The sequence below is a fragment of the Bombina bombina genome, chromosome 3 (assembly GCF_027579735.1).
Source record: "Bombina bombina isolate aBomBom1 chromosome 3, aBomBom1.pri, whole genome shotgun sequence".
NCBI classification, from domain to species: domain Eukaryota; kingdom Metazoa; phylum Chordata; class Amphibia; order Anura; family Bombinatoridae; genus Bombina; species Bombina bombina.
Genome location: NC_069501.1, coordinates 1,103,016,287 through 1,103,160,465, shown reverse-complemented (window position 1 = coordinate 1,103,160,465; position 144,179 = coordinate 1,103,016,287). Strand labels below are relative to the sequence as shown.

Sequence of the window (144,179 nt, the reverse complement as noted above, 5' to 3'; positions counted from 1 at the left end):
AATATACTGACTCTTAGGAAAGTCACTGATAGTATGCTTAGGGTGAAAAGACCTGGCATGACATAAAACATTACCTGCTGTAGATTTAAAAAAATATTCCACTTCAATATTATTAGTCTATAAACTAAAATGCAACGTAATATCCAAAAATGATATACAGTATATTGTCCATTATGCTCCTTGGTGAATGTTAAATTGAAATGATTGTCAATCATAATGTTAGAACTCACAATCATCTCCTTTCCAGAAAAAAAGGTTATCTATGAAATGGGCAAAAAAAAAGCAAATATTTTCTTGAAAGTGATTGCCATCTGCAAAAAAACAGAATTATTTCTCCCTAACCTAAAAAATGTGGGGGTAAGAGAGAGCAAATGTTGCAAAAATACTGGAGTCCAAGAAACAAATCAAATGGAGGAATGCAGAGGTTATAGTTTGATATCAACAACAATGGATGGGGAATACATAGGGTGTGTGCACTTAAAATGAAAAGACAGTCAGAAGTCCTTAATAGGTACCCAGAGGCAAGATCAACAGTCCAATGGAGCTCAGTAAGTAAGGAATCCCCTGCCTCACTCTGTGCTATCAAAATCAATTTCAATTTATTAGGAACTGGAAACACACATAAATATTGGTTACTAAGTAACTCACCAATCTTGGTTACTGTGTGTTCAGGAGTCCTTTGACCTCATTACAGGAGTTTCTTCTTTGTTGCCCACTTCTGTGCAGTATAAATCCTTTGTAGGTATCCTCTCTGCTGCACAAGTGCCCAGATTGCTGTAACCTGTCTCTGTTTTTGTCTGTCCTCCTGCAGCTCCTTTTAGCGTCCTCCTTGACCCAGTTCCTAGGGTCTGTCAATCCGCGACTGATAACCCCTCCTCCGCAGCTAACCTATTTACTACGTGCTCACCCACGGCCAAACAAAGTTCAATAAAAAGAAAAATTGCAAGGAGCACCGTGGTTAAGGTTAAAACATTGAACTTTATTAGTACGTATACAGGGTACTCAAACCCTGAGGGTAAAAAACAGTATAATCTGTGCAATATCAGACAAGAAAAATGTGGCTGACCGGTTTCAGCTACTGCCTTACTCCTAGCCTGCTTAAAACATACACAACCTTGCTAGTTTAAAAACCTTATGTCTGACTGCCTATTGGATATTGAATGCTCACACCTCCGCTTCCATGTCCAATCAGGCTGCTGATTAATTACAAGCCCTCTTTAACTACGAACAACTAATCGTGGCTAAACAGTCGCTACTGTTATAGCCAGAGAGTGTGAATACATTCTAGTGTACTCAAACGGAGGAACTCAAGGGATAGTGACAGAATGTACAATTCCAATATATCTTTTTGCTGATCTTTTCTCTTTTCTGAAGGGATTCCCTCCCCTATAGACGTGGGACATCTCCCACCAACCCATAAATAGGTTGGCGTAGAGTGGGGCAAACCTGGCCCCCATTGCTGTCCCACGTTGTGGGGGAGGAAATCCCTTCAGACAAGATATATTGTGGTACAGACGCTTCATTGATGACCTCTTATTCATCTGAGGAGGTCCGGATAGTGATTTAGAGGTTTTTGTGGAAGGCCTGGACCACAATTCTGTGGGCATTAGCTTTACATCAGAAATCCAGGGGTCAGCAATCAACTTTCTGGACCTCACTTTAAATGGCAACCCAGGTCAAAAGATATCCTTTGAAACCTACCGTAAACCAATCACAGGGAATTCCCTCCTGCATGCCTCAAGTTGTCACCCGAGGAGAGTTTTCAAAGGTGTAGCGAGAGGCCAGTTCATTCGCTTGAAAATAAATTGTACTAGTTTACAAATGTATGAGCGACAAGCGATTGAACTGTCCAATAGGCTGTGCGAAAGAGGGTATAAAAATTTGATCATCACTAAAGCCAGAGACTCAGTAGCTGGGATAGCCAGAGAGAGTTTTTGAGTGCATGTAAAAAGAAACCAGGAAAGAACACAGACAGTAAGGTTACATTTATAACAGAATATTCACAACAGTATATCCAGATCTGTCAGATCATAAGAAATCATTTTAAATTTATTGTTAGCTGACAATGATCTGAAGGAGACAGTGACGAGAGGGGTCAGATTTACCTACAAGAGAACAATAGGCAATCAGGTAGCCCCTAAAAGGTTACGTAAGGAACAGGTAATGATTTCCTCCTGGCTGAGATTTAATGGCACTTATCAGTGCCATTACCAAGCATGCATAGCATGTGAGAGAGTGACAACTGGAGAAGTTTTCAACTCCATGGTTACAGGACAGAGTTTCCAGAAGAGTCTGTGCTTGAATTGTCGCTCCTCTTATGTGGTGTATCTTATTTCTTGTACACAATGTGCCCTTCAGTACGTTGGCCTCATGACTAGGGAGGCCAGGGTGAGGACTACCCCCCCCCCCCCCCCCAATCAATAATTTTTCAGTTTTTCATCAGAAAGATACAAGGTTCTTTAAATGGACCATAATAGAAAGGGTGCTCCCTCAGAAAAGAGGGGAAGATAGGGCACGAAAACAAGAAAGAGAGGCCTTCTGGATCTTTAGGCTAAAGACCAGAGTTCCAGAAGGTCTAAACTCGGAATTTGATCTCATTAACTTCTGGTAATTCTGTTTTCTCAATGGGCATAGTATAACCAATATAACCTACATTTGGGATATTTGTACCTGAGGTGCACTGTCAGAATCTGAAATCATCAGCAGGGTATTACTAATCTAGCTAGCTAACTCCCACTCTGATATAATACTATATAGCAGGCAGGACACATTGATACAATTCATTATAATATACCTTAAGCTATTTTTTGTACACATTGGCTATGTTTAGATTCTATCAGATGTAAATAACACAACCACATTTTATTAAATACAGAGCCAGAGTGGCTATGAAAGTGCAGGGTGAGTTTGCAGACAATAGGACATATCTGACAGGAGCGGAGCGCTGATAACATAACATAAAGCATCCACACTTAGGAACTGGTCCCCGTAATAATTAGAGTATTTATCCAGATTGTTAGTAGAATAGTGCAAATAAGGAGCACCAGTCCGTCCGATTTAAATAAAACAACATTTATTGGTGGTAAATAACAGCTGGATAAAAAGTTACAAACATAGCCACAAACTGTCAGTAAGTGGCATATGCAGTGTCATAGAATATGATATGACATCTCTGGCCTATAAATCAGAAGTAACTAAACCTAATCTCACACGAGAATTAAAAGGAGCGATTAGTACATTGAAAAATAATCACAATATTGTGGTGAGAGCAGCTGACAAGGGCGGCTCAATTGTTGTCCTGGATAGATCACAATTTATCCAGGAGGCAAATCGCCAGTTAATTGACAACACACAATATACCAAATTAGAGTCAGACCCCACCCCAAGATTTAAAAGAGAGCTATTTCATCTAATCGATGAAGGTTTTGAAGAAGGGTTCTTTGATAATCAGACTAAAGATTTTTTACAGGTTGACCATCCAGTCATACCAGTTTTTAATTTGTTACCGAAAATCCATAAAGAGATAGAAAATATGACTGGTCGCCCCATAGTGAGTGGCATAGGGTCAGTAACTGAACACTTGTCTCAGTGGCTGGATGAGATTCTACAGCCACTGGTCAAGGAATTGACAAGTTGCCTGCATGACACTAAACAATTACTCAGTGAAATTGATACAATCCCATGGAAACCTTAGTATGGTTGGCTGACGATTGATGTACAGGCTCTGTACTCGTCAATCCCCCATGCTATGGGAGTAAAAGCTATTGAATTTTTCATGAATAGAAAGACGGATGTCAGTAACTCTTTTAAAGATTACTTATTGAGAGTTACAAAGTTTTTCATTTGAGGGGATCTTCTACCTCCAGAGATGTGGGACAGCCATGGGGGGCAAAATTTGCCCCCTCATACACCAACCTCTTTATGGGGTGGTGGGAGCTGTCCCACATCTATGGATGTGAAGAACCCCTCAAGGATAATATTGTCTTATCGCAGATTTATAGACGATCTGATTCTGATATGGAGGGGCGGTAGTGACAAAGCAAATGATTTTGTTAGTCTTTTGAACATAAATGATGTAGGGATTAGGCATACTTCAGAGTACAATGATAGAGAAATGAATTATTTGGATGTCAAATTGTCAGGGGGAAGTGATCACAAAATACATACAGAAGTATATATTAAACCTATAATTGGAAGCACTCTCCTCCATGCACATAGCAATCATCCTAAGAGAGTGTTTGGATCCGTTGAGAAAGGGCAATTTACTAGGCTCAAGTGTAACTGTAGCACAGAGGAAACATATAACACATATTCTGAAATTCTATCTAATAAATTGAGAAGTCGAGGATACACAAAGAAGATGATAAATAAAGCTAAATCATCAGTTGATAGAAATAACAGAACTGATCTTAAAGATAAGATAAAACAAACTGATCCACAAGGAAAGGTTACATTTGTTATGACTTACAGTAGTCCATTTCATGAGATATGCAACATTATAAATAAACATGTACTACTTTTACAAGTGGATGAGAAATTAGTAGAAATAGCACGACAAGGATTTACATTTACATTCAAGAAAGGCATGTCAATAGGGAATCATATAGCCCCCACAAGGTTACCGAAGCTTAGAACTGAACAGAGCTCATGGCTAAGATTTAGAGGCACTTACCATTGTAGTAATATTAATTGTTGAGCATGCAAATTTCTAACAGAAGGGGATGGTTTCAGGTGTTCAGTAACAGGAGAGATGTTTAAACACAATATGTGCCACACTTGCAGAGATGTATATTCAGTATACTTATTAACTTGCACGATCTGTGATTGGCAATACATTGGGCTCACCTCACGAGAAGTACATGAGAGAATCAGGGAACATGTTACGAATATATAAAAAATGGTCTTTTGACCACACCTTATTTATATATTATAACTAATTTCTTTAAAGTTGTTTATGATATCTTATCAATGAAAAAGCATTTGCAATATAATGTTAACATATGAATTATATTATATGGTTTGTCACTGTATTTTGTATTTTATATTGATCTCATTGGATTATATATAAGCAAGCATACTCTGTTAAGAAATAATGAATATCAGATACTATATATACACTTGGCATTTTGATTATAACGATGCGTTTGTGCAACTACACTCTCCAAATAACAAATCGATACCAGATATTATAAGGACATCTGATAATAATCCTAGTGATAGAATCTAAATTTATATAATATAGGGTCCTAATATTTATGGGTTACTTTGTCTAATTTTTTTATAAATTTGATGCAAACAATGGGTTTCTAATTGTTTCCCAACCCCTTTTAAAAGTATAGCAAGGGGTTAAAAAATGAATTACTATCCTTTACCACATTGTGGATTGTTTAGAGAAGGTAGCTGATAAACTAACCAATCAGTAAGCAGAGTTTGAATTTTAATCAACCTATCAATGTACAGAAGGTCTTTTAAAGATTGTGTATGCTGTATTCTCATTAAGCTATGACTGCTGCTAATGCCGAAACGCGTTAGCACTATGGACACTGCATATGCCACTTTCTGACAGTTTGTGGCTACGTTTTTAACTTTTTATCCAGCTGTTATTTACCACCAATAAATGTTAAGTTTTATTTAAATCGGACAAACTGGTGCTCCTTATTTGCACTATTCTACTAACCTTCTGGATTTGGGGTGAAGTGAGCACGGTATTTACCAGTCCGACACAGACTGAAAAGGCTGTAGAGGGATTTGTTGCATGTAGACAACGTGGAGGAGACGCTCAGTGTGCCAGATGACGTCATCAGAGGTTGCCACAGGTTGAAAGAGGGAGACGAACGGTTGTGCATACAGAGGAAAGGTCCCTGACACAGGAGTGCAGGAGAGACGCTGGATAACAGAAGCGGACAGGCCAAAAAGATCTCCTTATGACCAACCGGAGCAACCTAGACGCATAAGGACCAGAGAGGTCTGTCTTTCTACTGGCAAGAGCCTAGCGTTATTAACGCATGTTCCATCTCTCTAAAACTGATCTGTTGTCGCATAACACATTGTTTGCCAAATCCAAAGCCTGTTCATATATGAACTTTGATATATCTATTACCTATATTGACAGTGCTCAGACAATTTCTTCTTGACTGTTATATTTATCCAGATTTTTAGGAATAACTACAGTCAGCATGACTTATCCTAGCATATATGGGCGTCAGATACTTTGGCATTTTGGATATGGGATCGGAGAAGTACAGCTCTGTGTTCCTCCGCAAAACAGGAGGTCTGATTGGCCAAAGGTTGGGGAAGTGCTGCACATATCAAGACGCTCATTGGACAGTGTCAGAGTGTCATTCTAAACAGGCTATCACGGCTTAGACCGGCTCCGATAATTCAAGAAACTGATTAGTCTGAACTTTGGTAGTTTGAGAGCCTGATTGGCCAAGGAGTTTTAAGTACACTCTGCTCAGCGAAAGGATATATTTGGATTGTACATTCTGTCACTGTCCCTTGAGTTCCTTCGTTTGAGTACACTAGAATGTATTCACACTCTCTGGCTATAACAGTAGCGACTGTTGAGAGATAAATAAATTGGCAGAATTTAGCCACGATTAGTTTGTAGTTAAAGAGGGCTTGTGATTAATCAGCAGCCTGATTGGACATGGAAGGGGAGGTGTGAGCATCCCAATATCCAATAGGCAGTCAGACATAAGGTTTTGAAACTAGCAAGTGTGTGTATGTTTTAAGCAGGCTAGGAGTAAGGCAGTAGCCAAAACCGGTCAGCCACATTTTTCTTGTCTGATATTGCACAGATTATACTGTTTTGAATACCCTGGATATTTACTAATAAAGTTCAAAGTTTTAACCTTAACCACGGTCCTCCTAGAATTTTTTTCTTTTTATAGTTTAATATCCCATTAAGGGCTATATTACAAGTGTCGCACTAACGGTTATGCACAAGAGATATGGGGTATAGCAAGGGTCTTTGCACGTGTCAGAAATAGCATGCGTATTACAAGTTTAAAGTGAACATGTTTGCTTGAGCGCAACTGAATTTAACGTGCATCGGATAGCACAACATCAGAGCTCTGGTTAACTGTTAAGTAAGTCAAAAAAGTAGCACAAAACACATAAAAAATAAATTTTACAGTAGAGTTATGCTCATAACTTTGTCTAATAAAAAATATTTTAAAAAAGTTATAAGGGCTCATATATATATATATATATATATATATATATATATATATATATACACTGTGTGCAGAATTATTAGGCAAATGAGTATTTTGACCACATCATCCTCTTTATGCATGTTGTCTTACTCCAAGCTGTATAGGCTCGAAAGCCTGCTACCAATTAAGCATATTAGGTGATATGCATCTCTGTAATGAGAAGGGGTGTGGTCTAATGACATCAACACCCTATATCAGGTGTGCATAATTATTAGGCAACTTCCTTTCCTTTGGCAAAATGGGTCAAAAGAAGGACTTGACAGGCTCAGAAAAGTCAAAAATAGTGAGATATCTTGCAGAGAGATGCAGCACTCTTAAAATTGCAAAGCTTCTGAAGCGTGATCATCGAACAATCAAGCGTTTCATTCAAAATAGTCAACAGGGTCACAAGAAGCATGTGGAAAAACCAAGGCGCAAAATAACTGCCCATGAACTGAGAAAAGTCAAGCGTGCAGCTGCCAAGATGCCACTTGCCACCAGTTTGGCCATATTTCAGAGCTGCAACATCACTGGAGTGCCCAAAAGCACAAGGTGTGCAATACTCAGAGACATGGCCAAGGTAAGAAAGGCTGAAAGACGACCACCACTGAACAAGACACACAAGCTTAAACGTCAAGACTGGGCCAAGAAATATCTCAAGACTGATTTTTCTAAGGTTTTATGGACTGATGAAATGAGAGTGAGTCTTGATGGGCCAGATGGGTGGGCCTGTGGCTGGATTGGTAAAGGGCAGAGAGCTCCAGTCCGACTCAGACGCCAGCAAGGTGGAGGTGGAGTACTGGTTTGGGCTGGTATCATCAAAGATGAGCTTGTGGGGCCTTTTCGGGTTGAGGATGGAGTTAAGCTCAACTCCCAGTCCTACTGCCAGTTTCTGTAAGACACCTTCTTCAAGCAGTGGTACAGGAAGAAGTCTGCATCCTTCAAGAAAAACATGATTTCCATGCAGGACAATGCTCCATCACACGCGTCCAAGTACTCCACAGCGTGGCTGGCAAGAAAGGGTATAAAAGAAGAAAATCTAATGACATGGCCTCCTTGTTCACCTGATCTGAACCCCATTGAGAACCTGTGGTCCATCATCAAATGTGAGATTTACAAGGAGGGAAAACAGTACACCTCTCTGAACAGTGTCTGGGAGGCTGTGGTTGCTGCTGCACGCAATGTTGATGGTGAACAGATCAAAACACTGACAGAATCCATGGATGGCAGACTTTTGAGTGTCCTTGCAAAGAAAGGTGGCTATATTGTCACTGATTTGTTTTTGTTTTGTTTTTGAATGTCAGAAATGTATATTTGTGAATGTTGAGATGTTATATTGGTTTCACTGGTAAAAATAAATAATTGAAATGGGTATATATTTGTTTTTTGTTAAGTTGCCTAATAATTATGCACAGTAATAGTCACCTGCACACACAGATATCCCCCTAAAATAGCTATAACTAAAAACAAACTAAAGACTACTTCCAAAAATATTCAGCTTTGATATTAATGAGTTTTTTGGGTTCATTGAGAACATGGTTGTTGTTCAATAATAAAATTAATCCTCAAAAATACAACTTGCCTAATAATTCTGCACTCCCTGTATATATATATATATATATATATATATATATACGTATATATACATTTGTACACACATATCAACATATATATATATATATATATATGTTGATATGTGTGTACAAATGTATTTATGTATATAATAATAATAAAAGGCAATTGGCAGATTGTGTCAAGTAATAAAAAATTACCGTTTAAGCAGTATTCACATACTTGGCTGCAAAGGAGGTAGGACTTTATGTAATAACCTCATGATATCTGACAACAAACGTAGTTAAACAACCTCTATATGGCTTGGTGTTCCAAAACCAGGATGCTTCAGGTGCAGTGGCTGCACGACCTGCAATGAATTGGTACAAAGTACCTACTTTGTTTATCCTTGGCACAATAAAAGATATGCCATCAAGCATAGGGTCACATGTACTACTAGATATGTGGTGTACATGTTGCATTGCATTTGTGGCAAATACTAAATTGGTAAAACCAATGATGATCTTTGTACACGTATGGCTAATCACAGGGAGGGCATACGTCATGCGATTGACACGGGTGCTAGTGAACAACCTGTTGCCAAACATTTTTTGGTGGCCAAACACACTGTTGCGGACCTTCATTATATTATCATTGACCATGTCTTGCCCCTAAGCCGAGGGGGGATAGAGCAAGACTTCTCTTGCAATGGGAAACCAGGTGGATCCATACGTTGGACACTCTGGTCCCTAAGGGACTTAATACACATTTTGAAATGCAATGTTTCTTATGAGACTGAATAACACATAGAGCGTAGGATAGAATTTAACAGTGAAGAAAAACTACTCCACCTTAGATAGCATGTACACGTGTATTCAGTTTGGCTATAATGAGATATGATGAATTCTATATTTAACAGAACCCTATTTTCAACAGAACTAGGAGACTCATGTGTATCAATAGGATACATATTTTTAGTCTGTGTAACATGAAGAGTTTATTGACTAAAGTGTAAACATTTGTATATATATATTATGACGGCCAGGGTTAACCAACCCTGCACCAGTCACTTGGTTGGCACAGAAAGGGTTAACAGACGCTTTTAACTTTAACCACTCTGTCACAGTCTAGCCACTCCAGGCAAGCCTGTGACTTAGTTCAGTGGGTGCAAAGGTTAACAACACTCTCTAGTCTGTCCTAGACTTAGAAAAAATGCCCAAACTCCCCTTTAAAGCCACCCACACTAAACTATCTCTAAGCTGTCACCACTTAAGATTTATTATATGGGAAATCTTAAGGGAAACCCAGACTAACAAATTAAATCCCAGACTACAATTTAGCAAAAAAATTACCTAAAATCACAGTATAAATACTACCCATCTCTTTCAGTAACGTGGTTCAAATATTAGACAAAGACAAAAGCTTAATAAAGGAATTATTTATTATGCAAAAGATGATGCACAGTGCATTATTAATAAAAATCATAATAACAAATAGAATTAAGCACAAGCAAACAGTTTTAAAAATAAAAAGGAGAAATAACAGACCTAATACTTTCCTAGCTTATATGTCTGTGCCAGCCTCCCATGTAGAATGAACAACTTGTATTGTTAGACACAACATTTTATACCTGTTTCTCTGATATTAAATTGCTTGACCCATCCTTCTTACAGAGGGGCCAGAAATATCCCCATCCCTCTTTTGCCAGAAATATCCACTCCCCTCTTTTTATGACATGTCATAAAGTTCAGAGTCTTTGGCTGAAAATATATAACATCTTATAACTTCTGATATGTTTCTGAGGCATTATAACATATTAAAGTATATTTATTTGCAAGGCTGGTTGTCCTGTCAATGACCTCAGTGTAGTTCCTGGATAGAGGCACTGTGTTCCATCATTCTGTGCTGAAAGGTTGGGGTCAATAAAGTGACCAATTAGACCATAAGGTTCTCTCTTGTGGATCTTACAAACTATTTATTAGGGCTCTGGCTTATCTAAGGGAAAAAAACAGCAACAAATTTCTTCTAAAAAAACAAATGTTTTTAGCACACAAGCTAAAGAAAATTAACCCATTAGCATCTAATTCATGAGGTATTCATGATATATATATAGATAGATAGATGATAGATAGATAGATAGATAGATAGATATAGATCGTGTGGTTATAAATCCTTGTATTTCAATGGCTTGTGCTATGTTAAAAAAATGTTTTTGTGCTATAGTTTTTCAATTCGGCTATACAGTCAATTTATTTGCATATTTAAACAATACCGTGGAAATTTATGCATTTAAGAATGAATAGAACATATTCTTCTATGTGAAGAACATTGGAATGTGAAATATTAATGTTTCATGTAGGGTTAGTGCACTTGAGTAAACGAGATCAGGTTTGCGTGCAAGTAAGGGTGTTTTTTTTTCACTTTTCGCTCTCCATTGAAGTCTATAGGGGAATATGTTAATGTGGTCATAATATTCAAAATTCGGCTTTTTGCATGCATTGGGTTAGCACTCATTTGAAATCTTTTTACTTTAAATTATCTAGAATTAAGCTTTTTTTGCGTGTGTTGGGTAGCCCGCGCATTACAAGTTTAAATAGCACGCCACTTGTAAACTAGCCCTAACTGAGTACAAAAAAAATAAATGTATGCTTATCTGATAAATTAATTTATTTCATGGTGGTGAGAGTTCATGAGCTATTACTACTGGGATTTAACTCCTGGACACTAGAAGGAAACAAAGATTCCCAAAGCTCTAAGAGCACTTAATCCCTCCCACCTTTCTGGTATTCTAGTCTGAAGTATAGCCAAGAAAAGATAAGTAGAAAGGTAGGAAAATGTGGTGCAATAGCTATAAGTGCGCTCTAAGAAAAATAGAGCTATAGTTGTTGAGGGAAGACAACTAAAACAAAAGCTAAATATAATATAAATACAAATATGTATTCAATGCATACATAACAATAGCATGCACGCTGTACAATACTATTAAAACCACAGAAAACATAAAAATGACATAAATCACAACACATAAACAATATATGGATCAGAATTAAAAGTTCTTGATGGGAACAAAAAATCATATTCCAGAAATCAGCTCTCAGAAGTCCATTAGAGACTGGAAGAGCTGCAACTTCTATTAGGCGGAGGATTCGCGCCTTAGCCCAGGCGACTGGGAGTTCTTCATGCAGATGAGCTAAGAGCGCTCAAGGGTTCCACAAGTGGATACCACTCACACTTTCTGCCGGAGAAAATTAAAGAAGACCCTTAGAAGCCATCCTATCCGCTTCACAGCCAAACTCATTTTCTGGATCTCAGGCTGCCTCTCCCTCCCACTGGTGCTGCGCGAGGGAGATTGACAGCTCGATTCCCGGTCCTGGATACCGCTTCCTTCCTTGCTTGCGGTCTGACTGTAGAGGCCTGTGCCGACGACTCTTCTCGTTGCGAGATCTGGGACGTCCTTGGTGCCGTGTGCTGGGAGGTAACGGTAACACCTCAGTCCTCCTGCTCGAGACTCAGACATCGGCTGCTGCTATACCCAAAATAGGGGTGACTTGGATCAAACTATGTCCTGGTAATTAACTCAGTCACCTGTCCGGGTAAGGTAAAGCCTTTTTCACCTAAAATCTGTAAATACTCAAGGCGGGACTTTCACTGTAATTTAGAATATAAAAATATCCCAGCGCCTACTAAAACCTTATCGGCCTAGGGGGGTGATACCTAGTTATCACCTAGAGAAATAGTAAATAGGAAGGTAAATCCTAGGCGCCAATATATGGCTAAGGTTTAAAGTGTTAAAAATATTAAAAATATTTATTACAGCTCGTCGTACAATGTTAAAATGTAATTAAAATACAAGGCTAAAAGGCATGGATCCACGCTGTACAATAAAAAGTATTAATGGTAAAAAATAACAGTATACAATAGGGCAATTGGACAAAGAACAGTAATACACAGTGGTGCTACAAAGTAACTTGGTGCAATACTCCAAATAAGCTAAAAATGGGGTAATGACATCAGAGGTTGCAATCAGAAAGGCCAATAAAAACAGTGAAAAAAATCCATCAAAAAATCAAATGTCAAAAATATCAAAAATAATGTCCAATGTGAAAATATAACGTCCAATGTGAAAAAATGTGTCCTTTGAAAAGTCAGTGCAAGAGGTAGTCAGTATGTGAGAAAATTTCCAAAATTTTCCAACCTTGATCCAAAATAAATCCGCTGCGATACTCCTATTTGGTGTGCTTCCAATGTGAAAAAAGATAGAAAATGTGGAATGTTAGTGTAGGTGTGGCCAGCCTGGAGTGGCTGGAGTGGTGAAGGTAAGTGCACACTAGATGACACAGTGCAGACAATTCCAAAAAATAAAAATATGAAAAAAAATCAGGGGGAAAAAATATATATAAAAACCTGTGGAGAGAAAGATAAAAAACAATGTGTAGAATGATCACAATATATTCCTCCAAATGAAATAAGGCTTACCAGTGTTGTCTACGCGTTTCGGCCTTCTCTGGGCCTTTATCAAGACTGGTGTATGTTGCTTACTGATGGCCTTATATAGGGGATGTGTAATTACAACCGGAAGTACTTTGGTTTAGCCACTTCCGGTTTGACGATTTCTGTGTTTCTCACAAAATAAGTCAGATATGTTATTCCTTATCATAATTAGTACATCAAAAGTTGCTGTATTATATTACTAGTATTTGGAGGGTCTTTGTTTATAATTTATTATGTGTTTGTAAGTCCGCCGTATTTGTTTGTGACGTCACTTCCGGTTTGGACACTTCCGGTTTGACGATTTTCATTTTTATCAGAAATAATAAAGCTAAATCAGATAGGTTATTTCTTATCATAACTAGTATATTAGAAGTTGCTGTTTTGTGTTATTAGTATTTTAAGGGTCTTTGTTTATGATTTATCTTATGTGTGTAGATACGCCGTGTTTGTTTGTGACGTCACTTCCGGTTTAGCCATATCCGGTTTGACGATATTTGTGTTGGTCACAAAAAGTTAATAAATAAGTCTACTAGCCTTTTTGTTATGGCAGTTGATAGATAGATTAATGCTTTGGTTGAATTTGTAATGTTTGAGAGATCAATGTTTATAATCTATCGTTTGTGTATAAATCCTCCTTATTGTCTATGACGTCACTTCCTGTTGTCAATATAAGTCTGTTTGTTCATTAAAGGTATGACATAATCAATTCTAGTATACATGATGAGTGTTTCTTTCGAACCATTTATGCGCTAAATTTATCCCTAGGGAGTTGGTGATGAGCCTTTCATGATCAGTGTATTTTATAACTTATATTCAAGTTATATTCTGATCTGAGGACTATTATATAGATGGATTGAGTAATATCTCCATAAAGGGTTGGAGCAGAAGGGTAAAGGGTTAAACACCAAATAGTTCAGATCTTAGAATAGTTTCAGTCTTATATATTATGTGTAATCCCTCATATGGTTGAATGTTATTTAAATTAATTAGTCGCTTTTGTGAGTGACATTTAACCCTATGGTGGATTATTAAGTAAAATAAAAATAAAAATAAAAATAAAATGAAATAGAAATTGAACATATGTATATAAAAATAAAATTAAAATAAACTAGACTTTTATGCTTATAGTATATTTTGATTATGTTTTAAATATAATGTTCTCAGTGTGATTAATATCGGTGGATCATCATTTTGGGGGTGTGATCATGAGAAAAAAATGTTCTTTGTTTATTGTATCTCAGAGATATGATTAATAAATGAATTTTTTATGCCAGTGTACTGGATTGAATATGCTGGATTGAATGTTGGAATATTGGTCAGATGTGAAAATATTCCAATCTTTTGAAAATTTATGCTATTTCTAGCTATTTTCATGGACTGAAGTATAAACTTTATATGAGATGGGTGTCTCTGCTAATTAAAATGTCAACGTAATCAAATTGGCTGAGCTTGCAGGGAGAGCAGATTTTATTAGAGTATCTTTATATTTACACAAAATATTGCTAGTTGTTTTCAGGGACTGTGGATGGAATAAAATAATAAAAGGAGGCCTGGTGTCTAGTGTATGGCTCGGTTTCCTATAATTGGTTGAGGAATTTGATTACATCAAATTGCATTAACTTAAATTTTGGAACTTCATATAGAAGACTGTTGTCATTCTTAATATATATAAATTGATTCCATATGGAGACCAGTGCCTTAGAGAAGGAGGCTGAAGGGTAAGGATTATATCTAATTATAGTGAGGTTGGAATTTTTAGTAGATAGTTTTTGATAAAAGCTTCTGTGCTTTTAGATCAACGGAGTTTATCTCCTTCTTTATGGGGAGAGGTACCTTTGTAATGGAGAGTCAGACTTAGGGAAAAAATAGTGGAGAGTCAGCCTTAGGGAAAAATGCCCCGAGGGGAGAGGATCGTTTTGTAGGTGTAGAGATGTTATATCATATTAAATAAATGAGAGAGGTCTTCTTTATTGTTTAACCCCTTGGGGTACAGACAGTCCAGGTTAAAGATCCACTTTGATTCAGCGGTTAGTAATTTCTTTGTGTAATTGCCGCCTCTCCAATCTTTTCGTACCTTCTGTATGCCCATGTATGTCAAGTCCTTTATATTTCCCTTGTGTTTGCTTGTAAAGTGTCTGTATAAAGCGGTATCTGTGTTTAGTTTTTCGATGAGTCGTAGATGTTCACGTATCCTTTCTCTCAAGGACCTCGAGGTTTGGCCCACGTACTGTAGACCACATGAACATTGCAATGTGTAAATCACTCCGCTGTCCTGACATCTAATCAGTTCATGTATTTTGTATCTTTCTTTTGTGTTGAAGCTGTAAAATGTGTTGGATTTACTACCGTTTTTGCATGCTTTACAAGATCCGCAAGGGAAGAAGCCTTTCACTTCTTTTCCGAATGTGTCTCTGATACCCAGATACTTCTTTTTTTCTATACTGGGAGCGAGTCTATTCTGTAAGTTCTTAGTTTTCCTGTATACAAATTTGGGTCTTTCTGGAATTTTTTCACCAATCAGGTCATCTTCTTTTAAAATTGACCAGTGTTTTTGAAATATTTTTTCGATGATGCTCTTATTCTCGCTGTATTCTGTAATCATTAATACATTGAGGGAGTCATCTTCTGTCCGTGGTGTTTTTTCTTTGTATTTCAAAAGTTCATTTCTGTCGATGTTGTTTACTTCCTCGCTTTTCTGTTCCAATAGACTCTCCTTGTAACCTCTCTCCAGGAACTTTGTTTTAATGATTTTGGCTTGTTGATTCCATTTTTCTTCTGTCGAGCAGTTCTTCTTAATCCTTACCAGTTGTCCTTTCGGTATGTTCTCCTTCCAATTTTTGTGGTGACAGCTCATGTTGTGGATGTATGTGTTACTGTCTACTGCTTTGAAGTGAGTAGAGGTTTCAATCTTACCATCTATGACCTCTATTTTTAGATCCAGGAAGATGAGTTCGGTTTTACTCCATGAGTGAGTGAATTTCAGACTGTTGGTGCTTCTGTTCATGACTTCAATGGTGTAGTTCAGGTCCTCCTGGGTCCCTTTCCAGATGATAATGATGTCATCTATATAGCGGCGATAGAGGACCAGGTCCGCGCTTGCTGGGCATGAGTCCCAGAAGATGTTTTCCCATTTTCCCATAAATAGGTTTGCATAGCTGGGCGTGAACCTGGTCCCCATCGCCGTACCGCAAATCTGTTGGTAGAAGTTTCCATCATCATGGAAGTAATTGTGGGTCAAGATGTATTTGATTCCATCCAAAATGAAATCTTTCTGAGCCTCAGGTATTTCTGGATCTTTGTCAAGGAAGAATTTTACTGCTTCTAGTCCTTCCTCATGGGGGATGCATGTATATAGTGACATCACGTCACATGTTGCTAAAATATAGCCATCTTCCCATGGGGTTTCTTGTAAGAGATGTAATATCTGGGTAGAGTCCTTGAGGTATGAGGGCAATTGTTTCACATATCTCTGGAGATTAAGATCAATGTATTCAGATAGGTTGCTGCTTAAAGAGCCAATGCCTGAAATAATCGGCCTACCTGGTGGTTTCTGTAAAGATTTATGAATCTTTGGCAGATGGTATAGTACCGGTGTGATTGGATAACTGATGTTGATGTAGTTATATTCCTTAGTGGTTAGTATTCCTTGTTCTTTGGCTGGATCCAATATTTGTAATAATTCCTTTTTATAAATCTCTACTGGATTTGAAGGTAGTTTTCGATATGTCTCCTGGTCATTCAAGATTCTGGCGTTTTCGGATTTGTAATCCCTTTTTTCCATGACGACGATCCCGCCCCCCTTATCAGCCGGTTTGATGATCAAGTTATGGTTTTCTTCCAAATTTTTAATGGTTGCCATCTGTTGTTTAGAGAGATTCTGCGTTCTTAGTCTCAATTTCTCTGAGTGTAGATCTTTGATTTCTTTGCATACAATTGTTTCAAAGGCCTCTATGGCTACTCCTTTGCTGTTTGTAGGGTTAAATGTGGACTTAGGCTTCAAGTCTGTATGTCTGTAGGCATCACCGTATTCGTATGATTTATATACGGTTCTCTCGATTGCTGATTTGGCGAAGAATCTCTTTAGTGTCAACTTTCGTATAAATTCTTTGGTGTTGATGAAGGTTTGGAATTTGTCCAGGCTTCTACTTGGAGCAAATGAGAGGCCTAGCCTCAATATGGAGTTTTCTTCCTTGGTCAATGTATGAGAACTGAGGTTAAATATACCCTTGTTGTCTTCCATAGTGGTCATCTCGTCTCTGTTGTTATTTCTTTTGTTTACTTTTGCTTTACTTTTGCTCCACACCATCATCATCGTCTTTTTTAGGACCAGATCACCCACACAACAGGGAGAGAGACAGATCTGTCAAACAACAGAGAGAGATAGGTCCATAAAGACTGATGACACCAACAAGAAGAAGACACACCGAGGAAGACGAGGAGGAGCAAAAGTAAACAAAAGAAATAACAACAGAGACGAGATGACCACTATGGAAGACAACAAGGGTATATTTAACCTCAGTTCTCCTACATTGACCAAGGAAGAAAACTCCATATTGAGGCTAGGCCTCTCATTTGCTCCAAGTAGAAGCCTGGACAAATTCCAAACCTTCATCAACACCAAAGAATTTATACGAAAGTTGACACTAAAGAGATTCTTCGCCAAATCAGCAATCGAGAGAACCGTATATAAATCATACGAATACGGTGATGCCTACAGACATACAGACTTGAAGCCTAAGTCCACATTTAACCCTACAAACAGCAAAGGAGTAGCCATAGAGGCCTTTGAAACAATTGTATGCAAAGAAATCAAAGATCTACACTCTAAGAAATTGAGACTAAGAACGCAGAATCTCTCTAAACAACAGATGGCAACCATTAAAAATTTGGAAGAAAACCATAACTTGATCATCAAACCGGCTGATAAGGGGGGCGGGATCGTCGTCATGGACAAAAGGGATTACAAATCCGAAAACGCCAGAATCTTGAATGACCAGGAGACATATCGAAAACTACCTTCAAATCCAGTAGAGATTTATAAAAAGGAATTATTACAAATATTGGATCCAGCCAAAGAACAAGGAATACTAACCACTAAGGAATATAACTACATCAACATCAGTTATCCAATCACACCGGTACTATACCATCTGCCAAAGATTCATAAATCTTTACAGAAACCACCAGGTAGGCCGATTATTTCAGGCATCGGCTCTTTAAGCAGCAACCTATCTGAATACATTGATCTTAATCTCCAGAGATATGTGAAACAATTGCCCTCATACCTCAAGGACTCTACCCAGATATTACATCTCTTACAAGAAACCCCATGGGAAGATGGCTATATTTTAGCAACATGTGACGTGATGTCACTATATACATGCATCCCCCATGAGGAAGGACTAGAAGCAGTAAAATTCTTCCTTGACAAAGATCCAGAAATACCTGAGGCTCAGAAAGATTTCATTTTGGATGGAATCAAATACATCTTGACCCACAATTACTTCCATGATGATGGAAACTTCTACCAACAGATTTGCGGTACGGCGATGGGGACCAGGTTCGCGCCCAGCTATGCAAACCTATTTATGGGAAAATGGGAAAACATCTTCTGGGACTCATGCCCAGCAAGCGCGGACCTGGTCCTCTATCGCCGCTATATAGATGACATCATTATCATCTGGAAAGGGACCCAGGAGGACCTGAACTACACCATTGAAGTCATGAACAGAAGCACCAACAGTCTGAAATTCACTCACTCATGGAGTAAAACCGAACTCATCTTCCTGGATCTAAAAATAGAGGTCATAGATGGTAAGATTGAAACCTCTACTCACTTCAAAGCAGTAGACAGTAACACATACATCCACAACATGAGCTGTCACCACAAAAATTGGAAGGAGAACATACCGAAAGGACAACTGGTAAGGATTAAGAAGAACTGCTCGACAGAAGAAAAATGGAATCAACAAGCCAAAATCATTAAAACAAAGTTCCTGGAGAGAGGTTACAAGGAGAGTCTATTGGAACAGAAAAGCGAGGAAGTAAACAACATCGACAGAAATGAACTTTTGAAATACAAAGAAAAAACACCACGGACAGAAGATGACTCCCTCAATGTATTAATGATTACAGAATACAGTGAGAATAAGAGCATCATCGAAAAAATATTTCAAAAACACTGGTCAATTTTAAAAGAAGATGACCTGATTGGTGAAAAAATTCCAGAAAGACCCAAATTTGTATACAGGAAAACTAAGAACTTACAGAATAGACTCGCTCCCAGTATAGAAAAAAAGAAGTATCTGGGTATCAGAGACACATTCGGAAAAGAAGTGAAAGGCTTCTTCCCTTGCGGATCTTGTAAAGCATGCAAAAACGGTAGTAAATCCAACACATTTTACAGCTTCAACACAAAAGAAAGATACAAAATACATGAACTGATTAGATGTCAGGACAGCGGAGTGATTTACACATTGCAATGTTCATGTGGTCTACAGTACGTGGGCCAAACCTCGAGGTCCTTGAGAGAAAGGATACGTGAACATCTACGACTCATCGAAAAACTAAACACAGATACCGCTTTATACAGACACTTTACAAGCAAACACAAGGGGAATATAAAGGACTTGACATACATGGGCATACAGAAGGTACGAAAAGATTGGAGAGGCGGCAATTACACAAAGAAATTACTAACCGCTGAATCAAAGTGGATCTTTAACCTGGACTGTCTGTACCCCAAGGGGTTAAACAATAAAGAAGACCTCTCTCATTTATTTAATATGATATAACATCTCTACACCTACAAAACGATCCTCTCCCCTCGGGGTATTTTTCCCTAAGGCTGACTCTCCACTATTTTTTCCCTAAGTCTGACTCTCCATTACAAAGGTACCTCTCCCCATAAAGAAGGAGATAAACTCCGTTGATCTAAAAGCACAGAAGCTTTTATCAAAAACTATCTACTAAAAATTCCAACCTCACTATAATTAGATATAATCCTTACCCTTCAGCCTCCTTCTCTAAGGCACTGGTCTCCATATGGAATCAATTTATATATATTAAGAATGACAACAGTCTTCTATATGAAGTTCCAAAATTTAAGTTAATGCAATTTGATGTAATCAAATTCCTCAACCAATTATAGGAAACCGAGCCATACACTAGACACCAGGCCTCCTTTTATTATTTTATTCCATCCACAGTCCCTGAAAACAACTAGCAATATTTTGTGTAAATATAAAGATACTCTAATAAAATCTGCTCTCCCTGCAAGCTCAGCCAATTTGATTACGTTGACATTTTAATTAGCAGAGACACCCATCTCATATAAAGTTTATACTTCAGTCCATGAAAATAGCTAGAAATAGCATAAATTTTCAAAAGATTGGAATATTTTCACATCTGACCAATATTCCAACATTCAATCCAGCATATTCAATCCAGTACATTGGCATAAAAAATTCATTTATTAATCATATCTCTGAGATACAATAAACAAAGAACATTTTTTTCTCATGATCACACCCCCAAAATGATGATCCACCGATATTAATCACACTGAGAACATTATATTTAAAACATAATCAAAATATACTATAAGCATAAAAGTCTAGTTTATTTTAATTTTATTTTTATATACATATGTTCAATTTCTATTTCATTTTATTTTTATTTTTATTTTACTTAATAATCCACCATAGGGTTAAATGTCACTCACAAAAGCGACTAATTAATTTAAATAACATTCAACCATATGAGGGATTACACATAATATATAAGACTGAAACTATTCTGAACTATTTGGTGTTTAACCCTTTACCCTTCTGCTCCAACCCTTTATGGAGATATTACTCAATCCATCTATATAATAGTCCTCAGATCAGAATATAACTTGAATATAAGTTATAAAATACACTGATCATGAAAGGCTCATCACCAACTCCCTAGGGATAAATTTAGCGCATAAATGGTTCGAAAGAAACACTCATCATGTATACTAGAATTGACTTATGTCATACCTTTAATGAACAAACAGACTTATATTGACAACAGGAAGTGACGTCATAGACAATAAGGAGGATTTATACACAAACGATAGATTATAAACATTGATCTCTCAAACATTACAAATTCAACCAAAGCATTAATCTATCTATCAACTGCCATAACAAAAAGGCTAGTAGACTTATTTATTAACTTTTTGTGACCAACACAAATATCGTCAAACCGGATATGGCTAAACCGGAAGTGACGTCACAAACAAACACGGCGTATTTACACACATAAGATAAATCATAAACAAAGACCCTTAAAATACTAATAACACAAAACAGCAACTTCTAATATACTAGTTATGATAAGAAATAACCTATCTGATTTAGCTTTATTATTTCTGATAAAAATGAAAATCGTCAAACCGGAAGTGTCCAAACCGGAAGTGACGTCACAAACAAATACGGCGGACTTACAAACACATAATAAATTATAAACAAAGACCCTCCAAATACTAGTAATATAATACAGCAACTTTTGATGTACTAATTATGATAAGGAATAACATATCTGACTTATTTTGTGAGAAACACAGAAATCGTCAAACCGGAAGTGGCTAAACCAAAGTACTTCCGGTTGTAATTACACATCCCCTATATAAGGCCATCAGTAAGCAACATACACCAGTCTTGATAAAGGCCCAGAGAAGGCCGAAACGCGTAGACAACACTGGTAAGCCTTATTTCATTTGGAGGAATATATTGTGATCATTCTACACATTGTTTTTTATCTTTCTCTCCACAGGTTTTTATATATATTTTTTCCCCCTGATTTTTTTTCATATTTTTATTTTTTGGAATTGTCTGCACTGTGTCATCTAGTGTGCACTTACCTTCACCACTCCAGCCACTCCAGGCTGGCCACACCTACACTAACATTCCACATTTTCTATCTTTTTTCACATTGGAAGCACACCAAATAGGAGTATCGCAGCGGATTTATTTTGGATCAAGGTTGGAAAATTTTGGAAATTTTCTCACATACTGACTACCTCTTGCACTGACTTTTCAAAGGACACATTTTTTCACATTGGACGTTATATTTTCACATTGGACATTATTTTTGATATTTTTGACATTTGATTTTTTGATGGATTTTTTTCACGGGACTTTCACTGTAATTAGACTTAATCCTTGGACTGGCTTATTGTTTGCTGTTTCCTACTAACGCTTCTCCGCCCTTTGCTTGGCCACCCTGCTAGTAACGTACAGCTTTTTCTATATCCCTGCTTGCTTGGCTGATATATATGGGATTGGCATATGGCTAAATCAAGTTTTGCAGGATTGGGCGAGAGTAGGAAGGAAGAGAACTTACAAGAGGCTTGAACAAAAAAATATTTTGGTAGCAGTGGTTTAACCGTTTTTATGAATTGAATTATCTGCTAGTTTGTAGCCGGAAAAAAGCCTATAAGCCCAAGAACTTATTATTTATACTTTGCATCTTTTGCTTTATATAAAAAGGGAAAGAAAAAGAGAAAGAAAGAAATCTTGGGAATAATCCTGTTTGCAACAAGCCTTTCTTCCTCATTGATCACTTGAACCTTAACTACCAAAGAGAGACTAAAGGAACTCTTCCCTCGGCTTGGCTGCTTGGCTTCCCTGATTCTCTCCCTCCTAACTCTTGCTTAAAGTTTGCTGTTTAATATTAACCCAATTTTGCTTATCTACTGCAAATTTTCTGCTATTTCCCTGCTTTTTAGCGGTTTGATTTTTGGTGCTCTGGTTTATGTTTTAAACAACAGATCATTTAGTGTGCTTTGTTCATACAATAGGGGATATACCTGTGCTTTAATTGTTAATTTTGGTAAACCATATGTATGCATTATTCTTTTAATTCCTGAACTAAAGAACTGTCCTTTTTTTTTTTTTTTTTTTTTTGGGCTAAAGGAGAACAGCTGCACAGTATAAAGTATAGAATTGTCCTGCCGTAATCTAACCTTGTTACCATAGGTAGCCTAACGTATGTTATCTAAGTATTAATTGAGCTAAAGTCTTACATTCCTGTGTGACTGCTTGGGAGACAAAACATATAAGTTCATAATTATATTGTTCCTCAGTCTTGTATTTAAATAAGGGGAGGAAGGAAACATAGGGGTAGAATTAGAGATCCTGCTAGTTTCACACTGAGACTTCTTTAATTTCTTAATCCGCTCCCCAGCATATCCCCAAATTATATTCACTTTTATTTAATTTCTGTCATAAATCACTCCTCACTTGCTCCCCCCCCCCCCTGTTTTCTGTGTGGAGGGGGGGGGGGGGCTTCTTGATTTACACTTTAGCACACCTTAATGGACAAATTTTTCAAATCACCAAATCACTCCCCTCACTCTTCCTTAACCATGGCGACAAAGTCAAGGGAAAGGAAGAATAAAAATATAATAGAAACAACAGCCAAAATTCACCCCTCACCTACTAATATCACTAAAACTATTGAACATTTGGATATGCAAGGGCTAGTGGAGAGCATCGCGGGAGCTCTGACCCCAAAATTTGAAACCCTCAGAGATGAAATTAAACAAGACATCTTATTGCTTACTACTGAACTTAGACAGTTTTCAAATAGACTTCAAGAGGCAGAGAAAAGGATATCAGCTCTGGAAGACACCCAAGAGTCTTTTAGACCTATAGTGGAAAACAACAGTCTTGCTATTAATAAAATACAATATAAACTAGAAGATCTGGAAAACCGCTCCAGAAGAAACAATATTCGCATTACAGGCCTTCCTGAGAACAGGAATCAGGAAGACCTAATTAAGTTTATTTTGGTTACACTAGCACAACTGTTGGACATTCCTACTCCTAAAACACATTTTCTTATAGTAAGAGCACACTGAGTGGGGGGGTCCAACTTCTGATGGAAAGGCAAACTCCAAGCCAAGACCAGTCTTGGCTAGGTTTCTGAACTTTCAAGATAAGTTTACTTTCTTGCGACAATTTCGTAAAAAACAACCCATCATGTTAGATGGCTCTAAAATACTTCTCTTTCAGGACTTCTCATATGAGACATCCCTTAAGCGAAAGGAGCTTTCCCCACTCTGTACCAAACTTATGAATCTGGGAGTACAAGCGACCATAATCTATCCAACTAGATTAAAATTTACGGCCCAAGATCAAACCTTCCTCTTTGACAAAATTAAGGATGCAGAGAAATCCCAGGTAGTAAAAGACATTCTCTCAGGAGTTAGTTAAAAGGAAATATGTTCTGATCCATGCACTGGTAATAATGGCTTGGTTCTTCTTTAATATATGAGAGAGGGTCTAGGTTGGGGAGAGACCCATGACCACCTGGAAGCGGGAGGGAGAATGTGGAGGATTGGGAGGAGAGGGTGGGTACTCCCCCCATTTTTTTTTCTGAAGAGGCATGATTTGATCTGCTATATTGAATATTATTTCCTGGAATATAGGGGGAATTACATCCCCCATCAAACGTAAGGCCATTATAGCATATTTGAGAAAACTGAACTCTGATATTGTATTACTTCAGGAAACACACTTAAGCTCTGAAGAAGCAAAAAAACTAAAATTTCCGTGGGTATGAAATATAATTGCTACCCCCAGCCTGAAAAGGAAGAGGGGGGTAGCTATTTTAATTGGGAAAAAAAATTAACCACAAAATTTTATTCGTGGATACGGACCCTGAGGGCAGATATCTTTTTCTTAAAATAAAAATAGATGGCACTATTTATATAATTTGTAATGCGTATGCTCCTAACTATTTTTGTAGAGAATTTTGGGACTCTCTCCTGTTGAGGATCATACAGCTTGGCCAGGGCTATCTTTTATTGGTGGGAGACTTCAACATGGCTCCCCAATTCCTTCTTGATAGATTCAGACAAAAGCCCAATCCCACAAAGTCTAAAAGAGATCACTTAGAGACAAGACTATTTGGAACCATTTCTCAAAATCTCGCCCTGAGAGATATCTGGAGGACACAAAATCCTGAAATTGGGAAATGCTCTTGTTTATCAAAAACTCATAAATCTCTGTCTAGAATAGATATTTTTTTAGTAGATGATAACATTTCCAAAATGAAAATTAAAACTGATATCTACCCAATATGTATATCTGAACATGCTCCGATTCTCTTGCAAATTCACATTAGGAACCATATTGAATATTCTTTGCGCTTTCACTTCCCTAAATATTTATACACTAATATCAAGTTTAAAAACTGGCTTAAAGCTAAATTTGATGAATTTCTACATCATAATAGAGATAATATTGATAAGCCAGAAATATTCTGGGAAACAGGCAAGGCGGTGCTCAGGGGGGAAATTTTGGCCTATAATGTACGGTTGAAAAGGAAACACAGAGAAAGAGAGAAACAAGTCTCTCAATCTGTCACTAAATCCTACAACAACTATCTTCAGTCTAAAACATTAGAGAACTGGGCTAAATATAACAGGGCTAAAAAAGAAAGAGATATGTTTTTGTTAAAAGAAGCTACTTAGAAAGATTTTAGGCTCCAGGCTAAATTTTATAGACACGGCAATAAATCGGGTCAACTACTGGCCACTTTAGTCAAAAATAATAATAAACCACCTGTAATTCAGTGAATACAAAAGGAAGATGATATTTGTGAAACCCCTGAAGAAATAATGGAGATCTTCACTGACAATTATAGAGAGATCAATGCTTACAGAGAACCTAATCATTTACATAGAGAAAGATACTGGGAGAAGATATTTTATCCATTAACTACTGATACAGTACAGGTTATAAATTCGCCTATCTCTGAGATTAAAATAATCAAAGCCATTCAAAACTTATCCATAAATAAAGCCCCAGGCCCAGATGCTTTACCAAATTAATTTTATAAAATCTTAAGGCAGCAAATGGCTCCCTATTTGAAGAATCTTTTCAATTACTTTTATAAACAGAACAATTTAATCCCCCCTAACTTTTTGGCATCCCATACATCATTGATTTTAAAAGCAGGGAAAGACCCACTTAAAAAAGAATCCTATAGACCTATAGCGCTTCTTAATACCGATTATAAACTGTTAACCTCTATCATAGCCAGCACTATCTACCATAATCCATAAAGATCAAGCTGGTTTCCTCCATAATAGAAATTCAGCAGCTAAAATCAGGGAAGTTTTCTTAACCATCGATTATTTTAATTTATTAGAAGACCAAGACTTAATGAAGGACGCAGCGATTATCGCAATTGACGCAGAAAAAGCCTTTGATCCAGTTCACCACGACCACATATTAACATCTCTAAGTTCAGCTTTAAAGGTAACAGTTGAATTTATTAAAAGAATACACTATAATACTCACACAAAATTGATTGTTAATAATCTGGAATCTTTTTTGAAACATAGATATTGACGGCAGATAAGAGCCATAGGCCCAGCAAGTCTGCCCGACCTTACCTAACAGTATAAACTTATCTAGTTCGTAGGATAGCCCTATGCTTGTCCCATGCATTTTTAAAGTCCCCCACAGTGTTTGTTGCTACTACCTCTTGAGGAAGTTTATTCCATAAATCAATCACTCTTTCTGTAAAGAAGTGCTTCCTCAAATTACTCCTGAATCTACTACCCTTTAGCTTGAGCTCATGACCCCTTGTTCTTGAATTTTCCATTTTATGTAAAATACCCACAGCCTCAGTTTTACTAAACCCTTTAATGTACTTGAAAGTTACTATCATATCACCTCTTTCCCTTCTCTCCTCTAAGCTATACATATTTAGGTAATTGAGCCTATCCTGGTAAGTTTTATTTTTTAGACCATGTACCATTTTGGTAGCCCTCCTTTGCACAGATTCAAGTTTGTTAATATCCTTCTGAAGATATGGTCTCCAGAACTGCACACAATACTCAAGATGAGGCCTAACTAATGATCTATAAAGTGGCATAAGAACCTTACTATTTCTGCTGCAAATACCTCTACCAATACATCCAAGCATTCTGCTAGCCTTACTCGCTGCATTACTACATTGTTTACTAAGTTTTAAATCATCTGAAATAATAATTCCCAAGTCCTGTTCCTCGTCTGTAACAGTCAGTAAAGTGTCATTGAGTCTGTAATTAACATTTGGATTTTTCTTCCCTAAATGCATTATTTTACACTTTGCTGTGTTAAACTTTAGATCCCAGTCGTTTGTCCAATCCTCCAATTGTTGTATATCACTTCTCATTTTGTCTACCCCCCTGGAACATCCACTCTGTTGCAAATTTTTGTATCATCTGCGTAGAGACATACTTTCCCCTGTAGCCCTTTGCTGATATCGCAGATAAATATGTTAAACAAAACAGGCCCCAGAACTGACCCCTGAGGAACACCACTAGTAACAGCCCCCTCTGCTGAATGAACTCCATTTACTAAGACACTTTGTTTTCTGTCCTTAAGCCAGCATTCCACCCATTTCACAATTTTTGAATCTAGACCAAGGAGATATAGTTTGTGAATAAGTTTATTGTGTGGGACGGTGTCAAATGCTTTGCTGAAATCTAGATATGCTACATCAACTGCTCCTCCCTTGTCTAATACTTTTGTTACATAATCAAAGAAGTCAATTAGATTAGTCTGACATGATCTCCCTGAAGTAAAACCATGCTGATTTTGGTCCTCTAAATTGTTTGTTTTTATGTAAGTCATAATTCTTTCTTTTAAGAGGCTTTCCATTAATTTCCCTACTACTGAAGTTAAACTAACTGGGATCACGTCAAGGGTGCCCTCTTTCCCCGCTTTTATTTGATATAGCAATTGAGCCTCTTGCCATCATGGTTAGACAACAATTAGAGGGGATTAGGATTAGACAAACTGAGCTGAAAAAAGCCTTATATGCAGATGACATCCTTCTATACAGGGAGTGCAGAATTATTAGGCAAATGAGTATTTTGACCAAATCATCCTCTTTATGCATGTTGTCTTACTCCAAGCTGTATAGGCTCGAAAGCCTACTACCAATTAAGCATATTAGGTGATGTGCATCTCTGTAATGAGAAGGGGTGTGGTCTAATGACATCAACACCCTATATCAGGTGTGCATAATTATTAGGCAACTTCCTTTCCTTTGGCAAAATGGGTCAAAAGAAGGACTTGAAAGGCTCAGAAAAGTCAAAAATAGTGAGATATCTTGCAGAGGGATGCAAGCGTTTCATTCAAAATAGTCAACAGGGTCACAAGAAGCGTGTGGAAAAACCAAGGCGCAAAATAACTGCCCATGAACTGAGAAAAGTCAAGCGTGCAGCTGCCAAGATGCCACTTGCCACCAGTTTGGCCATATTTCAGAGCTGCAACATCACTGGAGTGCCCAAAAGCAAAAGGTGTGCAATACTCAGAGACATGGCCAAGGTAAGAAAGGCTGAAAGACGATCACCACTGAACAAGACACACAAGCTGAAACGTCAAGACTGGGCCAAGAAATATCTCAAGACTGATTTTTCTAAGGTTTTATGGACTGATGAAATGAAAGTGAGTCTTGATGGGCCAGATGGATGGGCCCGTGGCTGGATTGGTAAAGGGCAGAGAGCTCCAGTCCGACTCAGACGCCAGCAAGGTGGAGGTGGAGTACTGGTTTGGGCTGGTATCATCAAAGATGAGCTTGTGGGGCCTTTTCGGGTTGAGGATGGAGTCAAGCTCAACTCCCAGTCCTACTGCCAGTTTCTGGAAGACACCTTCTTCAAGCAGTGGTACAGGAAGAAGTCTGCATCCTTCAAGAAAAACATGATTTTCATGCAGGACAATGCTCCATCACACGCGTCCAAGTACTCCACAGCGTGGCTGGCAAGAAAGGGTATAAAAGAAGAAAATCTAATGATATGGCCTCCTTGTTCACCTGATCTGAACCCCATTGAGAACCTGTGGTCCATCATCAAATGTGAGATTTACAAGGAGGGAAAACAGTACACCTCTCTGAACAGTGTCTGGGAGGCTGTGGTTGCTGCTGCACGCAATGTTGATGGTGAACAGATCAAAACACTGACAGAATCCATGGATGGCAGGCTTTTGAGTGTCCTTGCAAGGAAAGGTGGCTATATTGGTCACTGATTTGTTTTGTTTTTGAATGTCAGAAATGTATATTTGTGAATGTTGAGATGTTATATTGGTTTCACTGGTAAAAATAAATAATTGAAATGGGTATATATTTGTTTTTTGTTAAGTTGCCTAATAATTATGCACAGTAATAGTCACCTGCACACACAGATATCCCCCTAAAATAGCTAAAACTAAAAACAAACTAAAAACTACTTCCAAAAATATTCAGCTTTGATATTAATGAGTTTTTTGGGTTCATTGAGAACATGGTTGTTGTTCAGAAAATAAAATTAATCCTCAAAAATACAACTTGCCTAATAATTCTGCACTCCCTGTATGTATCTAATTCTAAAATTAATTTTCCTAAACTTCTTTCTATTATTGACTAATTTAGCTCCTTCACGGGCTACAAAGTTAACACTTCAATATCAGAGATTTTGTGGCTGAAGGAGCCAAATTATTTTACTGATGTTCCCTTTCAACCAGTGACGAAAGCCTTTAAATATTTGGGCATTTATATTTCCCTTCAGCCAGTACTTTTGTATGAACTTAATATCACTCCGACTCTGGAAAAAATCAAAGGAAGTATGAAAAACTGGCAGAGTTTTCCACTCTCCCTGTCTGGAAGGATTGCTCTGTTCAAGATGATTCTCTTACCTAAGATATTATATGTTTTACAGAATACTCCAGTTCTACTTAGAACAAAAGATTTAGGTGACATCAATGCTGCACTACACCGATTTATTTGGCAAAGTAAAAGACCAAGAATCTCCTTGAACAGACTATCCTTGGCAAGGGAGTCCGGGGGACGATTTAAGACTTTACAATCTTGTTTTCCTCTCGAGACTAATACCTGATTGTATATTAGACAATCCAAAGATCAATTAAAATAGTAGATACCACTACACTGTCCTCAACGTGGAGAGAGTCACATCTAAAATTGCATAGGGCCTACTACACCCAAGCAAAAGGTGCAAGATGGGGGAATTTGTCTTTTTCTGTTTGCCCAAAATGTTCCTGCCATGCAGCTGATTTGAAGCATATGATTTGGGGATTCCCTAGAATTAGACAACTATGGCATAAAGTAGAATACTGGATGATTAAGGTCCTGAAGTTGCCTGTTTGTGGCCTTCCTATGGGAAGACCCTGAAAAACACACCCATAAGAAACTTGTTAACACAATTATTCTCTCAGTTAGAAGTCTGATTTTCCGCTACTGGAAAAAAAATCAATACCCCTAGTTTTGTAGAAATTAAAGGTTACGTACAAAAGCAATGTATTATAGAACAACATGATACGGACATGAGCAATGAACATGACATTTGTCTTTTTTTCCAGAAGTGGTCTTTATTTATAAAAAGTTTACCTCCTGGAGAAATAGATTATCTAATATTCCCATTTCAGAAATCAGAGCTGGTCTTGCTAGGAGCATAGTAATCACAGAGGCTTAGTATGTTTTTTTTTTTTTTCTCCCTCTCTCCTCCCCCCTCTCCTCCCTGGTTTTTGAGATTTTAAATTATTTTGTTTTTCTCGATCCTTATTTGAAATTCCAAGATGTTGAAAATACTATTAAAGTACAATGTTAACAGAACAATAACAAAATTAGAAAAATGGTAAGATACATAAGGAGTTTTATGTTATGCACTTGTTATTAGACAAACAGTTCACTCTATTTTGTTAAGACATTGAAATGAATTTATGATACGTATGTTGATATGAAATGTATGTTGGTCATAACTGCTATAAGACAAACTGTTAATACTATATTGACTTGTACACACGGAATACATGTTGATATGAAATTAATATGACATTATATTGTGTGGTAACTTAATTATCCTTACAATAAAAGAAAAAGGAAAGAAAAAGAGAGTGGAAGAAATTATTATTTTGGATTAGGAAAAGGAGATGGACTATAATCTACTAATTGATGTTATCTTAAAAATTACTTTAGGTAAAAAAATCTAATCAAGTCCTTTAAAAACTTGGTAAAAATAAGAGAAGAAAGTTCGCAAGAAAGAGCAAAAAATTCGGAAAGCCTTGAGGCAGAAGATATTGCTAAGTGCACTAAATGCCCAAGGCATGCAAAGTTCTAAAAGAGAAACCTGTGAAGTAAAAAAACAAATTAATGTTCCAAAGAGGAGAAATTGGTTTAGACACTAGATATATCCTGACTAAGCCTGAACAAAGCCTAGATGTCTAGACATTTAGAAACTTTCCTGTAGTATATAACAGAAAAAGCAGAACTATGACTCTTTAAAGCGTTAGCAGATAAGTCATTATCCAAACTGACATGCAAAAATAGAATTCTTGGAATTTTAAAAGAATGCCAGCTAAAACCCTGGTTTTCATAGCAGGAAAGAAACAACTTTCCAAATCATTTGAGAAATGATACTTGTAACAAGATTTATGGTCTGAAATAAGGAGTTCAATAGAGCATCAAAGAAACCTAAAATGGTTATTCAATCTCTAATCCATCAAGATGAAAGACTTGAGATCTTGGTGACTGGAGAAACCTTGACATCTAAATCAGATTTGCAAAACCAAGTTCTGCAGGGCCTGACTGGAGCAGTCAGATTAATTAAGAATGCTCTATTCCAAATGAAATATTACTCTTGGAAACAGAAGTCATCAAGTCTATGTCTAAGAGACCCAATTGCTCCACAATCTAGTAGAAAACTACTTGAAGGAGAAAACATTTCTGTGGAAGGGATTACCTACTAAGGAATTCTGCTTCCCAGATTTCCTTCATGTGAATTAATAGAAAACCTTGAGCCTTCCTTCATTGCTAAGGAACTGCAAGTTCCCCCTTGATAGTGAATTTAAGTTACAGCTGTAACATTGTTTGAATGAAAAACTGGGATAAGTTTCTCCTTTCAGAAGAGGACAGCTCTAAAGGGACCTAAATATTGCACAACCAAGATAATTATTGGTAACCTTACCTCTTGAGGAAACCAAACTCCCTGTTTTCTCCTGTAACCCCAGACTGAACCCCAATCCAAGAGAATAGTGACTGCAGATATTATTTTCCAAATTAGTGGAAAAAAGGGCATTGCCTCGCTGAAGAATCTCATAGGATTCTATGAGATAGATGAGTGAAAATTGTTGCACCATTGTCGAAGCATGCAAAGTTGAAGTGGTCTTGTATAAACCTGTGCAAAAGGAAGAACATCTGATACTACAATAGTTAACATTTCTATATATTTGTCAGGCCCTTAACCGTTACACTATACCTTTAACTTGGCCACTCCTCCTATGGGTATTTAAGCCTCCTCCTACCAAAGGTCATTGCTGGTTTAATTAGTTTTATAGTAGTACAGCAATGCTACTTGCAAATTCAAGTTTCTAGCCTACCTGACTTTCCTCAGCTCAAGGAGTAAAGTATTTTCGCTAGTTCTCTTTCTAACCGTGCCTGAAGCACGCAACCGCCTCTCAGCTGTTTCCTCTGAACACTCTCATTGCCACTGATGTCGTCGGCACTTGCCGCTGCTGCATCACCCGCTCATCACGTCTCAGTGTCAGAGGAGCTCTTCCTGTTTGCTCATTCCGGACATCTACCTGGGAACACACCGGACCACCTCAGATGCACCCTTGACTGAACCAGTTTGTATACAACCTGTACATTGAACTGCCACTACTCTCTGCTAACATTTAGCTGAATATTTGTATATAACCTGTATATTGAACTGCCGCTACTCTCTGCTAGCGTTTAGCTGAATATGTATATATAATCATGACAGTCTGATAACTGTTGCTGCTATCTGCTAGCTGTTATCTAGACTGCCACAACTCCTGTATTACATACATACTCATTGTGACCTCTTCAGCTAGCCATATCTGGAATCAGGATTGTTTTGATAGCTAATAATAAGTTATTCCTTGACATATTAAACCAGCCACCTTTTAACAAAAGGATTATGGATCCTGTAGATGTGGCTAACCAGGTTGTAAATCTCACTCAGCGTGTAGATGCGTTAACACAAACTATCAGAGACTTACAATCAGACAATCAAAAACGTAGGGATTGCATTTCCGAATTATACGCAGCAAAACCCAATGTTACAGAAAAATTTCCTGAGTCACAAGTTTCACTCCCTAACAAGTTTACTGGGAATAGATCTTTATTTAAGGAATTTATAAATGCATGCCTTCTTCTTTTTGAGCTTAAACCCAGAACGTACTCCACTGATAGGATTAAGGTTTTAACCATCATGTCTTATCTCAGAGGAGAGCCCCGAGCATGGGCAGATTCCTTTTATGAGACACAAAATGCAACTTTAAATTCACTGGAAGATTTTTTGAAAGCACTATCCTCTATTTACGATGACCCATTCAAACAAAACTCAGCTGAGATTTCCCTTAGAGCACTTAAACAGGGAAAACATCCAGTTGAGGACTATATTGCACAATTTAAGATACATGCCATTGACTCGCAGTGGAATGAGGTTTCGTTAAGAAACCAGTTCAGATATGGTCTAGGAGATGACATTAAGAATGAATTGTCCAGGATTGGAATCCCTGACAGACTTAAAGAACTATACGCTTTATGCACTAGCATTGACAGACGACTTTGCGAATGCAAGTTGGAAAAAGCTACTACAGCTTCACCTTACAGACGAAACCTTCCTGCAACGATGTTACCCAGAGAGACTGAAACTCCCATGGAGATTGGGTTTATAAAAGGACCACTCTCCACAGAGGAACAAAACAGGAGAAGACTTTTGAACCTCTGCATGTACTGTGCTTCTAGTGAGCATGAGGTTAGGAGCTGTCCTGTTTTCAAGAAAACAAAGGCTGGTAATAGATTACAGCTTTCTCTAGGTCTTACACTCAATAATAATGCAACCCCACAGAATCCATGCATCCTGTAGCTTATTTCTCAAGGGTAATGACCACGGCGGAGAGGAATTACCCCGTGGGTGAAAAGGAACTTCTGGCCATTAAATGTTCCTTTGATCATTGGCGTCACCTCCTTGAGGGAGCTACCTTACCCATAGTCATAATCACTGATCGCAAAAATCTACAGTATTTGCAAACAAACAGAACCTTGTCAAACAGACAGATGTGTTGGAGTCTATATTTCTCATGCTTTTTTTACTTAATCACATACCGTCCAGGAAGCAGGAATGGCAAAGCAGACGCACTTTCCAGGCATGATATGAGACCACCCCTAGACAATCCTCCAAACACTGTCATTCCAAACACAAACTTCCTTGGAATGTTACACACCCCAAACTTTGGTATAGCTCAGAGTTTAGACACCACTAAACCACTACTAGAACTACAAAAACATCAGGATGGGTTGTACTACCAAAATAACTTTCTATATGTACCCCCATCACTCAGGGATGAGGTCCTACAACTTTTTCATGACTCACCACTCTCAGGACACTTAGGTCTCCACAAGACTCAGCAGCTACTGCAGCGACAATGCTGGTGGCCCTGTATAACCAAATCTGTTAAGGATTATATAGCAAAATGAACAGTTTGTTCTTCTTCAAAGGTTTCACATCAAATACCAGTTGGACTGTTGCAGCCATATCCACCACCCAACTCGCCATGGACTGATTTATCTATGGACTTTATCATAGATCTCCCCAAATCTTCCGGATTCACTACCATTATGGTTGTGGTGGATATCTTCTCCAAAATGGCACACTTCATTCCCACAACTGCTCTACCAACAGCTCAACACACATCCGAGTTGTTTATCAGAGAGATCGTTCATCTCCACGGTTTACCAACTACAGTCTTAAGCGACAGAGGATCTCAATTTACTTCCAAGTTTTGGAGTCAACTCTGCAAATCTTTGCATATCACACAGAAACTTAGTACTGCATATCATCCACAAACCAATGGACAGGACTGAGAGGACTAATCGGTGGTTAGAACAGTACCTCCGTTGTTACTGTTCCAACCAACAAAACAACTGGTCAACTTATCTACCCTTAGCGGAGTTTGTCTACAATAACACTACCAACAACACTACCACTTTTAGTCCTTTCTTAATTAACTATGGAATACACCCACAATCAAACTATTATCCACATATCCTCAGCTCCTGTCCTGAGGTTAATGATACTGTCAACAGTATCTCAGAAGCTTTCTCCAGTATACAAAGCAACATCAAAAATGCTCAGGCCTCTTACAAAAGGTATTATGACCTTCGTCATAGACCCCAACCTATTTATCAGGTTGGACAAAAGATCTGGCTCTCAACCAAGAACCTCCGTCTACGGACACCCTGTAGGAAACTTAGTAAATTATTCATTGGTCCTTTCTCTATTGTGGCACTACCAAATCCAGTTACTGTTACGCTGAGTCTTCCTGACACATAAATTACATCCTTCCTTCCATGTATCGTTGGTCAAGCCCTGTTCTGACTCCATTCCTACAGCTTCTGTTGACTCTAGAAACATTCTGCCTATGGAAGAAGAGGAGTATGAAGTACACAGTTTCCTCGACTCCCGGCTTCATAAGGGTAACCTTGAATATCTCATACACTGGTCAGGCTATGATCATACAGAGGATTCCTGGGAGCCTGCATCTAACATTTCCGCTCCACAGTTGGTATCTCTTTTCCACAGTCGCAATCCGGAAAGACCTTGTCTTTGACCCTCGCAGTGGTTTCCTTTAGGGGGGCCTATGTCAGGCCCTTTCCGTTACACTGTACCTTTAACTTGGCCACTCCTCCTATGGGTATTTAAGCCTCCTCCTACCAAAGGTCATTGCTGGTTTAATTTGTTTTACTGTAGAAAAGCAATGCTACTTGCAAATTCAAGTTTCTAGCCTACCTGATTTTCCTCCGCTCCAGGAGTAAAGTATTTTCACTAGTTCTCTTTCTAACCGTGCCTGAAGCATGCAACCGCCTCTCAGCTGTTTCTTCTGAACACTCTCACTGCCGCTGACGTCGTCGGCACTTGCCGCTGCTGCATCACCCACTCATCACGTCTCATTGTCAGAGGAGCTCTTCCTGTTTGCTCATTCCAGACATCTACCTGGGAACACACCGGACCACCTCAGATGCACCCTTGACTGAACCAGGTCGTATACAACCTGTACATTGAACTGCCACTACTCTCTGCTAACGTTTAGCTGAATATTTGTATATAACCTGTATATTGAACTGCCGCTACTCTCTGCTAGTGTTTAGCTGAATATGTATATATAACCTGTATTTTGAACTGCCGGTACTTTCAAATTCAGTCCATCTGAATATCTGTTAACCTTATTACACTTGATGCCATACAGAGAATACAAGTTCATATGTAGTTGCTGATTGTGTACCTAAAGTATCATTCTGCCAGTGTCACTTTTACACTCACTGTTTAATCGGTGGGCTTAGATGCCACTGGCTAAATCACGACAGTCTGATAACTGTTGCTGCTATCTGCTAGCTGTTATCTAGACTGCCACAACTCCTGTATTACATACATACTCATTGTGACCTCTTCAGCTAGCCATATCTGGAATCAGGATTGTTTTGATAGCTAATAATAAGTTATTCCTTGACAATATTGAGCTACAGATGGGTTGGAAATTTAGTCTAGTTCTGAGCAAACTGACTGTAACTTTGATCGCTGATCCATTAGAGAAAGATGCATAGTCTCTGAGTCTATGACTCATAGATAAGAGACTCTTGATTAATAAGTAAGAGAATTAGTTTAAATACATTCTCCAACCATGTCTGCAAAGAAAACAACAGTAGAATGTTAGTATGAAATAAGGCTGAAGGAAAAAATGGAGCTTGAATCAATATGTTGTCCATGTATAGAGCCCCTGAACTACATGAGTACTTCTTACAAACAAGAGAGTTCCTAGAACCTTAGTAAAAATTCTGAGAGTAGACCAAACAAAAAAGCCACAAACTGAAAAGCAAATCTTAGAAGCTGGAAATGGTCTAGGAGTAGGAACAAATGCATCCCCCAAATTAAATGTTGACATTATTACAATTTTGAAAATAGGAATTCTGAGAAATTTGATTAAAGTGATTAAATCCAGAATTGGTTAAAAAAATTGGTTAAAAATTCCCTCTTTCTTGGGAACAAGTGAAAGGATGGAATAAAATATTTGGCCTTAAATTTAAACTATAGCTAATAAAATTCAGAAAGTTTTGGAAGGTGGGACAGAAGACACCTTCATTGAAAAGGCTTTGATTTGAAAACTATTCAGTAATGATGAGAAACTATGTTTAGATCCCAGAGACCTTGCGCAGACTGTGATAGAGCTTCTAAAAAAAGGCAAAAATTGAGAGGGGGAGAGAGAGAGAGGGGGAGGAGAGGGAGGGAGAGAAAGAGGGGGGAGGGAGAGAAAGAGGGGGGGAGGGAGAGAAAGAGGGGGGAGGAAGAGAAAGAGGGGGAAGGGAGAGAGAGAGGGGGAAGGGAGAGAGAGAGAGGGGGAAGGGAGAGAGAGAGAGGGGGAAGGGAGAGAGAGAGGGGGAAGGGAGAGAGAGAGGGGGAAGGGAGAGAGAGAGGGGGAAGGGAGAGAGAGATGGGGGAAGGGAGAGAGAGATGGGGGGAGGGAAAGAGAGAGGGGGAAGGGAGAGAGAGGGGGAAGGGAGAGAGAGAGGGGGAGAGAGAGGGGGAGGGAGAGAAAGAGTGGGGGAGGGAGAGAAAGAGTGGGGAGGGAGGGAAAGAGGGGGGAGGGAGAGAGAGAGGAGGGAGAGAGAGGAGGGGGGAGGGAGAGAGAGAGAGAGAGAGAGAGAGAGAGAGAGGAGGGAGAGAGAGGAGGGGGGAGGGAGAAAGAGAGGGGGGGAGGAAGGGGGAGGGAGAGAGAGAGGGAAGAGGGAGAGAGAGATGGGGGAAGGGAGAGAGAGATGGGGGGAGGGAAAGAGAGAGGGGGAAGGGAGAGAGAGGGGGAAGGGAGAGAGAGAGGGGGAGAGAGAGGGGGAGGGAGAGAAAGAGTGGGGGAGGGAGAGAAAGAGTGGGGAGGGAGGGAAAGAGGGGGGAGGGAGAGAGAGAGGAGGGAGAGAGAGGAGGGGGGAGGGAGAGAGAGAGGGAGAGAGAGAGAGAGAGAGAGAGAGAGAGAGGAGGGAGAGAGAGGAGGGGGGAGGGAGAGAGAGGAGGGGGGAGGGAGAGAGAGGAGGGGAAGGGAGAGAGAGGGAGGGGGAGGGAGGGGGAGGGAGAGAGAGGAGGGGGGAGGGAGAGAGAGGAGGGGGAGGGAGAGAGAGGAGGGGGAGGGAGAGAGGGGGAGGGAGAGAGAGGAGAGGGAGAGAGAGGAGGGGGAGGGAGAGAGAGGAGGGGGAGGGAGAGAGAGGAGGGGGAGGGAGAGAGAGAGAGAGAGAGAGAGAGAGAGGAGGGGGGAGGGAGAGAGAGAGAGGAGGGGGGGAGGGAGACAGGGGGGGAGGGAGAGAGGGGGGAGGGAGAGAGAGAGGAGGGGGAGGGAGAGAGAGAGGGGGAGGGAGGGAGAGAGAGAGGGGGGAGGGAGAGAGAGAGGGGGAGGGAGAGAGAAAGGGGGGAGGGAGAGAGAAAGGGGGGAGGGAGAGTGCTCAAAAGAGAGGGGGAAAGAAAGCACAAAAGAGAGGGGGAGAGAGAGAGAGAGCGCAAAAGAGAGGGGGAGAGAGAGAGAGCGCAAAAGAGGGGGGAGAGAGAGAGAGCGCAAAAGAGGGGAGAGAGAGAGCGCAAAAGAGAGGGGGGAGAGAGAGAGCTCAAAAGAGAGGGGGAGAGAGCGCAAAAGAGAGGGGGGAGAGAGAGAGAGCAAAAGAGAGGGGGGAGAGAGAGAGAGCAAAAGAGAGGGGGAGGGAGAGAGCACAAGGGGTGGGACCGCTGTACCCTGCAAAAAATGGCCTGTGTGAACGGGCTTTAGGACTAGTTTATAATAATCCTGCCTCAGCACTACTAATTAATGGTTTAATTTTAAGAGATGTTAAGCTCCATATCGGCACTAGGCAAGACTGTCCACTATGACAGCAAAAAACGAAAAAAAAAATAGCGGTGCACAGGAAAGCACTATAGAAAATAAACACATTTATTAGCAAATGGATAAAACAATTGTACACCATAAAATGGCTTGCAAGCACAACAAAAGTACGGTATGAGGCGTTTCGGCGTTATGCCGTCATCAGATACCACTATCCCCGCTTCTATTATATGCGGATGATTTATTAATTTACTTAAGTAACATGAAGAATAATATTCCTGAATTACTGAAAATAATTAACTTGTTTAGCTTTTTTACTGGCTATAAAGTGAATATTCAAAAGTCCAAAATTCTGTGGATCTTTAAAAACAATGGGGTCCATTTATCATTGTGCGGACGGACATGATCCGCTATAGCAAACCATGCCTGCCGCACATCGATAAATGCCGACAGCGCCTGCAGGGGGTGTAAATCAACCCTATCGTATTAGATCTGGTTGATTTTTGGCGATGTCTGCCCGCCGCCTCAGAGCAGGCGGAGAGGTTATGGAGCAGCGGTCTTTAGACCTGAAGGCTCGCCAGAAACACGGGGCATCAAGCTCCATTCAGAGTTTGATAAATAGACCCCAATGAGTCTTTCAGATATTCTGTATTTTGAGAAACAGATACATTTTTAACCTACTTAGGAATTAATATTAGTAAATGTTGTGGGGATTGGTATAAACTGAACATTACGGAAACCATTAAGAAGATTATTTTGCTTATTAAGAACTGGGGTAACTTACCGCTCTCTCTATCAGGTAGAATCAACTTATTTAAAATTATAGCTTTTCTGAAAATACTCTATTATTTATTTAGATCTTAATTAAATAAATTCTGTGGTTAAACTCTTTTTATGGGGTAAAAAATACCTATACTAGCGGCAAAGAAATTACAGCAAATTAAAAAATGTGGTGGTCTTGCATCATCTAACTTAAAGTATTATAATTGGATTTGCCTAGTTAAATTTGCAGCAGAATGGTTAACAAAGTTAATACTATACACTTAGAAATATAGAAGAAAATATAGTTCTCCCAGTTAACTTAAATAACTTATTACACAAGGCTACTAACGCACTCCCGGTCCCAGTTAGAAACATGTTTTGTTTCAGAAATGTAATCCTAGCATGGCAAAGATACTTGAACCAGATGAAAATTAATCAAACGGTATCTAGATATCTATCCGTTAGAGCAAATCCCAATTTTGTGAAAGGTTTATCCTCAAAGATATTTTTAAATTGGGAGAACAGAAGTTTAATCTTCGCACGCCAAATGATTAATAATGAAAATATGTCAGTTAGGTCATTTGAAGAACTGAAGGCAGAATTTGGTTTAGCGAACCAAGACTTTTTTGCCTTTTTGCAAGCTAGACACTATATAAACGGGCATTTCTACCAGAGGCAGGTGGTAAGAAAAGGGCTGGTTCACGCTAAATTCTAAATATATATAGAAATAGGAATCACCACTTATCATACTGGTATAAGACCTTAATACAAAATGAAGGCATAGAAAACGTTGAAAGTTTAGCAGAGAGGTGGCAGACTACACTCAGATTAGGAATAGATAGCACCACGATAAATTTAAGCATTAAGAGAGCAGAAGTGACATTGCCTTCATCTACTTGGAGAGAATCATATCTTTAAATTTTACACAAAGCTTACTTAACAAATGCAATTCTCTCTAAGTGGAATGCTAGTGGTAATGTATGTTGTAGTAAATGTGGCTTCCCAAAAGCAGACATTACCCATTACGTCTGGTTATACCCTTAGGTAATTTCCTTCTGGCACTCGGTGGCCTTCTGGTTTAGGTATTAAAGTAGACTTTGATCTATTTAAAGTATTATTTTTTGTGGATAAACACTCTTACAAAAGAAACTCGCAGCTTATTAACACTGTCATTTTCTTAGACACCAAATTCTTAAAAATTGGAAATCTAAATCATCATTAAGGTTTAAGAAACTAAAAGACAAGCTAAACCGTCAAATTGTTTTAGAACAAAATAATCAATTAGAACTAAATATCAAAAATGTCATTAAGAAATGGGAGAACATAATTAAAACCTTCTCAATTAATACTCAAAAAATACATACAGTAGTTTATCCCTTTAGGTATTATATCTTTACAGTAGAGTCTGGATCTTTTTTTCTCTATTCCAAAGACAAGATCCTAATGCCGAGGGGGGAATTGGTGGTTAATAGACCTTTTTTTTTCTTCTTCCTTTTCCCCTTCCCCAAAATATGTAACTAGAATACTCTGCTAAATTATATTTGCTAGCCTCAATTGTTAGGCTATGTACATATTGGATTGTTTTATGGTTTATGTTAACTATTTTTCATTTTTTTAGTATTTGTATTTCTAATACTTTGTCATATCTGTCAGCATCATTTGTAAGGCTATGTAGAATTTTAATCATCTTATGGCTATGAGGTTACTATCTCTCGGCTCCTTAGAAATTGTAAATCTAATACTCTGTTAAGTTACTGTATATATGTCAGCCTCAATTGTAAGGTTATGTACATTTTGAATCATGTCATGGATATCTTGTGATTATCTTTTTTTTTGTCTCCTGTATAAAATCCAATAATATATATATATATATATATATATATATATATATATATATATATATATATATATATATATATATATATATATATATATATATATATATATATACAGGCAGTGCAGAATTATTAGGCAAGTTGTATTTTTGAGGATTAATTTTATTATTGAACAACAACCCAAAAAACTCATTAATATCAAAGCTGAATAGTTTTGGAAGTAGTTTTTAGTTTGTTTTTAGTTATAGCTATTTTAGGGGGATATCTGTGTGTGCAGGTGACTATTACTGTGCATAATTATTAGGCAACTTAACAAAAAACAAATATATACCCATTTCAATTATTTATTTTTACCAGTGAAACCAATATAACATCTCAACATTCACAAATATACATTTCTGACATTCAAAAACAAAACAAAAACAAATCAGTGACCAATATAGACACCTTTCTTTGCAAGGACACTCAAAAGCCTGCCATCCATGGATTCTGTCAGTGTTTTGATCTGTTCACCATCAACATTGCGTGCAGCAGCAACCACAGCCTCCCAGGTGTACTGTTTTCCCTCCTTCTAAATCTCACATTTGATGATGGACCACAGGTTCTCAATGGGGTTCAGATCAGGTGAACAAGGAGGCCATGTCATTAGATTTTCTTCTTTTATACCCTTTCTTGCCAGCCACGCTGTGGAGTACTTGGACGCGTGTGATGGAGCATTGTCCTGCATGAAAATCATGTTTTTCTTGAAGGATGCAGACTTCTTCCTGTACCACTGCTTGAAGAAGGTGTCTTCCAGAAACTGGCAGTAGGACTGGGAGTTGAGCTTGACTCCATCCTCAACCCGAAAAGGCCCCACAAGCTCATCTTTGATGATACCAGCCCAAACAAGTACTCCACCTCCACCTTGCTGGCGTCTGAGTCGGACTGGAGCTCTCTGCCCTTTACCAATCCAGCCATCGGCCCATCCATCTGGCCCATCAAGACTCACTCTCATTTCATCAGTCCATAAAACCTTAGAAAAATCAGTCTTGAGATATTTCTTGACATTTCAGCTTGTGTGTCTTGTTCAGTGGTGGTCGTCTTTCAGCCTTTCTTACCTTGGCCATGTCTCTGAGTATTGCACACCTTGTGCTTTTGGGCACTCCTGTGATGTTGCAGCTCTGAAATATGGCCAAACTGGTGGCAAGTGGCATCTTGGCAGCTGCACGCTTGACTTTTCTCAGTTCATGGGCAGTTATTTTGTGCCTTGGTTTTTCCACACGCTTCTTGTGACCCTGTTGACTATTTTGAATGAAACGCTTGATTTTTCGATGATCACGCTTCAGAAGCTTTGCAATTTTAAGAGTGCTGCATCCCTCTGCAAGATATCTCACTATTTTTTACTTTTCTGAGCCTGTCAAGTCCTTCTTTTGACCCATTTTGCCAAAGGAAAGGAAGTTGCCTAATAATTATGCACACTTGATATTGGGTGTTGATGTCCATAGACCACACCCCTTCTCATTACAGAGATGCACATCACCTAATATGCTTAATTGGTAGTAGGCTTTCGAGCCTATACAGCTTGGAGTAAGACAACATGCATAAAGAGGATGATGTGATCAAAATACTCATTTGCCTAATAATTCTGCACCCCCTGTGTATATATATATATATATATATATATATATATATATATATATATATATATATATATATATATATAACAATTCTATTTGTTTGGATGGTTTTTCCGCAAATGATTTAGGGTCCTGGATGCCTAAAGTACATAAAACTTATTTATACAATAAACTAAGATGTTCAAGCCCAAACATGAAAGAGTTAGACTCTGTGTCCTGATTAGTAGAAAAAAAACTCCTGATCATCATAAACTCACCTTTAGAAAAACAACCTGATGTCTGAAAACTATAAGGGCATCCTAAGGTCTTTTGATTTTTGATTATGCAGAAGAACCTGATAATCTTTCAGACATAGAACTTTTGTGCATACTTGTAGGAAGCATAGCAGCCACAACTACAAGTGCACAAATCTTTTAATCCTGCAAAATACAAAATAAAATTAAGCAAACTTGGAGGGGGCATAGCCACTACAACTACTGCATGTACAAACCTTTATCATGGAGCAAAATCTAAAGCACTCCCTTGTATTGAAGAAACAGATGGAGGACAGACTCCTTTAGATTCACGAGCAGCATTAGACTGTTAGAATGCCTAATGAGATCCATTCAGGAAAGAGGAACTGGTAACAATCCTGCAATATAGAAAATAAAATTGTTATAAGTGGATCTACCCTCTAAAAAAATGATGTAAGGTAGTAGAGGGGACAAATTTCAGTATGCTCCATGAATGAATATAAAATCATACAAATGAATTAAAAAAAAAAGACATCTACCATTTGTTTCTGTGTAAATAAATTTTTAAACAATGTAACTGGGACCTTGTAGAATAAAGTTTGAGATATATTAGACAGGTAACCTTGGGCCATAAGTATTAAAGGACCACTAAAAACTGCAGAATATCATAATCAACAAATGTATAATAAATAGACACTGCATAAGCACTTAGTTTTACTTGATTAGTAGATTTTATTTCTGACAAATTTCAAAGTTAATTTTGTTTTCCTTCCCTCTGCACCATGTGACAGCCATAAGCCAATCACAAAATGCATATACGTATATTATGTGAATCTTGCACATGCTCAGTAGGAGCTGGTGCCTTAAAAAACAAGCATATAAAAAGACTGTGCATAATTAGATAATGGATGTGAATTAAAAAGTTGTTTAAAATTGTGTTTCATTTTTACTTTAGTAGTCGTTTAAAGGGAAAACCTCCTTGTGTAATAATAGAAAATGATAATAATGCACTGCAAAAAAATGTAGCCAGTATAATACTTAAAGGGACAGTCAAGTCAAAATTAGGATTCAGATAAACCTAATTATGCACTGATTTCTAAGCATAAACTGATTCTAAGCTTCTGAAGGCCATCTCTTATCTCAGTGCATTTTGAGAGTTTTCACAGTTAGACAGTGCTAGTCCATGTGTGTCATATAGATACGATTGTGCTCACTCCCATGAAGTTATTTGTGAATCAGCACTGATTAGCTAAAATGCATGTCTGGCAAAAGAACTGATATAATGGGGAAGTCTGCAGAGGCTTAGCTACAAGGTAATCACAGAGGTAAACGTGTATTAACCCTTTAAGGACACAGCTTTCAGTTTGCTCAATTGTTTTATGACAGAAAAAATCTGTCATATGTCCTTAAGAGGTTAATATAACTGTTTTATGCAAAACTGGGGAATAAGTAATAAAGGGATTATCTATCTTTTAAACAATAACACATTTCAAGTAGACTGTCCCTTTAAAAAAATATCTTTCCCTTCAATAATAAGATATTTGAAAAATGGCTGTTGCACTCATCAACAAAGGAGCAGTTGAGGAATTTCAAAAAAGAAAGGGAAATAGCCCAGTTACTAACTGTAACGGCTGGGCTAATTCAGTACACAAAAAACATCAAATACACAAAGAGACTCCCCCTCACATTGTCAAACAGAACAATCCATGGAACTGTGTGTATAACAGTGGGTATAAGGTTGCATTGAGATGAAAGAACCAGAAGAACCAGGTGAGATAGCTAAATAGTAAAAAAGCAGCTGTAACCACATGATAACATTTCCATAATTACTAGACTAAGTATAAAAAAAATCTATGTAATAAAGGTTGAATTAGTCTGTTACATGTGTGTCCCCTGGCTTTAATGTACCTCAAAATTGTTTTACCTTCTAATAGCTTGTGGGCTATGTGAGTGCAAGAAATGGCTGCACTTACCTCAGATGCACCACATATACCGTGCATAGTGGTTGCAGAAAAGACTGCTTCCATTAGAGAGCTCATCCAGTGCTGTGTATGTCAGCAGAGGATTTATGTAAGGAGTATATCGACAACCAGAATTCTAAATTACCAGTCCCCACGATACCTATCGCAGGCTTGTGACTAACTCCTTCACTGGGAGTGATTCTGTCAATACCCAGTACTCTAATCTCCACTCTGTCTCTCAGTAGCAGCTCTCTGAAGGGGAAAATGGGCCAGAAATCAGCTTTAGGACCCCTCTCAACAAAGAATCTGGAGCACCTTAATTTTTCACCTTCCTCCTAAGCAGGAAAAAAAAAATAGAGGGGTGAGAGGGATTAAGTGCTCACAGAGCTTTGGGAATCTTTGCCTCCTATTGTGGCCAGGAGTTGAATCCCAGGAGTAATGGCCTGTGGACTCTCACCACCTTATGAAAAAAACCGGAATCTCCCTGCTTTTCTGTATTTTTAGTGTCAAAATTAAAACTTGTGCGTGTGTGTGTGTGTATAAATATAGCCCAGAGACTGATAGGTTAATAGTAGATCATACTGGCGGGGAAAAAGACGTCTTGTGTCTTCATATCCCAAAAAATTATAAAATAGAAATCCTGCACCACTTATAAAAGGAAGAATAATCCAATATTGTAGTGGGCTCTAAAACTTTTTAGATATAGATGACTTGGATACAGATTTGAAAATCTGTCAGCAGTCAATGGCTATCTGCTATATGTGGATGGTTGTCTTTTGTTAAGTATGTATCATTATTTTAAGACACTCTCAGCTATGGTTTGGCGCTTTATGTATTAATGTTAAGTTTTAAATATATGTATTTTACTTATATTTGCCATGAGTGAGGTCTATGTGTATTTCCCTTTGCAGTCCAGCAGTTTCATCATGGGAATCATATTTAGGAAGTTTTGTCTTACCTGGGGTATAGTCTTTTTTCAATTTGACTTGTTTCTTCTTAGAAAACTGGCGGGCAAATTAGGCTCACAAGGGTGCAAAATGCTGTTATTTATTGCGTCATTCTTGGCGCGAGAAATTTAGTTTTATTTTACCTCACTTCCTATATGCCCCTTGCCTTCTTTATGCTCAGAGGGCTATGCTATTTGTTTGTTTTTTGCCAGATTTAGCACTTGCATTTTTTTCCCCATTCCTGAAACTGCTATATGTGGAAATAAGATATTTCTGTTTAATGTTATTTTTCTTTTTTTTACATTTGAGATGTCTCAATCTGATCCCGTCTCAGAAGCTGCTGTAGGAATCATACTGGCAGGGAAAAAGGCATCTTGTGTCTTCATATCCCCAAAAATTATAACATAGAAATCCTGCACCACTTATAAAAGGAAGAATAATCCAATATTGTAGTGGGCTCTAAAACTTTTTAGATATAGATGACTTGGATACAGATTTGAAAATCTGTCAGCAGTCAATGGTTTAATATGTAAACAACATGTTCAAATGTACAGAATTATGCAGATAAACAAGCCAAGAAACTATATATAAACAGAACTTCTCACATGCCTTGCTTGGTTTAAAGTTTCTAAACCTTGTCACTAAGGAATATGGAATTTTATTTATTTTGGTATAATTATGTGCTTATATCTTTATTACTTAAAGTGATGGTAAATCCTAGCGTTTGTGAAATGCTAGGATTTACTATTGGAACAAATAAAGGATCTTCTGCTCAGGCAGCCCACAGTAGAATGCTATTTTGCTAAGAGGTAAAATTTCCACCTCTTAGCAAATAGCCATGCGGGCCAGCTGGCGCCAAGCAGCAAAATAGCGGTCTGCCGTGGGCTGCCTGAGCAGCTTAGTGGGGTGAATGCTTCAAACAAATAATGGAACTTTCAGCATGAAGTATTTTATACTTCATGACTGAAAGTCCCCTTTTATTTTTCCAATGGCAAATCCTAGCGTTTCATTTATTAGTTAGTCATAAAAAGAAAACACATTATGATAAGAACATGAGTACACTGTACTCTTATATTAGAAATTGCTAACTGTAAAAACGTGCTATATGGGAAACAGGGGAGACTGGAGCAATTGACACCAATATATTGGAAAGTTTGCTTGGCAGATATATAGAAATAAAAAATCTCAAATAGCATAGCACAGCATACAGAAAATGTTTTAAAAGTTAAACATTATAAATCTTTTCTCAATCAAATTTTATTAAATATCCACAAGTCTTTAAAATGATAAAAAAATCTAAATAACTTAATTAGAAAAGCAAGAGTTAAACTTAAATACATTTTTAAAAAAAATTAAGATATTATAAAAACAATATACAAGCTCTCAACTATAGGTTAGATCATACAAATTAGATTTTTTTTCAGCTATAACACACCAATTAGAATGGTCAAAGTAGGTCTCCACAACTTGCAGTTCTGGAATATATTGTTCTATGAGTTCATTTAATTCCCCCTTTTTAAAAATATGATAGTAGCGCAGGCATGTTCCATTTACACTTTGTGTGAGATGATGTTGCACTCCAGATGTACTGGAATGGTTGGAATTCTCGGATGTATCAGTTTCAGCTTCATGAAGATCTCTGTGTTTAATTGGAAGATACATTTCATTAGCTTTACCATTACAATCCGGCAAGGCACATTTTTTGAAGTCTGTTATTATTTTTGAACAATAAGGCACTTTGTCTGGGTAGGTGCTAAATGATGGCAGTATTGTTTTATCATTCATATTAAATGTATCACTTTCAATACTTTTCATGTACTTTGAAAAAAATCCACCGACGAGTCTTAAAAACACATTAGGACTGGGCTTTTCATAAAGGCTATGACATGAAGATCTGTTACTCTGAGTACAGTAACCACAACATTTTGTAAGAAGCCTTTCACACTTTTGACCAGTGCTTCCATATTTACTATTGTCATTGAGTCCTGAATCCAGAGAATGGGACAAAAATTTTGTTTGAAAAAGTTTCTCAAATGAATATTCACATGCTTCTTTTTCTTCAAGAGATGAACCTTTTGTCCTTTGATTTTTTAGGGTGCTTGTTACATTGTTTAATTGTCTGTTTGAAGGAAAATTGCTACAGATTGAAGTTACAGATTGTGTAAGCTTCTTTGAAGAAGCTCTAGCTGATTTAGACTCCAGATAAAAGGGAATAAATGCATCTTTCTTCTTTGAAGAGACTCTAGCTGATGTAGACTCCAGATAAAAGGGAATAAACACATCTTGCTTTTCAAATTTTCTTGTTTCTTGCTCCATTGCCCATACGTAAATCATAAGCTGTCCACCAACTTTTAAAATCCTTGACATCTCTTTAATAGCTCGAATGCGACGTTCCTTAGTTGAGAAATGATGGATTACTGGGGAAAAAATAAATGGTTAAAAAAGCTTAGATGTTCTAGGGAATGCTATTAATTTTAGACTTAAAGGGACAGTCAAGTCAAACTTAAAATTTCATCATTCAGATAGGGCATGCAATTTTAAACAACTTTTCAATTTACTTTTATCATCAAATTTGCTTTGTTCTCTTCGTATTCTTTTGAAAAGCTAACCCTAGATAGGCTGAAACTAATTTCTAAGCCGTTGAAGGACGCCTCTCATCTCAGTGCATTTTGACAGCTGTTCACAGTTAGACACTGCTAGTTCATGTGTGTCATATAGATAATGTATTCACTCCTGTAGAGTTATTTATGAGTCAGCACTGATTGGCTAAAAGTCTGTCAAAAGAAGTGAGATAAGGGGGCAGTCTGCAGAGGCTTAGATACAAGGTAATCACAGAGGTAAAAAGGTGTATTAATATAACTGTGTTGGTTATGCAATATTGAGGAATGGGTAATAAAGGGATTATCTATCTTTTTAAGCAAAACACATTTTCAAGTAGACTGTCCCTTCAAATCGTATATTTTGTGGTTAAAAAGTCACTAACAGATCTAAGAACAATGTAAATGCTACATTAAACTGCTAACATGCTCTTAATGTAAGGCAGAACATTAGAACTGAAAACTCATCCCCTATAATCACCCACAAGTCAAGGCAGGATTTTATAACTCTAAGATCTGTAGGTGGTACAGCCAATCAGACACTCTAGCATCTGTCCCATTGACAAGAATATAATGTACTCCCATAGTGCATCAAGGCCTGTTTCTTTCATGTAATTGGCAAGAGTCCATGAGCTAGTGACATATGCGATATACAATCCTACCAGGAGGGGCAAAGTTTCCCAAACCTCAAAATGCCTATAAATACACCCCTCACCACACCCACAATTCACTTTTACAAACTTTGCCTTCTATGAAGGTTGTGAAGTAAGTTTGTGCTTGATTTTTATGATTTCTTCTATGATAAGCGCTTCTAAGCATTCTGAAGCCCAATTCCTCTCAGAGTACAGTGTTTGTCAGAGAGATGTGAAGAGAGTATCGCCTGTTGAATTTTATGGTTTTCCTCGCGGGAAATCTTTTCAAGGGTTCTCTGTTATCAGGCGTAGGGATTCATCTCCTACCTCCCTTTTCAGATCAATGTTATACTCTTATATACCATTACCTCTGCTGATAGCTTTCAGTACTGGTTTAGCTATCTGCTTTATGTGGATGGGTGTCTTTTGGTAAGTATGTATCATTATTTTAAGACACTCTCAGCTATGGTTTGGTGCTTTATGTATTAATGTTAAGTTTTAAATATATGTATTTTACTTATATTTGCCATGAGTGAGGTCTATGTGTATTTCCCTTTGCAGTCCAGCAGTTTCATCATGGGAATCATATTTAGGAAGTTTTGTCTTACCTGGGTATAGTCTTTTTTCAATTTGACTTGTTTCTTCTTGGAAAACTTGTGGGCAAATTAGGCTCACAAGGGCGCAAAATGCTGTTATTTATTGCGTCATTCTTGGCGCGAGAAATTTAATTTTATTTTACCTCACTTCCTATATGCTCCTTGCCTTCTTTATGCTCAGAGGGCTATGCTATTTGTTTGTTTGTTTTTTGCCAAATTTAGTACTTGCATTTTTTTCCCATTCCTGAAACTACTATATGTGGAAATAAGATATTTCTGTTTAATGTTATTTTTCTTTTTTTACATTTTACAAGATTTCTCAATCTGATCCTGTCTCAGAAGCTGCTGTAGGAACCATGCTGCCTGAACACAGTTCTACCAAAGCTAAGTGTATCTGTTGTAAGCTAGTAGAGATTATATCTCCAGCTGTAGTATGTAACAGTTGTCATGATAAGCTTTTGAATGCAGAGAAGGTTTCTATTAATGCTAGTACAGTATCTGTTGTTCCTTCAACATCTAAAGTACATGATATCACTGTTGATATGAAAAATTATATTGCTGATGTGATACAGAAGGCTATGGCTGCTAATACCACCTTCAAATAAACGTAAAAGGTCTTTTAAAACTTCTCATAATACTGATGAAATTTGTAATGACCGACAACATATTGATATATCCTCCTCTGATGAGGATCTCTCTGGTTCAGAGGATCCTACTTCAGACATTGACACTGATAAATCATCTTATCTTTTTAAGATTGAGTATATTCGTTCTTTGTTAAAAGAAGTGTTAATAACTTTGGATATTGAGGAGTCTGGTCCTCTTGATAATAAATCCAGTAAACGTTTATATTCTGTCTATAAACCTCTTGTGTCTACTCCTAAGATTTTTCCTGTTCCTGATGCGATTGCTAAGGAATGGTCAAATTCAATTATTTCCACTATTACTGGGGGGAAGGGTGTTTTTTGCCTCAGGATAAAAAGTCTAAAGTCAAATCTAGAGCTTCTAATCGGTTTCGTTCCTTTCGACAGAATAGAGAACAGAAAACCACTCCTTCCTCTGGCTCCAATTGGAAGCCTTCCTCGAGTTGGAATAAATCCAAGCCTTACAAGAAATCAAAGCCAGTCCCCAAGACTGCATGAAGGTGCAGCCCTCAATCCAGTTTTTCTGGTGGGGGGCAGATTAAAATTATTTCAAGAAGTTTGGGCAGGTTCCATTTAGAATCATTGGATTCAGAATATTGTCTCCCAGGGATATCAAATAGGTTTCAGAATAAGACCTCCTGTGAGAAGATTTTTTTCTCTCTCACGTTCCAACAAATCCTGTGAAAGCTCAGGCTTTTCTGAAATGTGTTTCAAATCTAGAACTTCTCAGGAGTGATTGTACCAGTTCTGGAACAGGGTCTGGGTTTTTATTCAAATCTATTCATTGTCCCGAAGAAGGAAAATTCTATCAGTTCTGGACCTGAAGTTTTTGAATCATTTTGTAAGAGTCCCAACTTTCTCTCTCACGCATCCCAGTGAATCCAGTAAAAGCCCAGGCTTTCTTGAAGTGTGTTTCAGATCTGGAGGTTTCATGGGTAATCATGCCGGTTCCTTTTCAGGAACAAGGTCTGGGGTTTTATTCAAATCTATTCATTGTCCCAAAGAAAGAAAATTCATTCAGACCAGTTCTGGATCTGAAAATTTTGAATCGTTATGTAAGAGTACCAACTTTCAAGATGGTGACTATAAGGACTATTCTGCCTTTTGTTCAGCTAGGTCATTACATGTCCTCAATAGACATACAGGATGCGTATCTTTATATTCCGATTCATCCAGACCACTATCGGTTTCTGAGATTCTCTTTTCTAGACAAGAATTATCAGTTTGTTGCTCTTCCATTTGGCCTAGCAACAGCTCCAAGAGTATTTTCGAAGTGCCCTTCTATCTGTAGTCAGAGAGCAGGGTATTGCGGTGTTTCCTTATTTGGATGATATCTTGGTAGTGGCTCAATCTTTTCATTTAGCAGAATCTCACACGAATAAACTTGTGTTGTTTCTTCAAAGACATGGTTGGAGGATCAATTCCTCAGACAAGGGTCACCTTTTTAGGTTTCCAGATAGATTCAGTGTCTATGACTTTGTCTTTAACAGACAAGATACGAATGAAATTGGTTTCTGCCTGTCGAAACCTTCAGTCTCGATCATTCCCTTCAGTGGCTATGTGCATGGAAGTTTTAGGTCTCATGACTGCAGCATCGGAGGCGATCCCCTTTGCTCGTGCGATGAAAGAAGTATCTCAGATTCTTTCTTGTGCAGAATTCAACTCCTGTCTAATTTCTGCGATACATATTCCAGGTGTAAACAATTGGGAAGCGGATTATCTCAGTCGTCAGTCTTTACATCCAGGGGAGTGGTCTCTCCATCCAGATGTATTTTGTCAGATTATACAGATGTGGGGTCTCCCCAAAATAGATCTGATGGCTTCCCATCTAAACAAGAAGCTTCCCAGGTACCTTTCCAGGTCCAGGGATTCTCAGGCGGAGATGGTGGATGGGTTAGCAGTTCCTTGGTTTTACCAACCTGCTTATATTTTTCCACCTCTATTTCTCCTTCCAAGGGTGATCTCCAAGATCATATTGGAACAATCGCATGTGTTTCTGATAGCACCAGCATCGCCTCACAGGTTTTGGTATGCGGACCTTGTCCGGATGTCCAGTTGCTAACCTTGGCCACTTCCTTTAAGGCCAGACCTTCTGTCTCAAGGGCCGTTTTTCTATCAGGATCTCAAATCGCTAAATTTGAAGGTATGGAAATTGAACACTTAGTGCTTAGTCATAGAGGTTTCTCTGACTCGGTGATTAATACTATGCTAAAGGCTCTTAAGTCTGTTTCAAGAAAGATTTATTATCTGGTTTGGAAAACCTATATGTTTTTCTCATAAATTCTCTTGGCATTCTTTTAGAATTCCTATAATTTTACAGTTTCTTCAGGATGGTTTGGATAAAGTTTTGTCTGCAAGTACTTTGAAGGGACAAATCTCTGCTCTTACTGTTTTATTTCACAGAAAAAATGCTAATCTTCCTGATATTCACCGTTTTGTTCAGGCTTTGGTTCGTATCAAGCCTGTTATTAAATCAATCTCTCCTCCTTGGGGTCTTAATTTGGTTTTGAAGGCTTTGTAGGTTCCTCCTTTTGAGCCTTTGCATTCTTTGGATATTAAACTACTTTCTTGGAAAGTGTTGTTCCTTTTTGCTATCTCTTCAGCTAGAAGAGTTTCTGAATTGTCTGTTCTGTCTTGTGAGTCTCCTTTTCTGATTTTTCATCAGAATAAGGCTGTTTTGTGGACTTCGTTTAAATTTCTTCCTAAGGTTGTGAATTCTAACAACATTAGTAGGGAAATTGTTTTTCCTTCCTTGTGTCCTAATCTCAAGAATACTCTTGAAAGATCTCTACATTCTTTGGATGTTGTAAGAGCTTTGAAATATTATGTCAAAGCTACTAAAGATTTCAGGAAGACTTCTAGTCTATTTGTTGTTTTTTCTGGTCCTAGGAAAGGTCAGAAAGCCTCTGCCATTTCTTTGGCATCTTGGTTAATGCTTTTGATTCACAAGGCTTATGTAGAAGTGGGACAGTCTCCGCCTCAGAGAATTACAACTCATTCTACTAGATCAGTCGCCACTTCTTGGGCTTTTAAGAATGAAGCTTCAGTTGATCAGATTTGCAAAGCAGCAACTTGGTCTTCTTTGCATACATTTACTAAATAATACCATTTTGATGTATTTGTTTCTTCTGAAGCAGTCTTTGGTAGAAAAGTTTTTCAGGCAGCTGTTTCAGTTTGATTCTTCTGCTTATGATTTAAGTTTTTTTCTTGAAATTTATGTGAATTTTTTGAAAAAAATACTTATTTTTTTGTGGATTTAATTTTTCAAGCGGAAATAGCTGTTTTTATTTTATCCCTCCCCTTCTAGTGACTCTTCTGTGGTCTCCCACATCTTGGGAATTACATGAAAGAAAACATAATTTATGTAAGAACTTACCTGATAAATTAATTTCTTTCATATTGGCAAGAGTCAATGAGGCTCACCCTTTTTTATGGTGGTTATGATTTTTGTATAAAAAGCCCAATTCTATTTCCAGTTCCTCTTTTTGTATGCTTTTTTACTCCTTATTTTATCACCCCACTACTTGGCTATTCGTTAAACTGAATTGTGGGTGTGGTGAGGGGTGCATTTATAGGCATTTTGAGGTTTGGGAAACTTTGCCCCTCCTGTTAGGATTGTATATCCCATACGTCACTATCTCATGGACTCTTGCCAATATGAAAAAAATACTTTATCAGGTAAGTTCTTACATAAATTATTTTTTTTTTCACATTTATGGAGCTTGCAGAGCAGGGAGCAAGCTCTGTTGTGAGTCAATAAGAAGGGGTGGCTTTAACGAACCCCAATTTTAGCATAAAAAAAACAAAAGCCTGCAGCTATGGATGGACAAAGAGGTTAAGTTGTTGAGTACCTGTGATAGTTAATACAAATTCTTCAGATAGTGATTGAACATTATGTCCTATGCTTAGAACATGTTAGAGTTGTTATGTAATATTTCCATTATTGCCCCTTTAAAGAAACACAAAAAAAGATCTTACAGAAAACACCTTGAGGTTTGTATAAAAAATGTTTAGTTATTTGTAATGAAACAAAATATTATAATTATTTATTTTCCCCCCTTTTCATGTAATTTAGCTCAGAAATTTAAGTAATTTCAAATTCCTGCATCTTAAACTGCAAACTGCTGACTTGTCAAGGTTAAATCTGCTATATATATGGCTTTATGAGATAGCAACTGCTAAACATTGCACTTTATACTAAAATGATAGATGGGGCTAACCTTTTAGTCTGCCGACTAAAGCCCAGACTGGCTCCTCCAAATAAGACAAAGATTGGGTGGATTTTGGCTATTAAAAATAATTGCAGTAAAAAAACATGTTAATCTGTTTTAAAAATGTTAAGACTTGACTATATAGCAGCAACACAACAGACATTTCTTGTAATTACAAGGTGTTTACTGTGCCTTTAAAATGTTTACAATAAATACATATATATTTTTCAACTCATATTAGTGTTATAGATAATTTACATAAAGTCTATCACAAGCATGGCTCCACTGTATCAAACAGGAGTAAAAGCCTTAGTTTCAACCTATTAAAGCCTTGAGTCATTTCGGTTGTTTTTTAAACTAAAATTTTAAATGTTATATTATATTACTTCCAGTATGCATGTAATGATAAATAAGACATTGTTTTAATTCTTATACAGATTAATCTTTAATTTTTCTACAAATAAAGCTTTAATAAACTTTTGAAAAATTATATTCCAAAATTACATTGGTTCCAAAGGCTTAGTAAATGTGAAACAAAGGGTTAACAAATAAAAAAAAAGTTTTTTTGTGAACAGATCAAATCTGTATATACAGGACATTAAATCAAATCCATTTAGGATTTGTTATGGAACTACACAGGGCTGCCCTCTATCCCCTCTACTATTTGTTCTATTGCTAGACTCTTTTGCTTCTAGAATACATGATGATGGTCCAACAAGAGCATAAACTGGCAATGTATGCTGATGATATGTTTTGAATATTACATCACCCTTTGACACTCTCTCTGCAGTACAGGAGGAATTGATTGGTATCTAAATTTACATTTAACAAACACATCTGAAATACTTCCTATTCACCTTTCTAGGGAAGAGATTGGCTCCTTTCAAACAAGCTGTCCATTTAAAATCTAACATAGATCATTAAAATTCTTAGTTATCCAAATGACGCATGACTTGGACAGTATGCTCAAACTCAACTATGGCAAATTAATGACATAATTTCAACACCATACATCAAATGGCTTCCCAAAAACATATAGTGGTTTGGACACATCAATATAACCAAGATGATGCTTCTACCTGAAGTCTTATACCTCATACATGCCCTCCCTATACGAAATACTACTAAATACTTACATACCATGCAAAAAAAATCATTAACCGATATTTGACACCGTAAAACTCCAAGAATCTCTAAATAGATTATGTACATATAACAGAGCATGGGTGGGTTGTGGGTACCTAATATTATGCTATATACAAGGCATATACCTGGAAAGGGTAATGAAATGGTATCAGAATGACACAGCGTGATTGAGGCTGGAAAAGTTAAACCTAAACAATCAATTGCACATAGGGGTCAGGCCTTCCTTCGTCCTTGGCTTAGATATCACCAGGTCAGACACTGCATAACAACACATAAAGACTACATTTGAGAAGGCCTCTACTAATTTTGGGAAACTATGACAAGCTGAATCCCCAAGCAAGGGCTTGTTATTGGTGGAACTGTCCTAAGGTACAACTCTATTGGGACTCAATTCTCCAACTCATAAATGTAATACTTGGTAGTCATTTAAAGTTGGATCCCAAGGTATTACTTGGGAGATAAGTATGGGTCAAATTATTTTTAATTCCCCTATACAACTGACCTAGATACTGGTGGTGGTATGATGCAGTCAATTGAATGTTTTTATTATTTTAAGTAGATCAACTTGTTTGTTAACTTGAAATAATGTTTTACTGGGAATCACATGTTAACAACAAGACATGCCAAGTTAGGTACCTACAGTACTGGTGACTCAATAATTCCAGATAGATCTTAGTCTGATTCAACAAAACATAATTTGGAGATGGAGGTGAGAACCTGATGCAAAGAATCCGATGTGATAAAACAGGTTAAAATAACAATCTTAGACAAATGTATTTAAGAGTACCATTTTTTATGAAATGTTAACACGTGATATAATATCGTTATTACAAACTATATATATCTGTATAAATATTCGGCGGCTCCAGATGCCTATATAAGATTCATCAAAATGCGATAGTTTTGTTTTTAGCTTTTCTTTTTACTTTCTTTTGTAGTTTGTTCAAGTTTTCAAGATAGACACGTGTGTAACTACCTTATAAGACTTTATGGACAATGTAGACTATAATTGGCAGTGTTTATTCGACGTTCATGTTTTCTGAGTATCTTTTATTGACTGTAATTATATTGGTTAATTTATATTGTTATTTTAAAAAATAAAAAAAGAAGAATACAATAAAAAAAAAAGGTTTTGGGGAACGGTTTAAGAGGTAAGGGGCAGGAGTGTGAAGGGGTCAAGGGTGTTTGTATGGATGAAGCGTGGAAAAAGAAAACGCTGAGTCCCATAGTATGCAAATCCTTGCGCTTCATCAGAGATGTGTTAAAGGGCCAGTAAAGTCAAAATGATTATTTTATGATTCAGAAAGAGAGTGCAATTATAATCAACTTCTATTATATAATTAGCTTCCTTTCCTTGGTATCCTTAGTTGAAAAAGCATACATAGGTAGGCTTAGGAGCAGCAATGGTCTACTGGGAACAACTGGTGATTGGTGGCTGCCTCTTGTCATTGGCTCACCTTGGTTCCACTAGCTCACAGTAGTGCATTGCTGCTCATATCCAAGGGAAATTACACATTTTCTTTATCAACATGAATAAAGTAGCACACACACAATTCTAATGCACCCACAAAAACTTATGAACTTGTAATACCAGCACAAAAGCACGCTGTATTGATTACGCTCCAGCAATCTTAACACTCTATCTTGGCCTTAACAATTGGAGGTCCATTTGTCAAGCTCCGTATGGAGCTTGTGGGCCCGTGTTTCTGGCGAGTCTTCAGACTCGCCAGAAACAGCAGTTATCTCTAAAGACCGCTGCTTCATAACCCTGTCCGCCTGCTCTGATGAGGTGGATAGGAATCGCCACAATTCAACCCGATCGAGTACGATCAGGTTGATTGACACCCCCTGGCCGCTAGTCTGCAGGGGGAGGACAAGAGCTGCTGGTGCAATGCTGAATACGGAGAGCGTATTGCTCTCCGCATTCAACGATGTCTGTTGGGCCTGGTCCGCACTGTCGGATCAGGTCCGACAGACATTTGATAAATAGGCCTCGGAGTATAAAAGAAGCAAGAATTCAAAAGGCTGTTAAGCAAGGGTACAACAGAAAAATCTAGTCTCACTCTCTAAATAATATTGTGTTCTGGTGGACACTTATATAATTGAAACTAAATTCTAGACATTGGTGAGACGTTTAAAACCCAGTTTTAGACAAGCATTAAAAAAAAGCCTGGAATGCAGTAAAAGGTTAAAAATACTTAAACAGCAGACAGCACTGATTTTATTTGTAGTTATATTCATTTCTCTCTGCAGCTATAAATTATTACTTTAAACATTCACTGCCTTAGAGAAATGCTTTTGGCGTTTTTTATCTTTCTTCGCTGAACCAATATTAAATCATTAATCACTTCATCTGCACTAGTAGTTTAAAGTTATTATTTCTGAATTCTGTTTGAAGCTGCTAAAGCAGAGCGCTAATATGGAGTGACAACTTTTACAAATTCTCTGTGTCATGTTTCATGATTTGAAAATATGAACAGCTTATATGTTTTATAAAGTAAATAACTGACAGATCAAGTCTCTTTTAAGCATGAGTGCACTGAATGTGTGGCTGAATGTCTGCATCCATCTTGAAGTGTCATTAGTAATTCTCTTTCATCTTTTGCGTTCTTCACTTAAGGCACTCAAGGCAACCACGAATTACATGGGTATATCAGTAATGCTTTTTAGCACAATTAATGGTAAATGAACGTTCCGTGTCTCTTTAGTTGTTAGGTCATAACAAAAAAAAATGAATTTAAAGCATTAAAAATATAGGGTTGTAAAGTAAATCTGCTTAACAGTTTTGACAATGCCAATGATCATATTCTAGAAAAATGTAGACGGTACCATCACTGTTTGAAATGCATTCTAGTGATTTTAAGCATATAAGCTCCGGATTGGCTGCAATCCACTCCCAATCAATTATAAGCCTTTGCCAGGGGTAGTGCAAAATTCTGGAGAAAATTGCAGATGAGGAAGAGCTTTGTTTTCAAGAATGCAAGTGCCTTTAGCTTTCACAAACATTCATAATGGGTGTGGGTGTTTCAGAACATAATTATCGTCATCACAGTTTTTTGTAGACTGCCTGCACATTCTGCAGCACTAAAACATTGGTGCATTATGCAATATTAAAATTTACAAGAAGAAAACTATAGGTTAGAGGACCCTACCAGTGACTTTTCGGGGCTGATTTATTAAAGTGCGGACATGACACGATGTAGCGTATCATGTCCGCCGCACATCGATAATCGCTGTCCGCATTTATTATTGCACAAGCAGTTCTTGTGAACTGCTTCTGTAATGCCGCCCCCTGCAGATTTGCAGCCAATTGGCCGCTAGCAGGGGGTGTCAATCAGCCTGATCATATAGGATCGGGCGGATTGATGTCCACAGCCTCAGAGCAGGTGGACAAATTATGACCGCTGCTTCATAACTGCTGTTTCTGGCAAGCCTGAAGGCTCGCGCGGAACCAGGGACATCAAGCTCCATTTGGTGCTTGATAATTCGGCCCCTCGATCTGATGTAGGTCACCTTGTAAAAAGATGATAGAAACATAGAATTTGATGGTAGATAAGAACCAAAAGACTCATCAAGTCTACCCATATTACAGGGCGTGTGGACTCATGATCTTTATAATATCCTAACCTTATAATAAAGGAAATAAGTATGCTTTTGATGATTTTCCACAACTTGCTGTCTGCTCCCTCCAGTGGTTTATATAAAAGAGGCTGCTCCTAGGTGGTAACTGGGCTATAGAACAAGCTACTGAGCTGTTACTGGTTCCTAGTAGAGAGCTTCTCTTTCTGTATGCATTTGTATTAAGACCCTGGGGAGGTCTCCCTAAGGATGAGGGGGAAACCAAACGTTGACTCCTTGACCAATGTGCTTAGAGGAATATGGCTGAACCTCACTGACGAGGACCAATGAAGGCTGAAATGATCGTCTGGGGTTGTCCTGTTGTTGCTTGTTCAGATGAGGATTGCCTATATCAAGGGCTGGACTGACTTTACTCGGCGGGATCTCCTCAGTGAAAAGCACAATTGGGCTAAAAGAGGCTGCTCCTAGGTGGTAACTTGCCATATAACAAGCTATTGAGCTGCTCGTTCCTAGTAGAGCGCTTCTCTTTCTGTTTATATAACCTAGTCATAGGGCAAGTAAATATTTGCAAATAATAAATCCCATTCCTCTGCAAAGAACAGATAAATAGTTGCCTGATAAAAAGAAAAGGAAGACCATTTTTAAGACTTACATTTATCAGTTATATCTTATTTGTCATACCAGCTCATTTTTCCAGTTTAGCAAATCCCCTCAGAGTAATTACTATTTGTGTCACCTGTATACTTCAGTAATAAACACTTCAAAAGTTTAGCAAAAAACTAATGATGAATGATGAATATTAAACAAGAAAATATTTTTTTTAAATGCATTCTCACAAGATGGCTTAAGACACAAACATCACTAGACTATTTCAAATCTGAAAACATTATCTTTATATATATTATTTAGCATATTATTGGAAGTTTTTTTTTAAAGAAATTCTTTGAAAGCTGAAAATCTTCTATACTTTTTAAGAACATAATTTTATGTAAGAGTTTAGCTCTCTAAAGCATGAGTCTCTAAATCTGAGTGAAATATCATATCAACCCTCACACATTGTCAAATCTCTAAAAAAAAAAAAGAAAGAAAGGGTCATGAACCTGTAGGTACCAGTGAGTAGGGAGCTGCTTTCTATAGAAAGTAATGAATCTCTCAAGGGACAGCAACTGGGAGTACCTGGCTATAACATTTTTTTCAGTGTACTTTACAGTGCATTATTTCCTAGTTTCTTTTTCTATCAATGCAATAGGTGAATTACGGATTTTGCGACAAACTCGATAACATGCTTAAAATATGAGATCTGTGAGAAAACGTCAGATACATCCAAGGCCACAAGACATTTTTCAATAGAAAATTATTATGCTTTGAATTTTGACATCATGACATCTTGAATTTGAAGAATGATGTAATGGGTATTGTCACTACTGATGCCACTGATGATGTCACTAGTGATGTCATTGATCATTTAAAATATATAATTTCTCTGTGTAGAATGATGTCATGGGTTATGTTATTATTATCAGGTATTTGTAGAGCGCCAACAGGTTCCGCAGCACTATGAACATGGATGGTATATAAAAATGATTACAGAGATCAAATGGGTGAAGGATCCTGCCGAGAGTTGCACTGTTGTAGTCGGCTCTTATGAAGGTGGACTAAAAACAGCTGGGCTCATAGGCTTACATGCTATGGGGTTTAAGGGGATAGCAGTGGAGATAGGAAGGTTAGTGTAGGTTGTAAGCGTCCCTGAATAGTAGAGTCTTCAGGGAGCACTTGAAACTTTTAAAACTAGGGGAGATTCTTGTGAAGCGAGGCAGAGAGTTCCATAAGATGGGAGCCAGTCTTGAGAAATCTTGTAGACGGGAATGTGAGGAGGTAACAAGAGAGGAGGAGAGTAGGAGATCATGAGCGGAGCGATGGGGGCGGGAGGGAAAGTATCTGGAGACAAGGTCTGAGATGTAGGGGGGAGCAATGCAATTGAGGGCTTTGTGTCTCAGAGTGAGAATTTTGTGTTTAATCCTGGTGCGGCAGATGAAGAGCGACGTGCAAGGAAGATGAGCCGGGCAGAGGCATTCATTATGGATTGTAAAGGAGCTAGGGGGCAGCTAGGGAGACCAGAGAGGATAAAGTAGCAGTAGTTGAGGCGGGAAAGGATGAGAGAGTGGATTAAAATCTTTGTTGTGTCTTGTGTAAGGAAATGTCTAATTTTAGCAATGTTTTTAAGGTGGAAATGGCAGGCTTTAGCCAAGGACTGAATGTGAGGAGTGAAAGATCTGAGTCAAGTGTGACCCCAAGACATCAGGCATGTGAGGTTGGGGTAATGATGGAGTTGTCAACATTTATAGAGACATGGGGGGTGGAGATTTTTGAAGAAGGGGGGGAAATAAGCAGCTCAGTTTTGGAGAGATTTAGCTTGAGGTAGTGAGAGGACCTCCAAGATGAGATATGAGAGAGACGGTTAGTGACACGGGTTAGCAAGGAAGGAGATAATTCTGGTGCAGAGAGGTAGATTTGTGTATCATCGGCATACAAATGATAATGAAACCCGTGGGACTTTATTAAGAAACCTAGTGAGGACGTGTAGAATGAGAAGAGAAGGGGACCGAGGACAGAGTCTTGCTGTACCCCAACAGAAAGAGGTAACAGGGCAGAGGATACCCCAGAGAAGGCTACACTAAAGGTACGGTTAGACAAATAGGAAGAGTACCAAGAGAGAGCTGTGTCACAGATGCCGAAGGATTGGAGGGTATAGAGCAAAAGATAGTGGTCGACAGTATTAAAGGGTGCAGACAGATCAAGGAGGATAAGTAGAGAGAAGTGGCCTTTTGATTTTACTGTAAGTAGGTCGTTGGTAACCTTAACAATCGCTGTCTCTGTTGAGTGAAGGGGGCGAAATCCAGATTGCAGTGGGTCAAGGAGGGAGTTTAATGTAAGGAAATGGGATAGACGTGCATATACTAGCTTTTCAAGAAGCTTTGAGGCAAGAGGTAGTAGGGAAATAGAGTGGTAGTTAGATGGGGAGGTTGGATCGAGAGAAGGTTTTTTGGGGATAGGTGTGACTAATGCATGTTTAAGAGATGTGGGAACTATACCAGTGCTGAGGGAGAGGTTGAAGATGTGTGTGAGTATAGGGGTAAGGGTAGAAGAGAGGGAGGGGAGTAGTTGTGAGGGGATGGGGGTCGAGGGGACAGGTAGTGAGAGGATAGTATAAGGGCAGAAACTTCATCCTCTGTAACAGGGGCAAAAGAGCTAAATTTATGGCTATGTGGGTTTTGGATGATTGTGAGCTTTTGAGGGGGTGGGAGACTGGTAGTATGTTGAGAGCTGATTTCAGTTCTTATGGAGTCAATTTTGTTGTTGAAGTAGCTGGCAAAATCTTGGGCTGAGAGAGAAGTTGTAATGGAAGGTGGGGGTGGGCGGAGATGAGTATTGAATGTGGAGAACAGACGTTTTGGGTTTGAAGAAAGAGTAGAGATAAGAGTAGAGAAGTAGTGTTGCTTATATAGATTAAGGGCAGAGTAGTAAGAGTTCAAGATGACCTTATAGTGAAGAAAGTCAGCAGAACTCTGAGATTTCCTCCAGTGTCGCTCAGCAGTACGGGTACATCTGCGTAGGTACCGTGTCAGAGGAGTATGCCAGGGCTGAGGATGAGTGTATGTTTTCCGAGCTATGGTAGGTGGGGCTAGGTTATCAAGGACCGATGTAAGGGTGAAGTTATAGTGGGAGATGGATTCATCAGGACAGGAAAAGGAGGGGATGGAAGAGAGAAGAGGTTCGAGAGAGCTAGCGAGCTGTTGCTGATCTAATGACTTGATTCTTCTGTGAAGTTTAGTGTGGGGGGTAGAAGGAGGGAGAGTTGTAGGGAGGGAGGTGATGGTACAAGTGAGGAGGTGGTGGTCAGAAAGAGGGAAAGGTGAGTTTGTAAAGTTTGAGATAGTGCATCGATAACTTAAAATCAGATCAAGGGAGTGACCATCTTTGTGAGTGGGAGAGTCAGTCCATTGTGACAGGCCGAATGAGAAAGTGAGTTGCAGAAGTTTTTTTGCAGAGGAGGCAGTGGGATTATCAACAGGGAGGTTGAAGTCACAGAGAATGAGGGCAGGGGTATCTGAGGAAAGAAAGTAAGGTAGCCAGGCGGCAAAGTGATCTAGAAATAGAGTTGCGGAGCCAGGGGGTGGTATATGACTGCAACCCGTATAGAGAGGGAAGAGAATAAGCGAATCATGTGTGTTTTGAATAAAGAAAATGTGAGGGAAGAGAAGGGATGTATTTGTTGAAAGGTGCAACGAGAGGAAAGTAAAATACCAACACCAGCTCCTTGTCTATTGTCAGACCTAGGAGTGTGGCTGAAGTAGAGACCCCCATGTGACAGTGCAGCAGAGAAAGCAGTGTCTGAAGGAGAGAGCCAGGTTTCTGTGAGAGCCAGAAGATTGAGAGAGTGGGAGATAAAGAGGTCATGGATAGAAGTGAGCTTGTTGCAAACAGAGCAAGAGTTCCAAAGTGTGCAAGTGAAGGGGGTGGTGGCTTTAGATGCAAGAGGAATGAGATTAGGGTTACCAGAGTTTTGTTTTTGAAGTCTATTGAAGGGTACACATGGGTGTGCAGGGCAAGGAAAATGTGGGGGACCAGGATTAGGGGAGATGTCGCCAGCAGCTAGTATGAGCAAGAGGGAGAGTGACATGAGATGAGATACGGATTTGCAGTAGTGAAACTGTTTTTGTGATGAGTTGCAAGTGGGAGGGAGAGTCTTTTGGAATGTGTGAAATTCATGAATACAGAAGTAAGGTGAGGTTAAGAGAGATGGGCTAATGAGCAGTGCAGGTGGTGAGGGGTAAGGACTAATTGAGTAAAGTAGTTTGTTAAACAGACAAAAGGTGGCAAAAAGGAATATGAAGATATTTAGCATTTTTACAAAATAGTCAGACAGTGTATAAAACTCAGTATAAAAACAGAACTTGCCTTATACCTTGTCCAATCCTTGTTGAATTCTTGTATAATTATTTGTGCCTCACTTATAAATGTTCACTTAAGAGATGTGAACAGATGATCTTACAATATTGCTATCTAGCCTACATTGCTAAACCCCTGCATTGCTTTCCCCATAGCAGTGTTAAATTTATAGGTATGTCACTAGTAATGCCATTGATGATGTCAAAGGTGATGTTACAAGTGATGTATTTGATGATGTCATGCAAAGCATCCAGGGCAGGGCTAGTTATTGTTATTTGAAGGATACTAGTCACCTTTTAGACATTTAAGGCCAAATTTAATGGCATGAAGATTATTCCTGGTATGTGGTAGACATTAGATCCTTGTACACCTGTATCCCCCAAAATCTTGGGATATAAACTGTTAATTTTTTTCTTGATCATGAGCTAGGTATGGAACCTGCAGTAAAGTGTTTTGTTTGTGATGTGCTCTGGTTCCTACTATGCCACAATTTATTTATGTTTGATGGTGAATTTTTTCTTCAGATATGTGGCACGGTAATGGGGGCCAAGTTTGCTCCTGCCTTTGCCAATATTTTTGTGGCCTGGTGGGAAGTGGTGGACATCTATTCTGCAATAAGCCACTATATGACAACACCTTATTTTATTGTTCACTTCAAAGATGATCTTTTGTTTGTAGTGACTAAACCCTTAGAGGACATATACTTTAAGGAGTATTTATTATATTTGAACAACAGCAGCCAATTTGGTTTACAATTCACCGGAACATACAGCAGGGACAAAGTTAATTATTTAGATCTGAACATATAATTAAGGGTTGTAAATATTATAGCCAAGACTTATAGAAAGCCTACCGGAGGCAACAATATTTTGTAACCTCACAACATCCCAAACACCTTATACAATCATTCCCAGGGTACAGTTTATTAGACTTAGGACAAATACCAAATTGGATTTCATATACGAACAACAATCAGTGGAACTCAGGGTTAGGCTTGTCAGTAAATGAGTCAGTTCTAATTATTTAAAAACATACTGAAAACAAGTAAAAAAAAAAAAAAAAACTTACAAAAAGAAAAGCACTACACCTTAAAAGAAAAAAATCTTTTTCACAAAATGCAATTGTATTCACCACAGAATACACTGAACAATTTAATTTGGTGGTCACAATTTTGAAGAAACATTTACATATCTTGTCAAGTGGTGAAGTTTTACAACCATTAGAAATTGTAAATTTGTTTAAAAAAAAAAAAAACACACACACACTAGCTCAAGCATTTTTCACCCAGTTCAGTCACTAAAAAGTAGTGACGCTAAAAAATTTGTTTAGTTTTTATTTGTTAAATAAATAATTTCCTTTTGGCAAATTAGTTTAGTTAAGTTTAAAAAAAATAATAATTTCGGCAAATTAGTTATGTTAAATCATTTTTTCGGATCCGTTAGTTTTTTCGGATCCCTTCTTTATTCATATGCATTATTCTATCCTGAAATTTAAAATAGAATAATGCATATGAATAAAGAATGGATCAGAAAAAATGATTTAAATTTAACATAACTAATATGTCAGCAATTGCCAAAGCAAAATTATCTAAAACCACCGCTGCCGCCACCCACATCGACGACACTAAATAAAGCTATTTTTACCCCTAAACCACCATCCCCCCACATCACCAACACTACCTAAACCTATTAACCCCTAAACCACACCTACCCTACATCGCCGACACTAAATAAAGCTATTAACCCCTAAACCGTTGTTTCCCGACATAGCTGACACTAACTAAACCTATTAACCCCTAAACCGCCACCCCCCACATCGCAACAACCTAAATTAAAATATATTAACTCCTAAACCTAACACCCCCTAACTTTAACATAATTAAAATAAAACTAAATTAAAGCTACAATTCTAAAAAAAAGAAGAAAAAAAACCACCCCAAAAATAAAAAAAACCTACCATTACAAAAAATAACAAACGAAATTATCCAAAATAATAAAAATTATTCCTATTCTAATGCCATGTTAAAAAAAACAAAAAAACCTCTGTTTGTCAGATGCAGTCATGCCCAGAAGAGACTGCGCAAGGACAAACATACCTGGCCTTGAACAGCAGAGAAGGAAGGTGTGTGGAAGCTGCCATGGTGGGGGTGTGGCCGGACAGGAGGACCGTGATGGGGGCGTGGCCGGGTGGGAGGGATGCGATGGGGGCGTGGGAGGGGCAGCTGTGTCTTGATGGGGGCATGGTCGGACGGGTGTGCCATGATGGGGACGTAGTCGGTGGGCGTGATGAGGGAGCGTGGCTGGGTGGGACCACTCGTGATGGGGCGTGGCCAACAAGAGCGGTTGTGTTGGGGGCATGGTCAAGTGAGAGAGCGCAAAACAGAGGGGAGAGAGAGCAAAAGAGAGGAGGGGTGAGAGAGCAAAAGAGAGGAGGGGTGAGAGAGCAAAAGAGAGGAGGGAGAGAGAGAGATCAAAAGAGAGGGGGAGAGACCAAAAGGGAGGAGGGAAAGAGAAAAAGAGAGGGGAGAGAGAGCGAGCAAAAGAGAGGGGGGAAGAGAGGTGGAGAGAGAGAGAGAGAGCAAAAGAGAGGAAGGGGAGAGAAAGAGAGTAAAAGAGAGGGGGAGAGAGAGAATAAAAGAGAGGGGGGAGATAGAGAGTAAAAGAGAGGGGGAGAGAGAGAGCAAAAGAGAGGGGGGAAAGAGAGAGAGCACAAAAGAGGGGGAGAGAGAGAGAGCAAAAGAGAAGTGAGAGAGAGCGAGAGAGAGAGAGAGCAAAACAGAGGGGGGAGTAAGAGCAAAAGAGAGGGGAGAGAGAGCAAAAGAGAGGGGAGAGAGAGCAAAAGAGAGGGGGAGAGAGCAAAAGAGGGGGGGAGAGAGCAAAAGAGGGGGGGGAGAGCAAAAGAGAGAGCAAAAGAGAGAGGTAGAGAGAGCAAAAGAGAGAGGGGAGAGAGAGCAAAAGAGAGGAAATGAGAGCGCAAAAGAGAGGGGGGAGAGAGAGCAAAAGAGAGGGGGAGGGAGAGTGCAAAAAATAGGGGGAGAGAGAGAGCAAAAGACAGGGGAGAGAGAAGAAAAGAGAGGAAATGAGAGGAAATGAGAGCGCAAAAGAGAGGGGGGAGAGAGAGCAAAAGAGAGGGGGAGAGAGAGGAAATGAGAGGAAATGAGAGCGCAAAAGAGAGGGGGGAGAGAGAGAGAGCAAAAGAGAGGGGGAGAGAGAGAGCAAAAGAGAGGGGAGAGAGTAAAAGAGGGGGAGAGAGATCAAAAGAGGGGGGAGAGGTCAAAAGAGGGGAGAGAGAGAGAGAGCAAAAGAGAGGGGAGAGCGAGAGAGCAAAAGAGAGGGGAGAGAGAGCAAAAGAGAGGGGAGAGAGAGAGAGCAAAAGAGAGGAGAGAGAGCAAAAGAGAGGGGAGAGAGAGAGCAAAAGAGAGGGGAGAGAGAGAGCAAAAGAGAGGGGAGAGAGAGAGCAAAAGAGAGGGGAGAGAGAGAGCAAAAGAGAGGGGAGAGAGAGAGCAAAAGAGAGGGGAGAGAAAGAGCAAAAAAGAGAGGGGAGAGAGAGCAAACGAGAGGGGGAGAGAGAGAGAGAGAGAGAGAGAGAGAGAGAGAGAAAGAGAGGGGGAGATAGAGAGCTAAAGAGAGGGGAGTAAGAGAGCAAAAGAGAGGGGGAGGGGAGAAAGAGAGAGAACAAAAGAGAGGGGGAGAGAGAGCGCAAAAGAGAGGGAGAGAAAGAGAGTAAAAGAGAGGGGGAGAGAGAGCGAGCAAAAAAGAGAGGGAGAGAGAGAGCAAGCAAAAAAGAGAGGGAGAGAGAGAGAGAGAGAGAGAGAGAGAGAGAGTAAAAGAGAGGGGGGAGATAGAGAGCTAAAGAGAGGGGAGTAAGAGAGCAAAAGAGAGGGGGAGGGGAGAAAGAGAGAGAACAAAAGAGAGGGGGAGAGAGAGAGCAAAAGAGAGGGAGAGAAAGAGAGTAAAAGAGAGGGGGAGAGAGAGCGAGCAAAAAAGAGAGGGAGGGTGAGAGAGAGCATAAGAGAGGGGGAGAGAGAGCAAGCAAAAAAGAGAGGGAGAGAGAGAGAGAGAGAGAGAGAGAGAGAGAGCAAAAGAGAGGGGGAGAAAGAGCAAGCAAAAAAAGAGGGAGGGAGAGAGAGAGAGCAAAAGAGAGGGGGAGGGCAGAAAGAGAGAGAGCAAAAGAGGGGGAGAGAGAGCGAGCAAAAAAGAGAGGGAGGGGGAGAGAGAGAGAGCAAAAGAGGGGGGGGGGAGAGAGAGAGAGAGCGCAAAAGTGGGGGGGGAGAGAGAGCAAAAGAGGGGGAGAGAGAGAGCAAAAGAGGGGGAGAGAGAGAGAGAGCAAAAGGGAGAGAGAGCAAAATAGGGGGGAGAGGGTAAAAGGAGGGGAGAGAGAGCGCAAAAGAGGGGGCAGAGAGAGCAAAAGAAGGGGAGAGAGAGAGAGCACAAAAGAGAGGGGGAGAGAGAGCACAAAAGAGAGGGGGAGAGAGAGCACAAAAGAGAGGGGAGAGAGAGAGAGCAAAAGAGAGGGGAGAGAGAGAGAGCGCAAAAGAGAGGGGAGAGAGAGAGCAAAAGAGAGGGGAGAGAGAGCAAAAGAGAGGGGAGAGAGAGCAAACGAGAGGGGGAGAGAGAGAGAGAGAGAGAGAGAGAGAGAGAGAGTGTGAGTAAAAGAGAGGGGGGAGATAGAGAGCTAAAGAGAGGGGAGTAAGAGAGCAAAAGAGAGGGGGAGGGGAGAAAGAGAGAGAACAAAAGAGAGGGGGAGAGAGAGAACAAAAGAGAGGGGGAGAGAGAGAGCAAAAGAGAGGGAGAGAAAGAGAGCAAAAGAGAGGGGGAGAGAGAGCGAGCAAAAAAGAGAGGGAGGGGGAGAGAGAGAGAGAGCAAAAGAGAGGGGGAGAGAGAGCAAGCAAAAAAGAGAGGGAGAGAGAGAGAGCAAAAGAGAGGGGGAGAAAGAGCAAGCAAAAAAAAGAGGGAGGGAGAGAGAGAGAGAGCAAAAGAGAGGGGGAGGGGAGAAAGAGAGAGAACAAAAGAGAGGGGAGAGAGAGAAAAAGAGAGGGGGAGGGCAGAAAGAGAGAGAGCAAAAGAGAGGGGGAGAGAGAGCGAGCAAAAAAGAGAGGGAGGGGGAGAGAGAGAGAGAGCAAAAGAGGGGGGAGAAAGAGAGAGCAAAAGAGAGAGAGAGAGAGAGCAAAAGGGAGAGAGAGAGCGAGCAAAAGGGGGAGAGAGAGCAAAATAGGGGGGAGAGAGCAAAAGAGGGGGCAGAGAGAGCAAAAGAAGGGGAGAGAGAGAGAGAGCGCAAAAGAAGGGGAGAGAGAGAGAGAGCACAAAAGAGAGGGGGGAGAGAGAGCACAAAAGAGAGGGGGGGAGAGAGAGAGAGCACAAAAGAGAGGGGGGAGAGAGAGATCACAAAAGAGAGGGGGGAGAAAGAGAGAGAGAGCACAAAAGAGAGGGGGGAGAGAGAGAGCACAAAAGAGAGGGGGGAGAGAGAGAGCACAAAAGAGAGGGGGAGAGAGAGCACAAAAGAGAGGGGAGAGAGAGAGAGCAAAAGAGAGGGGAGAGAGAGAGAGCGCAAAAGAGAGGGGAGAGAGAGCAAACGAGAGGGGGAGAGAGAGAGAGAGAGAGAGAGAGAGAGAGAGAGAGAGAGAGAGAGTGAGTAAAAGAGAGGGGGGAGATAGAGAGCAAAAGAGAGGGAGAGATAGAGAGCAAAAGAGAGGGAGAGAAAGAGAGCAAAAGAGAGGGAGAGAAAGAGAGCAAAAGAGAGGGAGAGAAAGAGAGCAAAAGAGAGGGAGAGAAAGAGAGCAAAAGAGAGGGAGAGAAAGAGAGCAAAAGAGAGGGGGAGGGGAGAAAGAGAGAGAGCAAAAGAGAGGGGGAGGGGAGAAAGAGAGAGAACAAAAGAGAGGGGAGAGAGAGAAAAAGAGAGGGGGAGGGCAGAAAGAGAGAGAGCAAAAGAGAGGGGGAGAGAGAGAGCGAGCAAAAAAGAGAGGGAGGGGGAGAGAGAGAGCGAGCAAAAAAGAGAGGGAGGGGGAGAGAGAGAGCGAGCAAAAAAGAGAGGGAGGGGGAGAGAGAGAGAGCACAAAAGAGAGGGGAGAGAGAGAGAGCACAAAAGAGAGGGGAGAGAGAGAGAGAGGGGAGAGAGAGAGAGAGAGAGAGGGGAGAGAGAGAGAGAGAGAGAGGGGAGAGAGAGCAAAAGAGAGGGAGAGAAAGAGAGCAAAAGAGAGGGAGAGAAAGAGAGCAAAAGAGAGGGAGAGAAAGAGAGCAAAAGAGAGGGGGAGAGAGAGCGAGCAAAAAAGAGAGGGAGGGGGAGAGAGAGAGAGAGCAAAAGAGAGGGGGAGAGAGAGCAAGCAAAAAAGAGAGGGGGAGAAAGAGCAAGCAAAAAAAAGGGGGAGGGAGAGAAAGAGAGAGAGCAAAAGAGAGGGGGAGGGGAGAAAGAGAGAGAACAAAAGAGAGGGGAGAGAGAGAAAAAGAGAGGGGGAGGGCAGAAAGAGAGAGAGCAAAAGAGAGGGGGAGAGAGAGAGCGAGCAAAAAAGAGAGGGAGGGGGAGGGAGGGGGAGAGAGAGAGCGAGCAAAAAAGAGAGGGAGGGGGAGAGAGAGAGCGAGCAAAAAAGAGAGGGAGGGGGAGAGAGAGAGCGAGCAAAAAAGAGAGGGAGGGGGAGAGAGAGAGAGCACAAAAGAGAGGGGAGAGAGAGAGAGGAGAGAGAGGAGAGAGAAAGAGAGAGAAAGAGAGAGAAAGAGAGAGAAAGAGAGAGAAAGAGAGAGAAAGAGAGAGAAAGAGAGAGAAAGAGAGAGAAAGAGAGAGAAAGAGAGAGAAAGAGAGAGAAAGAGAGAGAAAGAGAGAGAAAGAGAGAGAAAGAGAGAGAAAGAGAGAGAAAGAGAGAGAAAGAGAGAGAAAGAGAGAGAAAGAGAGAGAAAGAGAGAGAAAGAGAGAGAAAGAGAGAGAGAAAGAGAGAGAGAAAGAGAGAGAAAGAGAAAGAGAGAGAGAAAGAGAGAGAGAAAGAGAAAGAGAAAGAGAAAGAGAAAGAGAAGAGAAGAGAAAGAGAAAGAGAAAGAGAAAGAGAAAGAGAAAGAGAAAGAGAAAGAGAAAGAGAAAGAGAAAGAGAAAGAGAGAGAGAGAGAGAGAGAGAGAGAGAGAGAGAGATGGGAACATGGTACTTAAAAAAATTGGCCTGTGTACATAGGCTTTAGGACTAGTCTATAATAAACTACCCCCGAATATGAATAAAGAATGGATCCGAAAATTCGGAAACTGATTTATTCATTTTCAGAGTTTTTCGGGATTTTAGTTATGGTGCCAATTCAGATGCATTCGAATCTTTGAATCGGCCAAAATTCGTCCGAATACGAAATTCGGCCGAAACGAAACGCACATGTCTACTAAAAAGGAAAGTAAGAGACAGTCTAATAGGTTATCCAAAAAAGGTAATTTTAAATGTGGCAGCAGAGGCTGCAATACCTGTGCATAAAACCTGGTGACAATTATTATGCAAATTGCAGTACTGCATTTGTAGTATATTTGAGAGCAAAAGAGAGGGGGAAGAGAGCAAAAGAGAGGGGGAGAGAGAGCAAAAGAGAGGGGGAGAGAGAGCAAAAGAGAGGGGGAGAGAGCAAAAGAGAGAAAATGAGAGTGCAAAAGAGAGGGGGGAGAGAGAGAGAGAGCGCAAAAGATGGGGAGAGAGATATCAAAAGAGGGGGAGAAATAGCAAAAGAGGGGGAGAGATAGCAAAAGAGGAGAGGAGGGGGAAAGAGAGAGCAAAAGAGAGGAGGGAGAGAGAGAGAGAAAAAGAGAGGAAGGAGAGAGAGAGAGAGCAAAAGAGAGGAGAGAGATATCAAAAGAGAGAAGGGAGAGAGAGCAAAAGAGAGAAGGGAGAGAGAGCAAAAGAGAGGGGGAGAGCCTGTTCTATGGCTATTTACCACCTGGGTGCAGCTTCTTTTAGCCCAGTAATGCTTTTCACAGAGTAGAATTTTCCTGTAGTATACCAGTCTGATCCTGTCTATTACGGTCCAGCGCAGAATATATATATATATATATATATATATATATATATATATATATATATATATATATATATATAAAAGCAGCAAAGAGGAAGTCACTCACAGGGTCTTGCAAAAAGATAAAGTATTTATTTTGACGTTTCGGGTGTTACCCCTTTCTCAAAAAACAGCACAGTGTGAAACAGTATACTCACCCCCCTTAAATACCCTTGCACAGCAAACAAGCAGTGTGCTAAACACCCTGGCACCTGGAAGTAAAACCACGTCACATGACACAAGGTCAAGCCCCGTTGCCATAGCAACCAGACACTCCGCAGTGTAAACCAATTGAAAGTAAAAAACATAGTGAAAGTTAAAAACACAGGCAAAACAGATTGTTAGAAGCAATATATAAATACAAACATGGGTTTAAACAAAAATGTTAACAACCAAACAAGCAGTAGTATATTATCATGCAGATAGCGTTAATCACCAGGGTGACCGTAATCCCACAGCATAAATACACGTAGCCATATACAGCCTCAACCATATCATATCTTAAAGTACAGGTAATGAACTACTGGACAATTTGCAGAGCCCAGGTATAGAACTACCAATAGCGGTCTTCTTAAGTCCCCCCCTGTCATTTCATGCAGGTAGAAGTAGCGAGGCATAGAGGCAAAACACACAAGCCTGGTCGAACCTGCAGTGATAGTCGTTATCACACACTCCATGCCACGGCACATAACCAATGCAGATACCCAAGGGAAGGTATCAGACAACTTCAACAAAGAACACTTCAAAGAACATAGTACACTTCAAGTGAGTTCAGGGAACGCATGAAGGAACACAGGAGGGATATCCTTAATATTAAAATTAAGGATAGTGGTGTTGCGAGACATTTCTCTGAGATGCACCAAAGCAGCGTTCATGACCTAAAATTCATGGGTTTGGAACTTATTGACATCAGTGAGAGGGGAGGTGATTGGGATAATTTATTATTAAAATCCGAATGCAAATGGATTTATAATCTTCATTCGATGCAGCCAAATGGCCTAAATGAAGAATTGAATTATGCACCTTTCCTTGGTTACTAATATGGAAATAGTGAGTGTAGATCCCCTTACAGGTAATTACTAAATATATGGGAATCTGCGATTCCACACCACTAACTATACTGATGTTTAATTCTTTGTATATATGTATATTTGTGGATGCCAATATAGGCAAAGTATATATACTTTTATGGTATGGAATACTTTTTATGAATTGGTAGAATAGCAATGTATAGAACAATCGGTATCTTTAGGAGTTAATAAATACCCCTTCAATAATACCTAAATAACTTAGATCTCTGTAGGTGTATACAGCTTATATTTTAAATCTAGCGCTTACTGTGTATTTATGTAGATTTACTTATATTTTTCTACCAATACACTGTTTTGTTGGGTACATACCAATTTTTGTGTATATACACAGATTTAATTGTATTGCGTGCTTAACACGATTGTCAAGAGCTGCAACGATTATTATATCTTTCTTATTGGTATTTATGTTATTTAGGCTATAGTAAGTATTTGGTTTGAATGTGCAATGTTATATACAGTTTTCTATTTCACCTGCTGTCAGCACTTAAAAGGAGCTGAATCGTCATACCGGACCTCAATTCAGCTTGAGAAAGCCCTCAGTGACGTGGGGTGAAACACGTGTAGCACAACGGTTGATTCGGCGTGCCACCGATTTCCACGCTGTGTTTGGATTACAGCGTTCTAATGGCAATACCTCGTTAATGGATCGTTTACTGGATTGAGAGCGGTGGTTATATTTCTGGTTGAGTAAGTTTACATGGGGGTGAAAACAATTTCAGGACTGCTTCTGGACACAGGTAATATGCATAGCATTGGATGTTAACGCTTCCTGTGACACAACGTAAGAGCTGAGAGTAACCAGACCAGTGTTTATCCTTGCAGAGTGACTCACTCGACCCTTTTGGCATTGGTTCAGCTCGCTCCATACTAGAGCGTGTGGTGGGGATTATTCAAAAGGACTTTGACACTGAAAGGCCCGACAGTGTACTCTTTACTAACTCTATACGCTCTATACCACTGTGAACTGCTCTGACTTCAGATCCATTATAACACGCAACACAGGAGGACATTGGCTCTATTGGTCTTCTTAATATGCAGCTTGAACACAAACTAAGCTATCACGCTATTACGCTACTAACTTTACAGCTTACATACTGCATCAGAAGCATATGATGTATTAACCTTAATCAGTGGACGCACTGCTATTTTTTGGCTAATGAATAAGAGCTCTTGTGTGTGTGTATGGGGTAATGAATTAACTCGTGTGATATATACAGTAAATGAATTGTACCATTTTTTGTTTTGTTTTGTTTCATATATTGCATTTCTTGCTTCACATTTAGTGAATAACTTACTTTGTTGCACCTTGACAACTGTGTGTGGCTTTGAGTGGTCCACAGCCCCAGGGAATTTATATTTGATTGAGACTTTATGTGCTGTACAGGGTTTACTGTATTTTTCTTTTTTATCTCTTTCTTTCTTTTTTTTTTTTTTTTTTTTTTTTTTCCTCTCTCTTTCTTTTCTCTCTCTCTCTCTCTCTCTCTCTCTTTTTTGATGTCTTGGCTATCTAAAGACCAGTGAGTGCTTATTTTTATATATATATATTATATAATATATATATATATACACACACACACACATACATACAAGTTATAGACCCCACGCACAATCAGACCTGTTTGCAACATTAAATGCTAAAAGTGACAAATAATTATTATAAATACGTGACACATCTAAATCCAAAGCCCAAAACATAAATGTTAAAAATAGTATAGATTGGACTTTCCCAATCTTAATAAAACATATAAGAGGCTAGTAATCGCAGTGCATAGCAATTCTAAACAACAAAAACAATAACATTCGATTTCTTGGTATGTATTTTTGCAAAAAAAAATTATGTTGTAGTTAATACCCAAATGCAACTACTTAGGGCTAGATTACAAGTGGTTTGTGCAAGGGTTTTCGCAGTTGTTTGTTCATATTACAAGATGAGCGAGATCGCATGAGCGCAATAGCAATTTAAACTAGAATCATTACCACAATCTCAGAACTGTGGTTAACTATTTTGCAAAATTAAAAAGTTGCACAAAACACATAAAAAAATCATTACAAAGTACACTTACACTCATAACAACACTGTCAACTAAAAAAATATTCAAAAACAATATTGCACAAAAAAGTTATAAGGGCTCAAAGATATGAGATCTCATGTTTTAGAAAAAAAAAGACAGGCAAAGGAATAAATATGTACGGTATATGTATGTATGTATATAAATATATGACTATATATTTATATATGTGTACATATGTATTTATATGTGAATATATGTATTTACAGACATAAATACATATGTACACATAAATAGACAGAGCAAGGCTGAAGAGGAGTGTCAGGGGGAGTGGCCAACGGGAGCATCAGGATGGGGGTGTGGCCGGGCGCGGCGAGGGGTGTGACCGGGCACGATGAGGGCATGGCCGGCGGTGCCACTGCGATGGGGCATGGTCGGGCGGGGAGCCGCGATGGGGGTATGGCCAGAGAGTCAAAGGGTTTGAAAGACAGAGCCAGAGATGGAGCAAGAGAGGGTGGGAGAGCAAAAGAAAGGAGGGAGAAGGGCCAAAGGGGGGGGGGAAGGGCCAAATAAAGGGGGGAGAGAGCCAAAAAGGGGGGAGAGAGAGAGCAAAAGAGGAAAGAGAGCCAAAGAGGGGAGAGAGCAAAAGAGGGGAGAGAGAGCAAAAGAAAGGGGGGAGAGAGAGAGCAAAAGAAGGGGGGGGAGAGCCAAAGAGGGGGGAGAGAGCGCAAAGGAGAGGGTTGAGAGAAAGCAAAAGAGAGGGGGGAGAAAGAGCAAAAGAGAGGGGGGAGAGAGTAAGGGGTGGGACCGCTGTACTGAAAAAAATGGCCCGTGTACACATGCTTCTTTAGTACTAGTATATATATATATATATAATGTTGCAGATCTAAGGGAGGGGTCTCTACTCACAGATAAGAAGGGGATTCTGGGAGTTTGAGGCCCTCTTTCTGTTCAGAAACATCAGGAATCTTCACATTGCTGAGAGATATTCTTTGCTTCATTATGGACAGGTCTCGCAGGTCTTCTCTTCCTCCATTGCGGTTCAGGGATGAGGCTTCATCTCCAGGGAGAAGGACACCTGTGGATAGAGAGATAAGTGATTGTAATATAGTACCTCCTTCTCCTAGGCCCCAGGGATCATCCCTGAGGCTAGGCCATCGCTCCCTCCAATACTAATAGGGTGGGAATCGAACAGGCAGGAGGGGGTGGGTTAGGGAGCAGGGTGTTAGAGGAGGCTGGGGGCTCAAGATTAGTTAGGGCAGAGCAGGCTGTTAGGGGGCCTCACCCTGGGCCTAGTATAACGAGGGACGCCTCTGGGGCAGAATTAGCAGGCCCCACTGGTGTGGATCAAGGAGCATTGATTTTGGGGGCTTTGCAGGAGGGACAGCTGGTGACCGTATGGTCGCTGGTGTAGTCCCTGACTGCTGTTTTAGGCCCGGTTTTCGGAGGCTCTGGGCCTACATCCGGCATAGGGCCTTTTCAAGGGCCCGGGTCGAGTTCCGGAGCTTCTCTGCTCCTTGTTGCACCCTTGCAGGGTGTCGATGGGGTCAGATTGCCCCCCACAAGGTCCCAGCATGCGGCGCTCGTCTGCGGGGTCGGGCCGGCTCTGCGGTCTACCTCGCAGATGGCGCCAGAAACTACCGCCAAACTACTTCCCATTGAGGGGGTCCCTGAGTCCGCATCCGGCACTGGGCCCGTTCAGGCTCCTGGGCCCGGGTCGGGTTCCGGGGCCTCCCTGTCACTTAGTGCCCCTGTACAGGGCGTTTCTGAGTTCGGGTGGCCTTCTGCTGGGGCCCATACTGCGGCACTCGCATGCGGTGGGGGGCCCGCTCTGAGGCCTACCCCGCAGGCGGCGCTGGATCCTACCGCCACACCACTGGCTATCGTGGGCCCACCCGGCCCTCCTCCTGAGGAGCCTAGCCCAGCGGTCTGGCATTTCCAGCAGGGCCCCAATACTTACAACTGCGCCGATGTGGCAGTGTCTTCTCTCTCGGTCCCGGCTGTGGCCCCGCCCACTTCCGGTCACGCGGAGGGCGGGACTTCCGGTCGGGCCAGAGCAGAGGACGGTTGAGCTTGGCCCGGAGAGGAGCGAAAAGAAGCGCTCTCTCCGCATCCCTATCTCCTCAAGGTAGGAGGGGGGTGCCGGCCGAGGGAAGGGAGGGGCAGGTGAGGGTGGTTGTGGAGCGCCACGAGAGACAATTGCGCAGGCATAGCGGGTCACTTCAAACTATGTACATGGGGAGGGGGGCAAATATGATGAGCCCTGGGCCTTATGGCCTAAGGGACAATGTGGAACATTTGCAGAATCCTGGAACAGGGCATAGAATGTTTAATACAGCACAATCGTTACAAATGCATGATGTTTGTGGGTATGATTATGGGGAAAGCACATGGGGGCCAGGTGACAATCCAGGCAGAGGGTTTGCACATCATGGTCAGTCTGGGGAGCAGGGGGAGCGGGGAGCGCGCAGCAGGCTGTGTATGAGAGAGGTATGCGTGGTCCCTCCTTTCTCCTTGCAGCTGGTACTCCTCTCGTATCTTTGTTTCCGCAGATGGACAGTCAGGTGCTTGCTCGCCCAAGTCATGGCGGAACTGTGGTGCCGGCAGCAGGACCAGTGGCAGTGGATGGTGCAGTCGCAGGGACATCGACGTCGGGACAGCTGCAGCCATTGGAGGGTGAGCAATCTTGGGAGGCTGGGTCGCAGGATGAGAGCGAGTCTAGCTCACCTGGGTCTAGTTCAGAGAGCGACGGGGCCTTGGGTTTGCATAAGAAAGGGGAGAAAAGGATGTACAGGATGCTCAGAACGCTAGTGTCTGATAGGGATAAGGCACATAGGCGTGAGAGTAGGGGCGCTAGCAGCATAGCAGGGGACACCAGCAACAACGCTGTGGTACCTGACACCATTTTGCAGGGTGGGGGTTTAGTGTTCCAAGGGAACAAAAGGAAGTCAGCGCTGGAAGGGGACTCTTTTTCTTTCACCATGCATTCGCTATTTGAGCACCTAAAATCGAAGATGGTGAGGAAGATCCAGAGTAGAACGTATGTTAATATCTTTGAGCTGTCGGCAGAGGCTCAAAAGCAGAAGGAGAGGGCCGAGGATGGGAGAGGGCCTAAAAAGCTTAAAAGGCCTGACTCCTATGAGGAATAGGTGAGCTGCTTCAGGGTGCTGGCTTCCTGCTACTTAGTGATTTGGCCGGACCACGGGGCAGACATCTTGAAATATCAAGATACAATCGAGAGGGTGTACAAATGCCATAAGGAAGGTGCTTGGAGGGACTATGACATGGGGTATCGCAGGAAAATGGCAGGAAACCTTCCCTCTCATTCGGGGCCATCGAAATGTCCTTACGGTCGAAGCTGGGGCTGGAGGTGGCGAGCGCTCCTCCACCCGCAGCGAGCAACCAGCCCTTTCAGTCAGGACTTAGGGCCCACAGGAAGGGATGGGAGTGTTGGAAGTACGAAGAAAAGGTGTGTGACAAAGGGAGCGCCTGTTCCTTTCGGCACATCTGTCGATACTGCGGGGGGCAGCACCCGGGTAACGAGTGCTCCAAAAAGCGGGACCCGCCCGGGGAGTGTGGGGGCGGTAAGTCGGCAACAGCTGGGAAGGGCAGCCACCTCGTTGAGGGTGGACGTCCTTGAACCGTGGCTAGCGAGGTATCCGGACCAGGCAGCGGCAGACTTGCTGCTTTCTGGTCTAAGGGTGGGTTTCCTTATCCCTGTGGGGGGCTGGGTGGAAGGATCGAGATTGCATCGCAATTTAAAATCTGTGTACCAGTTACCTGAAGTGGTAAAGGAAAAGCTGGAGAAAGAGTTCCGCCTGGGTCGCATGGCGGGCCCGTTCGTGCAGCCACCAATTGAGGGTTTGGTAGTGTCCCCTTTGGGGGTGGTCCGAAAAGGGAAAAGGGGAAATTTCGCCTGATTCAACACCTCTCGTTTCCGAAAGGGAGTTCAGTGAATGATGCTCTCACCCGAGCTAAGCTCGGTCCAGTATCAATAATTTGAATTGGCGGTGGGCATTGTCCGAAGGGCAGGAGTGGGAGCATTAATGGCAAAGCTGGACATAGAGTCCGCTTTCAGGCTCCTCCCCATCAACCCAGAGTCGTTTAGGCTGATGGGCTGCCGCTTTGGGGGGGAATGCTATGTGGACAAGTGCCTCCCTATGGGCTGCTAAATTTCATGCGCTTATTTTGAGGAATTTAGTTCCTTCCTCCATTGGGCAGTGTCACAGTACACGTGATCAGGCAATATCGCCCATTATCTGGATGATTTCCTGTTAGTAGGGGCCCCGAATTCTCCACAATGCGAGGAATTAATGCGGGGTATGGTGAATCTCATGAGTGTATTTGGGGTGTCGCTGGCGGCGGACAAATCTGAGGGCCCGTGTAGGCGGTTGACCTTCCTGGGCATCGAAATAGACTCGGTAGCTGAGCTCTGTCGATTGCCTGTGGATAAGCTGGAAAGGATAACGGATACAGTCAAAATGACTAGGAGGGCTCAGTCTCTCTGTGAGGGACCTCCAGGCCTTGTTAGGACTTTTGAACTTTGACGGGAGGGTCATTCCCATGGGCCGGGTTTTCAACCAGAGGTTGGAAGCACACTTGGGGGGCTCTAAGCCTCAGTCAGTGAGAATTCCCATCTCTGAAGAGATGAAGGAAGACTTAGCAGTGTGGAAAATATTCCTTGTCAAATTCAATGGAATTTTCATTTGGCAAAAGCCGCCTGAATCGAATCAGTTGCTCCACCTGTTTACGGATGCAGCAGGTTCAGGAGGGTATGGGGTGATGCTGGGTATGGACTGGAGTGCGGAGGCATGGCCCGCGGATTGGTTCCAGGCAGGTCTGACCAGGAATCTGTGCTTCCTGGTGCTCTTCCCTATTATAGTGGCGGTAGACTTGTGGGCTGATAGATTAGCCAAAAGGGCAGTGGTCTTCTGGTGCGATAATCAGAGCGTAGTTTATTCAATAAATCGCTTGTCGGCTACCTCACCAGGGGTGGTTAGGCTGCTTTGGCATTTAGTGTTGCGTTGCCTGCAGTATAACATTCACTTCACAGCTAAGCATGTGCCGGGGGTATAAAATGTAATGGCAGATTCGCTGTCTAGGGGGAAGTGGGAGATATTCAGGAAAGTGGCTCCTAGAGCATCCCCTCATGGCACGCCTTGTCGTTCTTATCTCTGGCAGCTCGGCTTCCATGGGAATCCATCCTCCCTCTAGTCCAGGCCTCATTGGCTCCAGCGACGCGGAGGGCGTATGTGAGACACGCCCGGTAGGTGGTGGCCCTTTCCTGTTACACCGGAACGGGCTGGGGTTAACCAAAATTTCAATTTAGAAGGGTGCTAGCGAAGGCAGCAGCTAAGGCCGGGTTGGATCCGGGGCACATAGCCCCGCATTCATTCAGGGTAGGGGCTGCAACTTCGGCAGCTGCCTTGGGATGGTCAACAGATAGGATCAAGGCTCTGGGGCGGTGGCACTCGCATCGCTATAAAACTTATGTGAGGCCTCTGGAGGACCCTTCCCAGTGATACAGTATAGGGGTGGCTGTGGGGATAGGGTTGCAGGGTCTTTTCTGGGGTTTTAACGTGATGCTGTGTCTTTACAGGTAGGGGCAGAGCCCCAAAAAAGATCTGGATCGTCGGCCACTCATTTGTTCATTGGGCCTCGATCAGGGCCTTAGCATTCCTGAATGGGAGCCGGCTCGGCTTTCACCCCTCCCGGGCGTCCGTCAGGTGGCTAGGGCGCAGAGGGTTATGCTGGCAAGATTTTCCAGGGCTTATCCAGGACGCTCACCGGAGGTGGGGTCATCCAGATATCTTGGTTCTACATCTAGGGGGCAACGACCTGGGTGCGTTGCCAACCCTTGAGTTAATCAATATCATGGGGGCTGATATTAGGTGGCTGCATGCTTGGTTGCCTGGTCTGAAGGTGGGGTGGTCATGTATCATTCCTAGATTACATTGGAGGCACATGGTGAGTCATAAGGCAGCATTTGGGGTCCGCAAAAAGTTAAACAGGGACATAGGCAAAGTTGTTTTAGAATTGGGAGGTTGTGTTGTGAGGCGCTCCGACATCTCAGCCGGGGATAGGAGTCTTTACAGGAAAGACGGGGTGCACTTAACTGAAGTAGGGCTGGATAGATTTATTGATAATATTAAAAAGGCATTAGCAACAATAGTGTAAAAAAAGGGGGTTATTTATCCTGCAGTGTTGGCGGCAAGAATATGGTAGAATTATCTTCTTGTGTAGGGCTGTAGCATCCCAGGCGGCAGATAGAAAGCGGGGAGGAGTGACGGCCATTGCAGGGGGCGTGACGTACCAAGGCGCGTGCTTGGGGAAAGCGCCTCCTGGGTTGCAGAGGGCCGAACAGCTTGAGTATTTAACCTTCTATCTGGTACCGCATTGTAGCCGGGCTCCGCTTTGTTTCCATTTGCCTGGGGGGCTGCTTCCCGCTTCGTATGGGTTTATATAGGGTTAGAAACAACCAAAAAGAGAGAGAGGGGGAAACTAGCACCAAAACTGACCAAAACTTATGCTTGAGAACATATACGTAAAGTTCAAAATATACCCAAAGCCATATAGCCTGATTCACAGTGTGACCCAGTGTTACTAGATTCAAAAGTGCAGTTTCACTTTGCTGTACTTAAGCGGTCAAGAACAGTTCTGTGTATATAGATAAATCAATTGTATCCGAAAACCATAGTTCCAGAATGGGGTATGCGATTATGAACGGGTGTCTCACCACCCAGAACAGAGTCCCATAACATAACATCAGATAACATACATTGCCGCTAATAGAAGCAAAGCCCTTCAGATGTTACTCACTTGGTGTTTCTTCGTGGCGACAGTCGGCGTCCTCTCCCCCTTTGCTCAGTGTCGCTCAGGTCCCGCCTTCCTCCAAGATACTTCCGCGGGTAGAGCCTATCAGACACGAGCCGGCAAACGTGTCGTCATGGGTGGACTGCCAATCAAAGCGCTCCAAAAACGGCAAGACGAAGAGTAGCACAGGCTGCGTGTGAGAGATGCTCCTCCGTATCCAGCTGTCATCCGGTCACACTGGCTTAATGTAGTGAGGGTATATATGAGTTATAGGTCAGGCAGGTGCTGGTGCTCAAACAGGCCCATAACAAAGTTCCAATGAAAGAAAGTCGAGCAAACCAGCATATATAAATAAAACGTAGCTTTTATTCCACAACTTTAAAAAGCAGGATCACAGTGACATCCTATGAGAATGATTAACACCTCGGGGCTGGCAGGCTTACGCGTTTCGGCATTGCGCCGTAGTCATAGCATAGTTTGCCAGTCCCAGGTGTGCAATTTATACACAATTCCATTATTCTATTGGTTAAAAAATAGATAGAAGGACATGTGATTAAAACAAAACACGCCCACAAGGGTAACTGTTAAATAACCATGAAAGAACCAAGTGATTTATATGTAACAAAGCAAAACACACATATATGATGAAGATAAATTAATAAAGTAACTAATTAGTGAATAAATCCACATTTGACTAAGGATCAGGTGCAGAGACGGATCAGAAAGGTAGCCATATTAATAGCAATAGCTAGCTGAATATTTAACACAGACGCTGTGAACCCAGAAAAGGGGGGGGGGGGAACTGTCTGCATACCTTTGCTATTATATAACCTTAGCAGAGGATAGTGTTTGGGGACTACATTAATTGTTGCAAACATGCATGATTATACATAGTAGCTCATACAAAAACATATATCTGAGGACATCAATGACATATATTTATAATATTGATGTAGAGGCTGTAGTAGCCACGATATTGTAGTTACCCAGACACTAGTGCCACTCAGTAAATAAACCGAAACTTATAGCATGAGATGGGATGGGAACAGTCACCAGCTAACACTTTTACTAGTATATTGGATTTATATATTCCACATATGCATAGTGTATAGTAAAAATATATATATATTGTTATAAACCAATGCCAAAAAACTACTTCCATCGATAGATAAGCATACAGAGAAATACACCAATATATATATATATATATATATATATATATATATATATATATATATATGTACATGCAGAATGCACAAATCTGCACATGAACACACCTATATATACACATATGCGCAAAGGGGGCTCATAGAGGACTAACCACATGTTGGACAATGCAGTCAGCGATCATGAATGTCTAACTTGATGATTAAACAAAATCCCTATAAAGGGACGGCTATATTCATCCATAAAAGGGAAAACATGGATGTATAAATGTTCATGCAAGTAAGGACCTCATAACGGTGTGTTCATTCCCAGTAATTAATGAGATCAAACTCTGAGTTTAGACCTTTTGGTACTTTGGTTTCTAATTTAAAAATCCATAGCATCTCTCTTTTATTAAGCAAGGTCTCTCTATTCCCTCCTCTGCGTGGCCATGGTATCATGTCAATTGGCTGCCATGAAAAACAAGACAAATCTTGTTTGTGGAACTTAGCAAAATGATTCACTAGTGGAGTGGTGGCCTTTCCTACTCGTATAGTAGATAGATGTTCTCTCACTCTGGATCTTATGTCCCTAGTGGTGAGACCAACGTACTGTTTGCCACATTTTGTACATGTTATACAATAGATAACAAATTCAGATGTGCAATTGAGACAGAAATTGATCTCATACGTTTTGCCAGTCACAGTGGAACTGAAGTGGTCTGCTACAATAAGGTATTCGCAGGCTCCACATCTTGAGCTCCCACATCTATAGGATCCCTTGCTTGTTAACCAAGCACTGCCTGTGGATGGTGGTTTTTTAAGGACTGTAGGTGCTAGTATGTTCCCTAATGTACGATTTCTACGGTAGGAACACCTTAATCCATTTTGGATACAACCTATAAGCCTGTCGTCAGCGATGAGCATGTTGAAATGTTTCTTGACAATACCAACCACTTGCTCATATGGGTTACTATAGTCTGTTACAAACGTTACTCCATTGCTGACAAGAGTAGCGGATTTTTGGGATTTATCCCTTAGCATCTCGGTTCTATTTAACCTAGAAACCTCCCCATAGGCTCTACGAATAGTCCTACGTGGGTAGCCTCTTCTTCTAAGGCGACCACAGACTTCATCCATTTGTGCCTTACAATCAATGACTTCAGAGCAGTTCCGCTTTGCCCTAATCAGCTGTCCCTTCGCTATAGCGTAAGGTACAAATTTCGGATGACAGCTTGAGGCGTGCAAAACGGAATTGCCCGAAATGGGTTTCCTGTACAGACTAGTGGTAACCTGACCCTGGTCAGTACCACTTAAAGTTATATCCAGATAGTTTATACAGTTCTGATGGGTCTCAAATGTGAACTTAATGCCCACATCATTGCTATTGAGGTGATCGACAAATGACATAAGTTCACTCGGATCCCCCTCCCAAACAATGATCAGATCGTCGATAAAGCGACGGTAGAAAACAATATTATGCCTATACCTATTAGTATCTCCAAAGACGTGGGACAGCTCCCACCAACCCATGAATAGGTTGGCATAGGAGGGGGCAAACTTGGCCCCCATCGCTGTCCCACGTCTCTGGAGATAAAAGGTATTCTCAAATTCAAAGAAATTGTGTGTCAAAAGAAACCTGAGGACACGTAGAATGTATGCCTGGAAGCCACACGTGAGATCTGACCATTCCCTCAGAAAATAAGCAACCGCCTCCATCCCCTTGTCATGGGGGATGGAGGAGTAGAGGGCGATAACGTCTATGGTAGCCCACCTGTGGGTCCCAGACACCCACTCGAATCCTCTCATGAGATTAACCAAATGCTTTGTGTCCCTGAGCTGACTAGGGAGAGCTACCACAAAAGGCTGAAGGATCATATCTATCCATTGGGATAGATGCTCAAAGAGGGATCCTATTCCGCTAACAATTGGACGACCTTTAACATTAGTCAAGGACTTGTGCACCTTCGGGAGATGGTGGAAGGCCGGTGTTACAGGGTTATCAACATATAGATAGCCCACCGTATCAGGGTCTAGAAACCCCTCTTCCATTCCATCATCCAGAAGGTGCGCAAGCTCTTTTTGAAAGCGAGTGGTAGGATTGGTTGACAAAACGCTGTAAGAATCACTGTCTTCCAATTGTCGAGTAGCTTCATTGATGTATTGGTCCTTGTCAAGGACCACTACAGAGCCCCCTTTATCCGCATTCCGGATGACAATGTCTGTATTACTTGCTAGCTCTTGGAGGGCCTTATACTCATCCCTACTTAAGTTGTTCCTTGGCTTAATTAATGACTCTGAAAGAGTTTTTAGATCTTTGGTGACTCTATCATGAAAATTTTCAATTATGCCCCCCCTACTGTGTAAGGGATAAAATTTGGATGGTGGTTTCATACTTTTTACTTTATTTGTCTGTGTAGCAATGGTGGAATTATCTCCCTCCTTCTGGAGGTTAGATAAAGTGATCAAATCACATGACTCGGAGAAGGATAGATTGGTGTTCAAATCTATAGTGACCCATTTATTAGGAACAACAACCGGTGGTTCAGCAGCACTAGCTCCTGAAAAATGACATTTTAAGGTGAGATTACGTACTAGTCGATTCACATCGACAATGGTTTTAATTAAATTAAAATTGGTGGAAGGAACAAACCCCAAACCTTTGCCAAGTACACTAAGCTGGGTATTAGTAAGAACTGTGCTAGACAAATTGATTACACAGCCTATTTGTATTTCGTCTGTTGTTTTTCTCTCAGGTTGTAAGCCTGCTTCTCTGCTCTGTTCTTCCCCCCTCTGTCCGGCTTGCTCTGGGGGCAGGAAAAAACCTGTTCTAACTGAGACTGGTCTCTTGCAGACTGTGTGGATATGCCCATTTGTGTCTGCATATCCAAATTGCTTGTAGTGCTGGTGTTAGGTGGCAGGGTGTTGGTTGTACTAGCTGTATATTTATTAGGGTTAGAGCTATTCTTAGATCTAACTGACTGTGTAATATTTATTGGCGGATTATCAGTAGTGTTATCTGTTACATTCTTTAGTATGCCCTTAACTATACTAGGTGTAGGTAGGTCATCTCCACTAGTAGCTGAACCCTCTTCTCCTAATTCTGCTTCTGTGTCAGAAAATGTAACCTGATTTTGTCGTCCACCCCATCTCCTGTTTCTGCATCTCCTGTTTCTAGACCTATTCCTGTTTTGTAATCTCCTGTTGACAGTGCGTTGGTCATGATTCCATATATATACTGTATGAGAATCATAGTCTGTCTGGTCACGTATGTACTTGGAATGTTTTATATCTATCACCTGTTTCCTAACATCAATTATGGTGTTCCTGAGTATCAAATCAAACTTAGCATAATCAGTGTTACTCTGTCTTAAGGGCTTTGCTTCTATTAGCGGCAATGTATGTTATCTGATGTTATGTTATGGGACTCTGTTCTGGGTGGTGAGACACCCGTTCATAATCGCATACCCCATTCTGGAACTATGGTTTTCGGATACAATTGATTTATCTATATACACAGAACTGTTCTTGACCGCTTAAGTACAGCAAAGTGAAACTGCACTTTTGAATCTAGTAACACTGGGTCACACTGTGAATCAGGCTATATGGCTTTGGGTATATTTTGAACTTTACGTATATGTTCTCAAGCATAAGTTTTGGTCAGTTTTGGTGCTAGTTTCCCCCTCTCTCTCTTTTTGGTTGTTTCTAAATACAGTGCTTTCAGGCAGCACTTGGGGAATCTATCACCATGCAGGACTCTCAAGAGGGTCAAGTGGCGCTTCCAACCTATTTTTCATTATTACCCTATGAGACCGAGATAGAACCAAATGTGGAGTTAACAAGGATATTCTCTACAGACAGGTCATTTAATTCGTTGAGTTAACTGTTTGATGAAATGGAAAAGCTTAAAACCAAAGAAACCAAACTACAGTGGGACATCTGGTCCATGAATAAGTATATACAGCTGCAGATCATTCCAAGGGGTCTCAGGGTGAACAAGTTCCCAACATTTGACACCAATGACAAAGAGTTTATTGAAAAGTGGAATGCTGTATTAACAGACTGCTCAATACGTCTAATGATGTTATTATGTGATTATAAAACAAAGATGTTAACTGTGGTTAGAGAGGATATCTGCTTGTTACAATCTGAATTGAATTTAAGACAGAGTAACACTGATTATGCTAAGTTTGATTTGATATTCAGGAACACCATAATTGATGTTAGGAAACAGGTGATAGATATAAAACATTCCAAGTACATACGTGACCAGACAGACTATGATTCTCATACAGTATATATATGGAATCATGACCAACGCACTGTCAACAGGAGATTACAAAACAGGAATAGGTCTAGAAACAGGAGACGCAGAAACAGGAGATGGGGTGGACGACAAAATCAGGTTACATTTTCTGACACAGAAGCAGAATCAGGAGAAGAGGGTTCAGCTACTAGTGGAGATGACCTACCTACACCTAGTATAGTTAAGGGCATACTAAAGAATGTAACAGATAACACTACTGATAATCCGCCAATAAATATTACACAGTCAGTTAGATCTAAGAATAGCTCTAACCCTAATAAATATACAGCTAGTACAACCAACACCCTGCCACCTAACACCAGCACTACAAGCAATTTGGATATGCAGACACAAATGGGCATATCCACACAGTCTGCAAGAGACCAGTCTCAGTTAGAACAGGTTTTTTCCCGCCCCCAGAGCAAGCCGGACAGAGGGGGGAAGAACAGAGCAGAGAAGCAGGCTTACAACCTGAGAGAAAAACAACAGACGAAATACAAATAGGCTGTGTAATCAATTTGTCTAGCACAGTTCTTACTAATACCCAGCTTAGTGTACTTGGCAAAGGTTTGGGGTTTGTTCCTTCCACCAATTTTAATTTAATTAAAACCATTGTCGATGTGAATCGACTAGTACGTAATCTCACCTTAAAATGTCATTTTTCAGGAGCTAGTGCTGCTGAACCACCGGTTGTTGTTCCTAATAAATGGGTCACTATAGATTTGAACACCAATCTATCCTTCTCCGAGTCATGTGATTTGATCACTTTATCTAACCTCCAGAAGGAGGGAGATAATTCCACCATTGCTACACAGACAAATAAAGTAAAAAGTATGAAACCACCATCCAAATTTTATCCCTTACACAGTAGGGGGGGCATAATTGAAAATTTTCATGATAGAGTCACCAAAGATCTAAAAACTCTTTCAGAGTCATTAATTAAGCCAAGGAACAACTTAAGTAGGGATGAGTATAAGGCCCTCCAAGAGCTAGCAAGTAATACAGACATTGTCATCCGGAATGCGGATAAAGGGGGCTCTGTAGTGGTCCTTGACAAGGACCAATACATCAATGAAGCTACTCGACAATTGGAAGACAGTGATTCTTACAGCGTTTTGTCAACCAATCCTACCACTCGCTTTCAAAAAGAGCTTGCGCACCTTCTGGATGATGGAATGGAAGAGGGGTTTCTAGACCCTGATACGGTGGGCTATCTATATGTTGATAACCCTGTAACACCGGCCTTCCACCATCTCCCGAAGGTGCACAAGTCCTTGACTAATGTTAAAGGTCGTCCAATTGTTAGCGGAATAGGATCCCTCTTTGAGCATCTATCCCAATGGATAGATAAGATCCTTCAGCCTTTTGTGGTAGCTCTCCCTAGTCAGCTCAGGGACACAAAGCATTTGGTTAATCTCATGAGAGGATTCGAGTGGGTGTCTGGGACCCACAGGTGGGCTACCATAGACGTTATCGCCCTCTACTCCTCCATCCCCCATGACAAGGGGATGGAGGCGGTTGCTTATTTTCTGAGGGAATGGTCAGATCTCACGTGTGGCTTCCAGGCATACATTCTACGTGTCCTCAGGTTTCTTTTGACACACAATTTCTTTGAATTTGAGAATACCTTTTATCTCCAGAGACGTGGGACGGCGATGGGGGCCAAGTTTGCCCCCTCCTATGCCAACCTATTCATGGGTTGGTGGGAGCTGTCCCACATCTTTGGAGATACTAATAGGTATAGGCATAATATTGTTTTCTACCGTCGCTTTATCGACGATCTGATCATTGTTTGGGAGGGGGATCCGAGTGAACTTATGTCATTTGTCGATCACCTCAATAGCAATGATGTGGGCATTAAGTTCACATTTGAGACCCATCAGAACTGTATAAACTATCTGGATATAACTTTAAGTGGTACTGACCAGGGTCAGGTTACCACTAGTCTGTACAGGAAACCCATTTCGGGCAATTCCGTTTTGCACGCCTCAAGCTGTCATCCGAAATTTGTACCTTACGCTATAGCGAAGGGACAGCTGATTAGGGCAAAGCGGAACTGCTCTGAAGTCATTGATTGTAAGGCACAAATGGATGAAGTCTGTGGTCGCCTTAGAAGAAGAGGCTACCCACGTAGGACTATTCGTAGAGCCTATGGGGAGGTTTCTAGGTTAAATAGAACCGAGATGCTAAGGGATAAATCCCAAAAATCCGCTACTCTTGTCAGCAATGGAGTAACGTTTGTAACAGACTATAGTAACCAATATGAGCAAGTGGTTGGTATTGTCAAGAAACATTTCAACATGCTCATCGCTGACGACAGGCTTATAGGTTGTATCCAAAATGGATTAAGGTGTTCCTACCGTAGAAATCGTACATTAGGGAACATACTAGCACCTACAGTCCTTAAAAAACCACCATCCACAGGCAGTGCTTGGTTAACAAGCAAGGGATCCTATAGATGTGGGAGCTCAAGATGTGGAGCCTGCGAATACCTTATTGTAGCAGACCACTTCAGTTCCACTGTGACTGGCAAAACGTATGAGATCAATTTCTGTCTCAATTGCACATCTGAATTTGTTATCTATTGTATAACATGTACAAAATGTGGCAAACAGTACGTTGGTCTCACCACTAGGGACATAAGATCCAGAGTGAGAGAACATCTATCTACTATACGAGTAGGAAAGGCCACCACTCCACTAGTGAATCATTTTGCTAAGTTCCACAAACAAGATTTGTCTTGTTTTTCATGGCAGCCAATTGACATGATACCACGGCCACGCAGAGGAGGGAATAGAGAGACCTTGCTTAATAAAAGAGAGATGCTATGGATTTTTAAATTAGAAACCAAAGTACCAAAAGGTCTAAACTCAGAGTTTGATCTCATTAATTACTGGGAATGAACACACCGTTATGAGGTCCTTACTTGCATGAACATTTATACATCCATGTTTTCCCTTTTATGGATGAATATAGCCGTCCCTTTATAGGGATTTTGTTTAATCATCAAGTTAGACATTCATGATCGCTGACTGCATTGTCCAACATGTGGTTAGTCCTCTATGAGCCCCCTTTGCGCATATGTGTATATATAGGTGTGTTCATGTGCAGATTTGTGCATTCTGCATGTACATATATATATATATATATATATATATATATATATATATATATATATATATATATATTGGTGTATTTCTCTGTATGCTTATCTATCGATGGAAGTAGTTTTTTGGCATTGGTTTATAACAATATATATATATTTTTACTATACACTATGCATATGTGGAATATATTAATCCAATATACTAGTAAAAGTGTTAGCTGGTGACTGTTCCCATCCCATCTCATGCTATAAGTTTCGGTTTATTTACTGAGTGGCACTAGTGTCTGGGTAACTACAATATCGTGGCTACTACAGCCTCTACATCAATATTATAAATATATGTCATTGATGTCCTCAGATATATGTTTTTGTATGAGCTACTATGTATAATCATGCATTTTTGCAACAATTAATGTAGTCCCCAAACACTATCCTCTGCTAAGGTTATATAATAGCAAAGGTATGCAGACAGTTTCCCCCCCCCCCCCCTTTTCTGGGTTCACAGCGTCTGTGTTAAATATTCAGCTAGCTATTCCTATTAATATGGCTACCTTTCTGATCCGTCTCTGCACCTGATCCTTAGTCAAATGTGGATTTATTCACTAATTAGTTACTTTATTAATTTATCTTCATCATATATGTGTGTTTTGCTTTGTTACATATAAATCACTTGGTTCTTTCATGGTTATTTAACAGTTACCCTTGTGGGCGTGTTTTGTTTTAATCACATGTCCTTCTATCTATTTTTTAACCAATAGAATAATGGAATTGTGTATAAATTGCACACCTGGGACTGGCAAACTATGCTATGACTACGGCGCAATGCCGAAACGCGTAAGCCTGCCAGCCCCGAGGTGTTAATCATTCTCATAGGATGTCACTGTGATCCTGCTTTTTAAAGTTGTGGAATAAAAGCTACGTTTTATTTATATATGCTGGTTTGCTCGACTTTCTTTCATTGGAACTTTATATAGGGTTAGACATTGCCGCTCAACTGTTTAATTAAAGTTAAGAGTTATAGTCATTTACCGTACTTAGGTAAATGAAAAAAGTTAAGAGTTTGGAGAAGGCCTTGATGCTTTCAATTAAGTCATACAAGGAGTGCCTCTTATTAATAAAATTGACATATATGGTCTTACCTCCATCTGGTTGTCTTGTCATTATTTATGGTTATAGTTAAGTATGAAAGGTAGTTGCCACACCCGCACGATATTGAACCTTTAAATCCCTTATGTAAGTGCAGGGCTCTAGATCAGCCTGGACCGTCTTAAGGGTTAAGGTTGCAGGGAGGAGGAGTGTGTGTGGAGCTAAGTGTTAGATTGCAACAATGTTGCAGATCTAAGGGATGGGTCTCTACTCACAGATAAGAAGGGGATTCTGGGAGTTTGAGGTCCTCTTTCTGTTCAGAAACATTAGGAATCTTCACCCACCCAGCCCTTTCCAGCGGCAATTAGCTAGTAGTAATTAAGAGGTAGTTCCCCTGGGGCCGGACAGGGTTAGTCAACCTATAGTCTTTGGGTAAGGCCAGGGCACTTAATAATTTTCAGCTCTCCCCAGTTCTGTCTTGGTGTTCGCCTGGATGGGTTGAGGGTCCAATAAGGTTTGAGCGTTGGTACACCCTAAAGGCGGGCGGTAGCATCCCAGATGGCAGATAGAAAGCGGGGAGGAGTGACGGCCATTGCAGGGGGCGTGACGTACCCAGGCGCGTGCTTGGGGAAAGCGCCTCCTGGGTTGCGGAGGGCCGAACAGCTCGAGTATTTAACCTTCTATCTGGTACCGCGTTGTAGCCGGGCTCCGCTTTGTTTCCGTTTGCCTGGGGGGCTGCTTCCCGCTTCATATGGGTTTAAATAGGGTTAGACATTGCCGCTCAACTGTTTAATTAAAGTTAAGAGTTATAGTCATTTACCGTTACTTAGGTAAATGAAAAAAGTTAAAAGTTTGGAGAAGGCCTTGATGCTTTAAATTAAGTCATACAAGGAGTGCCTCTTATTAATAAAATTGACCTATATGGTCTTACCTCCATTTGGTTGTCTTGTCATTATTTATGATTATAGTTAAGTATGAAAGGTAGTTGCCACACCCGCACGACATTGAACCTTTAAATCCCTTATGGAAAAAAGTACATCATTTGACACTGAGATCTTGGCAACAAATCACCCTATTTTAATCCTGTTTAGTGAACATGCTGAGGTTGATGTTTCTGTGAATCAGGGGGTCCAAACTTTTAAATTAATTTTATATTTTTCACTCTGATGGTTAATAATCATTCTTATAAATACTATAAGATCTTATTAATACTAATGTTAAGTCAAAATAAGGGCTAGATTATGAGTGGCGCACTAAAGGTTACGAGCAAGCGACAAGGGGTTTATTGCGGGTGTATTCACGCATCAGGTTTTACATGTTGAAAGTAAGATGTATTTATGTGTGTATATATGTATTTACAGACATACATACACATATAAACACATAAATATATATGTACACATATATGGACATATATATAAGTGCATTGGAGCCCTTTGCAGTTAAGTAGAGGAAAACATGTAAAAGCACAATATTCATATTTAATAAAGTGTTATACTGTGATTTCACTTTCCAATGTCTTGCACATAGCAGAATATGTTTTATGTATTTCTAAATAGATATTCATATATATATATATATATATATATATATATATATATATATATATATATATATATATATATATACACAAATATATAATCATGTACATAAATAGAACATATTCTTCTATATGATGAACATTGGAATGTGAAATATTCATATTTTAATGTCAGGTTAGCGCACTTGACAATATGCGATTGGGTTTGCGCGCATGTAGGGTGTTAGGTTTTTTCCCCTTTGTTTTGCTCCATTGACATCTATGGGGGAATATGTGAATTCACACACGATATTCTAGGGATATTCTATTCTTAGGCTTTTTGCACACATCAAGTTAGTACTTGTGTGAAAACTGTTTACTTTCAACTAGTAATACAAGAGTTACCTAATGCGCCCAAAAACCCCCCATTAATTCTAGCCGAGTTAACGCATGAGCGGAAGCTTTAAATAGCGCTTCACCTGTAATATGGCTCAAAATAATCGAATTTAAAATTGTTTTAGCTTGCCTTTCAGCACAGTGTACAGATGTACCAGTCTTATTATTGAAATAAGGGTTTCTTATTTAAATGAGTGGACTCACTAGCAGGTAAAAAGCAGATGTTATAGGTTTTAAAGGGCAGATAAAAGGTAAAAGAACCATCACATATTGCAATATTTCTTTTTGAAGTTTAAATAATTCTTAGGATAACCTTAAAGGGACACTGAACCCACATTTTTTTCTTTTGTTATTCAGATAGAGCATGGAATTTTAAGCAACTTTCTAATTTAGTCCTATTATCAAATTTTCTTTATTCTCTTGGTATCTTTATTTGAAATGCAAGAATGTAAATTTAGATGCCGGCCCATTTTTAGTGAACAACCTGGGTTGTCCTTGCTGATTGGTGGATAAATTCATCCACCAATAAAAAAGTGCTATCCAGAGTACTGAACCAAAAAAAAAAAGCTTAGATGCCTTCTTTTTCAAATAAAGATAGCAAGAGAACAAAGAAAATTTGATAATAGGAGTAAATTAGAAAGTTGCTTAAAAGTGCATGCTCTATCTGAATCACAAAAGAAAAAGATTTGGGTTCAGTGTCCCTTTAAGCATATCCCAGGTATTTTTCAATTCTCCTACAATCTTTCCTTACCACCTCTTGTGGAAGTTTAATCCATGAATCAACAATTTACTGTAAAATTACTCTTTGACCTACCACCATCCAGCTTGGGATCATGAACCCTTATTTTGGTGAAGCTCTGTTAGCTTTTGTAAATCCCTTAAAGCGATTGTAAAGTTGGAGCTGGATGCCAAATGGGACACACAACGATTGGATGAAGCCGGATTCTTCATCGATCAGCAAAATAAGAGTATGAGATAAAGGCGGAGGAACAGCGCAAACTTTACTATTACTAAATGGTAATTATTTTACAAATGAAGCATTTTTAAACATTTTAATGGATGAAAGTGCCCCTGTTTTTAACAATATTTTTTTATACTGGGCAGTAAATTGATAAACTTTACAATCACTTTAAGGTACTTGAAAGTTCCTGTTCTATCACCTCTCTTCCCACACGAGCGATAAGATTTTTTTTCCCATTTTGCTATGTCCATTGAAGTCTATGGGGAGAAGAAGTTAGCAAGGTCGCGATATCCATAGTCCTCAAGTTAGCGCTCATTGGCTTTTGCTTGCACGCAAACTTTTTCTTTTTTTTTTAAATTTATATTCTTTTATTGAGGTTATTCAAAAGATACATCAAACAGAGATTCTCATGTTACAGGTATAACAATCCTATATAAACAGGGAGATAAATTCACCTTGACATTGTACATTGAAAGTCATGAGTGATACAGTAAGTAATATGGCGTGGACTTCTGAAACATCCTTTTCATATATAAACTATCTTATTGAGGTGACTACTAAGCTGGCCACTTGTGGGCCTTGTGGTTGTGTAAATAAAAAAACATAAGGTAGTCACAGATGGGCCACTCTTGGGCCTTATAGTATTCATAAGATGAGTACATTTCTAGCTGAGTAATAGCATAATGTAGAATAACATAAAATAGTTATAACAAAGATTATACATATATTAGTGTAACTTCTGAACATTTAGTTAGCTTAAGAGAACTAGATACGCCATATCTGTCTTCTAATGAATATTACAAAAGGAGCACAAGTTTAAGAGATATGACAATAGTTTTCTGTATAAGGATAAGGTAGTCGGCTATCATATTTGTGGAACAATACTCACACTTTCTATGTGTTAATTCTGTAGTAGACATCTATTTAGAAGTAGTACACATAGAAAAAACAAAAAAACCTTGCTTGTATTAGACATTATGGGAGTTTAACATCAATATGATACTAAGAACAGCAAAACCTGAGTCAATAGAAGTGTTCTGCATATTATAATGCGTATAATGATAAGTGCTATAAACTATTAGAGGTTGTAAACTATAAGATTTGTGCTGAAACATATTGTGGTACCTATGTTTAAGTATTCTTCTTTTGCTATAGTGGCACCCCAAGCTATAGACTACCCTAAACAAACAATCCAATATTTTCAGTTTTGTAATTTCTTAAACCAGTACACAAACATATGGTGCATTTCTCAGTTTACTCTTAGAAGCATCAGGATTAGGGCAACCTTAAACATAAATGTTTCCTTTCATATGGCAAAAGTACAGCAACAATTAGCAGGTAACTGTGAGGTCTTCTTATAGATTTTGTTATAATATGTATTGTAACCTGTATGGTAATATACAGTAAGAGATTAAACTTAAAGTAGGACACCCCTGCTGAATTCAGTCCCTCTGTTAATGTTCTCTACTTCAGATTGTGTTGATAGCAGTTTTCAAGTGTAAATGCTAATGTATGTTGTTAAGGTAGCAACCATTGGCCTAGATTTGGAGTTTGGCGTTAGCCGTGAAAACCAGCGTTAGAGGCTCCTAACGCTGGTTTAGGCTACCTCCGGTATTTGGAGTCACTAAAAAAGGGTCTAACGCTCACTTTTCAGCCGCGACTTTTCCATACCGCAGATCCCCTTACGTCAATTGCGTATCCTATCTTTTCAATGGGATCTTTCTAACTCCGGTATTTAGAGTCGTGTCTGAAGTGAGCGTTAGAACTCTAACGACAAAACTCCAGCCGCAGGAAAAAAAGTCAGTAGTTAAGAGCTTTCTGGGCTAACGCCGGTTTATAAAGCTCTTAACTACTGTACTCTAAAGTACACTAACACCCATAAACTACCTATGTACCCCTAAACCGAGGTCCCCCCACATCGCCGCAACTCGATTAAATTTTTTTAACCCCTAATCTGCCGACCGCCAACTACGTTATCCTTATGTACCCCTAATCTGCTGCCCCTAACACCGCCGACCCCATATTATATTTATTAACCCCTAATCTGCCCCCCACAACGTCGCCGCCAGCTACCTACACTTATTAACCCCTAATCTGCCGACCGCAAAGCGCCGCCACCTACGTTATCCTTATGTACCCCTAATCTGCTGCCCCTAACACCGCCGACCCCTATATTATATTTATTAACCCCTAATCTGCCCCCTCAACGTCGCCTCCACTTATTAACCCCTAATCTGCCGAGCGGACCGCACCGCTAATATAATAAAGTTATTAACCCCTAATCCGCCTCACTAACCCTATAATAAATAGTATTAACCCCTAATCTGCCCTCCCTAACATCGCCGACACCTAACTTCAATTATTAACCCCTAATCTGCCGACCGGAGCTCACCGCTATTCTAATAAATGTATTAACCCCTAAAGCTAAGTCTAACCCTAACACTAACACCCCCCCTAAATTAAATATAATTTTAATCTAACGAAATTAATTAACTCTTATTAAATAAATTATTCCTATTTAAAGCTAAATACTTACCTGTAAAATAAATCCTAATATAGCTACAATATAAATTATAATTACATTGTAGCTATTTTAGGATTAATATTTATTTTACAGGCAACTTTGTAATTATTTTAACCATAGCTATTAAATAGTAAAGAACTATTTAATAGTTACCTAGTTAAAATAATTACAAAATTACCTGTAAAATAAATCCTAACCTAAGTTACAATTAAACCTAACACTATACTATCATTAAATTAATTAAATAAAATACCTACAATTAAACCTAACACTACACTATCAATTCATTAATTAAATACAATATCTACAAATAACTACAATGAAATAAACTAACTAAAGTACAAAAAATAAAAAAGAACTAAGTTACAAAAAATAAAAAAATATCTACAAACATAAGAAAAATATTACAACAATTTTAAACTAATTACACCTACTCTAAGCCCCCTAATAAAACAAAAAAGCCCCCCAAAATAAAAAATGCCCTACCCTATTCTAAATTACTAAAGTTAAAAGCTCTTTTACCTTACCAGCCCTGAACAGGGCCCTTTGCGGGGGCATGCCCCAAGAAGTTCAGCTCTTTTGCCTGTAAAAAAAACATACAATACCCCCCACCACATTACAACCCACCACCCACATACCCCTAATCTAACCCAAACCCCCCTTAAATAAACCTAACACTAAGCCCCTGAAGATCTTCCTACCTTATCTTCACCATACCAGGTTCACCGATCCGTCCTGAAGAGCTCCTCCGATGTCCTGATCCAAGCCCAAGCGGGGGGCTGAAGATGTCCATGATCCGGTAGAAGTCTTCATCCAAGCGGGGCAGAAGAGGTCTTCCATCCGATTGAAGTCTTCATCCAAGCGGGGCAGAAGAGGTCTTCCATCCGATTGAAGTCTTCATCCAGACGGCATCTTCTATCGACATCCATCTGGAGCGGAGCGGCAGCATCCTGAAGACCTCCGACGCGGAACATCCATCCTGGCCGACGACTGAACGACGAATGACGGTTCCTTTAAATGACGTCATCCAAGATGGCGTCCCTCGAATTCCGATTGGCTGATAGAATCCTATCAGCCAATCGGAATTAAGGTAGGAAAAATCTGATTGGCTGATTGAATCAGCCAATCAGATTTAGCTCGCATTCTATTGGCTGATCGGAACAGCCAATAGAATGCGAGCTCAATCTGATTGGCTGATTGGATCAGCCAATCGGATTGAACTTGATTCCGATTGGCTGATTCCATCAGCCAATCAGAATATTCCTACCTTAATTCCGATTGGCTGATAGAATCCTATCAGCCAATCGGAATTTGAGGGACGCCATCTTGGATGACGTCATTTAAAGGAACCGTCATTCGTCGTTCAGTCGTCGGCCAGGATGGATGTTCCGTGTCGGAGGTCTTCAGGATGCTGCAACTCCGCTCAAGATGGATGTCGATAGAAGATGCCGCCTGGATGAAGACTTCAATCGGATGGAAGACCTCTTCTGCCCCGCTTGGATGAAGACTTCAATCGGATGGAAGACCTCTTCTGCCCCGCTTGGATGAAGACTTCTACCGGATCATGGACATCTTCAGCCCCCCGCTTGGGCTTGGATCAGGACATCGGAGGAGCTCTTCAGGACGGATCGGTGAACCTGGTATGGTGAAGATAAGGTAGGAAGATCTTCAGGGGCTTAGTGTTAGGTTTATTTAAGGGGGGTTTGGGTTAGATTAGGGGTATGTGGGTGGTGGGTTGTAATTTTGGGGGGGGGTATTGTATGTTTTTTTTAGAGGCAAAAGAGCTGAACTTCTTGGGGCATGCCCCGCAAAGGGCCCTGTTCAGGGCTGGTAAGGTAAAAGAGCTTTTAACTTTAGTAATTTAGAATAGGGTAGGGCATTTTTTATTTTGGGGGGCTTTGTTGTTTTATTAGGGGGCTTAGAGTAGGTGTAATTAGTTTAAAATTGTTGTAATATTTTTCTTATGTTTGTAGATATTTTTTTATTTTTTGTAACTTAGTTCTTTTTTATTTTTTGTACTTTAGTTAGTTTATTTCATTGTAGTTATTTGTAAATATTGTATTTAATTAATGTATTGATAGTGTAGTGTTAGGTTTTATTGTAGGTAATTGTAGGTATTTTATTTAATTAATTTAATGATAGTATAGTGTTAGGTTTAATTGTAACTTAGGTTAGGATTTATTTTACAGGTAATTTTGTAATTATTTTAACTAGGTAACTATTAAATAGTTCTTAACTATTTAATAGCTATTGTACCTGGTTAAAATAATTACAAAGTTGCCTGTAAAATAAATATTAATCCTAAAATAGCTACAATGTAATTATAATTATATTAAATTATAATTTATATTGTAGCTATATTAGGATTTATTTTACAGGTAAGTATTTAGCTTTAAATAGGAATAATTTATTTAATAAGAGTTAATTAATTTCGTTAGATTAAAATTATATTTAATTTAGGGGGGTGTTAGTGTTAGGGTTAGACTTAGCTTTAGGGGTTAATACATTTATTAGAATAGCGGTGAGCTCCGGTCGGCAGATTAGGGGTTAATAATTGAAGTTAGGTGTCGGCGATGTTAGGGAGGGCAGATTAGGGGTTAATACTATTTATTATAGGGTTAGTGAGGCGGATTAGGGGTTAATAACTTTATTATAGTAGCGCTCATGTCCGCTCGGCAGATTAGGGGTTAATAAGTGTAGGCAGGTGGAGGCGACGTTGTAGGGGGCAGATTAGGGGTTAATAAATATAATATAGGGGTCGGCGATGTTAGGGCAGCAGATTAGGGGTACATAGGGATAATGTAAGTAGCGGCGGTTTACGGAGCGGCAGATTAGGGGTTAATAATAATATGCAGGGGTCAGCGATAGCGGGGGCGGCAGATTAGGGGTTAATAAATGTAAGGTTAGGGGTGTTTAGTCTCGGGGTACATGTTAGAGTGTTAGGAGCTGAACGCGGCTTTTTTGCAGGTGTTAGGTTTTTTTTCAGCTCAAACAGCCCCATTGTTTTCTATGGGGGAATCGTGCACGAGCACGTTTTTGAGGCTGGCCGCTTGCGTAAGCAACTCTGGTATCGAGAGTTGAAGTTGCGTTAAAAATGCTCTACGCTCCTTTTTTTGGAGCCTAACGCAGCCTTTATGTGGACTCTCAATACCAGAGTTATTTTTATGGTGCGGCCAGAAAAAAGCCGGCGTTAGCTACGCGGGTCCTTACCGACAAAACTCTAAATCTAGGCCATTGTTTTTAATGTCTAATGCTATTGCTATATGTACATTTAGATTTTCAACACCAGAAACCTTGTAAATATTGCTTTCAGTCTACCATAGGCACTAACACATCAAGAGCCGCACACAGTATGAATGCTAAACTTAGCAAATTTATTGCTTAAGAAAAAAGTTCAAACACAGAGACAAGGTGTCTGACGCGTTTCCCGTCCTCTAGTGGCGCTTCATCAGAGATAGGTATTACCTATCTGCATTTTAAAAGGTTATATTTAACAATAAACAATATTAAAAAAATAAATGGGATAGTAGCTAAACTACCCTCAAGCAGTCCAAGGATCCAGGTCCACAGTAAACCATCAGGTAGGCGCCATTTCCAAGCCTGAATGGGGTATGTTAAGGGATACAAGAATTTACCCTATGCCAGCTTTAAACTGAGATGGAGAGGGTGTAATTATATGCATCCGTGTATGGGTTCGTCTCACATACTTGAAATAGACCTCATGTGTCTTTAAACTAAGACGGACCCTGAGATACTGTGTAGTATCAAGCGATCTGTTGGGGCACCATTCATCTTCCAATCTGCAGGAATTAAATAAAGCTCCACAAAGCTGTCACATTTGAAGAGCTGGATGGAATGCATAACGCTGGAGTTGTTATCAGCGACTGAGGGATCATGTGGAGCTGCCGGAGTCTCTGGCGCATAAAACAAAACCACATGAGGCCAATTGTGGTACTCGGCTATTTCTAGATGACAATCCTCCTGTGTACCAAGGTCCTCAGTCTCCTGCCGGGGTTGGCCTCATCCTCTCCAGCAGGGACCAAGGCAATGGGCACAGGCCTCTCGCATCTGTCGAGTAGTGTACATACTGAATCCTCAATCCGCTCAAGATTGAGTTGTTGCAAGTCCCCTCTCCAATCCATGGAATCTGTAGTTATTTCTGCCTTAGGTTCCTGTTCCTCGGTCTCCAAATGCATGTGCCTAACTAGATACTTAAGGCTGTCAATAGTTGCACATCTTTAACTCCAATTCTATTAGCAAATTGTGTACAGATATAATAGCTTCCTTCATGTTCAGAGGTATAGATATTATCGAAAATGTAGTAGCGCCTGTATGGTTGCAGTATGATGTTAACTGACTTTACCCAGGCGACCGGGGGGACAATATTTATATATTTTCATAAAGCATCTGCTGCTGAAGCTTGTTCATGGTGGATATGATAGCGATGTCATTTATTTCCTTGAGTAATCGGCGGATTATTTAGATGTCTCTAGGATTTTCTAATTATCCATGCTATCATGGCCGCCGCATGGACACGCCCCTGCCCGCAAACATTTTACTTGGAGCAATTAATCATAAAAATAAATATACAAAAATGTGTTATTTACAATATATATAAAATTAAAATGCTTTGCGATTATATCCCAATATTAAGAGTCCTAAAAATCCAGTAGTGAGTTGCCTGGATATTCTTCAAATTTTCAGGTCACTATTTAAAGTGACAAGAAGGAGAAGCACATAGACCAGTAATGTCACAGTGATCTGATGATATAGGAAAGCCATGGACTTCTGTATTGCCTTTCACTCAATATTAGTAAGATCCTTCCATGGAGAAGAACCCTGGTTTCAAATCCTTTAAAATATTAAAATCTTTATAAACCCCTTAATGACTGTCTAGACGAAGAGAGAAGCGCTCTACCAGGAATGAACAACAGCTCATCAGCTAGTTCTATTTAAAGCTAGTTGATTTACCGCCGAGGAGTAGCCTCTTTTAGACCAGTGTGCTTTTCACAGAGGCAAACTTAAGAGTGCAGGTCTTGCCAACAGCAGAGAGACAGTACTATTTCTGCATACCTCGGGCAGTTGGCGAGACCCTTGCTGTTACTGCTCTGGAAGCATCTTGCAACAGGAAACATACAGGGTGCATTGCTGTCATTAAGGGGTTAAAACAACATATTTACAATACAAGAAACTTTATAGACAATGACCCCCATGTACAAAGCAGGGAGCGGACAAGCTTCTCAGCTCATGAAGTTGTCCGCTCGTCTTTGCTACATACAGGCACTGGACGAACAGGATCTGCTGCCCATATGTATCATTACACGCTCAAGTGAGAGAAGGGACTGCCAATCACTGAGAGTGAGCGAGCTCTAAGTAATTTCCCCTCGCAAAATCAGAGGTGGCGTAGAGTGTAAGAAGCAGTGGTCTAATGTTCACTGCTTCTTACATTGCGGGAAGCAGGCTCACATGTGCGAACCTGCCCTGCAGGGGCTCTAGAGCAGCTTCTGCAGCTTAGCACATGGAGCCCAATGAGCATCTTTATATAAAAGATTGTTTCAATTCCATGTCACAATGGATGTAAAATAATCTTACTACAAGTTACTTTGTTTTTCACTGGGAACCTTGGAAACCACACACAGTAAGGGAATGTTACTGAAACAAAATGTTAGCAGGTATGACCATGTCCTAATTATGAGAATCATTGCATCATGACATCTAAATACCCCATCAAGTGGTCAATATACACAATTCAAAAAGAAATATTTTGTATATTGACCACTAGATTGCGCTTAAGATATTTGAAAAGGAGTTAAATGGTTAAAATTTATACCTGTGTCCAGGTAGCTCCTCCCAGTAATGAGATATATATATATATATATAAAATATAAGTCGGTGGTCATTGTATTATTGCATGCTACATGATTAAGGTAATTTGACCGAAACTTTGTGGTATTTTTCTTTTAAGGCTATGCTGCAATGAACTACTTTGCATTGTTTAGACAAAAAGGTGCTGCCGTTTCTCTGTTGGACTTTCATTTTAGAGTGTGGGCAAGGGCAGAGCCCTACAGCGTGCACCTACTGCAGGGGATACAGTGCTGTACATTTTTTATTTGATTTAAAGAATCAGATAAACCAGAACAGCTGAGAAGAAGAACAGGTTCATCCTGTTTAATTCCTTGAAGCTGAAATAAACATGATTTGTTAAGGAAATGAAAAATAAATAAAACAATAATAAAGGGTTTAGGATAATGGATGATTGACTGGGAAACATATTTGTCGGTGTCTCAGATTATTCCGCCACAAAATTAGAATAATCACAATTACACGCTAGCATCCGTCATTATCCATTTAACACATCTAGCAATAGTGGTAGGCAAAACTGGAAGAAAAGTAAGTTCAAGAGAGGAGTGGGACCTATGTATAAAGGATTCTTGCATATAAAAAAACATACTAGGAGTTCCAGATAATTTATATCCTAATTATTGACTGCATGGTACCACTTGCTGCTTGTAGCAGAAGGACCACATCTTGTATCAGTTTCATGTTTGTCTGATTCTATTAAAATGCCAGGGAATTTGCCAAAAAAAGCTCTTCCCATTCTATACGTGTAACCCAGCAGGATGGTTCTTCCCTGTTTTCTAAGGATAATGTTTTTTTGTTGGAAATAATAATGACCCTTGTGCAAATTTGAAACTTGTAATCACTGAAGGGCTCCATAACATGAAAATGCATAAAGATGGGTTGAAGGTAAAATGGGAGTCATTTAACAAATTCAAATAAAGGTTCTTAAGGATGTTTTGTTTTTAGACCAGAATTACTTTTTTTTTTTTATAGAATTGATTTTATTTTTCCTTTTTTTCTAAATTAGATATGGACAAATATACCAGGTTCTGTGTAGGAAAAGTTATTTTTCTTTTAGAACTCCAAAAAGAGAACTAACAGAACTTTTCGTGAAAACGGAATATCTAGGAAAACGCTTCCTACCTCTCCTAGTTAGATTAAAAAACAGCCATTTAATTATACAGAGGTTTGTGACAAAGGAATAGTAGGTTGTTTGCTTTTGGACTTAACTGTGTGAAGGCCAAGTCTAGTATATTTAGATCTTTCCCACTGTAATGAAAATTTTAGTATTACCTATAAGATGGTTTGTTAAATTCATAAGAGACAACTAAGGATTAACACAATTTGCTACTGTGTTTTCAGTGATCTTGAAGAGATCTAGAAGAAATTCTAGAATATTATTTGCATTATTATTAATAGTAATAATAATAATAATAATACATTACAATTTATTAAACCTAATGTATTATTACAGTTTCAGATGTCAGACAGTTGTTGTCAGGTAGTATTGGGTCTATGAATTCAATATTCACAGATTCTGCAATTCTGGGGTAGGAATCCATTTGGAGACATGTTATTCTGCAAGTCCTCTTGGTTAAGGAAAACTTGTCTGTGACATCAAAAATAACATAACTAAAGTTAGAAATGGATCTTTTGGGTCATGTTTTCATTTTTTAGTGGATAAGGCAAAATTGTCATGTTTATTTAAAGAAAGAGGCTGTATCTTACGTAGTGACTCCTTTAAGTCCTCCACTGATATATTTGAGATTTAAAAGCTTAAATAGCTAATGCATCAACAACTGCACCAGTTTGGTGTCAGGGTCAGGATACAGCTGTTTTTTTAACACTGATTTCTGCAAGGGCAGAAATCTTGGTGAGAGATTTAATTTAGAAGAGTAAATGCATTTCCATGTTGTTTGCACTTTCAATGCTTTTGTGTTTGGGTCTCCTGAATAAGCGGGTTAAAACCGTTTTTTATTCTATTGGCTCATTAAATTTACTTTAGTCGATTCTAGCATTTACTTAAGCAGATTTGCATAATCAACAAATGCAAGATAACAAGACAATACAATAGCATTTACTCTGAATTTCAAATGAGTAGTAGATTCTTTTCTAACACATTTTAAAGTTATGTATATTTCCACTCCCCCTGTACCATGTGAAAGCAATCAGCCAATCACAAATGCATATACGTATAGTCTGAGTTCTTGCACATGCTCAGTAGGAGCTGGTGACTCAAAAAAAAAGTATAAATATAAAAGACTGTGCACATTTTTTTAATGGAAGTAAATTGGAAAGTTGTTTAAAATTACATGCTCTATCTGAATCATGAAAATTTAATAAAGCCTGAGTGTCCCTTTAATGACTGCCTCTGCAAGAGGCTGTGAGTTACCCTGGGATAGGAAAGTCAAAGCAAGAGAAAGCACCAAAAACGTATACTAAAGCAGGCATGGACTGGAAAAGCCAATCACTGACATGTAGAATAGGCTTGGAATGCTGTTGTTCAGCTTGTTTGGTCCTAAATAAGGAATTAATGTAGTGGCTAGATTTGCTTTACTTATCCTAAAACTGAAACATAACAAAAATAATGTGAATGGCAAAAATAAGTAAAAATATATAATATTCTGAGATAGTCAAAAAGTTCTAATTAACAGCTTTGCTGAATAATTAATATATGAAAACTTGAATTATCTAAACAGAAGACAATTGCAGAGATTTATAAGCAGGGTTAAAGGGACATTTTCTTTCATGACCCATATAGATCATTAAGTTTATACAACTTTCCAATTTTCTTATAAAAATGTGCTTCATTCTCTAGGCATCCTTTGTTGAATGAGCACCAGTGCATTACTGGGAGGGAACTAGCTGAGTACATTGCGTCACCCAATGACAAGAAGCATATAAGTGCAGCTGCCAATTAACAGCCAGTTCCCAGTAGTGCATTGCTGCTCCTGAGCCTACCTAGGTATGCTTTTTAACAAAGAACAATAAGAGAATGAAGCAAATTAGATAATATATGTAAAATGAAATGCTTAAAATTGTATGCTCTATCGGAATCATGAAAGTTTAATTGTTCCTTTATTGTTCCTTGAATTGGCCAACAAAGTTGCAATAAAATGCTCTGTGGTAAACCTCATGAGGACAAAAATACTGACAATCACTCAAAGTAGAGCATGACAAAGTATAATAAATTCAGACGCAAACTTTTTTTTAGAAAAACCATGTATTCTGTGAGTTAAAAGGTTTGAGATAGCAAAGACCTACGGTGTAAAGAGGAGGAATCTGGCCTTGATTAAAATAAAAAAAAAAGTAAGTGAAACTATAAATTTCGCAAGTGTGGGTTGCTTTTCACAATAATCAGTGGAGCAACATCTATCTCCGTTCACCCCTCAGGGCATAGAACAAGCTCCACCGTGAAGTATATGAGCACAAACACACCTTCAAAATATTATAGAGCATCAAATTAAAAATGTAAAAACTTCCTTCTTGTGCTCCACTGCTCTGTGTGTGTGCGCACCTCCGTCACAGCCACACTCCCTCCCAGCAGCTGCTCACTGCGTATCCCAACATCCCGGTGGGCCAATCCGGCCATGGGTATGCCACATAACTGTTATGGTGCTACAGAGTCTATAGCAAACTGCCAGGAACCCATGGTGGCTCTGTTGCAATTACAAAAATATTGTTTAGATGAGGGGTACTAGAAGTATTTGTATATATCATTTAGTAATGCTCTGTCAGGATTGGACAGGAGAAGTTGTACACACGAATGGTCAGAGCCCCTGTACATCACTGCAAACGCATGAACTGATTTGTCAAAGCAACTCAGCTCCTCTCCCCTTTCCTGTGTTCAATTCACCCTTTTTTTTGGGCTCCAAAAACACGGAACGAAAAAACAAATCTTATGAAACTAACAAATATAACATTTTTGTTACCCATTTCGGTCCCTAGTTTTTGGTCCCACTCCCTAGTCTATCATTATGCAGACAAATGGACGAATGAACATGTCTAATATTTTTTTGACTAATAATGTTTTGCACACTTTACATCACTAAATGTCTTAAAATACATAAAATACTGATATAAAATGAATCAAGTGTAGTGCAGCATTAGAGAAAAGCAACATGAAAGCTAGACAGAGGGATTTAAAGGTACCTGCATATAAGTCTGTACATCAGGAGGTTATTTTGCAAGGAGGTAAATTAACCCCCCAAAAAAACTTATAAGATGATAAAGACCGCGACTTTGTTTCAATTTTATCCAAAGAATGCCTATGGATTGCCCTATCAGCTGCTGCGTGCCAGTTGCACGCGATTCACACCATTGCTATGCTAACACCTATACAGCTCTCTGAAACAGACTCTTTCTTATTACTCATAATCTTTTTCCATCTGATCTTTGGTTTTGCTTTCTTACCCTACCCAATGCTTCCTTATCTTGTTCTTCTTACTTAGGTCTGGAAGTTTTATCAACAATGCTAATAAAAGGGATTTTAAAATTACATTTTCTTCAGGGTCCATACAGTTCACTGTAAAATTGTTCCCTGAATGTGTTGACCTTGACTTGTTATACCAGCTGCAGTGTATAAAATGTATGAGAAATTGAACATTTATGCTTCTTTTTGCAAAAGAAATAGCTAGATTTGCTCTTTAAAACCACAGCCCATCAAAATAGGCTTGGCTTGCTGATAGATCTGATCTTGTTGTCTTATCATGCAAATGTTTCCCTTTCTTATCTCTGTCTCTGTACAATACTTAGAAAGAACAATTGAAAATAAACATTTTGGAGCTTTATCTCTTCCACCTCCCACTGTGAGTGTAATTTTGTCTGCTGCTGTGTTTACATAGTTTGTAAATAGCCTATACCTAGGTATAGAAACTTTCAGTATAGGTAGGGATACTACAGGCTAAAACAGTAAGTTCATATGGTAATATAAAGGCTAAGGATCTATTTGTAAACAATTTAATACACTCCAGAAGGTAAAATGGATCATTGGGAACAAATTAAATAGAGAAAGTGTTTGGGTAAACTGTCCCATTAATATGTATTGTATAACGATTGTTGTGGTTAACAATTTACCTGCTACAGAAAGTACAATATCAAAGCAACCTGTTCGATATGGTAGGCGAAGCCCATCACACACCATTACTTCAAAACCCTGATTTCGTGCAGCCACTGCCAAAGGAACGCAGCAATCACATCCAACTTTATATACCTCAGAGTTGATATTAAGATATTTGCCATTTCCACATCCTAGAAAGAAATAAAGACAAGGATATGATTCATAGCGAGAAAAGTTCTTGATATCAGTGTTTGCATAATTATATTTTCTTGCTTGGCATTATACAAATAGAGAATTGTAAATAAATTTGATAAAACTAGAAATAAAATTAGAATTACAGAAAGGCAGCTAATAAACAATACACTTGTCTAGTCTGTTTATTTCTGAACTAAAGCTAAACATTTATTCTTCACTTTATACATAATCAAAAGGTGTTTTATGTTGAACAATTTAAAACTACTTTAAAGCTTGCTGTGAATGATACATAATGTTGAGACTATTGTGTGTATACAGTATATGTGGCTAGAATATAAAATCATTATAGTAGTGCAGATAGGGTTTAAAAGAACATTGTACTTATCTCCCCTTTAATGTAATCAGAAAGGTCAATTTTACATGCTGGAGTGTATTTTATAGTCTGCAAACATATACTTTACCTTTATTTGTTACTTGAAAATACTACTTTTGCCCATTGTATCCCCACCCACACTGAAAAATGAGTAACAAATGTTTTCTCTGTAGAAAAAAAAAAAAAAAAAAAAGTAAATAGGAGACAACCACACTGATTAATCTTTCAGTGGGGATATGAGAGATAAATTGTGTATGTGGCATAGCTGCTTGTGTTTATTCGACCCTCCGGCCATAATTAACATTTTAATACCCAACAAATACTTGCAGGATTAAACCCATTGTTATGGGCATGTCCTATGTGATGGTTTTAATTAATTTTTGTTTTAACCATTTCAAATAAAGAAATAAACCTGAAGGAAACATTCCCCATACATTTATTACTCTGCAGTAGGTATAATAGGCCATTTGGAACAGATTAAGGGGAAACAAATTTTATAGTACAGTGTCCCTTTAAGCTTGCTGATCTGTTCAATATTAAACCCTGTTTGTACCTCTTGCTGACATACATATTGTAGTTAGATATGGGTAACAATAATCGCTTAATACTTATTTTTCCCATAATCAAATGCATGGACCCAAACAGTTTTAATATTACAGCATTAGTGGCTGAAAGGCAAGATAGTGTATGGCATATTACCATTATTGGAATGAGATTACAGAACTTTTTATTAGTTATTTCACAGTAATGTCACTTCTGTAGCCTAAATGTAATGACATTTCCTCATACGCCACTAACAGGGGAGCGATTGATTATTATATAGTGGCTCCATCAATAAAGCTTATAGCAAAGGGTCTCATAGCTGTCTTGTGCAGTATTTTAAACTTCATAATTTTGTTTATGGTTCAGTTTTATTTTATTACTAAATGTAACTTTTAGGGTCTATTTATTATAGTGCGGACGGACATGATACGATGTAGCGTATCATGTCCGCCGCACATCGATAAATGATCATTGCACCAGCAGTTCTTGTGAACTGCTGGTGCAATGCTGCCCCCTGCAGATTCACGGCCAATCGGCCACTAACAGGGGGTGTCAATCAACCCGATCGTATTTGGTCGGGTTGATTTCTGTCCGCTGCTTCATAACTTCTGTTTCCGGCAAGCCTGAAGGCTCACCGGAAACATTGAGCATCAAGCTCCGTACAGAGCTTGATAAATTGACCCCTTATTCTCTACATATGCAATTCTATTTAATAAGCTAGGTGAGAAGTCAGCGCTCTTACACGTGCTTTTTTCTTTTGTGTTTATCTTGAATATAATTGCTATTTAGCACCACCACCACCATTTGAATATGTAAATGTTGATAAAATTGGCTTTATGGTAAGACTGGACCATTAATATTATTGCATTCCAAATAGCAAATCTCTACATGGGCCATGAATAGGTTTAAATAAATTAATCATATCACACCACAAACAGATTGGCTTTCCTCTCCTCTTAGGGCTGTGAAGTTACCACCATGCGATACCTGTGCCAGTTATAATGATATAAGTGTGAGTGTGTGTGTGAGTATGAGTGTGTGTGTGAGTATGTGAGTGTGTAAGTGCATGTGTGTGTGAGGGGGATTACTGTTGTTTAGGTTGCTTGTTAGTGCGGCGTGATTGCTGCTATGTTTGCACCTGTGCTCAGGATGGGGTTTTTGCTTCTGGTATAAAAGTGTGTATGTGTGAGAGTTTTTGTAGTCTTTGCCGAGTGGTAAGGAGCTGTCTGTAGGGTCAGTGTATACGCATCATTTTGTGTAATTTGTCTTAGCAATAAACTGTGTACAGTTAGAACTAGTTCAGGGGTTGTAGGAGTGTGTAGTGTTATTCGTAAGGAAGGAGCTAAACGGAGAGAATTGTGCATCAATACAAAATCATATTAGAGGAGGTCAAAAGTACATCCAGGGATCAGACAGAAACATTTGGCCATTCCTATGACTGTATTATATATATCAGGGAGATTATCTAAAAAGTAGCACTATAAAGATCCTTATCATGGCACTTTTTATATTGACAGCTGTGGTATCTCGCTAAGAGGCTTACTCTACATTTCTGTATGTGAAGGAGAGTCACGTACAATACAGTATAATTCTTAGGAAAATTAACACTCATTGCAAATCAAACAACATGCACTTATTCATATTATGTGATCAAATTCTAAGTACACAGCAAGAAACTGTATTTACAGTTTTGAAATTATACTGTACATGAAATTATTTTAAATACAAAAGTGAAACTCCTTTTACAACAGAAAATAAAGCATGTTTTTTTATTTTGTACGTTTTTAAATGAGTCCCTCGGTCTTGGTGAGTGGGCTCACCAGGGACATTTCTTTAGCATGTCTGGATGCCCTAATATTCTTAAGGCATTTTATGCCTTCATTTCTCTTTGTTTTTCTCAGCAAATGTTAACTGGCAAGTTCATCTCAATATATGCTCTGTTTTTATTGTCATGATAAAGAAAGACATGTATGCAAAACTAGAAGGGGATACAAATTAAAAGGCTCCATTTATAAAGCTGTGGAAATAGCTTCAGAGCTAGAGTGTTTCAGCCTTGTGCGAGTGGGCCTGAAAAGCTTATTTTAAATTTACTTCAGTTATATAGCTTGCTTCGTTCTCTTGCTATCCTTCAGTGGAAAGAATACCTAGGTAGGCTCAGGGGAAACAATGCATTACTGGGAGCTAGCTGATGATTGGTGGCTAAACATATATGCCTCTTATCATTGGTTCACCCTATGAGGCCCATTTATCAAGCTCCGAATGGAGCTTGTGGGCACGTGTTTCTGGCGAGTCTTCCTAAGGCATAAAGTGCTCACAGCACTAGGAGTCTTATTTAAACAGAAATTTACCAATCAGAAGGAAGTTCAATCCCTAAATACACAGGTATAATCTTAATTAGCAATTATGACAATGACAGTTTGAAACAGAGCTATTAAATGTCATATTCCTAGTTTCAAAACATTATCTAAGCTCACATAAAATCTAGTTTAAAAATTAAACAATATACCTAGTATCTTATATGTAATACATTATGCGTCATATACAGCAAACATTGTTACCTGTAACAAACATCCATAAAAAACCTGCATCTCAACCTGCAGTGAAAACTGCTTGAATATACCTGCACAATTTGGAGAAAAAGTATCTAACTGTACCCAATATAAATCTCTTAAAATGTCCTTGCCAAATAAGGGAAGAAAAAAAAAAGTATCTATCTAAGCTATGAGGATCTTGATACAAGATGACTCTATGATCCAATATTTACATTTGTGCTGGAATGACTAATGTAAGACCAAACCACATTAGTGACGTATAGGCCATAGTGTCACGCATAAGGGTACGGTCCAGACCAATCGTGTCTCACTCAGAATTAAGGGTGCGAACTATCGGTCTAGATGTACTCAATAGGATTAAGATGTGCATAATCATAAATGTTGTATATTAAGAATTACGATGGATTATGATGCGGAAAAATTCCAAACTAAAATTACGCTGACACATCTTAAAAAGATAACAATTCACTATGTATATGCCTATGTATATTATAAAGAGAGTCTAACGATGGTAATCGTATCACATGTAACGGTATGTCCGGGAGGACCAATGTTGTCTGTCTTGAACTATATCTGATCTATAAAATGATCTATATATATCAAAATGGGGATATAATTATATTACCGATCAAATAATAATACTATGTGTGATCATTATTTGATTAAATCCAATCTGGTGAAATAAAACTAATAAATTAAAAAGTGTAACATAGTGCATATTAGCTTAATGAAAAATATGTTGAGAAACTAATAAAAAAATATATATAGTATATAAGTGGTGTATTAAAATGATGGTCCCTCAACCAATTAATTTGTATTCAATCCTAATTTAAAAATATGAAAGTGAATCGATATAGGCCACATAATCTCTCTATAAGAGCGATAATTACTAACAAGAATATAATGAAAAAAAGTGCATAGTATTATAAAACATTTATATATATATATATATATATATATATATATATATATATATATATATATATATATATATATAGTGATATTGTATAAAAAAAATGTGTAGTGCTATATACTAAAAAGAACCAGACTATAATAAAGTGCTGTGCTAAAAAAAATATTAGAAGGCACCAGTATCCATTACTTCATTGAGTCCATGTGCGTGCTATGTACTGTAGGCCACAAATACAGGAAATACAGTACACAACATATGTGGAGTCACGAGTAATTATTTGAGACAAACGGAATGTCTCTCCTGTACTGTGTGATTTAATAAATGTCGTTCCATCAGTTATATATTCACACATATGGCAATGGCTATGTTTGCATTTTTAGATACCGGTCTTATCAGAATAAAGACTAATTCCTTCCCATATTTTGTCACATATTAACTACTGCAATAAACTTCTAAATGACCTTCCCAAACACTGCCTCCCCCCCTCCCCTGCTTGTTTGAGCGTCGGGTTTATCGCTCGGATTACAAGTTGAAAGTAAACGTGATCGCTTTTGCGCAATTTATATTGCAACTTTAAAACTTTATATATATGTGTGTGTGTGTGTGTGTGTGTGTGTGTATATATATTTATTTTTATATATATGTGTTTATATATGTATTTACAGACAACACAAATACATATGTAGACATATATATAAGTGCATATAGTAGATGAATACATGAAAAAGCATATTTATATAGATATATCTATATACTGGTATATACATACACACACACACTGTGTATATATTTACATAGAAATGTATATTTATGAATAAATAGAACATATTCTGCTATGTGAAGTAAATTGGAATGTGAAATATTCATATTTTCATTTCGAATTAGCGCACTTGAGAATATGTGATAGGGTTTGTGTGAAAGTAGGGTGTTTTTTCCAAATTTTTTTGCTCCATTTACTTCTGTTAGGGACTTTTTGCATGCATTGGATTAGTGCTTGTGCAAAAACTGTTTATTTTTAACTTGTAATACGAGTGCTACCCGACACGTGCAAAAAGCTTACTTCTAGCTAAGTTAGCACATGAGCGGGAGTATGAAATACCGCTCCACTTGTAATCTGGCCCTTATTCTCTAGAGAGGAAAATTCATGTTTCTAGGAAAAAATGACAGAAGCTTAAATGTAAACTTCCCTTGTTCATTTGATTTCTATATAAAATACTTTCACATTATCAATTCAAACAATATAGACTAATGATACCATTATATACACATAGGAGAGTTACCTATGTCTGCAATTAGACTTCCAGTTTCCTGGGCTAAGAGGAACTCCTGCACCCTTGGCCAGGCTTTGTATCGTTTATCATTGAAGTAAGGAGCAATCCTCTCATATACTTTATGAACATGTTCTTTTTCCAGTCTGCTTGCCTCTTTCTCTGCCATCCTATGGCGACAAGCGGATAATGCGACCTGAGGAATAAAATATCATTTACGTATGAAAAATGCAAAACACAGAATATACACAGCTCATTATTATTTACATATAAACCTTAACAAAACCCTTTGCAATTAATGTAAATAAAACATGGTCTCCCAGGAGACAAATGAATACAAGTTAACATCTGGCTTCTAAATGTTTGTATTATTCTGCAAATATATAAATGTTAGTATGTATGTATATTTATTTTTTTACTTTGTTTTAATTCCTTCATTTACTGATACAGTCCTCGATCTCAATCTATCGGGAGCTGAGTTATTGGCTCCTTTTTGACCAAAACGGATATTTTTCAATTCAGCTCAATCACAATAGTACACTTTTGTCTGATTCTTTCCCCTGCAAATGGGTTTTTGGACCTTTGGGAGGGAAGTTATATTTTCTCTATAGAGCCAAAAAGTACTCGGTGATCACAATACACATTTGGGTCACTGTTGAACAGCTTTTTTTGGCTTATCGAATTCGGCACCTCAAGGCACTTGATAGTCTAATTTTTTAGCACATATGTTAAACACACTGAAATGGCCACTGGAGATATTCTAGAGGTTTGTTAACATATGGTATTGATTCATTAAACCTCCATTCACTCCTATTGGAGAAGCTGCATTCATTTACATACATTACTATATATATATATATATATATATATATATATATATATATAAAAATACACACACACACTACGTGGTGATATCATGTACAGCTAAAAGGGATCTGCAGGAAAACTCACTTCAGGACACAAACATCTACAAATGACGTGATGTCATATCTCCTTTTTATTACTTGATTGTAAGTTACACTCGCACTGTCATGATTGTCACAAACCACATGAGCATGATTTAACCCCCGTTGCTACTGGGAATTTCAGAGAAAAATTTGCCCAAAATACTGAAGAATTTTTAGCATTATTGCTATCACTCAGAGGCTTGACCCCCCCCCCCTCCTTTACCTATAAAAAAACATTTTTAGTAGACAACCCAAGGTTTTGATCTAGGCCCATTTTTGTATATTTCATGCCACTGTTTCGCTGCCAAATGCAATCATTTTTTTTCAATATAGTAGGCTTTAATATATCATTCATGTTCCGGAACCCTGCTTAGACATATAAATAGATAAACATGTTGTACCTACTTATTTAACTAATTAATTTTACTTTCTTTATGGATCCTAAATTAAAAGTTAATCTGAAGCAGCTTTCACAAAAGGCTTTGCTTTTTCAAACTGTTGGCTAAATCAGGCATTTCCAGCCAGTCTACACATTTAATTGAACCCATTATAGATTTAATCCTTAAACCTGCCTCTATTAGATACATTAGCCTTCCATTAATCCATTCATTCTTCTATGGTAATGTGTTTTCTTCCAAGGTTAACTCCCTTTCTGCTCAATGTCATAGAACTTCATGAATCAAGCCTGACCTGCCAGGGACAGTAAAGTCAAAATTTAAAGTTTCATCATTCAGATAGAGCAGGCAATTCTAAACAATGTTCTAATTTACTTCCATTTTCTAATGTGCTTCCTTCTCTTGGTATCCTATGTTGAAAATCATACCTAGGCTTGTTCATGAGCAGCAATGTACTTCTGGGAGTTAGCTGCTGACTGGTGGCTGAACATACATGCCTTTTGTCACTGGCTCGCCGAATGTGTTCAGCTAGCTCCCAGTAGTGCATTTTTGCTTTTTTGACAAATGCCACCAGGAGAATGGAGCAACTTTAAAAATAGAAGTAAACTGGAAAGTTATAAAAGTGTATACATAGGCCCCCCATATATTAAACCCTCACCAAATAGAAGTGAACCTTAGTGGAAATATCCAGGAACCTTCAAGTGCCCTGAAAAACAGTCCAACTTTATCAATGTATCTGCGTTGTGGAAAGCATTTTTTTTTTTTTAAACAAAAAAAAAAAAATGTTTTGGAATAGTATCGCTATTAGTTGACTTCTCACTGAACACTGCACTCGTCTCTGCTGCTTCTTCTAATATTTATATGTCATTTTCATCTTCTGTGCTTAAAGGCACTTCTAATTCTTCCCCACCTGTTTGACGCATCGCAATATTATGCAGTATGCAGTACCCCATGATGATCTGTGTCACTTTTTCCAGTGAAAACGGTAGGATCCCAACCCAGTGATCAAGACACCTACATTTTCTCTATAGTATGCCAAATGTGTGCTCTATACAACTTTAGTGCTTAAGTGCACTTCATTATACTTAATTTCGGCTGATGTTCTTGGGTTATTAATGGGAGTCAATAACCAATTTCTACACGGATATCCATCATCCCCTAAACAAACAAAAAAAAAAATAGCATTGTTATGTCGATGACAAGTTTGTCGCCAAATATATTTTGGTTAAAATTACTACTAATTAAAATAAACCTATTTAATTAGTCAACTTAACAGTATAACGAAAGACATAACAGTAATAGTTTATAGAAATCTTACCCAATAGCCATCCCTCTGGCATCTCATTATTCTCAAACTTTGTGAACAGACAAGATTGCTGCAGAATATAGAAGTTGTGGCAGGATACAGGAAAACCAGCAGGTACACTTATAATGCGTTGAGTATCATAAACAATTTGTACGTTTTCTGTTGCAGAACATTTCCTCTCTCTCTATCTGGGAGATCTCAATGTAATATGTGTACAGTCTATGGCCCCTTAAACATTTGAAATCCCAGCAATCCAAAAAAAAGGTAATTTAACTGCTTTCCATTTGATCCAGTGTCTCTGGAAGATAAAGATGAGGCTTGAAAATACTGTACATGGCCTCTAAAACTGTTTTTAGGTGTCTGGAGAAGGTTGGTGGATTCATACCGACCACAGCACTGGACATTGACTGGAAAGATCCTGTGGTCATAAAATTCAACACAGCCAGCATTTTTTACTATTTAGGAATGGCTCTTGTTCAGAAGGCCACAGATTCTAAATAGTCCTGTATTTCATTAAAAATCATCATAATCGATTGCTGTGTTAGCCGAAATCTCTGTACTATTTCACATTCTGGAAGAGCTTCTAGACCAAAAAGGGGCAAAACATCCTTGGTGCATCATCTTTCACGGAAAAGATCTTCCCTTTGTTGTTGGTCAAGACGTCAGTCATCTCCAGCTTCTAAGTAGAAGGGTTGCTTCCACAGTAAATTCCAAAACTCCATGCTTTAAGCTCATGGAGGGTGACAATCATACAAGTTTCCAGACACTGTCTATTGTTTCCTATAGGATTTACTAGAAGACAGATGCCAAATACACATTTTATCTGGGCGTATTCTTAGATTTGAAATATAGATAAAGCAGTGTGATAGCTTTGAGAACTTGGCTTTGTAAAAAAAGCTAAAAATAATCAGGCTCAAATTAACAACATAATCCATTTTACGTATATATATATATATATATATATATATATATATATATATATATATATACACACACACACATATACATACACACACACATATTAGTGTTTAATTAAATGTTTATTTAGTTATGTAAATAATCATACAATTGTAAAGAGCACCATTAATTTAACTTTATGCACAGAATTAGGTTTGCCAAATATACATTTAGCGTAATATAGAACATTTCAGCCAATTCATTTAAAAATACCTTTACTGGGTTTACACTATGGGGTTTATTTTTAGAAGCAGCGGATGCTGCCTCAGACCCACTCTGCTTCAGTTCCTAAGACCGCTGATCCTTAACTCGTCTGCCACCTCTGAGATGGCAGACAGCAATCCGCCCTATCGAATACGATTGTGCTGATTGACACCCCGATTGGCCACAAATCTGCAGGGGGTGGTATTGCTCCAGCAGTTTACCAGAACTGCTGGTGCAATGATAAATGCCGACAGCATATGCTGTCGGCATTTATCGATGTGCGGCGGACATGATCCGCTATATCGGATCATGTCCATCCGCACATTAATAAATGGACCCCAAAGAGTTCAAGCACAGGCAGGCCCAGACTGAGCATAGGGCCCGATGGGCCAAGGCCAGTTACGAGCTGGGGCTGGTTGCCTTAGCCCTGCCCAGTCACCATCATTATTATTTGTGCACTGCCTTGCTGTGTCATGGCTGGTTATTTATTTAAAGGTAAAACTTCAAAAGCTTCTGTTTTTTTAATTATATTTCACTTTTTTACTATTTAATGCCAACTAATTTACAAACTCTACTGACAGAAGAGTTTTATAAACTTTAAATGTTTTTGTAAATTGAATTGGTACATTATACTTGTCAGTTTTGGGGGGTGGTTTAATAACAAAAGGAGGGAGTAGTGGTCCGCTCTGCCTATTTTTGGTCCCAGTCTGTCCCTGAGCACAAAAAGATTACCATGTGGTAAAAAGTTGTCACCCCCTATTAGCTGGCACCTTCTGTAGGTTGCTGATCTGAGAATCTGTGAAGAGATCAGTTCTTGGCATAATTCTTCCCAAACAGGCACTCTTCTACTGGCTGCACTTACCTGTGGTCGGGTCCTTGACTGCGTGTAAGAAGCTCACTATTCCAGAGACAGGTGCTGCTGTGAAGAGTCGGGGGTGCACTAAGACGCATTCGGCTTAGCACTGCCAGCTCTGCTGACGTGCTCTGTCTTCTACATTTTCCTGGAGTTGTCTGTATGCATGCTATGAACAGCATAGCTTTTTTTTTTACATAACCTCTGCTAACCTTTGGAGCCAAGACTGAATTAGAGGTATTAGAAGGTCATCTCTGTCTACATTTCTCTGTCTAGATTTCAGGGCTTGGTTATTATCTATAAAGACCCTAGCAAGTTTTTTCTAGGACTGTTCTCCCATTACCGAGCGAGCATAGCAGGTCATGTGGATTCTGTTCTTTGTCTGACCCTTACCTGCTATACTGCAGGACTGATTATCTGGTAAAGGACTTCTGGAGCTGTAACATGGATTATCAGTTTGTCTTTTCCCCTTGTTCTGATGTATGGACAGATTTACTGGTGCTGATATTTGGACTTTCCTCCGACTACTCTCCTGCTTTGCCAAGAACTAATGTGTATTCTGTTATTCATCTAAGGATTTCCTCTACTTTTAATTATATTTCACTTTTTTACTATTTAATGCCAACTAAATACACTACAAAATACACTGATACAAGGGTTTTATAAACTTTAAATGTCCTATATATACACACATACTGTGCTTTATATATAAAACGACTGTTAATGTTATTTTAAATTTAACAATATAACTGTCTAATAAGCCATTTATTATGTTGGGAGGTCCTTATTTAGAACTGAGAAGCCCCTATTTATCAAAGGTCTTGCGGACCTGATCCGACAGTGCGGGTCAGGTCCGCAAGACCTCGCTAAATGCGGAGAGCAATACGCTCGCGGCATTTAACATTGCACCAGCAGCTCTTGTGACGCCACCCCCTGCAGACTCACGGCCTGTCAATCAACCCGATCATACTCAATCGGGTTGAATTGTTGCGATTCCTGTCCGCCTGCTAAGAGCAGGTGGACAGGGTTATGGAGCAGCGGTCTTTGTGAACGAGCCTGATTCTGGCGAGCCTGATAAAGCAGTTATGATCCCCCTACACCGCCGCCACCTATTTTAACTATATTACTCCCTAATATGATCCCCCTACACCACCGCCACCTATTTTAACTATATTACCCCCTAATGTGAGCCTCCTACCCTGCCGCCACCTACATTATATGTACTACCCCCTAATCTGACCCCTTTACACCGCCGCCACCTATATTAAAATTATTAACCCCTAATCTAATCCCCCTACTCCGCCGCCACCTATATTAAATGTCTAACCCCCTAATGTGAGCCCCCTACACCGCAGCCACCTACATTAAAATTATTAACCCCTAATGTAATCCCCCTACACCGCCACCATGTATATTAAAATTATTACCCCCTAATGCGAGCCCTCTACCCCGCCGCCACCTATTTTAACTACATTACCCCCTAATCTAATCCCCCTACACTACCGCCACCTATAATAAATGTATTACCCCCTAAAATACTAAAATGTCCTTACCCTAAACTAAATTACAAATACCCCTGAAAAGGGCCTTTTGTGTGGCATTGCCCCAAAGTAACCAGCTCTATTACTAGCCCTTAAAAGGGCCTTTTGCGGGGTATTGTCACAAAGTAATCAGCTCTTTTACCTGTAATCTGATCCCCCTACACCGCCGCCACCTATATTAAATATATTAACCCCTAATATGACCCCCCTACACCGCCGCCACCTATATTAACCCCTAATATGATCGACCTACACCGCCACCACCTATATTAACCCTAATTATATTAAGGTTAATATAGTTAATATAGCTATTATATTATGTATATTAACCCTATCTAACCCTAACACCCCTAACTTAATTATTATTGCAATAAATCTAAATAATATTAATCTTATTAACTAAAATATTCCCATTTAAAACTAAATACTTACCTATAAAATAAACCTTAAGATAGCTACAATATAATTAATAATTACATTGTAGCTATTTTAGGGTTTTTATTTATTTTACAGGTAACTTGGTATTTATTTTAACTAGGTACAATAGCTATTAAATAGTTAATAACTATTTAATAGCTACCTAGTTAAAATAATTACCAATTTACCTGTAAAATAAATCCTAACCTAAGTTACAAATACACCTACACTATCAATAAATTAATTAAATAAACTACAATTATCTAAACTAAAATATAATTAAATACACTAAACTAAATTACAAAAAATAAAAAAAGATTACAAGAATTTTAAGCTAATTACACCTAATCTAAACCCCCTAATAAAATAACAAAGCCCCCCAAAATAAAAAAAATTTCCCTACCCTAAACTAAATTACAAAAAGTAATCAGCTCTATTACCAGCCCTTAAAAGGGCCTTTTGTGGGGCATTGCCCCAAAGTAATCAGCTCTTTTAACTGTGAAAAAAAGAACCACCCTCCCCATTACAACCCACCACCCACACACCCCTACTCTAAAACCCACCCTATCCCCCCTTAAAAAAAAAAACTAAAAAAAGTCTAACCCCCAAGTGCTCTTTACCTGTCTTGAAGACTGGCGGAGAAGGCCCTGTTTCAGGCAGAGAAGTCTTCTTCCAGGCGGCGACCTTTTCTTCTTCCAGGAACCAGCTGGCACGGAGCGGTGGAGTTGAAGACCGATGACCGCGGAGCTGAAGACCGTCCTCCCTGGAACTGAAGACCAGCGATGCAGGAACTGAAGATCGGCGACGCTGGAACTGAAGACCGGAGCCATGGAGCGTGAAGGATCCTCTTCATACGATCGCCGCCGTACACTGAATCGGAATTCAAGATACGCGATTAAAAATGGCATCACTTGAATTCCTATTGGCTGATTTGAGCCTTCAAATTCAAATTAGCCAATCGGATAAAAGCTACTTTAATAGCCAATAGAATAATAGCTACTGTAATTCTATTGGCTATTCTAATTCCGATTCAGTGTACGTCGGCGATCGTATGAACAGGATCCTCCATGCTCCATGGCTCCGGTCTTCAGTTCCAGCATCGCCGGTCTTCAGTTCCAGGGAGGACGGTCTTCAGCTCCGCGGTCATCGGTCTTCAACTCCTGCGCTCCGCGCCGGCTGGTTCCTGGAAGAAGAAGAGGTCGCCGCCTGAAAGAAGACTTCTCCGCCTGGAACAGGTAAGGAGCACTTGGGGGTTAGACTTAGGTTTTTTTAAGGGGGATAGGGTGGGTTGTTTTTTTTTTTTCACAGGTAAAAGAGCTGATTACTTTGGGCAATACCCCACAAAAGGCCCTTTTAAGGGCTGGTAATAGAGCTGATTACTTTTTGCAATTTAGTTTAGGGTAGGGACATTTTTTTTTATTTTGGGGGGCTTTGTTATTTTATTAGGGGGTTTAGATTAGTTGTAATTAGCTTAAAATTCTTGTAATCTTTTTTATTTTTTGTAATTTAGTTTAGTGTATTTAAGTATATTTTAGTTTAGATAATTGTAGTTTAATTAATTTATTGATAGTGTAGGTGTATTTGTAACTTAGGTTAGGATTTATTTTACAGGTAAATTGGTAATTATTTTAACTAGGTAGCTATTAACTATTTAATAGCTATTGTACCTAGTTAAAATAAATACCAAGTTACCTGTAAAATAAATATAAACCCTAAAATAGCTACAATGTAATTATTAATTATATTGTAGCTATATTAAGGTTTATTTTATTGGTAAGTATTTAGTTTTAAATAGGAATATTTTAGTTAATAAGATGAATATTATTTAGATTTATTGGAATAATAATTAAGTTAGGGGTGTTAGGGTTAATATATATATATATATATATATATATATATATATATATATATATATATATATATATATATATATACACACACACACATACACATACAAAGTGCACTCCAGATCCTCCTAGTACAGCTGCTTCGGGTGCTAACAAAAACACGATATATCCAATAACAGAAAGCACTCCAGAAGTCTTGTTAAGTCTTGTTAATATATCACCTTTAATCGTGAACGTTTTCGGGCTACAAACAGCCCGTCCTCAAACTTACAAGGTTAGTAAAACACTTACCACCCCACTGTGTTATAGACCGCCACCAAGACAAGTGCGCCACGCTCTCCACGGTGGATGCGCCGCCCCTAGCGAGTGACGTCATCGCCCGCGGCAACGTGCAAAGAACTAAAAAACAAAAGGGCAAAAGACAACAGTAAATATATGCGGGCATAAAAGCAAAAAACTGCTGGGCACTGTAGTAATACAATAATAGATTCACAGGTAGAGAAAACAGGTAGAGAAAACACAAATATCCTTAAGACAAAAGAAATGGTTGTCATGGTAACCAATAAACAATAAGAAAACATACAGCGTCCCAGGAAAATATGTGACTATAGGGCTCCACAAAACAAACAGAATTACCAATCTGGTAAACAATACTTATATGTTAAACATTATTGTGTGGAGTGGAGTCACATAGCCAGACATATGGGGAAAAGGGAGATCATATTACTTATGAATAAATCATGGCTCTCATTAACTAACAGCAATGACAAATGATCCTGGACTCCCCATGGCTCCGTAATGCAGATCTGGAAGCGGGTCATAGAAACACCTGCCAATCAAGCTGTGTATTCAGACCATAAGGAACTAGTGTGTTTAGTTCGAAAGTCCATTTCGCTTCTCTTTGTAGCAGTAATCGGTTTCTGTCACCCCCTCTGGATAGTGGAGGTACATGGTCTATGATCGTATATTTCAGATCCATGATGCTGTGATGATGTTCCAGAAAATGTCTGGCCACTGGTTGCTCAGATACACCTTTGTTAAGTGCCAGCTTGATTGCAGATCTGTGGTTTGCCATCCGTGTGCGTAAGTCATCACTAGTTTTTCCCACATAATAAAGCCCACAAATACAGTGCAAAAGGTACACTATATAAGTGGTAGTGCATGTCAATCGAAATTTGTGTTTATAAATTTTTCGTTTATGTGGATGGGTAAAACTTGATCCAGTGATTAACCCCCCACAGGTTGTACAACCTAGACATCGGAATACCCCAGGTTTTTTAATGTCCAGCCATGTTGAAGACTTGTAGCTACTAATAGGGTCAGTTTTGATAAGCCAGTCCCGTAGAGACCTAGATCTCTTGTAACCCACTCTTGGGGGATCAACCTTATACAAAGGTAATGATCTATCTGTCTTAACAATGTCCCAATGTTTATTTAGTATGTCCCTAAAGGGGCCTTTATCTCCAGTAAATGTTGTGATGAAAGTCATCCTATTATCCACCTGTTTGGGTGTGCAGGTGCTGTCCTGACAAACCTGGGCACGTTGTTCAATAAGTAATTTATCTGGATAGCTCCTGGCCTCAAATCGTTGCATCATCTCAGTGAGTTGCTCATCTCTTTTTTCTTTTTCAGAGTTATTTCTCACCACCCGAAGCAGTTGAGATTTGGGCAGCGCTCTCTTTAGCGGGGGAGGATGACAACTGGTGTAATGTAGCAAGGAGTTTCTATCCGTCTCCTTTCTATATAAGGTGGACTGGATCCTGCCATTACTGATGTATAGTCTTACATCCAAAAAATCAATCTGTCTTTTGCTGGTAGTCATTTTGAACTTTAATGCCGAATTGGCTCCATTCAGCTCCTGGAACCATTCATCCAAACTGGCTGCTGTGCCAGACCAGATTAAGAACAGGTCATCTATATAACGCTTAAAAAAGCGAATGTTCTTGACCTTGAATAACTCTGTGCCAAATTCCTCGAAGTGGGCCATGAATAAATTGGCATACGATGGGGCCATGTTAGACCCCATCGCCGTACCCTTCAGCTGTAGAAAAAAAGATTGTTCAAAGCGAAAGTAATTGGTAGTTAAACAAAATTCCAATAATTGCCCAATTACCTCAGGAGGAGGTCCAATGTATGGAGATCTGTGTAGATGAAATAAAACAGCAAGTAACCCCTCATCATGGGGGATTACAGTATATAGGCTGGTCACATCTAATGTGACAAGCCATATATCCTCATCCACCTCCCCAAATTGCTTGAGCATCTCCAGTAGTGCCATGTAGTCCCTCAAATATGATGGTGTATGATATACCAGCGGTTGCAGGAATTTGTCCACTAGAGTGGCTATAGGCTGTTGTATGGACCCTATAGAAGATACAATGGGCCTACCAGGAGGAGGTGAAATCCCCTTGTGTATTTTGGGGAGAGTGTACAGGACTGGGGTCCTTGGGTATGGAACCGCCAAATAAAGATAGGTATCCTTATTGATGAAGCCTTGTTCATAAATCAATTTGACATACGTGTCGAGTTGTTTCTTGAATAACTGTGTGGGGTCATGTGGGAGCGGTCTGTACGTATCACCATCCGCAAGCTGTGATAAAATCTCTGTCCTATAGTCCTTATAGTTTAGGATAACCACTGCCCCGCCTTTGTCAGCTTCACGTATAATTAGGTCTTTGTTCTCAGCAAGGTTTTTTAAGGTTTTCCAATCATCTTTAGAAAAATTGTTAAATGTCTCCTTCTGTTGTAATAATAATGAGTGACTCACATCCTCTTGTAATCGTCGCGTAAAGGTGTTTATACTAGCGTTGCTAAAATGAGGAGTATAGGTAGATTTTTTCTTTAATTGACTTTGGTCAGTCTCAGTTGCTCCAAATTTTTCTTTCAAAGATAATAATCTCTGAAATTTCTTGGTATCAATATAGAAATCAAAAGGGTCAGTTCTGGAAGTTGGAACAAAGGTGAGTCCCTTATTTAATATCCTAACTTCAGAGTCATTGAGGGGGTAATCACTCAGATTGACTACTATGTTGTTATTCTTCATTATTTCTGTATTGGTGGTTTTCCTCTTGTACCCCCCTCTCCTGATCCTCTCCCTCTTCCTCTTCCCCTGAAGTTTTTTGAACGTGTTGTTACCCCTTTGGGGTGTTGTATTTCTTGAGAGGGATTTTGTACTTGTTCTGTATCTGAGCCTGAGCCAGACCCTGAGCTTTCAATGGTAGTTAAATCTTGGGATTTATAATAGCGTGGCCGTCTCCTCCTGGCAATGTGCTGTCTCTGTCTCTCACTAGCAGACAATTGCCATAAATAGACACGTTTGTCTCTGTAGTCGCTGATGACAGCTTCCAATTTCTTGTTTTTAAATTGTATCAGATCTGTTTCATACTTGTCAATTTTACTCTGCAATTTGTTCAACCAATCCTCCGTCTGATCAGCCTGTAACCTAGGCAAGTTTGGTACTTCATAGGCAATAATTTCTGCTTTGATTATTTGTAATAATCTCCCCACTTCTTGTATAACTAATAATACCAGGTCTAGTGAGCATTTGTTTTCAATGCTGCACCACCTCTCACAAAACACAGGATTGTTTCTTCCCAGAGTGGGCACATTTCTGATACGAAATCCCCTAGGGATAAAACCTCTGCGATAATATTCAGAGAGGTATGCCCCATGCAGGGTCAAATCCTTCTCCTTTTGTTTTAGCCTGAGTAAGTGGGTATAGATATAAGCTGGTTTATCCAGTGCTGGTCTCAGTGTTATCTTATCAAATAAGATCCCCTCTGCATCACCTTCCACAAACTGGAAGGTATTATGCCCGCTTTTATGCCCGCATATATTTACTGTATATTTACTGTTGTCTTTTGCCCTTTTGTTTTTTAGTTCTTTGCACGTTGCCGCGGGCGATGACGTCACTCGCTAGGGGCGGCGCATCCACCGCGGAGAGCGTGGCGCACTTGTCTTGGTGGCGGTCTATAACACAGTGGGGTGGTAAGTGTTTTACTAACCTTGTAAGTTTGAGGACGGGCTGTTTGTAGCCCGAAAACGTTCACGATTAAAGGTGATATATTAACAAGACTTAACAAGACTTCTGGAGTGCTTTCTGTTATTGGATATATCGTGTTTTTGTTAGCACCCGAAGCAGCTGTACTAGGAGGATCTGGAGTGCACTTTGTATGTATACGTATTGACTGTTTTGCTTGCACCCGATCGCAAAGTGTTTGGATGTTATTTCCTTACTGTGTTGGACTTACAATTCTGTTTGGGGATCTTTTGACACAGTATGACTACTGATACTACATCTATAATTGCGGAGGACATTGGGGATATTGATGCTATACCTGGAGCTAATACCTTCCAGTTTGTGGAAGGTGATGCAGAGGGGATCTTATTTGATAAGATAACACTGAGACCAGCACTGGATAAACCAGCTTATATCTATACCCACTTACTCAGGCTAAAACAAAAGGAGAAGGATTTGACCCTGCATGGGGCATACCTCTCTGAATATTATCGCAGAGGTTTTATCCCTAGGGGATTTCGTATCAGAAATGTGCCCACTCTGGGAAGAAACAATCCTGTGTTTTGTGAGAGGTGGTGCAGCATTGAAAACAAATGCTCACTAGACCTGGTATTATTAGTTATACAAGAAGTGGGGAGATTATTACAAATAATCAAAGCAGAAATTATTGCCTATGAAGTACCAAACTTGCCTAGGTTACAGGCTGATCAGACGGAGGATTGGTTGAACAAATTGCAGAGTAAAATTGACAAGTATGAAACAGATCTGATACAATTTAAAAACAAGAAATTGGAAGCTGTCATCAGTGACTACAGAGACAAACGTGTCTATTTATGGCAATTGTCTGCTAGTGAGAGACAGAGACAGCACATTGCCAGGAGGAGACGGCCACGCTATTATAAATCCCAAGATTTAACTACCATTGAAAGCTCAGGGTCTGGCTCAGGCTCAGATACAGAACAAGTACAAAATCCCTCTCAAGAAATACAACACCCCAAAGGGGTAACAACACGTTAAAAAAACTTCAGGGGAAGAGGAAGAGGGAGAGGGAGAGGATCAGGAGAGGGGGGTACAAGAGGAAAACCACCAATACAGAAATAATGAAGAATAACAACATAGTAGTCAATCTGAGTGATTACCCCCTCAATGACTCTGAAGTTAGGATATTAAATAAGGGACTCACCTTTGTTCCAACTTCCAGAACTGACCCTTTTGATTTCTATATTGATACCAAGAAATTTCAGAGATTATTATCTTTGAAAGAAAAATTTGGAGCAACTGAGACTGACCAAAGTCAATTAAAGAAAAAATCTACCTATACTCCTCATTTTAGCAACGCTAGTATAAACACCTTTACGCGACGATTACAAGAGGATGTGAGTCACTCATTATTACAACAGAAGGAGACATTTAACAATTTTTCTAAAGATGATTGGAAAACCTTAAAAAACCTTGCTGAGAACAAAGACCTAATTATACGTGAAGCTGACAAAGGCAGGGCAGTGGTTATCCTAAACTATAAGGACTATAGGACAGAGATTTTATCACAGCTTGCGGATGGTGATACGTACAGACCGCTCCCACATGACCCCACACAGTTATTCAAGAAACAACTCGACACGTATGTCAAATTGATTTATGAACAAGGCTTCATCAATAAGGATACCTATCTTTATTTGGCGGTTCCATACCCAAGGACCCCAGTCCTGTACACTCTCCCCAAAATACACAAGGGGATTTCACCTCCTCCTGGTAGGCCCATTGTATCTTCTATAGGGTCCATACAACAGCCTATAGCCACTCTAGTGGACAAATTCCTGCAACCGCTGGTATATCATACACCATCATATTTGAGGGACTCCATGGCACTACTGGAGATGCTCAAGCAATTTGGGGAGGTGGATGAGGATATATGGCTGGTCACATTAGATGTGACCAGCCTATATACTGTAATCCCCCATGATGAGGGGTTACTTGCTGTTTTATTTCATCTACACAGATCTCCATACATTGGACCTCCTCCTGAGGTAATTGGGCAATTATTGGAATTTTGTTTAACTACCAATTACTTTCGCTTTGAACAATCTTTTTTTCTACAGCTGAAGGGTACGGCGATGGGGTCTAACATGGCCCCATCGTATGCCAATTTATTCATGGCCCACTTCGAGGAATTTGGCACAGAGTTATTCAAGGTCAAGAACATTCGCTTTTTTAAGCGTTATATAGATGACCTGTTCTTAATCTGGTCTGGCACAGCAGCCAGTTTGGATGAATGGTTCCAGGAGCTGAATGGAGCCAATTCGGCATTAAAGTTCAAAATGACTACCAGCAAAAGACAGATTGATTTTTTGGATGTAAGACTATACATCAGTAATGGCAGGATCCAGTCCACCTTATATAGAAAGGAGACGGATAGAAACTCCTTGCTACATTACACCAGTTGTCATCCTCCCCCGCTAAAGAGAGCGCTGCCCAAATCTCAACTGCTTCGGGTGGTGAGAAATAACTCTGAAAAAGAAAAAAGAGATGAGCAACTCACTGAGATGATGCAACGATTTGAGGCCAGGAGCTATCCAGATAAATTACTTATTGAACAACGTGCCCAGGTTTGTCAGGACAGCACCTGCACACCCAAACAGGTGGATAATAGGATGACTTTCATCACAACATTTACTGGAGATAAAGGCCCCTTTAGGGACATACTAAATAAACATTGGGACATTGTTAAGACAGATAGATCATTACCTTTGTATAAGGTTGATCCCCCAAGAGTGGGTTACAAGAGATCTAGGTCTCTACGGGACTGGCTTATCAAAACTGACCCTATTAGTAGCTACAAGTCTTCAACATGGCTGGACATTAAAAAACCTGGGGTATTCCGATGTCTAGGTTGTACAACCTGTGGGGGGTTAATCACTGGATCAAGTTTTACCCATCCACATAAACGAAAAATTTATAAACACAAATTTCGATTGACATGCACTACCACTTATATAGTGTACCTTTTGCACTGTATTTGTGGGCTTTATTATGTGGGAAAAACTAGTGATGACTTACGCACACGGATGGCAAACCACAGATCTGCAATCAAGCTGGCACTTAACAAAGGTGTATCTGAGCAACCAGTGGCCAGACATTTTCTGGAACATCATCACAGCATCATGGATCTGAAATATACGATCATAGACCATGTACCTCCACTATCCAGAGGGGGTGACAGAAACCGATTACTGCTACAAAGAGAAGCGAAATGGACTTTCGAACTAAACACACTAGTTCCTTATGGTCTGAATACACAGCTTGATTGGCAGGTGTTTCTATGACCCGCTTCCAGATCTGCATTACGGAGCCATGGGGAGTCCAGGATCATTTGTCATTGCTGTTAGTTAATGAGAGCCATGATTTATTCAGTAATATGATCTCCCTTTTCCCCATATGTCTGGCTATGTGACTCCACTCCACACAATAATGTTTAACATATAAGTATTGTTTACCAGATTGGTAATTCTGTTTGTTTTGTGGAGCCCTATAGTCACATATTTTCCTGGGACGCTGTATGTTTTCTTATTGTTTATTGGTTACCATGACAACCATTTCTTTTGTCTTAAGGATATTTGTGTTTTCTCTACCTGTTTTCTCTACCTGTGAACCTATTATTGTATTACTACAGTGCCCAGCAGTTTTTTGCTTTTATGCCCGCATATATTTACTGTTGTCTTTTGCCCTTTTGTTTTTTAGTTCTTTGCACGTTGCCGCGGGCGATGACGTCACTCGCTAGGGGCGGCGCATCCACCGCGGAGAGCGTGGCGCACTTGTCTTGGTGGCGGTCTATAACACAGTGGGGTGGTAAGTGTTTTACTAACCTTGTAAGTTTGAGGACGGGCTGTTTGTAGCCCGAAAACGTTCACGATTAAAGGTGATATATTAACAAGACTTAACAAGACTTCTGGAGTGCTTTCTGTTATTGGATATATATATATATATATATATATATATATATATATATATATATATAATATAATAACTATATTAATTATTAACTATATTAATAATATATATATATAGTATAATTAGGGCTAATATAGTTAATATAGGTGGCGTCAGGGGAAGGGGGGTCAGATTAGGGGTTAATATATTTAATATAGGTGACGGCGGTGTAGGGGGATTAGATTAGGGGTTAATATATTTAATATAGGTGGCGGCGGTGTAGGGGGGTCAGATTACAGGTAAAAGAGCTGATTACTTTGTGACAATGCCCCGCAAAGGCCCTTTTAAGGGCTGGTAATAGAGCTGGTTAGTTTGGGGCAATGCCACGCAAAAGGCCCTTTTCAGGGCAATTTGTAATTTAGTTTAGGGTAGGGATATTTTAGTATTTTAGGGGGTAATACATTTATTATAGGTGGCAGCGGTGTAGGGGGATTAGATTAGGGGTTAATACATTTAATATAGGTGACGGCGGTGTAGGGGGATTAGATTAGGTGTTAATCATTTTAATATAGGTGGCGGCGGTGTATGGGCCGGGGATTAGATTAGGGGGTAATATAGTTAAAACAGTTGGCAGCGGTGTAGGGGGATTAGATTAGGGGGTAATATAGTTAAAATAGGTGGCGGCGGGGTAGGGGGCTCACATTAGGGGGTAATAATTTTAATGTAGGTGGCGGCGGTGTAGGGGGGATAACATTAGAGGGTTAGACATTTAATGTAGGTGGCGGCGGGGTCCGGGAGTGGCGGTTTAGGGGTTAAACACTTTATTAGGGATTGCGGCGGGGGATTGCGGTTGACAGGTAGATAGACATTGCGCATGCGTTAGGTTTTATTTTGCAGGTAGTTTAGGGAGCTACGGGGCTCCAATACTCAGCGTAAGGCTTACTACACCTGCAATTTGTGGCGAGGTGAAAATAGAGTAAGATTTCTCCATTTTCGCCACATAAGTCCTTACGCTGTATATTGGATACCAAACTGCGCTGGTTTGGTATACCTGTCTATGGGCCAAAAAACTACGACCGAAGGCAGAAATATACAAGTGTAACTTCTAGGTTACGGCGTATATAGGATACCAAACCAGCGCAAAATTTGGCGTCGTCAGCTTTTGCGGGCGACGCTGCATATCGGATCGGGCCCTAGGTGGTTACAGATTTTATGCCTGGCAGAGCCTACTTAGCTTTTAATCCTTCTAAGGTTGAGCAATAACAAGTTGTGTAATAATAATAAAAAGCTTTTTTTTTTTTAACCTGCGGCTAAATAGTTAACGTGAAATATTTTTTTAAATTGCATAATAATTATGAAAATGTGATCTAGTATATAAAAAAAAAAAATCTGATAAGCTTCAACATATCTAATCTGGTATGTAAATCAAACCCCTTTATAAAAGGCAATAATGTGACATCCATATGCTTATCTTTATTTTAATAATGACACTACTATTCCATGTTTTCTTATCCTGAATTCAATTCCGTAAATTATTTTATTTTAATGTTTTATACATAATTATTATTTGTATCTTTCTTTGAATAAAGAGTGTCATAATTACCAAGACTTGTTACAAATACCCTCCTTTGTAGCCAAAGCAGAGGTGGAGAGGTTATAACAGGAAAGTTCCCATCTTTTTTAAAAAAAACTTTAATGCAGTGTGCTCTCTAGTACAGGGATACACAGAGAATTAGAAGTACCTAATCCTTGATATTCATGGTTTATTTCTGTACATGCTCTGCAATAAAAGCCAATAGGGAGTTTGTTAGATCTCATTAGCTACACCGACTGCACAACCACAGCTTGAAAAAAATGGCTTGAGGAGAAGATTTCCAGCAGTGCAGTTTAGAAGGCGCCTATCAGAGTGCTAAACTATACAGTACTTTACAAATATTATTTAAGGTACTTGTATCTATACACAACAATTTTTAGAAATTTATTACAGTATTTTTTTTAATTTTTTTTAAATAGATGTCCATGTGCTGATGTGAGTGGTCCTTATGAGTCCTGGGACGGCACACACCAACATGGAGAACAGAATACTCGAGTCACAGAGCGTGTGGCAGCCGTACTGTGTAGGAGAACATTATCAGCCACAGGCAGAGTAGATAACCCAGCCTGAGCTGAGGAAAAGGGCAGTAGCTGCACAATTTTAATTCTCACATAATTTTATGGTTTTCCAGGAGATCACAATGTGACCTGCATACTAATTATGTATATGATGGCATTTGAGGGCATGTACTATAGTTGTGTATTTTAACTAGATTCAGTTGGTTCCTCTAACTACCCCCTCACACTAGCATTTTACAGTGACTGCCCCTACAGTGCGTGCTCTCTGACTCGCGTAATCTGTTGTCACAGACATCCTGTATAATGGGAAAGTACCCAGCTTTTACTTTTATCTTGCAAAAAATATTTTAACATGTTTACAATCTGATGTTCCATATACATAATAATAGTAAAATGTGAATACTGTGTCCCTTTAAGTTTGCTGTCCCTTTAAACACAATACACTGAGTTTGTGTTTTGGATGGAATCTAATGGCTGTTATGAGAGAGAGGAAGGATATATTATAGAACACTTTTATGCATTTTTACTTCCAAGATGTGCATTAAAGGTGATTTGAACTCACTTGGCAATAATCGACTGCCTGAATAATATTATCATATTAAATAAACATAGTTTTAAATCAGATAGAAATATAAACAGCTGAACAAGTGGGGTTATCTATAGTTATCCATGTTTCTATATAAAAAAATATATGCAGGTATAGCATCATTTGGCTCTTTTTTTATATTGTTCGTTTGTCTACAGGCCCAGACACCTTCTTTAAACATTAGATTCATTACAAGAAACACATTATTAAAATGCTTCAGTAATTCAGTTGAAATAAATAAATACAATTACAAGGAAAAAACTTAATAGACTAAACAAGCATTACATACATTTGCCTCACTAAAAATCAGTAAACAACAACGAATGTAAAGAAACAAAACTAAAGAAATTTAACATAGATTACACTTAGTTCCAGCTATGGGAAGTTACTGACTCTATATAGACAATGGACTTCTTTAGAACACAGACAGACCAATGAACTTGTTCAGGTCTGGGGCATTCTGGTGAATAGCCTGTGATTCCTTCCCACAGCATTCTATTGCCTCTTACCATTGGCACAATGCATATACTGTATCATTTATCTTACCTTCCACCTCACTGTCAGGTAAACTGCACAGGCTTCACTTGCTGCAGAAGTATCCCCAGAAGTTATTGTATATCCCTCTCTCCTTAGACAGCTATTAACTCCAAGCCACGCCTCTGTCTTTGTCACAGTCTCTTGCCTTTTGTTCATTTAAGGTGGATTAACAAAACTGTGTACTTTTTATGCAAACATTATACTGAATGCAATTGTTAAAATAAATGCCAACATGTCAGTATTTAATATTATGTACAATGTCATTTTAATTTAATAAAACTAGTTTACAAGTAATATGCAATTATTGTTTTAGCCATAATTGTGAGTGGGTTGGTCCATGCATGAACTAATGTTTACTAATTCACTTATCCCCCAATAAGTATATACAGAGGAACACATGCTATTAATGTCAGTCGCATTATCTTGCCAGGTACTTATACTAGAGACTGTCACACCCTGCAATAGTCTGTATCTAATGACACATGTATACTTGTTTTGATTACCCATAAACACATGCTGCAGAACAAATACCTCCCCCTGTCTCTCTCAAAGATTATGAAATAAATGTGTACAGGGATCAACTGAATGAATGCAAACTGCCATTTGTGTGAAACTCAAGTAAAAGTTGGCAGCCCTTTAAAAAGAGGGAGATTTATTGGGCTTAGAAGGAACAGACAAATGAGTGACTCTACATCTATAACAAAACAGTTTAGAAATATGGATCCATTTGTTAACCCTTCACACTCTCTGATACTTGCAGTAATTACTTCCCATCACACTTAAAGGGATATAAATCAAATTTTTTTATAATTCAGAGAGAACATACAATTTAAAACAACTTTCCAATGTACTTCAGTTATCAAATTTTCTTTGTTTTCTTGTTATCCTTTGTTGAAAAGCAGAAAGGTAAGTTCAGGAGTGTGCACGTGTCTGCAGCACTATATGGCAGCAGTTTTGCAACAATGTTATACATTAGCAAGAGCACTAGATGGCAGCAGTTTTACAACAATGTTATACATTAGCAAGAACACTAGATGGCAGCAGTTTTACAACAATGTTATACATTAGCAAGAGCACTAGATGGCAGCAGTTTTGCAACAATGTTATACATTAGCAAGAGCACTAGATGGCAGCAGTTTTGCAACAATGTTATACATTAGCAAGAGCACTAGATGGCAGCAGTTTTACAACAATGTTATACATTAGCAAGAGCACTAGATGGCAGCAGTTTTACAACAATGTTATACATTAGCAAGAGCACTAGATGGCAGCAGTTTTACAACAATGTTATACATTAGCAAGAGCACTAGATGGCAGCAGTTTTACAACAATGTTATACATTAGCAAGAGCACTAGATGGCAGCAGTTTTACAACAATGGCGGAGAATAACCTCAATTCATTTTCATTTAATTTGCACAATTAACCCTTTTTGTAGAAATTTAATTCACAAGAAATGCGCTGCTTTCCTACAAAGATACACTCAGGTCCACCTACCTCTGCTCCTGTGCTTTTTATGTTATTACTGCAGCCTGAAATACAGAAGAAATATCCTAAGGGCCCTCCAAACCAATCAGACAATACCACATGCATTAAACTTTATGTATCACTTCAATTTCCCTTCAGTAAACAGAGTAATAACTACTATAACTGATTAATAGTGTAGTGGTGGTTTGGACCTTAACGAATAATATACAAAGAGAAAAAATGTAAAAGAAAGAAAAAACACTAACTACATTTTATAAGCAGTATTGAGGTTTTTCCCTACCATCCTCTAGTCATAGCTGACACCATGTTGAACTCTTACTTTCACTGCATTCCAGTGCTGATATTTGCACAAATACCTGCAGTGTAACATAGGTTCCAAAATGGCGGCATTAGTTGAAAAGACTGTGGTGCGCTGGCATGCTGAATAAAAAACACAACTTTATTAGCAAACTTAAAACAATAACAGCAGTCCAAATAAAAAGAATGCAGATAAACAGCTGACGAGAAATCTGATTCTATCTATCTCTGTATATATATATATGTGTACACATGTATTTATGTGTTTATATGTGTATATATGTCTGTAAATACATACAGTATATACGCATATAAATACATAAATACATATGCACACACACACACACACATATATATATATATATATATATACATATATATGGAAATCAGAAGACAGCACTCACTGGTCTTGACAATACTGGATTTATTCAGTGACGTTTCGGGGAATACACCCCTTCATCAGACCATGTATATGTGTATTCCCCGAAACGTCACTGAATAAATCCAGTATTGTCAAGACCAGTGAGTGCTGTCTTCTGATTTCCATAGATTATACCCTATTCTAGCACCCTGGCATTTGAACTGATGTGTTTGTGAGAGTGCACCTGCAACAACGTGCTGAATATATACACATATATATATTTATACAGTATATATATATATATATATATATATATATATATATATATATATATATATATATATACATATACGTTTAGACAATATGTGTGTGTATCTCTATGTTAAAGCCCTTTGCAGCTTTTTTTTTCTAACACCTGAGACCTCATATCTTTGAGCCCTTATAACTTTTTTGTACAATATTTTTAAAATATTTTTTTTCTTATTTCTTTATTTTACAAAATTATGCAATAGACGAAAAAGAAAAAAATAATATAATACAGTCACAGAGAAAAAAAATACAAATAACTGTAATTCTATTCTTTTCTCCTTTCCTTACTCTTCCATCCTTTTACTTCAATATTAAAGTTCTTATAGCAATTAAATCTATTAACTGAGTGTACATAAAACAACTTGTTTTATACTAAACACTCTTGCAGAGTGTGATGTTTAAATCTCACATTTTTCCTAGAATATTTTGAATAAAACTAAAATAGCTGGGGGGGCGGAGCCAGCAGCAGCGATGGAGGCTGTGTAATCTCTGAGCTCTGAGACCCAGCTCCATAGATCGGCTCAAAATAGTTAATTTAACCCTTATTTCAATATTTACGATATGATCCAGTGAAGAGCTACTGATCAGGGAACACCAAGAACACTTTATTAACTGGATCCAGATAACTTAATCTGGGCGCTATCATGCTTACTACTTGTGGCGCATCTGAAAGCAGCCTGACGGTACTTAGGCCCCTGAGCTGGAATGGAACCAGCTACCTGATTGTTTAGAGGAATCCTTAACGCTCTGCCCAGTTGCATGGAGCGCAATTGAAAGAAGCACCAGGGACAAGTCGGACTTACTTGCGAAGCGGTGCCTCGGTCAGACACGGCCCGGGCACGTACTGAGGAAGACGCCATTACATTTCACAGAGGCGGAGGATGCCGTCACGGAAGCCTAATCTACAATGGGTGAGGGACAAATAGTACTGCAGCACCCAGGCCCAAATAAAGGCAGGAGAATTAAGGTTGGCGTGAGTAAACTAACCAACAGATCCACACCCTGGGGACATACCCAATAAGATCTGGGGCTAGAGCGGCTTAGTTTGTTCAGAGAGGCAGGCATAAACATACCACATGGCAATATAGCTACATCTGCTACGCTAGTTACAGAGACTGCTCACCTCTCTGGAGTGTGCATATACCAAGCGACACTTGTCCTCAATATTTGATCTTCACTGACAGAAGCTTTATTGAAACTTTTTGGTGATACAACTTACTACCCCTGTCTATAATCCTCCACCGTATCTCCCCCTGTAAAGGGTGCATAATACACATATCTACTTACTGTTAGAGAGGAAAAATGAATACCAAACGCTCTGCAAAGCCCAATAAAACTCCCAAACTACATAGCCACAGAGACAGTATGGTTGCCCAGTTTTTCTCACCTACAAACACAAAAGCTACCATGGGCGAGGAGGCCAACAAGTCACCATTGAAAAGAGCCCAGATATCACAAGCAGATATGGAAGATATAGAGGAAAGCACACCTGTCCCAAACACTATCCTCTCTGCATAAGCATCCAAACAGGATATTGCCGACATAATCCGCTCGTGCATACGAGAGGAGATTGCAGAAATTAAGCAGGACCTCCACTCTGTGGGCAATAGAGTGGAGGCATTGGAAGAATTCACGGACCACCTTCAGGAAGAGATTAATTCGACACAAGATTCCACAAACCATCACACATCTCTCATTGCAGATCTCTTCGACAAAATCGAAGACCTGGAGAACAGGAGTTGACGGAAAAATCTAAGAATCAGGGGTGTACCTGAGTCAGTATTACCTAAAGACTTTCCACTCTATCTCCCAGCCCTCTTCACTCACCTCAAGAACACCTCTCCCTCCACAGATATACCCTGGGTTAGAGCCCACAGAGCCCTTAGACCAAAACCCCTGGACACGGCCCCCCCAAGAGATATCATCATGAAATTCAAGGAATTTAGAGAAAAAGAAGAACTTCTAAATCTTTCCCGTAAACACCAACCGGTAAAATTTAGGGGGGTCGTTCTCCAATTTTTTCAGGACCTGTCCCAGCGGACGCTGCAAAGGAGAAGAGATCTTGCACCTGTGACGTCACTCCTCCTTCAGAAGAAAATCTATATGTGCTACATGGAAACAGAAAGCTAGTTTGCAGGACTTTGGAAGATGTTAGTGCCTTTTGCTCTGCACTAGAAATTGAACCTCCGGAAGGACTCCCTACAGAGGACCCTCCCGAACCCCCTAAAAAGAGACCTGCGAAATCTGCTTCTGGAGACTGGCAACGTGCATCATCGAGACCTAAGTCCAAGCTGCAAGCCAGGTCCTCTGGACTGTCCTCTAAAGACACAACCTAGCCAGTTTTTCTTTAATCTGGCTCTACTTGTACCCTGAACAGATTGATACTAGTTTTGCATGATATCCCAGTTGGACATTTGGGTAATGTATAATCTCACATTACCACATGTTTACGTTTGTAATGGTTTTGAAAACTGATATGCCTTTTTCCCTTTAGGATGTCTTCCGTGATTGTTTGTTCTTTTACAATATTTACCAGTGGCAAGGATTCTATGTAATTGAGCATTAGTTAGACTTAATAGTATAACATTCACTATGGAGCGGGTTATAATCCCTCCCCTTAAGTACTACTTGTTAAATGTCTTCATTAGTATCTAGAATTTCTATGAGAAAGTGTATGTTCTATTATTTGTTTTTGTTTAGGTTATTCTTGCTATGTAACAAAGACATGGGCCCGTTGGCTCACTCAGAAAATCCTGCTTGCAATACACTGCGCTTACATCTTCACTTACACCACCATTTGCACCCTTTATTCCATAGGCACCATACATAACACCACAATGTGCGCAAACACTAAAAAACTCGCCCTATTGAGTCAGAATGCCAAGGGTCTGAATTCTGCACAGAAGCGCTCATTGGCAATGAGGGATTTGCGTAGGAAGGGAGGGGACGTTCTCTTTTTACAAGAGACACACTTTTTGAAGCATAAGGAGCCCAGATACTTTGGAGGTTATTACACCCAGTGTTTTCACAGCTCATTTGACCATAAACGTAATGGAGTGAGCATTCTTATTAGCAGACATATTTCTTTTACTCCCATTCATACTCACACTGATACAGAAGGCAGATTCCTATGTGTGACTGGCCTATTATATGGCTCCCCGGTGACGCTGGTTAATCTATATGCTCCCAACACTAGGCAGCTCCCCTTTTTCAGAAAATGCTTCGCGCAGATTTTAGATCATACAATAGGAGCGTTATATTTAGGTGGAGACCTCAACCTCCCTATCCACCCACACTTAGATTCCTAGAACCCTAAACCCACAACCTCTAAATACACAGTTAAACAACTCTGGAAACTCATGCTTGAACAAACATTGTTCGACATCTGGAGATTTAAACATCCTGATAAGAGGGATTACACCTTTTTTTCAGCTCCCCATAGCTCTTATAGTAGAATTGATTACCTTCTCACTAACCAGAGAGGACTCACTAATGTCCTGTCTTCCTGACTCTCCCACACTGTGTGGTCAGACCATTCGGCGGTAATGGCCACACTTAGCTGGCCATCAGCACCAAAGAGTTCCTTTCAGTGGAAACTAGATGAGAAACTACTACACTCCCCTGATTTTACTACAAAATTGGAGAGGCTCCTACAGGAGTATTTCCGATTTAATTCCATACTAGAAACAGACCCTTTTGTTGTATGGGAGGCCCACAAGTGTTTCATTAGAGGGGAATTCATAAAATACCAAGCACATGTTAGACAGAGAGCCCGCCAGCTGTACAAGACATCCACGGACCTATTAGCCAAGCCTGAATATGAACACAAACGAAATTCCTCTTCCCCTCAAATATTAGCTGACTTAGTGAAGGCGAGGAAAACAGTACATGACCAATAAATCAGTGAAGCCAACGCCCTGGCCCTAAAGACCAAGCAGAAATTTTATTTTGAGAGTAACAGGGCTGAAAAACTACTTGCACGCTCCCTGAAGCTTAAAAAGCTTAAAACCTTTATACACCAAATTAAATCTCCTACAAACCAGACAATAAACACCACTCCTGAAATCCTTTCCCAATTTGAGGAGTACTACTCCAAACTCTATGACATTCCTAAACCTGACCGCCCCATAGACACTAGAAGCGCTATAAATGACTATCTTCTAGACACCCCCTTACCACAACTTACTGACGCTCAGGCGTCTGAATTGGAAGAGCCCTTTACAATGGTGGAACTCTTGACTACTCTTAAACACCTACCCTCGGGAAAAAGCCTGGGCCCTGACGGTTTTACTGTCGCCTACTATAAAAAGTTTGCACCTAGCCTACTACTGTATTTATGTACCCTATTTCACTCAGTGGACTGGGAGCACCCTTTCCTCCCTCCTATGTTGGAGGCACATATTTCTGTGATCCCTAAACCTGGCAAGCCTACAGACAGCCCTTCTAACTTTCGCCCTATCTCGCTTCTGAATGTGGACATTAAGCTCTATGCAAAACTCATAGCCTCTAGACTAAACAAAGTTCTCCCACACCTAATCCATTTAAATCAAGTAGGCTTTGTTCCCCACAGAGAGGCATGAGATAACACCACTAAAATCTTAGACTTAATTGAATACACCCAGTCACAAAATATCCCTACAATCTTTCTTGCCATCAACGCTGAAAAGGCTTTCGACAGGCTGGACTGGGTGTTTCTTAAATCCACATTAACCCGATTTGGCCTAGGTGAAAAACTCATTGAGAAAAATTTTTCCCTCTATCGGATGCCGAAAGCACGCATCAAACTGAACAATTCAATGTCAGAAGTATTCCCTATATTAAATGAAACAAGACAGGGCTGCCCTTTATTCAAATCCACACTTTATGCGGATGACATTCTATTTTCATTGACCTCCCCCTTACAATCCCTTGAGGCCCTGATGCCGGTCATAGACACATACAGCAGCCTCTCTAACTTTAAAATAAACATGCAGAAATCGGAATTCCTAGGCATTGGTATAACCGACCTGACCTCCCAACAGATCGCTACCCGGTACCAATTCCGGTCAAAGCACACCTCTATAAAGTATCTGGGGATAAACCTAACAAACTCGAGGGAATACTTATATCGCTTAAATCACCAGCACCTTCTAGACTCTATTAGATTGGATATGGGAGCTTGGCAAAACAAACATCTCTCATGATTAGGGAGGATACAAGCCTTTAAAATGATCATCCTGCCACGTTTTTTATATATGTTCCAGACACTGCCCATAAAACCACCCCCGCAGTTTATACATTCCGCACAATCCATTATAAATAATTTTATATGGGCACATAGACGTCCTAGAATAGCCAAAAATATCATATACAGAAACAGGGATGACGGGGGACTTAAGGTACCCAATCTCTCGCTATATTTGCAGGCAGCACAGTTAACCATAGTGGTTGATTGGTGCAAGAACAATCTGGATAAAGAATGGGTCAAGCTTGAACATTATCTAACTAATTCGAAAAGTCTAGGTTCCATGTGTTGGATGTATAGACAACACAGGATATTGCCACCACTCACCCCCTCACTGGTGTCTGATATACTTTCCTCATGGGACCACCTCACGCACTCCCAAAAAGGCATATCTACTATCCCCTCACCACTAACCCCCTTACTACATAACAATGACTTCCCCCCGTTATCACAGAAATGGTTGGACGATCCGTACACGCTATCAGCGGGTTTGCCCTGCCATCTAGTCACAGACAAGGGAACTATCATACACAAAGCAGCCTTAGCAGATAAAAATATTGCTCTCTTTGACAAATGGTTTGAGTATCTGCAATTATCTCATTTCCTTTCTTGCCACAAAGACAAACCTAACCTGATAAGAAGCCTAAACCCTTTTGAAACACTTTGTCACTCTACGCAACTAGCGAAAGGCACCCTCTCCAAAATTTATAAAATTCTCACTGCCCTACACTCTAAAAACCTACCACCATACACTTGAACATGGGAAACTGAACTAGGCTTCCAGGTTTCTCCTGAAACCTGGGGAATTATATTTCAGCAAATGGGAAAGGCACCCTCTTCAATGGGTATCACAGAAACAAACTTAAAACTTTTAGAAAGATGGTATCTCTACCCTAGTAGGCTCGCCAAGATTTATCCTCACTCCGACCCATTGTGTTGGAGGGACTGTAAACTAGTGGGGACACTCCTACATATATGGTGGGACTGCCCTATACGCCAACCCTTCTGGCAAGATATTCATAGAGAAATCCAAAAGGCTCTTTCCGTAGATATCCCTTTCAATCCTTTAACGTTACTACTCAATAAACCAACCAAGATCAAATGTAAATATAGACAAGTCTTATTATATATTATGCTAAGCGGTGCAAAGCAATTGGTCCCCAGATTATGGAAACAGCGTAGTATACCAACTCAGAGTGATTGGTCACAAAATGTAACTCTTCTTCTGTCCCTAGAAAGATTCCACTATCAAAAAACGAATAGGATGGACTTTTATTGTGCCATGTCTTTATACTGGGAAACATATATTCATACACACACTAGGACACTCCCCCGACTAAATAACTCCAATAGCGAGACACCCTTGCTTGCTTAAATCAGTTTAAACCACTCTATATGACATAAAAAATAGGATGGCCCAATTGGAGTTTCGCCTTGGGCCCATGTCTTGTCTGGTTCTATGGAACTTGAACCTCATCACTTATTCATTACCTTGTTGGCAGTAATTTTCATTTGAATGCATATGTATTTGCAAGATCTTTTAGCTTAGAGATGTGTTACGTAGCAAAGTTTATTTGTTTAGTGGTTATTCCATCCACATGTTTTGGAAAAAAATAAAAAAATTTACAAGCTACTTTGTTCCATTGAGATACACTTATCAGGTAGGCTTTGCCGTTCCTCACAGAACTTTGAACAATAGATGATTTCATTCCTGTATTGTGCTTTCTCTTATCATTTTACCTTTATGACTGTTATAATTGCATAATGCCGGATGAATTCCATGGCAGCTGTAAAACCTTTATTTTTCCCAATAAAGCTTGTTGAAAAAAACAAAAAACTAGCTATCCTAAGCAACAGACATATTCAGAAAGTACAAGGTTAAATAACCATACAATGTTACTTGCATCCTCCTTTCTTCCTCCTACCCTCCCCTTTCTACAAAAGAAAAAAAAAGAGAAGAAAAAAGAGGGGGAAGGGAAACCCCCCTCTTATTCTCCCCTAATTTATTTGTATATTAACGGTTTGTTCTAGATACGATATGAAACCTCTACCCTGATAGCGAGCATAATCTCTGCAGATCTTGCCAAAGGAGTCACCCTCCTCATCTCTAGTCTAGAATCACAAGCCGCTATTATTGCAGAGTTCGTCAATAATTTCTTTGCTTCACCAATCGAGGGTATATTAGAACTAATTCATTCGTTGAAAATAAGTTTCCTAAGAGTTATTATTGCTGTAAGGATAAAATTGGCCTTATTACCCCATGAGTCATGAATGGTCAAGAGCAGAATAGATTCC

The 144,179-nt window shown here is 39.4% G+C and overlaps 1 protein-coding gene and 1 long non-coding RNA gene across 2 annotated transcripts; both read right to left on the bottom strand.

Moving 5' to 3' along the window:
* Positions 1-47,738: 47,738 nt before the first annotated feature.
* Positions 47,739-115,558, bottom strand: LOC128654493 (probable tRNA methyltransferase 9B). Its single transcript, XM_053708447.1, has 3 exons — positions 114,573-115,558; positions 108,734-108,907; positions 47,739-48,916 (listed from the first exon to the last, which is right to left on the bottom strand). Exons 1-3 carry the CDS (start codon positions 114,727-114,729, stop codon positions 47,883-47,885), a joined length of 1,365 nt encoding a protein of 454 aa, XP_053564422.1. The 5' UTR covers positions 114,730-115,558; the 3' UTR covers positions 47,739-47,882.
* An 18-nt stretch (positions 115,559-115,576) lies between these two features.
* On the bottom strand, positions 115,577-134,292 carry LOC128654494 (uncharacterized). The gene is made up of 3 exons (XR_008401463.1): positions 134,217-134,292; positions 117,221-118,000; positions 115,577-117,060 (listed from the first exon to the last, which is right to left on the bottom strand). It is a non-coding gene; the product is annotated as an uncharacterized LOC128654494 (long non-coding RNA).
* Between the last annotated feature and the right edge of the window lie 9,887 nt (positions 134,293-144,179).

Excerpts from the sequence above, each read along its gene's own strand:
- LOC128654493 (XM_053708447.1), bottom strand. The coding sequence starts at position 114,729 with ATGGCAGAGAAAGAGGCAAGCAGACTGGAAAAAGAACATGTTCATAAA. Across the intron at positions 108,908-114,572 it reads AAGTCTAATTGCAGACATAG|GATGTGGAAATGGCAAATAT; the intron begins GTAACTCTCCTA and ends ATTTCTTTCTAG. Across the intron at positions 48,917-108,733 it reads TATTGTACTTTCTGTAGCAG|TAATCCATCATTTCTCAACT; the intron begins GTAAATTGTTAA and ends TTTTTTCCCCAG.